Genomic DNA, 144,179 nt, shown 5'->3' with positions numbered 1-144,179 from the left:
CACCTGCCAGCTGTTGCCCAGGCTGGTGGAGTCTGGCTCCAGCACCCCCTCCGCGTTCAGGAAGTCATCTGCTGCCACCCCGTTGTAGTTCCCACACATGCCACAGACCTTCTGCGCAAAGCTGCTCGGAAGCGTCACCTCCACCCGATGATTCCCGTCAAATTTCACTCTCAAGCCAAAGTCTGTTGAGACCACGGTGTAGAACCCACTGGACGAGACCTGCACACCTGCTGATGGGGTGCAGGGCACGATCTCTTCCACTCCGTTGACCTGGAAGGACAGAGGCCAAGGCAGGGTTGCTGCAGCCCATTTGGCATGGCTCCCTCCTCTCGCGCAGCCCCACTGTCGCTCCCCCTTGGGCTTACCGTCACCACTCCGCCCTTCCCCAGCCTTATCCGCTGGCCAGATACATCGATGTCCACGTACTGGACGTAGGACACGCGAGTGTTGCTTCCCCTGTGCTCGTTGGCCGCTTCCACGTTGAAGTAGGGCAGTGAGCTGTTGCTCTCGCACAGCTTGGAGAGGGTGTAGGTGCAGGTGCCCATGAAGTGGTGTATTTGCTTGTCGAACGTGTGGTAGTGAGGGTCTCCTTCCACCACACAGGTCCCTGGCACAGCGAAAGACGGAGAAAGCGTTCCGTTAAGCAGCCCCTGCCGCCTCTTCTCCCCTGCCCGCCCTGCACAAAGCACTGCAGCCCCATGACTGCTCTACTCTATTCACCTGAGCCTGGCACGGGCGTCGGTGTTGGAGCCTCTGTGGAAGATGGCGCAGTGCTGGGGCTTGGGGATGGTGTAGTCACATCGCCTAGCAGAGAGACAATACACGTGCAAACTCACTCCTCCCCCACAAGCCGCCTTTTCAGGGCAGAAACCACACCGACTGCCTCAACAAGCAACAACTTTCCCTCAAGCCACCCTTCCCCACGCAGGAAACAAACGTCGGCTTTGGCGTTGATGGACCTACTGAAAGACAGAGTGGGAGGAGATCGGCGTCAGCCTGGGAGTTTTGCTCCGGCCGTCTGGTCTTCCCTTCCCAAACGTGCCAACATCTCAAAAACAGGTGCCCAGGGCAGAGACCCAGCGGTGAGCCCTCAGAAGGACGTCCCAGCACTCAAGCTGTGCCCGACCAGTGTGGTTGGCTGACGCAAGGAGAAGCGCAGCCTCTCCACTACAGCTGCTCCGAGCCTCAGCCGAGGGCCACAACAAACACAACCTGAACACTTAGCCCCCCACAGCAAAAGACACGGATGGGAAACCATGGTACCTGAGCTCGGCCTGGCTGTTGGTGGTAATGTATGTGGAGGCTGTGCTGTGCTGTCTGGCAAGGTGGCCGTCGGCTTTGGCGTTGATGGACCTACTGAAAGACAGAGTGGGAGGAGATCGGCGTCAGCCTGGGAGTTTTGCTCCGGCCGTCTGGTCTTCCCTTCCCAAACGTGCCAACATCTCAAAAACAGGTGCCCAGGGCAGAGACCCAGCGGTGAGCCCTCAGAAGGACGTCCCAGCACTCAAGCTGTGCCCCCAGTGTGGTTGGCTGACGCAAGGAGAAGCGCAGCCTCTCCACTACAGCTGCTCCGAGCCTCAGCCGAGGGCCACAACAAACACAACCTGAACACTTAGCCCCCCACAGCAAAAGACACGGATGGGAAACCATGGTACCTGAGCTCGGCCTGGCTGTTGGTGGTAATGTATGTGGAGGCTGTGCTGTGCTGTCTGGCAAGGTGGCCGTCAGCTTTGGCGTTGATGGACCTACTGAAAGACAGAGTGGGAGGAGATCGGCGTCAGCCTGGGAGTTTTGCTCCGGCCGTCTGGTCTTCCCTTCCCAAACGTGCCAACATCTCAAAAACAGGTGCCCAGGGCAGAGACCCAGCGGTGAGCCCTCAGAAGGACGTCCCAGCACTCAAGCTGTGCCCGACCAGTGTGGTTGGCTGACGCAAGGAGAAGCGCAGCCTCTCCACTACAGCTGCTCCGAGCCTCAGCCGAGGGCCACAACAAACACAACCTGAACACTTAGCCCCCCACAGCAAAAGACACGGATGGGAAACCATGGTACCTGAGCTCGGCCTGGCTGTTGGTGGTAATGTATGTGGAGGCTGTGCTGTGCTGTCTGGCAAGGTGGCCGTCGGCTTTGGCGTTGATGGACCTACTGAAAGACAGAGTGGGAGGAGATCGGCGTCAGCCTGGGAGTTTTGCTCCGGCCGTCTGGTCTTCCCTTCCCAAACGTGCCAACATCTCAAAAACAGGTGCCCAGGGCAGAGACCCAGCGGTGAGCCCTCAGAAGGACGTCCCAGCACTCAAGCTGTGCCCCCAGTGTGGTTGGCTGACGCAAGGAGAAGCGCAGCCTCTCCACTACAGCTGCTCCGAGCCTCAGCCGAGGGCCACAACAAACACAACCTGAACACTTAGCCCCCCACAGCAAAAGACACTGATGGGAAACCATGGTACCTGAGCTCGGCCTGGCTGTTGGTGGTAATGTATGTGGAGGCTGTGCTGTGCTGTCTGGCAAGGTGGCCGTCGGCTTTGGCGTTGATGGACCTACTGAAAGACAGAGTGGGAGGAGATCGGCGTCAGCCTGGGAGTTTTGCTCCGGCCGTCTGGTCTTCCCTTCCCAAACGTGCCAACATCTCAAAAACAGGTGCCCAGGGCAGAGACCCAGCGGTGAGCCCTCAGAAGGACGTCCCAGCACTCAAGCTGTGCCCCCAGTGTGGTTGGCTGACGCAAGGAGAAGCGCAGCCTCTCCACTACAGCTGCTCCGAGCCTCAGCCGAGGGCCACAACAAACACAACCTGAACACTTAGCCCCCCACAGCAAAAGACACGGATGGGAAACCATGGTACCTGAGCTCGGCCTGGCTGTTGGTGGTAATGTATGTGGAGGCTGTGCTGTGCTGTCTGGCAAGGTGGCCGTCGGCTTTGGCGTTGATGGACCTACTGAAAGACAGAGTGGGAGGAGATCGGCGTCAGCCTGGGAGTTTTGCTCCGGCCGTCTGGTCTTCCCTTCCCAAACGTGCCAACATCTCAAAAACAGGTGCCCAGGGCAGAGACCCAGCGGTGAGCCCTCAGAAGGACGTCCCAGCACTCAAGCTGTGCCCGACCAGTGTGGTTGGCTGACGCAAGGAGAAGCGCAGCCTCTCCACTACAGCTGCTCCGAGCCTCAGCCGAGGGCCACAACAAACACAACCTGAACACTTAGCCCCCCACAGCAAAAGACACGGATGGGAAACCATGGTACCTGAGCTCGGCCTGGCTGTTGGTGGTAATGTATGTGGAGGCTGTGCTGTGCTGTCTGGCAAGGTGGCCGTCGGCTTTGGCGTTGATGGACCTACTGAAAGACAGAGTGGGAGGAGATCGGCGTCAGCCTGGGAGTTTTGCTCCGGCCGTCTGGTCTTCCCTTCCCAAACGTGCCAACATCTCAAAAACAGGTGCCCAGGGCAGAGACCCAGCGGTGAGCCCTCAGAAGGACGTCCCAGCACTCAAGCTGTGCCCAACCAGTGTGGTTGGCTGACGCAAGGAAGAACTCAGCCAATTCAACAGAGCTGCCTTATACATGCTCATGTGCCTCCTGGCCATGGGCTTCAATAAAATGAACTGAACTGTAACAATAAACAGGAAAGGCTTGGGACTTAATATAAGAACAAGAAAATATGTGATTCGGAACCCACAGGACGTTAGTTTGTTGTACCTGTTGGTGGTGACGGTATCACTGATGGCTGTGTTGTGCTGTATGGCAAGGGGTCCGTGGTTGTTGGTGTAGGAAGAACTCCTGTTAGATAGAGTGTGGGAAGATCTCTGACTGAGTACAGGATTCAAAACATTCTACATGTCAATTCTGAGCTCCCAGTAATGCCAGATGAAGAACTAGAGCTGCTGATATAGACAAAGCCACCCTTCCCCACACAGGAAACAAACCTGGGCAGTATCCCTTCTCGATGGACAGATCATCCAATGCTACATCGCTCCGGAAATCCTCACCCCATTCTCCTTCAAGGACAATCTAGGCAAAATGCATTAGCTCCATTAGCTCCAGTCGTACGCACGCAGCGCCATTTCAAAGCACGGTCCGCATCAGAGGCAGTCGGAGCCCCTGCCCTACCTGCATGTTTCCTGTGCTGTGCACCGTGACCTCTCCCAAGTTCCATCTGTCCCCGTGGTTCCCAGTACTGTTCCAGATTGCTACTAGCTCTTTGTTCTTAACCACGTACACCCGCAAGGCCATCGTTTCAGCCACTCCATACATGTGATACCAGAAGCGGAAGCAGTGCGGTCCTTCCGAACTGCACACCGGACTGACCAGATGAGCCACAAAACCGGGCAGGGCACTGCTGCCTTGCAGGTAGATGTAGTAGCCGTCTGCAACAAAGCGCAAGCCACACTGACACGCACCATCAAACCCGGACAAAGCACTCTCAAACAACCCAAGCCCCAGCTCGGTAGCACCCCCTGCTGCAGGCTCAGGGCAGGCGAGGGCGAGGGCAGCAAACACACGTCACATCCTACTCTAGCCACAAACTCCCAGCCTTGAGTCTACCTATGGACCATGCTCTCCGTGGGCAATGACAGACGGACGGTTTCGGCTGGGCAACAGCTTCGCTTCCGTCTCCCCAAAGCACTGACACAGCCCTAGCATGACTCGGCAGCTTTCGGACCCACTCATCACCGGTTTCTAGAGAAGCCGGCCTCTCCCGACAGACACCCGTTCCTCTTCCTCTGAGACAGTCTGGCCATCCAGGCTTTGCACGACTTCCCGCCTTGCGCAGCAGATCCTTGCCTGCCCTGGGCGGTACCACAGACTGTCTCCTAAGGCCGCAAGGCTTCCTAAAGCAAGGGCCTAGCCTTGGGGAAGGCTGCCACAAGCAGCTCCGGATCAAGCCCAGGAAGCATGTGCCTCTACTTCCCGCCAGAAGAGGCTCCTTGCCCTCTCCCCAGGGATACCCCTCTGCATGAAGGACCTCCGTGCAGCAGCTGCTGTTCCTACCTCCTGTCGTGTGGTCATAGGAAGGGCCGGTCTCTGGCGAGGGTGTGGGCCCCTTGTGCCTTATCCAGTCAATGCTGTTGTAGTCTGCCTGCGTCCACTCACAGAAGTCAACGTCGAATGTGCAGGAGAAATTGCAGGCTATCGGGGAAGCTGGATATGGTGCAGGAAGAAAAGCAGAGTTTCTACAGTGAGGGCAGGGCCACCTTCCCCCTGTGGGCCTGGCAGGGCCACCTACATCCCTGGCATGCTCATGGGCGGCTGAGGATGGCCAACAAAGTGGAAGCACGTGCTGCGCCAGCGGAGCGGAGGGGAAACTGCAGACAGACAGGCCGGGAAGCAAGGCGGTTCCCACACTATCAGCTTCATCCTGCATGTCCCAAGATGTTCACTACTCAGGATTGCCTCCCTCCTCCCCCTCCCTCGTCCAGTTCGGCCTTCCTCTCTCCCCCTCGCCGGTCCAGGCTGCTAGCTCACTAAGCCTTACAGATGGTAGCGCCCCAGTCATGGGCAGGATGTAACTCACTACGACTCTAGGACTTTCCTGTCAGCCCCGTGTCAGCAGCACTTCATGTCCGGGGGAGGGACGCTAGGCACTACAGCCTGGACCACTCCGGCCTGCCAGCCCATTTCCATCCCACCAGCAACAGTCAGGCAACGGCCTGCCTTCCCAACGCTCAAGCAGCTGCTGTGCAGCTTCTCGATACGCCTACCCTGACGAGGCCACTCCGGGGCCAAAGACAGGCAGCACTGTGCAGAACGCTTTGGGCAGGACACGTCGGGGAATAGAGGTAAGGCCTTTGCGGACTGCCAGCTCGGAAAGGGTTGTGCCAACCCATCAGAGCTGCTGTGACACGGTGGGGCTCCTCAACCTCAACCCTTGGGCTTGTCCGCCCTACAGCCGAGGGACAACGACTACTCACATCCACAGAGTACGTGCAGGGAGACTCTCACCGCTCCCTCCCGAATACAAACACAAACGGGACATTTACCGCAGACAGTGCCAGCGCTCCAGTCTCCCAAAGGCACTCCTGCCTGGGTGCAGGCGGTAGCGTAGGCCGCCAGGTCACTGCACAGCTGCTCCGTGCTGCCACCGGTGGCACACTGGTCATAGACACAGCTCTCAAAGTACGGTTTGGGCGGCAGAACCGCATGGCATGGCTGGAACGGGCCGCCAAGCTCGGTGAGGATTGCACACTGCTTGTTAGCTGCCTCCTCCTGGGAGGGGGAGCAGGACACGGGTGGGAAAACGGCTGGGTCACACCTACAAAGCAGATGGATACCTTCGAGGTCACAGCAGCCTGTGAGCTCCAGCCACACCGTTTCCTGACTTCTTCCCCACGCAAAGCCTCAGCCTTTGGAGTCCGGATCCCTTGCCAAGAGAACACTCCCCCCGCCCCCCTCCCCCACATTTCCTTTGCAAGGGTTAGGAACACGGCCCACAGTCACCGTTCTCCTCCGTGGCACCAGGCAGACAAAAGCAAACGGCCGACACGGTTGGCACCACAACGCAACAGCTCAGGAGGAGCATCACACCCACCCCCCGGACCACTCTCCCTGGGGTCAGGAACAGTGACTGTGCACGGCCCTGCACAGACGTCACCAAGGACCTTAGAGCACAGCACCTACAGGGGGAAAGCACCGTGAACCCCAGCCGCACAGCTCGGGACCTGACACCAGCTCTAGGGAGCTAGCCCGCAGGGGAAAGGGGAGCAGCCGCACGGCGCAATCTAGCTGCAGACTGCACGTCCCAGAGGTGGAGGAAGCACAGCGAGGCACACACAAGAGCCACAGGTCTGCTGCTCTGGAGCCTCTACTTGGTTTGGCAGGCCTTCCCACAACCGCCTCCTCTCCGTGGGCTCCCTCCTGCCATTCCCAGACCTCCTTCCTTGTTCCACCCACAGCTGCCCTCTCCCAGGCTCCCCTCCATCTCTCATCCACGCTACAGGACAAGGACTCACGGCCAGTCATCGTCCGGCACCATCCAGCTAGCTCCAAAGTCATTGAAATCAGGCGCTATCACTCCGTCGGGTCGCATGAAGTCATCCTGCTGGCTCCCGCTGTACGTCCCACACAATCCACACAGCTTGCCCTTGTGCTTCTCAGACACCCTCACCAGGAGCTCCTGGTCCCCGTTGAACTGCAGCTGCAGGCCCAGCCTGGTAGAAACTTGCACGTAGGAGCCACTCAGGGAAACGGTCACGCTGGGGATAGGAGAAGCAGGCAGGGAGGCCAGAACACCATTGATCTGAATATAGGAGAGAGGCGGGGGGAGAGAGAGAGAGAGAGAGAGAGACAGAGAGAGAGAGAGAGAGAAACATAAAGAGGTGCCCTCCACTGAAAAGTCAGAGCTCCTCCCTGCCATGGCGCCAGGGCCCAGGGGGCCAGAGGCGCTGATGGCACGGGAAGCCCTGCCCAGACGTACGACGACAGCAGCTACTCTACGCACAGCGCACACAAAGCTCAGGCAAGCAAGCAGAAAATCTGTTGCTGTGCTCGAACCATATCCTCCCCACTCAGAGAGCCGCCATGCTCTGCCATGAGCACGCCAGCAAGCTCAGGGAATATCAAGCACTTCTGGGGGACTCAAGTATTCAAGCTGATTTCCGGAAAGGCAACCGGGTGGGGAAAGCAACCAAGAAAAGCTACTTCGGAAGACAGTTGTGCCCAGGTCTAAAAATGAGGGCCTTACGTAGACCGCCTTGTTCTTCCGCAGTGCGATGTGCAGGCCTTCCACAGACAGCGCCACAGAGTTAAGGGCTGTCCAGCTCTTGCTGCCCCGATGCTCGTTGCGCGTGGTGACAGTGAACCCAACGGAGGAGTTGCCACAGCCCGTCACCACTGTGTAGTTGCAAGAGCCCTGGAAGTGGTGAAGCTTCCCATCAAAAGTGCTGTAATGCGGGTCTCCGTAGACGTGGCAGAGAGCAGTGCTGGCTGGGTAACAGCCCCTGTGGCCATTCTGGATCTTGCAGACCTCATCCTCACCACAGGACAACACAGAGCAAACCATCTGGCTGTTGGCTTCACACCGGCACTGGCGAGCGCAGTTCTCGCTCACAAAGCGCTCGCCTTCCTGCAGGCAGGGAAACACGGAGCACCAGCGCATCAGGCAGGGAAACACAGGAAAACAAGTGCCCTGGCAGGCGAGCAAGCTGGGGCAGGGCTTTCACTCACGCTGTAGTAGTTGCCCTCAAAGAGGCAGCCACAGCGGGCCTCGGGCACGCAGGTATCTCCGCTGAGCAAAAAGCCAGACGTGCACGCGCAGCCCTCCATGCAGGGCCTGGAGCAGTTCTGTGGGGCTTGTCGGTCGAGGCAGGTGGCAGGACAGCCCGTCATGCAAGGGTCATAGTAGGCGTTGGCAGGGCACAGCAGGGCTGCAAGGGAACGAGGACAATTAGGATCGGAAAAGCCCTCAGAAAAAGGGCTACTTTCTGGGAAAGGGAAGGCTGAGGAATTGGCGAGAAACGCTGTGGCCGCAGGTTTGGCACACACGAGGTGGCAGGCTTTCCTCTGGGAAATCCAAGGTAGGTACTCACGGCAGAAGGTGGCATTCCTCCAGGGAGCAAGAGTCACGCCTGCTGCCTGGCACGCGTCAGCATAGGCCTCAAGGGCACCGCACAGGACCTCCTGACCACCGTCCAGGGCACAAAGGTCGTACAAGCAGGTCTCAAAGTAGCTCTGGGGGTTGATCACGGCGTGGCAGTTCTCAAAAGAGCCCGGCCTGGCAGTCAGCATGCCACAGAACCCGTCCGACTGGTAGAGCTTCTCCTCTTCCGCACTGCAGGGTGCGAGGGGCGTGGGGACACCGCAAAAGGGGTCGTTGTCCTTGTCTGGGACCTTCCAGCTCTCGCCCAGCGCGTTGGAGTCTGTGGCTTGCTGCCCATTGGGCATCAGGTAATCGTCCTGCCCCTGGCTGTTGAAGTTCCCGCACATGCCACAGGTCAGGTTGAAGTAGGTCGTGGGCACCTTCACCTCCACCGAGTGGTCAGCGTCATAGGACACTCTCAGGCCGAAGTCTGTCTCCAGGCTGATGTAGCGGCCACTCCTGCTCACTGTGATGGCGCCTCCAGCTGCGCTCACCGGCAGGGTCCGGAGCTGCCCGCTGACCTAGGGCAGACACACCCCAATGGGCCCTGGACTTGTACGCAGCCTCCCTGAGGTCTCCCTCACGGGGAAAACAGGCCCAGAACCCAGCACCGCGCACCGGTGCCCACGCTCCCCTCACGTGCGGGCGCCTCTGAGGCTCGGCCAGCCCTGCCTTCTCCCTGTACTGCGCGGGGGCCTGTATTCTACACCGGCCACGTTCTCTCTTCCCCTCCTCCTCCTCCAGCCCATCCACAATGGGAACACCATGGACACAGCGCCCCAGTGGTTTACGGGGAGCCCACCCGGGCCTGGGACAAAGGCGTCCGGTTCCGGCAAGGCCCTGCCAAGAAAAGACACCTCACCCTCCAGCCACACCACCCTCCTGACAGACCAGCTCCCTACCAGCACTTGGCTCCGATCGTTCTTGACAAGTGCAACGTGCTCTCCGTACACCTCAACCAGGACTTGGCGCACGTACGACACCCTGGGGTTCCCACGATGCTCGTTCTCGGCCTCAATATTGAAGTAGGGCAGGGCGGTGGCGTTGGAGCACACTTTGGCCAGGGTGTAGGTGCAGTTTCCCATGAAATTGTGCGTCACTTTGTCAAAGGTGTGGTAGTGAGGGTCCCCATGGACGTGGCAGATGCCGTAAGAGTAGGGGAAGCAGCCGGGTTTCCCGTCCTGCACCCCACAGTACAGGCCTGCCGGGCAGGAGGCACTGGAGCACTGGATTTTGCTTCCCCGCCTTGGACACGTGCACTTAGAGGAGCACGTGTTGTCCGTCCAGAACTCCGAGCTCACGGGGTAGTGCTGACCGTTGTGCCAACACCCGCACTGCTGGCTGGGCACGCACTGGTCATTGTAGAGCAGGTACCCGCTGTTGCACACACATCCCTCCACGCATGGCAGGCCACAGCTAGCAGGAGCCATAGGGTCAACACAGGTAGCAGGGCAGGCTGCAGCGCATGACTCGTAGTGGCTGTTGGCGGGACACTTGACGGCTGCGGAGAGAAACAGAAAAGCAGGGAAGTCATCAGTATCCCTCCACACAGCGTCCTCTTAGGGTCAGCTAGCAGTGACTGCCTGTTTAGGCAACTGATTCCCACTGGCCGGCACCTCACAATGCCTCGTGCCTGGAAAGGACCTGCACAGGAATTCAACCGACACAGGGTCCTCCCACGGTCTTCAGCCAGCACAGGAAAATGGCCGTTTTTCCCTCCTTCCAAACCCGTGCTCCCAGGAAAAATGGAGCCCTGGAACCAACAAGACCGTAGCCCAACACGGGCAGCACAGCAATGCATCTCTGTGTGATGACTTACGGCAGAACGTTGCGTTCCTCCACGCAGGGATCTTCACACCAAGCGACTGGCAGGCATCTGCATAGGACTGCAAACTGTTGCACAGAGCCTCGCGATCCAGCCCCAGCTCACACAGGTCATAAAGGCAGGTGCTGAAGTAGCCGCTGGGGCTCAGGGCAGCATGGCACGACTCGAACGGGCTGCTGGCGTCAGTGAGGAGTCCGCAGAAGCCGCTGCTGGCAATGACCTGCTTGTCCGTCTCGTTGCAGACCGGCTTGGGGACTAGTCCGGGTGAGCAGCTGTGGAAAGGGAGGGAGAAGGGCCCCTGCGTTATCTGTGAGCTTCTCATCGTGTCTCACCCACCCCACCACGCCTGACACCCTCCCAGACCTGCCGAGGGCCACGCACCTGCTGTCGTTGGACACCTGCCAGCTGTTGCCCAGGCTGGTGGAGTCTGGCTCCAGCACCCCCTCCGCGTTCAGGAAGTCATCTGCTGCCACCCCGTTGTAGTTCCCACACATGCCACAGACCTTCTGCGCAAAGCTGCTCGGAAGCGTCACCTCCACCCGATGATTCCCGTCAAATTTCACTCTCAAGCCAAAGTCTGTTGAGACCACGGTGTAGAACCCACTGGACGAGACCTGCACACCTGCTGATGGGGTGCAGGGCACGATCTCTTCCACTCCGTTGACCTGGAAGGACAGAGGCCAAGGCAGGGTTGCTGCAGCCCATTTGGCATGGCTCCCTCCTCTCGCGCAGCCCCACTGTCGCTCCCCCTTGGGCTTACCGTCACCACTCCGCCCTTCCCCAGCCTTATCCGCTGGCCAGATACATCGATGTCCACGTACTGGACGTAGGACACGCGAGTGTTGCTTCCCCTGTGCTCGTTGGCCGCTTCCACGTTGAAGTAGGGCAGTGAGCTGTTGCTCTCGCACAGCTTGGAGAGGGTGTAGGTGCAGGTGCCCATGAAGTGGTGTATTTGCTTGTCGAACGTGTGGTAGTGAGGGTCTCCTTCTACCACACAGGTCCCTGGCACAGCGAAAGACGGAGAAAGCGTTCCGTTAAGCAGCCCCTGCCGCCTCTTCTCCCCTGCCCGCCCTGCACAAAGCACTGCAGCCCCATGACTGCTCTACTCTATTCACCTGAGCCTGGCACGGGCGTCGGTGTTGGAGCCTCTGTGGAAGATGGCGCAGTGCTGGGGCTTGGGGATGGTGTAGTCACATCGCCTAGCAGAGAGACAATACACGTGCAAACTCACTCCTCCCCCACAAGCCGCCTTTTCAGGGCAGAAACCACACCGACTGCCTCAACAAGCAACAACTTTCCCTCAAGCCACCCTCCCCCACGCAGGAAACAAACCTGGGCAGTATCCCTTCTCGATGGACAGATCATCCAATGCTACATCGCTCCGGAAATCCTCACCTATCATACCTTCAAGGACAATCTAAGGAAAAGGATTGGTTTGCACCATTAGCTCCATTAGCTCCAGTCGTACGCACGCAGCACCATTTCAAAGCACGGTCCGCATCAGAGGCAGTCGGAGCCCCTGCCCTACCTGCATGTTTCCTGTGCTGTGCACCGTGACCTCTCCCAAGTTCCATCTGTCCCCGTGGTTCCCAGTACTGTTCCAGATCGCTACTAGCTCTTTGTTCTTAACCACGTACACCCGCAAGGCCATCGTTTCAGCCACTCCATACATGTGATACCAGAAGCGGAAGCAGTGCGGTCCTTCTGAATCGCATACTGGACTGACCAAACGGGCTATATCACTTTCTTTGTGCTCATTTCCTTGCAGGTAGACATAATAGCCATCTGTAATTAGCAGAGTGCCTGTGTCACATATTTTTTTTTCAGAAGAATACAAGATCTTTCCTTTCTCATTTTTTGTGCAGGTACCATTTCTGGCAGACACGAAGGAAGCCTTTCCTAGGACTCATAATAATGGAAGTTGAAGACTGTATTTTCCAGAATAGAGCATTACTAGACAGCACTGGACGATATGTGTGTCAAATTTAAGGCAGGGAGCAGTAGCCAGAGTATAATGGTACACCATCTCTTCCCCTGTCATCTCCATCCAATATCCAGTCCCCAGTGGGATTTGCAGAAGATTACACTGGTGTTCTACCTAGGAAAGGCAAGTCTTCTAAAAGAAGAGCCCAGCACTGGAGTGATCTGGTCTTAGGTTGAACATGCCTTTGGTGAAGCATCTTTGCTGGAAACCATGCAAATAAGTCACACGCTCATGCATCTCCTGCACATTTCATCCACCCCAACACAAATGCCTAACTCCTCCAAAAATTCTGGATCAAGCCCAGGATGCGTGTGGCCTGTACTTCCTGCCAGAAGAGGCTCCTCGCCCTCTCCCCAGTGAGATCTCGCTACCTGAAGCCCATCCATGCACTGGCTCTTGTTCCTACCTCCTGTTGTGTGGTCATAGGAAGGGCCGGTATCTGACGAGGGTGTGGGCCCCTTGTGCCTTATCCAGTCAAAGTTGTCATTGGCTGCCTGTTCCCACTCACAGAAGTCGACATCAAATGTGCAGGACAAATTACAGGCAGTTGGTGCAGCTACATATGGTGTAGAAAAGAGAGCAGAATTTCCACAGTGAGGTTTGGAAATCTTTCCTTGTTCTGACTATGCCCTGCTACCTTTCTGGTGCACCTACATCCATGAAATATTTGAAGGTGTTATGGTAGGATGAGTAGAAGTTAATAGTGCCGATAAACTCACTTTGAAATACAAAATTGTAAGTGTTTGTGAGAATGTGTCTTATTTTATCAATCCATTCCTCAGTTGTCATCATAATGGCACTAATATCCTATACTTTTACACTGTGCCACAGCTATAATTCCTTGTCATTTAAGCAAATTACTCAAAGCTGTCCTGCTTGTACAGTGGGTATTCAGCTGGCTCTCTAAATGCCACTTTAATGGAAATTCAGGATTCGTAATTAGAAATGGTCTCCCATTTCATTTTACCACTTACAAATTAGCATGATAAGTACTGTCTCAGGATTGGAAAGAGGTCATGGGATGCCTTTTCATTCTATAACCTCATATTTAGGCTGCCAATTCTGCTGGCTTTGGTAATGAACTCTAGTATTGTGGAAGAAACAATTTCTTAGAGTCAGTCTTATCTCTGTGTTAACTAGCCCATTTAGATAACAAAGGCCCAACAGTGGTACTATTGGAAGGCTATACGCAGCTCAAGTTCCATGATTCTCCTTTACTAATTTCGAAAGCTCTAGTTTATATGATGCTGTAGTTATTTCAAATGCTCAGTGAAAACTTGTAGCTGTAGATGGGTTGCATAAGTGAGGATTAACACTTCTCAAAAGATGATTAACACTTTTCTAAAGATAAAATGGTTTATTAAAGCCAAAGTGTCAATTCCTTAGACCAAATTTTCAACTGTTGCTGCCTGAGCCTTTAACTGACAGTCTGTTGCCCTTCATGATCCAACACTGAACAAAAGTCTTAAGCCAAAACTGTTCAAAATTTATGACCTAAAATGAATATTGAAAGACCATGATTAGCACTCCAGGTTAGCAGTCTGATTTCCTGATATGCTAAGCATTTGACAGTTTCCTATGTCTCCCCTTGAATCACCTTCTGTGAAATTCTGTTCAGCTTTTTAGTCACCTGAGTTTATATTTATAGCATGAGGCTGTGTGCTAAATGACCTCGTGACTTACCACAGATGGTATTTTCTCTCCAGTCACCCAGATTTACACCTCCAAGTTCACAGGCAGCAGCATAAGCCTCTAAAATTTTGCAGAACTGTTCAGAATTCCCCTCTGTGGCACACAGGTCATAGACACAACTCTCAAAGTAGAGCTGAGGGGGAATGTACCAATGACAGACTTCAAAAGGTCCACTACTTTTCAAAATGATTTTGCAGAGTTCTTCATATTCTTTCTCTTTTACTGCATCACAAGAGGGTGGTACAACTGCAACTGGATTACACCTGCATCAAAAATTAACAGCAGCTTGGTAATGCAATAAATATTTATATTTTACTATACAGTAAATGCTCTCACCTGCAAAGTACACTCAATTGTCATGAAACCCTATGCCAAAACTCTGTGATATACTATGTATTCTCATCTTTAGTTTGTCAGACCTAAAGGTGAGAATAATTAAAATTAGACTCATAATTCTCCATTAAGAATATAATAGCGAGTTGTTGATGTATGATCAGCTATTTAATATTGGCAAAATAATTTAAATTCACCAATGCATAAAGTAAAAGCAGTAATTTGTATGAGAAAATATTTGTATGAGACAGAGAAAAGCCCTGTGCCTATCTTCACCAACGTGGAATTACCTCAGGAGCTGAACCTGAGATATATATTTAGCTTTCTTTTAGTTGCATGGAGATATTTTAGAATAGAGAAATAAGAAAAACATTGAATTAATATGCAAAAAGAAGCCCAATTTTGATTAAAATGTACAACACACATAGAGAAAACATATGAATAGTAGTTTTAAAATTTCTATGCTTTTTTTGAAGTGTAGAGTTATTCAAAGATGAAAATACTAGATAACAGGAAGGAAGGATTTCTACAGAACGTAAGTCAATGTATGTTAGTCTTTCAAGTTTTATGTTTCAGCTTTTTGCTATTTCCTACAATATAATCAGATACTTACACCCAGCTGTCATCTTTCACTACCCAGCTGTTACCAAATTTATTTGGATCCTGTTCCAGGACTTTATCTGGTTTTAGAAAATCATCCAGCTGGTTGTCAGTGTATGTCCCACACAGACCACACAGCTTTCCTTTGAGACTTTCATCGACCTGAATAAACAGCTCCTGGTCACCATCAAACTTCACCTGGATTCCTACAGATGTATCAATGACAACATAGTGTCCCTTTAAAGTTACTCTGACTTCATGTTTCAAATCCACAGGAGGATGAACCTGAACTCCATCCACCTAAAGAAAATAAAACACAATAAACAAATCAATAAATCTCCCAGGAACAAAGGAGAGGTCCACACTGTGAATAGTATAGCTTTCATCATCAGGCCTTACTCTAGTGAGCAATGTAAACACAGCAGTTGGAAGCTTAGCAGAGCCTAAGCAGCTGTATACTTATTCCATCTTGGGTAGGGGTTTGTAGCACAAGTTGAGGTCCATGTTGTCAAAACTACACAAATAGCGGTACTTGGAATAGCTAGTTTAAAGATAGCTCCGATATATATGAGTCTGAGGTGTATGGCAAAAATGCAGTTTCTATTTTAAAGACTAGATCTATAAAACTCAGATTTAGACTTAGTTCAGCAGAAGCTTTCTATTATGAACGCAGCTATTGTTTTTATCTACAGCTTAATGCTGAAAAGATTTGAAGGGACAGAAGGAAGCTATGCTTATTTAAAAATATATTTCTGTGCCTTCTAATATGTAGTCTTGGAGGTAAATAAGGCAGAGAACCTTGATACAGTTATGTAGGACAGAAAAAGGCAATGCACAGATGCAACAGATTGTTTGTCTTTGAAGTATAACACTTACATAGGTTTCCTTGTTTTTCCTCACATCAATGTGAAGATTTTTCAGTGTGACAGCAACGGAGCTCAAGGCTGTCCAGTTTGGATTTCCTCTATGTTCATTTCTGGTTGTCACTGAAAACCGCTCAGAAGAATTTGTGCATGTCTCAACAACGGTATAATTGCAGTCTCCTTGGAAATGATACAGTCTCCCATCAAAGGTTATATAATGTGGATCCCCAAAAATATGGCAGGTGCTGGGATTCAATGGATAACATCCCAAAAGTCCATTCTGCACCTTGCAAACTTCGCTTACTTTGCACGTGTCTGAATTGCAAACTACATTGTTATTTCCAGCACACATACATTGGCCTGCACAGTTTGTTTGCCAAAAAGTTTCTCCTTTCTGTTAGAGAGCACAAAATAAAGAGTTAAAAAGAGCATTACTGGTAAGCTATGAAATAAGCCCCTGAACTAAGTGCCAGAACGAACCTCATAATATTTTTCATTTTTAAGGCAGCCACAGTTGTTCATGGATACACACTGTCCACCACTGATGACAAAACCACTGTTGCATTCACAACCCTCCACGCAAGGTTCACTGCAGTTCTTTGATGCAAGAGGATCAAGGCAGGTTGCAGGACAAGCACTGGTACATGGGTTGTAATGACTGTTGGCAGGGCATACAACAGCTGAAAAACAATAAAAGGCTCTGAACTGACAAACAAAATTCACATGAAACCATCCAAAAATAGGATTAGTTTGAACTAGTGAAAGTGCTTCCTTAGAAATTTATTTGGAGCCTGAAATTCCTTTTTTATATTGTTACTAAAAGGTAAAAAAGCAAAAATTCTGTATGAGAACAGCATGAATTTTTAAAGCATATACTCTGACAGATAAGCACTTTCAAATCCAAGTGAAAATTAATCACATCATGTCTAGTATTTAGCTGGTACATTTCTAGAAGTTCATGGACTGCTAAAGTCATTGTATGTAATTATGGCATGCAAAAATCTATGAATGGCAAATACTCAGAGGTGAACCACCATTGCTACCCTTGCTACACAGCTTCTCAGAATACAGAACATGTATTTTCCCTGTTCTCTGTAGGAAAAAAATGTGGTTTAAATGTTATAGAATTTTATTCCTCAACATTTTGAGTACACATTTATGTGAAGAATTTCAAAGCACTAAGCTATGTGGACTATTGGCTGAAAGCCTGAAGGTAGCAGGACAGCCCGTCATGCAAGGGTCATAGTAGGCGTTGGCAGGGCACAGCAGGGCTGCAAGGGAATGAGGACAATTAGGATCGGAAAAGCCCTCAGAAAAAGGGCTACTTTCTGGGAAAGGGAAGGCTGAGGAATTGGCGAGAAATGCTGTGGCCGCAGGTTTGGCACACACGAGGTGGCAGGCTTTCCTCTGGGAAATCCAAGGTAGGTACTCACGGCAGAAGGTGGCATTCCTCCAGGGAGCAAGAGTCACGCCTGCTGCCTGGCACGCGTCAGCATAGGCCTCAAGGGCACCGCACAGGACCTCCTGACCACCGTCCAGGGCACAAAGGTCGTACAAGCAGGTCTCAAAGTAGCTCTGGGGGTTGATCACGGCGTGGCAGTTCTCAAAAGAGCCCGGCCTGGCAGTCAGCATGCCACAGAACCCGTCCGACTGGTAGAGCTTCTCCTCTTCCGCACTGCAGGGTGCGAGGGGCGTGGGGACACCGCAAAAGGGGTCGTTGTCCTTGTCTGGGACCTTCCAGCTCTCGCCCAGCGCGTTGGAGTCTGTGGCTTGCTGCCCATTGGGCATCAGGTAATCGTCCTGCCCCCGGCTGTTGAAGTTCCCGCACATGCCACAGGTCAGGTTGAAGTAGGTCGTGGGCACCTTCACCTCCACCGAGTGGTCAGCGTCATAGGACACTCTCAGGCCGAAGTCTGTCTCCAGGCTGATGTAGCGGCCACTCCTGCTCACTGTGATGGCGCCTCCAGCTGCGCTCACCGGCAGGGTCCGGAGCTGCCCGCTGACCTAGGGCAAGACACACCCCAATGGGCCCTGGACTTGTACGCAGCCTCCCTGAGGTCTCCCTCACGGGGAAAACAGGCCCAGAACCCAGCACCGCGCACCGGTGCCCACGCTCCCCTCACGTGCGGGCGCCTCTGAGGCTCGGCCAGCCCTGCCTTCTCCCTGTACTGCGCGGGGGCCTGTATTCTACACCGGCCACGTTCTCTCTTCCCCTCCTCCTCCTCCAGCCCATCCACAATGGGAACACCATGGACACAGCGCCCCAGTGGTTTACGGGGAGCCCACCCGGGCCTGGGACAAAGGCGTCCGGTTCCGGCAAGGCCCTGCCAAGAAAAGACACCCCACCCTCCAGCCACACCACCCTCCTGACAGACCAGCTCCCTACCAGCACTTGGCTCCGATCGTTCTTGACAAGTGCAACGTGCTCTCCGTACACCTCAACCAGGACTTGGCGCACGTACGACACCCTGGGGTTCCCACGATGCTCGTTCTCGGCCTCAATATTGAAGTAGGGCAGGGCGGTGGCGTTGGAGCACACTTTGGCCAGGGTGTAGGTGCAGTTTCCCATGAAATTGTGCGTCACTTTGTCAAAGGTGTGGTAGTGAGGGTCCCCATGGACGTGGCAGATGCCGTAAGAGTAGGGGAAGCAGCCGGGTTTCCCGTCCTGCACCCCACAGTACAGGCCTGCCGGGCAGGAGGCACTGGAGCACTGGATTTTGCTTCCCCGCCTTGGACACGTGCACTTAGAGGAGCACGTGTTGTCCGTCCAGAACTCCGAGCTCACGGGGTAGTGCTGACCGTTGTGCCAACACCCGCACTGCTGGCTGGGCACGCACTGGTCATTGTAGAGCAGGTACCCGCTGTCGCACACACATCCCTCCACGCATGGCAGGCCACAGGTGTAGGGTGCTGTCGGGTCAACACAGGTAGCAGGGCAGGCTGCAGCGCATGACTCGTAGTGGCTGTTCTCTGAGCAGGTGGGTGCTATATAATGAAAGAATACCTTCTCCATTATTCTTGTTTATGTATTGAACTAAGTTTTTAATAATGTCCTTTGTTTTGAAATATTTGTGTGGTATCTTGGAGCCCTGAGGCAGTTTGATGCTTGCCTTTATCATTTTACCACTCTTTGATTTCTTTCAAGATTTGGACTGTTTAGTTTCACTTCTAAATAGAATTTCCTAGAAACTTACTGTCCTGAAGATGATTGCTGTGAATTCTTACACGGCTGAGGATATCATTGTCATGTCCTTTGTCCTACACATGTCCTATACATGTGCCACGCCTTGGTCACGGATTTGATTTTTAATTCTAATCATATTGTAATTTTTTGATTTGTACTTTTTCACTTCTTCAAGCTCTGTAATGTTTGTTATATAATCAGGGTGTGTTAGTGCTCTGTTGTATTTTTAGATACATGCAAGAATTCCAAGCTGATTAGAGCCTTTATACACAAGCATTTTCTTCTGAGAAGCTGCCTGAAGAAGCTGATCCTTATTCAGCTTCTATATAGGTATATTTTGCTGTTCCATTTTAATGATATATTCTATTTTAGCCTACTTCCCTAAGGAGGAAGTGCTCAGACAATTACATTTCATATTTTTCTGTCCACCCCCCTATTTATGAAAGCTGAACCAGCTGACTTATTGGAAACAATTTTTCAAGTTGAGCAGAGGACAAAAATATAATTCAAGACCAACAAATGAAATAGGAGCAAGGAAAAGAGGAGAGATTCTGTAAGTTCCTTTAGCAGAAAGAACAGCTGCAGAGAGGGCTCACTGCTGCTTAGAAACCATGGAATCCATATGGGAAAAAAGCCTCAATAATGTCCCCAGCAGAGAAAATGCTCCAACTGGAGATTGCAATCAACCATGAAACAAAAATCCAAAGGAAATCAGGCTTCATTCATCCCAGTGCTTACAGAGCCATCTCTTTCTGCAGGTTCCCCATCTCCTTAAAGGCACAGAGCGCATAAGACATTGCATAGTGTCCTGAATCAGTATTTCACATTCTCTGCATTGCTCCCTGTGCGAGCAATTCTGTTCAGGACTTTCTACTATGTAGTATTCAAATCCTGTTCTAAAGATAGGGCAATTCATTTATTTTATTTTTTCCTATAACGTGCTTGAATGCTTGAGGAATGTTCATTACTTAACAACAGTTACATAAGGAGCGTCATTATTCCCATCTCACCTCCACCACAGACTGTTGCTCATTATTTCAACACCTGACATCTCTCTCGTATCTCTGTTTCTGTCTCTTCCTCACCCTCATTGCCCCACGCTCCACCCCCATCTGTGTGGCAACAGTCTCCATTTCATCGGCTTCTCACTTCAGTCCTGACTTTTCGTTCCATGTCTGTGCCTATGTCCCCTCCTTTCCCATCTGAATCCGTGAGTCACTATGCCTGTATAGGACACCTCTGACACTCTCCTCCAGATCCATACGGATGGATATCTGGCACTCTCTCCTCTTTTACACATGTGGAAATGAAAGCTGGTGCCAGTAATGGCATTTCCAACACTCCCCTCCTTTTATCTCAGATATCTTCCTCAGCTAATCAGACATGATTCTCACCCATCCTGCTCTTTTATACTGCCACTAAGTTTCAGCCATCTTCTCTTTCCAGTCTCAGGTTTATTCCACCCATCAGTTCTGATCTCAGAATTTCTGCAAGAGCAATAAGCTCTGACCTCTTGACCACATACCTAGCCTGTGCTTCCTTGTACTTAGCTCTCTGCCTAGCTATTTTCAACCTGTTCTTCCTCTATTTCCCTAGCCTTCTGAGTAAATTCTAATTTTCCTTTCTAGCTCCCAGTTGCTTTCTCTAAACCGAGTCTCCCATTTAGCTCATTCATCATTCCTCTCCAGTTCCTAATCAAAGCTCATTTCTTATTATCCCAGGCTGCCTGGATTTCTTATCCCCATCTACAGCTCTGCTTTTCACCTAGCTTATGTTCTTCCTGGACTCAGATGAAATGGCTATCTTGAGGTACACTTGGTTAGGTTGCTGCAGGAAAAGACACAGCTTCCCTTCTATTAACTGGGTGCTTGGCCACCCTGCGGGGCAGTGAGGCTGGGAGCAGAGGAGAAGGCAACTCAGCTTCTCAGCAAGGACAGTGGGTTAAGCTCTCAAACATCTAGTTAGCAAGTGCAAAATGAGATTTTTTTCTTCTCAAAGATATTTAAATTTGGGTACATCTTACTCAGAACATAAAATACCCTCTAAGATAAATGTCTCTGGCATAGTTAATATCACTGAAAAATAATATGGGCACTAGAGGAATTCAAATGAAGAGCCTCCAATTCCATTTTAAGATAGGCTAGACAGTATGTTTTCTTTTCCTCCAGAAACAGTTTAACTATTATGATTTAAGTTTCCTAGACAACTAAAACTGAAGCATATAACTACTAAAATCGTTAGTCTGATCAATCAAGATTCAAGTAATTTCCCTTAATATTTGATACATACAGCAGAAGGTTGCATTTCTCCATGGCTTCAGAAGGACTCCTTCAGCTTGGCACACATCTGCATAGGCCTGCAGGTTTTGACAGAGGGCTGCATTGTTGAGATGAAGTTCACACAGATCATACTGGCAGGCTTCAGAATAACTCTGTGGATCAACTACTGAGTGGCAATTCTGGAATGGACCTCCAGGATCAGTGATCAGGCCACAGTATTCATTACTTTGGATCATTTGTTTTTCATCAGTAGTGCAGTCTGGGGTATGACCATCATCTGGAAAGCACCTAGTGAAAAAAAGATGTGGAGAAATTCACTGATGAACTTTTCATGCATGAATATCCAAGATGCTTTTCAAATCATATCTAATAAAACTGCAGGGCTTGCTGCAAGCTAAGCATGACATATTTGAAAGCTCTATTTTTTCAAGAGTTAAGTTAGAGACTGAGATTTTAATATGATCTCAACCTTACAAGTTTTCAGAGGCCAGGAAGAAACTCAAATTTTAATTTTGTCTTTCTTTTAAGGCTAAAACCAAGCTTTTTACATGGAAAGTAGGAAGGGCAAGCAAAAAGTAAAAACATTTTCAGTTAAACATCTATCACATCTATCATCATTGAATAATATATTGTAAAATTTTAAAATAAATAATAAAATATCTCAAAAGTGCTCAAACCAGACTGAAATCCTAGTGGGCATCTGAAGATGTTTTATTTGAATTTTCTCTGTTGAAGTTGCTGTGAAACTTTACCCAGATAAATGAGGTAAACAAGCACTGACAGGACTGTGTGCATGACATTTTTGGCCCAAGTACAGTAATTGCTTAAAATACTGCTCATTACACAACCATCACCTAAGGCTTGATATCATGATTGGAGTCTTACCTAGAATCATTGTAAACCTGCCAACTGTTTCCAAGGTTGACCGAGTTTGTTTCCATCCCTCCATCTGGGTTAAGGAAGTCATCTGCTTTGTATCCATTATAATTCCCACATATTCCACAGACTTTAGTCATGTAGGTACTGGGAAGAGTGATTTCTGCTCTGTGATCTCCATCAAACTTGACCTTCAGCCCAAAGTCAGTAGTAACCACAACATATTGCCCACTGAAGGAAATACTGACATTGTGTGCCAGGGTCACAGGAAGCACCTGGCTGACACCATCAACCTGCAGGCACAAAGATAATCTTCATATTGGCTTTAAAAGAAGTATTTTCATGATGATCCTTTCAGATCACATTCCTTCACTGAGCTTAAGCCTTGCACAGTGAGCCTGTAGTAGCAGTAAGAACACTAATCGTGTTTTTCTAAATCTTGCTTAACATATATGCTGTATATGGGCACATTAACTAGGGGCTCAGGGCCACACTAATGGAGCTACGCAGCTTTCCAGTTCCAAAAAGGAATGTGGTCAAAATGAGCATGTGTCTGCTCAGAGCATAGGCTTGGTGAACTTGACCCAGCTGGCAAAGGACCAATATTTAGCATGGTCTGTCAGTATTATTTGATTAAAGACCTTTTTTTTTAATTCATTTAATTTTTTTAATGGTGTAAGATTCAAAAAACGTGGACTAAATGACTTCTCAGAAAATTTTCAGCATTAGACAGATTTTGAAAAGGCCTGTTTTTTACTTTTTCCCCTTTTCTTTTCCCTTTTCTTTTTCATATATGAAATGTCAGACAATAGAAGGCAAAAGTGTCCAAGTATACATACACTTTTACATACATATAAGTACATACATATACATATACAAGGCAACATATAATAAAATTAACATATACTTTGCATATTTGTCCTTATTACATATATAGGTAATTTCATTTTATGTAGAAACATAAATAAGGAAATCAATAAAGAAAAACAAGGGCAAGATACAAAAAAGAAGCATGCATATTAAGTTCATTGTGTTTCTAAGATCAGATGGGAAAGGTCCTATTGTACTTCTGACTCCCGTCACATAAAACATTGCACTATTTTCTTATAAGAAGGGCAGTAATGAAGTAAGGTGAGCTATTCGTTGTAGATTTTGCATCAAACACCTGTCTCCTGACATGGCCCTTTATACCATGGAAAAGAGTCGGAAAGAAGTGTTAAAAACACAATAGCTGCTCAAGCGACACAATTAGTATGCGGAAAGTAACCAGATCATCCCTTGGGGACTCTCTCATCTGGTCCTGCTTTATGGCAAGTGCCAAGTGTTAACTGAAGTTATCACTGATGGGTAATAACTAGATATCAGGGATGAGTATGCAGCTTTGCAAGCCACCATACAGGATCAGGAAGTAACCACCAGCATGAATTCTGTAAATGCCTTTTTATTCCCTGCTGCAGACCAAGATGGGGGTCAGTCTAGAAAGGCAGGATAGCCACCAACTCCACCTGGAGTGTCAGCTGTAATTCCATTTCTTAGCAACACAGCACAAAACATTGGCCTATGTTTTCTGTCCTAAAATCCCAATGCTTACAAGACTCCATACTACTCCTACACCTAAATATCTGACTCCCCTCTAAATACTACTTTGCTGGCAATTTGTACCCAGTGTACTACAATTTCTGCATTCACAATAGAAGTTACTGATGCATTATAATGGGCTCCAACCCTACCTTAACAACTCTGTTTTTAGATAGATTGATCCTGTAGTCATAAACATCAACATCCACATATTGAATGTAGGACACGCGAGTGTTGCTTCCCCTGTGCTCGTTGGCTGCTTCCACGTTGAAGTAGGGCAGAGAACTGTTGCTCTCACACAACTTGGAGAGGGTGTAGGTGCAGGTGCCCATGAAGTCATGACGCTGCTTGTCAAATGTGTAATAGTGAGGGTCCCCATATATACTGCAAATTGCTTTCGGAAACAGCAAAAAGGAAGATGTTCTCATTAACACATGGGTATATGCAGAAAATCACCTCCTACCTTCACTGTGCAATGGGAAAATACTGTCATCCTTATTTTGCACATTATACATGGGTGAACTGAAGCAAAGACAAGTTTACATGGGATAGAACAATGCTGTGGAGAGATATCCACAGAAAATAACTGAACTAAGTAGTGCTATTAGAAAAAAACTCAGGTGCCCTTCTACAATGTAATGGTTAGTATATGTGTTTCGCAAAAATTACCTGTCACTGAAGATGGTATAGGTTTTGTTGGTGTAGGTACTGATGGCACAGGGGTGGAAACTGCATCTGTTGATAGAAAAGACAAGAAAATACAATGAGTTATATAACATTAAGGAGTATGCACTATGTATGCACCAACATATGTGAATTTCTACATGCTCTTCACCAGCTTAAATTGTAAGTTTTTTCATTGAAGCAAATAGAACTGCTTCTATTTAAAAATGGACATTTGAGAAAATGTGTGTCCTTTGAACTCTTATGGAAGCCTGTCTGACTGCTGTCTGCGTAAGAGCAACTGAGCTTGTCCCTGCATGCTTCTCTGGAGCTAGAAATGTATGTACAACTAAAGATGTATGTACAACAAATGTATGTACAACAAGGTATGTGATTCCCTCTGGTGTGTACGTTAAGACAGTCAAGTTTATACCATCTGCAAGTGTTGGTAGGACTGGAAGTGAGCAGCTTGCCAGCAGGTGTGAAACAGCAGAAACAAATGACTCTCAGGACACTGGTAATTTGTAATCAGAGAGGTTTGTTATTTCTTCAAAAGGGTATTTATTTCTTTTGAATGACAGATACAATGAATAGTGGTGTTGTGGAGGTTTTGTTGATGCCTGCTTCTGCTTGCTGACACATTCTAGCATTTTTTTCATCTATTCTTCATCCACCACAAAATGCATGCATGAGCTACCAGAAGCTAGGTAAGTATGCTCTTGGTGTCAGACTCATTCCATGGATGACTTCTGAATGACAGTGAATCTGTGTCTCTGGAAGTATAACAAACTGACCAAAATCTTCAGAGCATGAATGTATTCACTCCTGCCCCTTCACAGAACAAAAATAGCTTTCTTCATTCAGCTACTCTCCTATCACACCCTTGTGAGCCCTCCACTGTGCATTGAATGTGTGATAACACTCACTGTATGAGAAGATAAACAAGTGAGGAATTGGTTCATGCAGAATAATGTTTTCCATCTATTTATGGGTGCACTATAGGAATATAATTGCACTAATGAATCCACAAGTAAGGCAATTAGTCTTTTGTATGATTTATACTAATGACACTAATTATAAGGTTTAAGCTACAGTACAGCAAATAGCTTACATGAGAGCAAGGCAGAGATCTTTGAACAACTGATGAAGTAACTGCATACTACGATGCTACTGTTTTTATGCTGCAGTTGGATTTGGACATTTTGCAGGATACTTATCAAAATAATTTAGATGAAGCCAACAGACTTCACGTAACTTGAAGTTTAGCAATATATACTACAACTCTGTAAAAAGTGACCCCTTTCACTTACATGCCCTAGCTTCTTGTACAAGTGTTTCTTATATGTCCACTTCTTCACATCCAGCTCCCTACTCCTGTGCAAGCTCTGATTTTGCATATTGAGCACAGAATTGTACCTTTTGTTTTTTTCAAAATTAGGAAAAAATACAGGAATTCTGATTATGGCTGTATTCCCAAACAGATTCTTCCCAACAAGCCTTAAGGTAACTTTGTTACAGAGATAAGAAAAAGCTCAGAAGAAAACCTCTTCCTAACATTACTGCCCCTCAAGATGTAAGGTGAAGAAGTTCTGCAAATGACAACATGAGTATCAGCCATAATAACCCAAAGATTGCCTGTTAAAGTTATTTTGGAAACTATTTTTTCATGTAAGAAATATATATTTGTTTATTCATGAGTTTGATTAAAACCTCTATTCAATCAAACATTCTTGTGGAAACAAAAATGTTAGGAGTAATTTGCTTTTCATCAGAGCTAATAATTCACTTAACTTTCATTTTACTAGTAGTCGTACAGTTGAAAAAAGAGAGGAGCACCTTTTCTCCTATCTCTTGGAGTTACATTACTGCACCATCCAGTGGCTGAATCATGTGCTGATGTGCCTGGGAACACTAAGTACTGGCTCTACCTGGCCCTCAGAAAAAAGCTTCAAGTGCTTTTCACAGAATTTTAAGGAAAATGATATGTTTTGAGGATCTAGCCCTGAATGGAACTCCATCCTCCAAAGATCCTGGTTAATGTAAATCTGAGAGATTTACTGTCTTTATACAAACAGTGCTTCACAAAGAGAGGTTGTTTCTATTAAGACCTAAAGATATTTTCTGTATCATATTCAGTAAGCCTCCTGTACAATTCATATTTTAAAAGTGTTGTGTGCATAGTAGTAAATCAGTAAAGATAGTCTGAAACTGTAATTTACTGCTAGATCCTAGCCATTTACAGCTTGTGACAATCTTGGCTGATTTGTTACAGGAGCAGGTATCAAGCTCAAATTGCTGATTCATAGTCAAAATCACCTCAAAGTATTCACCTAAGTACACCTCAGCTTTACCAACTGGCTGTTGTTTCTCTGTGTAACACATGTCAGTGTTATGTGTTCGCTGAACTCGTATGGGTAGACATTTGCTGTTAAACGTTGAATGGAGCATTTAATCTGTAATCCAAGACCAATGTGCACAGCCTCAGTTAAGTTTAGAGATACACTGCAAACTTCGAATAGAGTTAAAGCTTGCCAGAACTCTTGAAGATGGTCATTTCCAGAGAAGGGGACAACTTATTCCAACCATGTTTGAGGCAGTGAGGAAAGATTTGAGAAGAAACTCAGACAAAATAAAGATCATTCAAATGAACAAAGCTGTAAATGTTGTGTTGCTTCTCTTTTGTGAGTTTTGACGATTTTCTACATTTTTTTATGGAATTGAATGGTAGTCAACATCTTAAACAGATACGAGGAAAGAGTGTGTACTATGATGCAAACACAGACTTACCGCAGGACCCATCCCTTACTCGCACATTGTCCAGTGCTGTGTCTCCATATTCTGTTAGTCCTCGGACAGCCTCAAAAATGACCTAGGCAGGATGCAAAGTGAGCTGTTCAGGCCAACGCAAGAGCATTTTGCTCAGTACATTTTCATAATTTCCTTCCTAGTCTACTGCTAAAGGCATCAAAGAAGCTGAGGAGGAAGCAATTTTCCTAGCTTTCTTCAGAAGGCTAAAAAAAATATTCTGTAACAAGGTAACAACTTGAAGAAACATTGTCCTCTATTTTGCTGGCTGACAAATGACCTGTGAGGATTAGTTGTCTGGATTCTACAGAGGAGTCCAATGCAGGTAGCATCCCAAAGTTTAAATCTTAACTCACAGCAAAACAAGCTGCCTTTGAGTAAGGCACCTAAAATCCATGATCTCATGATAAAATGAGGAAGAGAAGGAAGGAAAAAGAGAGGCGACTAAACTTACTTTATCCCCTAAATAACAGCACCAATGAAACTCAGGGGCTCATGTTTTTCTTCTCTTAGTTCATTGGCACAGGGCATGAGGCTACTATATTTGCAAAATGTAAACCAAGAAAACCTTGGTTATATTTTCTGGCATACATGCACAACTCTTTACAGCATGCAAGAGAAGGACAAATTATACATACTAATACTGTACAAAGAGATTTATTCCAAAAATGTATTACCTTTATCCTTCTCTGTGTTGAAAAAGTATGAGTAAAGGCACCATACATCCAAGAGGAACTCTGATTTCCCTTCCGACTCCAAACCAGAATTTCTCCTGCTAGATCTTGAATAAGCACTCTCAGCTCATTCATGTCTTCTGACCCACACATATAGTACCAGAAGTCTATGCATATTTTTTCAGAAACCACAATATCTGGACTCTCAAGTCTGTTAGTGTCAAATGGGATCAGATTGCTCGCTTCTTGATAGATGAAATAGCCTTCTGCAGAGTGAAAGGAGAAAAAGTATTGCTGAATCTTTGAATCCTGCTAAGTGTGATTTAAAACTGAAGTAGAACCCAACTCTGGAAGAAATCAAGAGCATCTTCAGCAGTAAAGCTGTAAAAGCAAAGCAGTAAAGAAGCAAAGAAAGTGTTTGCAATTTGGTGGTTAGCACTATGCAGTTATCTAAGTAGAGCAGGAGCTTAAGAACAAAGCAAACACATTTGATCTTATATGAACAGTTATTTTGGGCTCACAAATAAAGATGCAGGCCTCTTCCAAGAGACAGCACCTGCTGCTACAGTGCCCCACTGATCCATATTCAGTTTCCTCTTTCCTCAAAGGAAAATAATGCAATCTACTGCACACCTTCTCTTAGAAGACACATTTTCCTTTGAAGATTTTGGTCTCGAGATGAGCAAATTCCTGGCACAAGGAAAATTCCAACCCTTCAATATTTGTTTTTGTCTCAAAATGGAAAGGACAGAAAAAAATATAGAATTTTGTTCATAATGAAATGTGTAGAAGGAACTCAGCCTCACCAAAATATTCAGTTTGGTGTTATCAAAAGAAATGAAACTTTCCAAAATTCAGAAAATCAGAAAGTTTACCTTTGGGATGAGGAAATTATCTGAAATATTATAGTTTGAACTGGTTCAATATGAGATGACGTTTCCTTACTGTGCATTAAAATTGATTTAAGATCTTTACTAGGGTTGACATTTTTTGGTTCCCACAACTTCTCCGGGCTAAGATCAAAGTTAAATTTCCCCAATGCAGTTAAAGTCAATTCTCTCCCATTTGACTATGCAAAGGAATCCAACAGAAATGAATAACAATATAGCTCCAAAAATACCATCCAACATCTAGTTGAATATTTTAGTATTTTTATTGGGGAGAAGGAAATGTAAGTATCTTGATGTTAAATGTTCTGTGTCAGTTCAAATATTAAACCATTTTTATTTGTGTGACTCCAACTTGAAAGTATTTAACTTCTTCCTTCAACAGAGAATTTTAATTTTTATGAGCAAAAATGCAGAAAATAATTTGACAGAAATTCCAACTAATTACTGAATTTGATAGTTGCTGACCTTATCAATCTGGGGATAATTGCAGAAAGTAGTAGGACTGCCAACTGATCCCCCATTAATGGATCTGTTAGAGCAGGGCTAACGGTTCAAACAAATAGGGATAGAGCCATATTAACCATTCTTTTGACAATACAATCACATCAGACCTCAGTTTTTCAATCATGTGTAGCTGAGGATAAGCTTTACAAAGACATTTTTTTAATTTCAGACTTGATCGTGTAACACACTTTGCCAGCATGAACGTTATCTAGTATTAGTGTCAGCAGTCGTTACGTTTATTGCTATTAACTGATATCAATGTAATTTTGCCACAAACACTGCCTTGAATAACGATCTGTTGCATGTCACTGCATTCTCCGTGAGGTATTAAGCATGAAGTAATCAGCATTCTTCTGCTTCCCTGCACTGATAAAGATTTCCAACCCATAATGGGGCAACCTCGTTTTATTCATGTGGTTGACATGGTGAAAAAGTTGAAGTCAGGTGTCAGCAGGAAAGCATACTGACATATTTCTAAGGGCTTTATGAATCTCATTTTTCCCCTTTCCAGGAAAAAGGGGAAAAGAAAGGAAGAAAGCTTGTAAAGCTGTCTTCTAAAAGGAAATAAACAGTGCCTCATCTGAGCACTTACTTCCATTGGGATAGTCTCCACTGGGACCTGTTCCATCAGTTGGAGTGTTATGCTTTGTTCGTATCCACATTCCCTGGTTCACATTGCAAGGTTGGGTCCAGTCACAAAATGGTCTTGAATTGTTGTTAAAATCACATCTGGTGAGGTAAGCTGAAACACAACACAGGTACATAAGTAAGAGGAGCTAGTACGCTCAGAACCTGCCTGGGACACTAGCAGCACTGATGACATGCAGTTACCTGTTCCAGGCTCCCATGTTCTGAAACCACCAGTCGGGCTTTGCTTGATCCTGCCAATAAAATATAACATAGTGAAACCTCTGTGGATTGTGACCCAAAAACTGTTTAAGATTGTCTTAACAACAGGTACATAACAGAGACGTAGACTGTGAACACAAATGGGAGTTTAACATACGCCTTCGGATATTCTTACTGAATTACTGCCCAAACCCAGGGATTCATAAATGTCTCACTTTCTGTCTTCCAGTCTGTTCTTACTTCCTCATGATAAAGCTCCGAGAATGAGATAAATGTGGGATATGTTCACTTCCTCTAAGGGCCAGAGGATCCTCTGCTCTGTATCCCATTGAACCGAAAGGAGGCCATCTCTCCTAGAGTCCTAAACACAGAGAGCTACAGGATGGATGAGTGGGTGCAGCTCAGCCCAAACAATGCCAGAGTATTAGGAAAGTCTTGCTATTAACTTGCCCACAGCATCACTACCCTCATCGTCGCAAAGCAAGGTATGTAAGAACCAGTAAACTGCTATAACCACATCTAATAGGCATTTGTTGGAAGGCTTTTATTTCCTGTAACCACTGCAAATCCCTCACAACCCCAGGTTGTCATCTCATTCAGCTCTTCCTCTAATTTACCCTGAAAGTGATGCAGAGCAACAGCAGATATAACTGTGTAGTCATTGTGGTACTACAAAGTCCTGCAGAGATAAGCTGACACCAGACCATGGTATCACCAGAGTACATAGCATGGATGGATGGCTGTTTGGATGTTTTGCATAGGTAAGGGATTTCTAGAACTGCAAAGCTAGAGTAGCAGCTCTTGACATGCTCTGATGGTGGTCCACAGTTTTAGGAGGCAGGGTTCAGATCCAGTCTCAGCGGTGTTCCCCTCCCTAATTCTCCTTATTGTACTTGATGCACTATAGTCTGTCCTTAAATGAATGCATCACTCTAATTATCCCCACTGCCCCTCAAAATCTAAGAAATAATATTCAGATAAAGTACGGGGCTTAAGAGCAAATATGACACAAACAAGATCTATTTCATCAATGACATGCGCAAGCCAATTGGAAAATAGACTGAACTAAAGCTAAGGAAGAAAGAAAAGTAGTGAAGACAGATCAAGCAAGCAAGTTTTCTTTACTGTTTCTTCCTGGATTTCTTCCTCCATGAGAAAAAGCAAACTACGACAATATTGCCATTTAGGCTCTACTCAGTGCTCTCTTTAAACTGTTACACACCAGACAAGTCCAGGCAAAGAGTGCTACTGTAGGAATAATCACAGAATCAAAAAACATTTGATAAGTACTGTGGATATTTTGGCCAGATCTCTCCCTTTCAGATGTGCAATTAGAAAACCACATTTGATACAGATTTCTGTCATAGCCAGAAGCTAGCACAGAATTAGGTGACAATAAAACTGAATTATTTCTCCATTTTAAAAATTACATGGTTCAATTGTACAATAGCTCACATTTATAAAGTGAAGAAAAAATATTTATCTTTAACATTAACTAAGCTTCCCGAATTAAGGTACATTCAGTACTGTGCTACTTACCCTGTGGTATCCAGCACTGAAACACACAATAAAATTAAAGTGCATTGTAAGTGCCAAAGAGTCCCCATGCTAGAAGACAGAGTTAAGTCTGTGTGGTACACTCTGCTACACTCTGCATGGTAATCCACCAGCTTTACTCAGTAAGAGGGAAATGAGGATGACCTACAGTGAAACAGAAGAATATATTGACCAGAGGGCGGAGACGATCATAAAAATCCTTTCAACCAGGTGTCATTACTGCTCCCTAGGTTATCTACCTCAAGAAAGCACGTATTAGCAGAAAACATATTCTGCGTCACTTGCTTTTACACCCTTTGTTGTTTGGTAAAGAAACCAGCTTAATTTTGCTTATTTTTGATGATGCTGTTGTATATTTTAAAAGTCTGCATTTTTAAATGTTTTTCTTCCCACGCTGATGGCAAGAAAACTTAGTTTATCATAGCACAAATGCGATTTCTCTTATGCACTGAATTTTCTCTCATTCTTAAACTAACATTCGCCAGAGCAGCAGAGCTTTCAATTTACTCATAACCATCCTGTTGTCATCGGCACAACTTGGGAACGTTCTGAAACATTACTACTATTTTGCTCTTATTTTGGATAGTTGCATGAAGGATCATTTTCTGAGCTGTATGGATAATGTGTCTGTGAATTATGTGCACAGAAAAAACAGTCTGACCATTCCTGCTGCCTCTGGGGTTTTTGCCTTTCCACTGTTTTGCAGCACTTGCACTGGGGTCTGCAGAGAGACCTCTCCAAAGGCGGCAGATTCCCTACTAAGTCTAGACTTCACAGATGATGAGAAGTAGAGGGGTGTACAGTATTTCCTGCATTGCCTGGAAAACCTGGACAATGACTCCTGTTTTGTCTAAAAGGAGGATGGATCTAAGAGTAAGGGTACTCTGAAAGAGGAATCTCTCAGTTACAGCCACTTTCACTTTGTGACTGCATTCTAGTGATTAAGGTCATTGAGACTTCAACACTTTAAACGTCTGGGATTTCCTCAACTCTTCCTCCTTACTCTGTACAAAAGATTTTCACTTATCATTAATGAGTAACTGAGAAAGGTACTTACAGAAACAAAAGAAAGTAGGAAGGATCAAGAGAGGCTGAGCAAGAACATAAATATATTTCAATTTAGGTGTTAATGGCTGTGATGACAAAAGGCCTGGCACTACATCTTGTTACAGGCTTGTGCCCTACACAAGCCCATCAAAATCCAGAGGATGTATGGAGCTGATGTTGACTTACTGGTATCCACTTTTTCTCCAGTGAACATTGAATTTTTGCCTATCAGTCCACGGGAAAGAGGATTTCTGTGATTCAGAGATAAAGAGGACTCATTCTCTGAAGAAAATCTTTGGCCACATTTTTCCAGTCCAGCTGAGAAAAGTTCTGTGTGAGGGGGATAATAATACTAGTGACCTTCACGTAAGAGTTGCATTGAGCGTACCAAGTATTTTCAGCAGGGCTGCTGAGATGCTAGTCCAGTAGATGGTTAATTCTGAGGAAAGCTTCCCCTAGTACTTTAACAGGTAGGAGGGGTTCTGGTACCTTCCTTCCTTTTATGCATATACTTTGTTCCTGGAGAGGTCTTTAGGGCTTCCTCATCAATCTCATGCTGCTCTGTATCTTTCTGATAAGAGACTGTGAGTCCATCTGCAAGCAGCCTCACAAGCCTCCCTGGCTAGGAGATACTGCACACATTGGAAAGAAAGCATCCCTCTGATAAACCCATGACGCACTGTCTTTGAGCACTCCTCACCACAATGTATCTGAGACACTGCAGCTCCATGAACACTGCCAAAAAAAAGCCACAAAAGTTCAACCACACTGACTGCCCTTTTCTGTCACCTTGTCACCCCTGTTTCATACCAGCTCAGGGATGTTGTGAATTGTGAAATGGAATGCAGATTATGGCTTTTCAGTGAGGGAGAAATATTAATATCTCCTTTTGCAGATTGGGAAAGATTACAGGGAAATGACTTGCTCATTGAGTCACCATCTGATTTCAATGGGATATGATCTTACTCTGAATTCCTGACAGTTCAGCTGATCAACTTGTAGGCCTCCTATTTGTCTTCTCCATCTGCATGCTTTCCATCTCTGACAGGTGTCTGGGAGACATTGCCTTTTGTATTAAAATACTAGTCTGGACTGCAGAGCAACCTGAAGAAAAGCAGTTGTTTGTAATACAATGAAGATAAAATTAATTACAAGCAGGGCATTTACAGACAATCTTAAAAAAAAGCTACCTTTTAAGTGTGCCTTAAACCAAGTGATACACAACTAATCCCTATGATTGGCTTCCTAGTGTATACTATACTGCTGTGCTTATTTTTAAAAAGCACATGCCAGATTTCTCCTCATCTACAGCCAACATTAGAAATTCCCCACAAAATCTGCAAGAAAAGATGCAAATAGTGGAGGGCTTGTCAATGGACACAGTGTGTGTAGGAACATGCTTGAAAGGACAGGGATATACTACATACAATTTTATTTCTGGGTGGCGGTCAGAAGGGGACTCCTTTATATTTTTGCAGTATGAAATTCTGTTCCAGTAGAGAGAACCAGCATGAGACCCTAACAGAGGGACAGCACAATGAAGACACAATCAAAAAACAATTGTCCCAAGCAAGAAAAATTAAACAATGAAGGAAGTGAATAAACTCTGAAGCTCATCCAATCTAGTAATGAATGAACTAGTGTTCTAGTGATGTCCAGTGTAGTTTTTGCTGCACATTTTTGCTAACGTACATAATTGTCTTCAAGTATCTATATCTGGTTACTCCATTTTCTTGAGCCAGAGTATTTTCTGATGAATAGCAATTGCATTTCAACGTGCTGGTAATAATGCTCAGTCTGTGATGTTACAGTCAGTAGCGTGCTATGGAGATTGGTAAACTTAGAGAATGAAGAAAATTACACAAAACTTTTTTCCCCTTAATCTATGGGTTTGGAAATAGTTGATCCTTCAGAATGGCACTAAAGATGACTGGTTGCTGCTACCTACTGTGATACAGAGATGTCATCAGCTAATACGAAATGCTAGTATCTTATTGGGATGCACTTGTAGCACGTGCATGTCCCAGGACCCATTCTGTCTGAAGCTGAATCTAGAAGAAATTTTAACTGAATTAACTAAATGACTGGTTTTAAGGGGAAAAGTCTTGCACAGATTCTCTTAATTTAGAATATACTTGATTCAGTAAATTTGCATGCATAATTTAAACATCTTTATCTGATTTTCAGACAATATAAACATACCTTACTAGGCTTTGCATAAATTTATCTACATCAGGTTTTGAATCAATTATTATTAAACTGATGCAGCTTGTGTGGATAGAAGGAACCCTTTTATTTTCTCCCATCTAGGTAATAATTAAGTTCTTCCTCTGTCCTAACAAAAGAGCGAATGGGTTCTGGTAGCATGTAATATCTATGTCACAGTCAGTTTCTGGAACTCCCACCACTCTCTGGGCTCCACTTTGCCTTTACTGATGTTATGTACCAGAAGGCATCGGCAGATTTTACTCTTATTCGTTCAGAAAGCTGTCTATGACTCCTGTCGAAGCCACTCTCAAGTCAGTGTTCTGGTAAACCTGCACTAAGGAGTTATGAAACAGATTATCAACACCCATAAATCCATAATCAGACAAATTTAGATTCTACAGCAGTGCAATTAATCCCACCTTTGCTCTGTTGAGCAACATGCTTTGATAGGCTGAGGAGGAAGTACACAAAAAAATTCTGTTGCTAGAAAATGAATTGATGTTTCTTTGATGAGTAAAGTGTACCTATGCTCTGAAGAACACAAGCTGAGGTTGTTTTTTCTAAATGCTAGCTCTCCACACTAAAGCTTAGATTTGAAATTCAAGCTTCTTCCTGATCTGATAACCATAATGACTTTGAATGCAGAATTATATTAGAGTGCAGGTGCCAGATTAAAATTTCGTTCTTTTTTATGTTTTAAACAGTATAGAGCTAACAGAAAGAAAAAGATAATGGCTTTTTGATCAGTGTTCTGAGTTGTCAGTTCTCTACAGGTAGAACTCCAAACTGCACAGTGTTGGCAGTATTTGCCTTCATCCAAATGCTATTCTTATACCATGACCTAGAAGAAATGTTCACAAGTGTATTAGGTACTTACAAATCAGTACCATATGAATAATGTATTACTAAAATTGTAACTATTAAGGACTTCCTTATTTTTGAATTGAAATATTTTCACAATGTATTTCAATTCCAACATGGGTTGAGTATGCAACATTCCTCTCATTTAATGTCATACAGATTTTTTTTGTGGGCATTCCAGTGGGTATTTGAATAAAGAAAAGACTATCACAGGTAAAACTACTCTAAGTTTGGAGGTACTAGATTTGCAATCCTGAGATTTGCAAAATCTCCAGTTGAATCAGTTTATAAAAGCCCAGAAGTTTCTGCAAGTCTATCTGTTAATAATAGATGAGCTATAAAAAGACACTTTTGAATATATATTTTGGGAACAGATCTCTGGCAGGAGGAAACTGTTGTGATTTAACTCTTCAAACTGCCTTCTTTGTGTAGGGACATTCTTTTTGGTTTATGATAATCCAATCAACTGTTTTTGGCTCTCTGGCATTCAGAAATCTTCATATCTGTACCTTGATGAATTTTACAGTTATTTTCTGGGGTTTAGAAGACAACAAAGCCGCGGTGTGCAGAGTCCATTCTCTAATGACAGTTTCTTTCAGAGGCAGAACAGTACTTTCTATTTTCCATCAAATGGTTTGTAAAACCAAGTTATCAACACAGATAAAGGGTTCAGATACTGCTAAGGTCCAATTCTGCTCTTGCACTGTTTTAATTCCACTATTCTGCTGTGAAGTTTGGGGTTCTGGTCCTGAATCATTCTAGTGCAAATGAGAGGGACTCCTGGGTCATTCTCTACAGCAAAACTGATACTACAGATGCAGCTCTGCCTAAAATTCATGTTTTCAGTCTGGCTTAATGAATCCTGAGGTACATCCGAAATTTTTGCTCACCAGTGTGAGCTCCTTTGAAGCTGACTAAGCCTGTGTTGTCTCTCCCCTTCTCAGTACCCCAATATTAGCAAGCCTTTCTGTTACTTGAACCCTATTCTAATCAACTGTGTACACCTGGCTGATCTTTTCTGCTAATCTCAGATGAACTGGTGCAGCTCTTTTCCTTCCAACCCCATTCTTCCAGCCCGGAACAAACCTGCAAACCTCTTACCTCTTCCTGGTTGTTTCAGGAGGGGCAACTTCTCCCATTCATTATCTATTGGACAAGGCTGCTTCCTCTCAGGATATAGTCCTAAGGTATAGTCACTTCCTACAGTAAGAGTCTCCTAAATTTCCAATGGCTTCTGCAATAAAGCTATTAAAGCTGGTTACTGCAGTTGCTTCCCCAAAAATTCCTAATATAATTTCCTTTTTATTTAAATATGCACAGATGTATAAATTACTTTAAGACAAAACAAAAAAAAGGAAAGAAGGAAGTCATCATTGTCTATTCATATGGCTTTTTCTGATCTAAATCCTGCATTGCTACTGGAGTAATGTACTGTTCACTATTATCTACATCACAGACATCTCCCTGCCCAGTCTTCAGGAAAACCCGCTGAGATGACTGAGCTCAGCTTAAAAAAGTCACAGTTTGGCAGCTCCTACTGCTTTTACAGGTGGAGGGAGACTGGAGAGTTAAGCTGCTGCTCAGTCTGTCCCCAGATCACAAACTAAACCCACTCTGGGCTCTAGCAAGGTGTGAAGCTTGTGAAATGCACTGCTATTTGCACTTTGTTCTACAAGCTCCACATCTGAAATGAAATAAACTTAAATGATGACTACTTGTGTCATTGACTGGTTCAGAGTGAGTGATCAGCATTCTGCTGTTTACTTTGGAGAGAACTGTTTTTATAAAAGATTGTTTGAATTTTGAGCTATGCATGAAAACAAGGCTTATGTCTCAGGAGGTAGGCAAAGTTCTCATCAGCAAAGCATTTACACTCTTGATGACATCTTGGGTGTGTTTGTATACTTATGTATACATAAAAATTTGTGTGAACAAAGTTTAGCAGCTGCAGGTGACCACAGGAGATTTTTTTTTTTTTTTTTTTTTGGTGTATGACTGTGATTTACTTCTGAAAACCAAAGACAGTTAGATAGCATTTTCTATCAGAGCCAACTCAATGTGTGACATTCTAGAAATCATGACTGTATTTTGATAAAGGTAAAATGGTTTGGTTTGGGTTCTACTGGTCAAAATACAGACTTTGTACATTTCAGAGCTTCAATCTTTCCCTTTTTCCACTGAATCTGAAAATCATTGGATAATAAAATTCAGACAAGAACAGATAGAAGAGCTAGAGCTTCATATGATATGAATACTGATTATCAAACAGAATACGTGCATGTACATTGCCTTTATGATATAAACTAAAAGATGATCTTTCTGCCTCTAAATACGATACAATCTACTGAGAAGGGCTCACAGGACTGGATATGGACACAAGAGGGAAGAAAATAGGCCTCTGGATATGTTATCTCAGAATCAGGTAGGGAAAAAGGGGCAACAAAACAACCTAGAAAACAACAGTCCTTGGGAAGACGGATGCTGAAGCTTCTGCCAGCAAAGTCCATGATGTATTAGACACCCAGTTCTTGCTGAACATCACTGATTTGTGTAAGAGTAATGACATTAGTGGCTATTACCATGATTCAGAAAGATAAAATATATTGCCATTATGCTAAAATCATATATGACTCCTGAAAGCTGGTTGTTCCTATTGAAGCAAGGAACCTTTACATGGCTAACAACGCAGAGATGGAAAATGCTTTCATCGGACCCTGCAATGAGGCCTTTTGGAGAATAGGTGTGATCTTTCATATAAAATCTTCCTTCCTTCTCCCCTCCTTTTTTGTGCACAGGGAAATTGAGCAGTGATACTATACTTCCAAAGCAGATCAAGAATCTCAGAATATACTACCCTTATTTCAGGATAGCATGCCCACACGTATATTTGTACATGAAAAACTGTAGCAGTATTCTAATTCAGCTACAATTATACCAGCCAACATCCCAGGCCAGGCAAGCTCATTGTAATGCATATGAGTCGCAGAATCATACAGTAATTTAGGGAGGAAGGGACTGGAAGTCACCTGGTCCAGCTCCTCCTTAAAGCACGTGTAACTTCAAAGTTACATTAAGTGGGTCTAGGCCTTGTCCAATCAATATTTGAATATGTCCCTGGATGGAGAACCTACAACTTTTCTGGGCCACTCCCTGATTCCCATGTGGCAAAAATATTTTTATATAATTACCGACAACTTACATTCAGAAATGCATGCAGAAGTTCCTGTACACATGCTGTAAACAGGAATAGCACAATACATTAAAAATAGATCTTCATTTGATAGCCAAACCAAGTGAGAGAGAACATGCTTTATCTGGATGGTACATAATACGTCTGTGCCATGAGCAAAACATCTAACTATAAATGTTGAAAATTCACATTAGGCTTCAGAAATCATCTTGTGACTTGCTTAATAATCACAAAGCTTCTATCTCTGCTTTTTTTTTTTTTTTTTTTTTTTCCCCCATTGTCTTCAGATCTCTCAGCCCCCAGGCCATTGCCAGGTTATGATTTCAGGTTTTCAAAGAAGTAAAATGTTTCTTTCTTGTCTATTTTTAAGTAAAACACCAGCTGCGAGTCACAAGTATCCACAATTAAGGTTTATGAAAATAATTTAATAAGACAAGAATCAAAATGAGTGATAAACAATGCTTCAGAAATATCTGAATACAGTGTGGGCAATAAAAGCAGAGGCAATTGGCAATTCCTTTCACACTGTTACTGTGGTTAAGTAGAAGACATCCAAGAGAGGCAAACCTGTAAATCATCCCTGTAATTCTGAACGAGCCTTTTAGAAATGGAGCATGTGGTGCCCCCAAGTACTTGGAATTCTCTACTCCTTATTCAGGCCTGCTGTACATAGCTTATGACAGAGGATAATCTGTGAGAAAAGCTGTATGGAAAAATAAATAAATAAAATTAAGTATAATAATCAGTTAACATTTTACTGAGAAAACAGCTTTCATTTTATTCCACAGTTCTATTGCCTTGTGTTAATATGTAAATCCAAAAGGAGAATAAAATTAAGAAAATAATATGATAATATGCTTAGAAAAATCTTCTAAGCAACTAGATCACTGTAAAGCATTGTTCTGGGCTGTCTCTGCATGCAGGCAGCAATGAGAGGAGGTTTCCAGACTGCTGTGCTCTAAGACTTAGGTGCAGTAAATCACCCTAATTCCACACAGAAACCACATGCACAAGCTACAAGCTGAGGGTTTGCTCCTTATTTCTGAGAAAGCTAGCTACCCAGCCCAGGTTACAAAGCTGCTTGTGCGTTCCCATTTCCCAGGGAGGAACAACTTATGATTACAGTATTTGTCAGAGGTCACAGAGGTTCAGAGAGCAGAAGGGAAATCAAGCCTTACATTTATCTCAAGAGTCTATTCCATGAAGTGAGCTCTTTAACCTTCCTGTCCCACACCCTGCATGGGTCAATCTGTCTTTCTGACCCAATGGCAATTTAATTTAATCGTTTAATTTTCAACTAGCTCAGGGAAAAGAGCACACACCTGAGTAAGACATCAAAGACAAAGAGTGGAAGAGCTGGACGCTGCGGGTACATAAGCAGGGGGTCAGCACTTAAGACATGAAGCTGGGCAAACCAGTGTCAACAACCCAAGGAAGAAAAACTGGTGTATTGAAAAGTGTAATGAATGGTGAGGTTTCTCTCTGGAAAGCAGGCAGCTGAGAGACTAGTCTTCTGGCTTGCCTATAAGTAAATGTGTTGTAAGAGAGATGATGTTAGATCACTTTTGGGATTCACTTTGGTAAAATTGCCAGTACAGCCTGCCTCACTTCAACAAGATTCGCTTTGGCCTGTCAGTAAGCTGAGAGGTGTCTCAGACGAGCTGGCAATAGCAGTTGAAATGCTGGACCTTCCCACTGGACATAATGTCATAATCTCCACGGGTACTGATAGACCTCACTGCCTCTGCCCCCCTGCCCCGCAGGGCCCGGGCCCACCCCAGTTGCAGCCCCGCGGGGCGGCAGCCCGGCAGCGGGGCGGCTCCTGCTCCTGCCCGGCTGCGGCCCCCGCGCCGGCTCGGCTCGGCCCGGCCCGGCCCCAAGGCGGCGCCTGATGCCCGGGCTGGGGCTGCCGCGGCGCCGGGCGGCGGGACGGGCCCGGCAGCGAGATCCGGCAGCGAGGCCCGGCGCTCCGGCGAGCCCCTGCTGGCAGAGAAGCGGCCGAGCGCCGGGTGCCCTGTGCGGCAGGAGCGGCGGAGCTGCCCTGGGCCGGTCAGAGCCGGTTCCAGCCGGCTGCGGCGGGCGCGAGCCCACCCTCCACGGCGGGGGGGGCTGAGCCTAGCCGGCAGCCGGGCAGGGGACGGCCCGGGAGGGTCGGGGATGGGGCTCGGCTGAGCAGGGGGAGGAAGGACGGAAGATGCTAACTGGAGAGTTTGTTTAATTATGGTGTCCTTTTCTCAATAACCAAATCAGTGGTCAGAAGTCTGTGCTAACTGGCGACAAATTAGACGAAGTAAAAATCCCTCCCTGAGGGTGAGACAGTTTTACCTGGGACACCATCCCCTCTGCAGCTTAGGTGCTGAGCTGATATTAGTGTGAAGGCAAGTTTCTTGTCGTGCTCTTTAGTTTCGTTTCCAGTAGGTGGTTTTATTGTTACCTGTGTTACTAATTCAAGTTGTTGGGAAGTCAGTGTTTAGCAAGGAACTTGAGAGTAATTTCTTGAGTCCAAATTCCGTATTTACCCCACCCAGCATTTAAAAGAGTGAGCTTTGATACGCACCAACAAGGCAGCATGGTCCAGTGGTTAGTTTGGTGGAATTCCGTATCTGTTCCTGCTCCTGACTAGTTGAATAGTCCTTGGCAAGTCGCTTCATCTTGATAATTATGTAACGTTGTCAGCTGCTTTGGTATCTGCAGGTGAGTAGACAGAGAAAAGATTTACTGCTTTTGTTATCCCCACAGATTTCAATGTTGGGATTAAGTTTACATAAGCCCGAAAGGCAAGGATAGGTTCCAAAGGTTAAGTTAAACCTACAGCTGTGGTGACATTTGCCTTTTGCTTCATTCCCGGGGAGGGAGATTGGATACAGTTAGGGCCAATCATTCGCCATCCAGACCTGGTTCAATGCGACATTCAAAAAAAGTCTTAGGCCTACATTCAGCCTTGTTGTGGTCAGTGAGCCTAGTCAGGGCCTCAAACACTTCTGGGCTTTCCTGAACCTTTTGCTGAATCTGGTTCTGGAATGCTGTGAAAATGGGGATATGTTTCCTTAATGTTTGGCAAATATTTTTATGTCCCCGTACATGTTCATCTCTATGCACAATCCTTGCTTTTCTTTTTCCCTTCAAACTTGAGGCCTGAGTCTAGATCTGAATATCATCACTTATTTTCTCTCTTAATAGACTCAAGCTGAATCAATGGAGTTGAATACTCTGACATCAAATCTGTGGGCAGTAACTGAGGAATGACAGTATTAATAGTCTACTTGTTTGATGCTATTCCTGCTAATTTATGTCACCTCGTCTATCTCCAGAGGCCACCAGACATTAAGAAGGCTGCCTAAAATGAAACAAAGGCAAGAATATCCTATGGGGGTCTGATAAGGCCAGTCTTTACTAATCCCTGGAGAATTCCAGTGCTGCAGATGATTGCCCCTGTCAAACTGTGATGCTTTCAGTGCTTTTGTTAAAGACCTGCGGATACCTTAAGGTGTTGAAAAGGTCTCCAAAAAAACTACCTGCTTCTGTAAGTTTGATATCTAGTATTTTCTTGTGTGATCATTTACAAACTGTAAATACCTTAATAAACATTTTATAAGCATAGACACTTTTACATGGTCCCTAACTGGCAGTTAGGAGACTTCAGAGCAAACTTGGTCATCTAAAAAAGCCACATTCTGTTTTTATGAGGGCAAATTTTAATTCTTGGGAAGTTCTTTTTCTAAATGTAGTATTTGCTAAATACCAAAGGTTAACTATAAACAAGGAATTACCACATTGTGGATGTGTTTCCCATGTGTAGCTTAGGCTCAATCCCTGGGCGTACGCTACAGAATATTCTAAGCAGTGATTTGGAAGACACCATAAAATCATGAATGATGAGGTGTGCAGATGACACAGATTTATGGATATATTAAATATGGAAAATTACAAAACAGTACAACAAAGATCTCTAGTGCCTGGTAACGTGCAGGCACGTTCACTTAAGGCAAATATACAATCTGTTACTAACATACGGGTGTATTTAAGACATGGTGACTGGGCAAAGGGAGTCAAGCAAAAGATTGGGTGTTCACTGTGCATGATCAGCAGAATTCAATATCGTAAATGGAAGGGCTCATCTGATTTTGAGGGTGCGCTGACTCAGAAAGGGGATGTGAAGTCAGCTAAACATTTCCATTCTTTTGGAATATAGTATCTTAGTCTGGGGTCAAAACTTCAAGAAAGCTGCTTAAAATGTGCAAACAGTAATGAAAGAGAAGGAGTAAAAAAAGCTAGAAACATTATATTGTTTAAATAATACACAGTGGTGCAGTTAAATGTCATAATGTGTAATTCTGGGCTCCTCAGTACAAAAGAGACAGGGCACCACTGGATCTTATCAATGTATACATATATTTTAAGGGAGGGTGTCAAGAGGAATGGACTCTTTTCAGTGGAGCCTAGCAACAGGACAAGAGGCAACAGGCACAAACTTAAACACAGGCAGTTCCATCTGAATATGAGGAAGCACTTCTTTACTGTGAGGGTGACAGCACACTGGAACAGGTTGTCCGGAGAGGTTGTGGAGTCTCCTTCTCTGGAGATACACAAAACACTCATAAACTCTGTGATTCTGCAATATGTAGAGAATAAGGCCAAACTGAATTTGAAAAGGCAGCTTTAAATTCTATCATTTTTAGGTTACTACATGTTGGGTTTTGAGTTGTACATTTTGTTGTTGTTTTTTAACCCAGATGTGTGTGTAATAGAAATTTATATGTCATTTCCTCTTTTGTTAGAGCAAACTAAAAGGAGAAGTACTCAATCATGTGTTCTTGTATGATGCCTTAAAGTTTTCAGTGAGGTTGGACTGGTTATCTCTGCTGCCTCATGGCAATACTGGTAACCTTTATTAGCGTCTCAGCCTTTGGCTGGTTCCATGCTTGCAGATGATCCCTATGCTCTGCCATTGCCTTTGCAGCTGCTTGCTGGGGCAGAGCACTGGCAGTGCGGTGGAGTGCTGTCTTCCACCTTCCCTGTGCCTGAGTCACCTTGCTCTTCCCCTCACCCTGCACCAGGCTGCTCCTTCCTGTCTTTACCTCCTCATACCAGACTTCTTACCCAGTCCCTATCCTCACTTCTTGGACTTCGACCTTCATGTGCATTTTCTTACTCTATCCCTAGGATTTGTGTGCCTCACCTGTTCTGACCTTCCAACCCCTGCTGGTTGCACCCTGGTTTCCCTTCCTACCACCACACAAGTCTCTGTTCCAGTATGCCTTTCACCTGGCTCTGTGTCACAACCAGAACTGAACGCCTTCCTCTTTCCACTCACCTGTACCCAGTGATACTGGGTGGGGTGGGTGGGGTAGCAGCTTGACAATAAAGAAGAAGCAGGATGACAGTTCAGTTTATTTTCTCAGAATATATCTGTTTAATCCCTAACAGGTTTTTTTTAATGATGGGTACGTGAGACTGCTCTTGTGCAGTTGGGCTGGAGCTTGCGTAATACGCTTAATAGGAAAATGATCTGGAGAGATCTGGCTAGACTCTATCAGCAAAGTCTGATTCTTTATAAAGTTGGGCAAACTTGGTGACAAAAGCACGGTTCTGACAACTGCACTTTCCCCAAGCAAATTATAAGCTCCATTTTAAGGAGAGAATGCACTAGCCTGTAAGAAGGAAAAGATCGCTATAATTTTAAAATGCAGATGGGGGATCTTCCAAATGGCTAGAGTGTTTTGTCTGGAGTACACCAGGAGAACACAACTTGAGGCTCATAGCCTCAGTTGTGTTGGAAAGTGTTGGCCCCAAATTGTTTGGATTTGCTACATCATAAGCAACAGAACACAGCAGCAAAGAGTTCTGTTTTTAATAGCTCGGATTCTCAGAAGTAATTAGTCATTGTAATTGCCTCATTTTTAAGGTGTTCAACTACTGACCTCCTGGCGGCCTCTGAAAGACAAACTTCAAGGGCATTTCAAGCTAAGCAAGAGAAGCTAAGTATCCTAATCACCAAACACTTTAAAATACAAAGCTTTCTATTTCTAAGATATCTCTATTGGTCTTTCAGGCAGCCTGTCACTAGGAACAAGAAGAAGGTGCCATTTAAAATGTTTGCTTGTGTATAATAATATTTTAACTCTTCTCAGCTAACATTTTCTCTGGTACTATAAAGGGACTGAAAGATCCAAATTATCATAGCAGAGGTCACAAGTCTGAAAGTTGTTCGTAGGTTTTTTTTTAACAGTTGCTTTGAGTCAGGGGAACTTCCACTGTGGGATAAATAGGTGATAGGCTGGGAGTCTCAGCATTACATTTCATTGTGTAGATATGCCCTGAGTCGTGTTCTTTAATTGCCTCAGATTCCAACTGTAGAAAGTACAAAGATGAAAGGAGTCCTCCACAGTAGCATGACTGTCTTCGATGGTGCCCTTTGACATTGTATGACTTAGAGCAGAGTGTAAATGAAAACTCAGAGACATAATGTTAAGCTTAGCATTAGGGAATGAAAAAAACTTACTTAGCAGTCAGACTGTCAAATTAATGAAGTAGAGTAGGAATAGAACAGAGGCCCTGTAGTCATTAAAATTGAAAGCCATGAATGCAGCAGTTCAGGCAGCTGAAATATTTTTCAGCATTTCCAAGTGTCTCAAAGTATGATCCTTAACATGGGACCATCCCAAATCATTAGCCATTCCTGAAACCTATGGGTACAAACTAATGTAAATATGAAAGAGACATATTCTGAGATGTATCTGGATGAAAGATGCTGTATAAAAGATTCTGGAAATGATCATGTAGGAAATTTCCACGGATATCTGAAAGGATTGTAAACTTTGAAGAAAAAATAATTTTTCATCTGAGGTTGTTTCTTCCTCTCTTTGTATCAGGTTTCTTTGAGTGACTTGTGTGGTGATGGATGATGCTGGATATTGAATTGTATTCATATCATTTGATAGCATTACAGTAATTGCTAAATAAACATTACTATTTTATTGCCTAGCTATTGCCAGCAGGGAACTTAAATCTCCCTAAGATTAGAACAAGTTGATGGTGAACTGATTGTATGTAGTTATTCCCCTCTGTTAGCTCTGGAATACACATGAACCTCTACTGAAGGCCAACTTGAAAGTTTGCTTTTAGACACTGGGCAGAAGACATGGGATTAAATTCTAATTATTACAGACCATTTGCATAGTGATGTGCAGATCTTTCAGAGTATATCCAGATCCTGATTTGGCCATGCTAACTCTGATGCAAAGAAATTCAAAGAAGCTGGGGTGTAGAGAGCCAAAGTGGCTGAGTAATCATCAATCTCAGTCTGGAAACAATCTAGCCATGTTCACATAGCACAGATCTGTTAAGTCTGGATAAGAGGTGTGCTAGCCCAAGGCAATGCCACGTTATGCAGACCTTGCCTGTCCAAACAGTGGACACAGATTTATCAGCTAATCCAGGGTCCTGAGCTGCTGCATACAAACTGAAGCTACCCTCTGCTCTATCTTCTATCTGTAGCATGGAGATAAAAATATTTTCTTTCTGTCATCTGTATGTTAGGACTGCAAGGTCTTTGGGACATTGTCTGTCACTGAAAGTGCCTTTGCACCACACCTTGTCTGATGGGAATGTCTGCCTCAGCCGAGACACAAAGTCTGTGGATGGCAATAAAGCCTTGTCTGACGAATGCAGGTTGGCTGCAGCCAGTCAGGACTCCTTAAAATGCCTTGGTTTCCGTTCTGCAGCAGATGCATTTCAATTACTGACTGTGACCTAAGAAACCAATCCATTTTGCCTTAAAGAGCCCCTCTCTGGCCATGTGGCATTGCAACAGAGGTCAAGCGGCATGTCGTTACTAGGTCTACCCGTTGGGGAACCAAAAGAATTAGTATCTGAGGGCCCTGCTTTTGGCCATCAAATCCTCCCTCAGTCCAACAAGGCTGCATAGATTGGCAGGACAATGTACATGAGTTTTATTTTGGGTGAGGTTTCTGCCTGAGGGTGGGGAAGAGCACAGGTCATCGTGTGTGAAGAGTTTACTTCTGTAGCTAAATAAATGTTATATGTAATTTGGGTTTGTCTTGTTCTGTAAATGTGAAAGTATTCAAGCCATAAGAAAATTCAATAAACAAGCTGTCACTGCCTATTAATCAGCTCTAGGTGACCCTGCTAGAGCATGGTGGTTGGACTAGATGGCCTCTAAAGGTGCCTTCCAACCTCAACTATTCCGTGATTCTGTAAAATGATGCCAATAGGATAGGAGGACATGACAAAACTCAGCTCCTAAAGATAGGGAAGGTACTAAATGCTTTGGATTTGAAGGTGCTACCAGCTTCCACAAATCCCCCTCTGTCCTGGAGATGGCCCCAAAGCAGAAAAACAGGATTGTAAAGCAGGAAGAGCAGCTCTTTCCTCAAGGAAGCAATTCTAGATGAGGCAGGTGGGAACTAATCACTGCTGTGGAGCAGGGAGCTGCAGTTCCAGAGGTGTTTCCATCCTAACAGCAGCATATGTGCCCTGGTGCTCTCAGCCACCTGCCCCTTTGGGTGTGGATTCCTCATAGATTCCCTGTGTGCCATCTGAGAGCATTCAGTTATCATAGAATCACAGAATCATAGAATCAGTAAGGTTGGAAGGGACCTCTGGAGATCATCTAGTCCAAAACCCCTGCTCAAGCAGGGTTGCCTAGAGCATGTTAGATACGGTTGCATCCAGGTGGGCTTTGAGTATCTCCAGAGAAGGAGACTCCACAACCTCTCTGGGCAACCTGTTCCAGTGCTCTGTCACTCCCACAGTGAAGAAATTCCTCCTCATATTCGGGTGGAACTTCCTGTGGTTCAGTTTTTGCCCATTGCCTCTTGTCCTGTCACATGGGACAACTGAAAAGAGTTTGTCCCCATCCCCTTGACACCCTCCCTTCGGGTACTTGTACACATTGATAAGATCCCCCGTCAGTCTTCTCTTCCCCAGGCTGAAGAGGCCCAGCTCTCACAGCCGTTCCTCACAGGGCAGATGCTCCAGCCCTCTGATCATTCTCGTAGCCCTATGCTGGGCTCTCTCCAGTAGCTCCATGTCTCTGTTGTCCTGGGGAGCCCAGAACTGGACACAGTACTCGAGGCCTCCCCAGGGCTAAGTAGAGGGGCAGGATCACCTCCCTTGACCTGCTGGCAACAGTCTTCCTAATGCAGCCCAGGAGACCATTGGCCTTCCAGGCCACAAGGGCACATTGCTGGCTCATAGTCAATTTGTCATCCACCAGCACTCCCAGGTCCTTCTCTGCAGACCTGCTTTCCAGCAAGTCAGCACCCAGCTTGTACTGGTGCCTAGGGTTACTTTTCCCTAGGTGCAGGACTCTGCACTTGCCTTTGTTGAACCTCATCCTGTCCAAACAACAAATCTTGTGATATGGCTACTATATAATAAATCCAGGCACATATAGATACTTTTTCTGTTGTCTGTTCCTCACCACCTCATAGAAGTTTCACTTCATATATAAAGCAACAAAAAGATCTAAAAGTCTTACATCTTTGGGCTTCATTAAATTGATCTCTGTTCAGATAGACTGGACAGAAGATGCATGTTAAACAAATCAGAAGACCTGTCTTAGTGCACTCAACTGAAACAGATTGTTTTTCAAGTATAAAAGAGGTTTTTATCTCTACCGGCACATATATTTCATTAGCATTTTATTCTAAGGCTTCTATGTAGCTGTAGTGTAAGGATTGAGTTGTACTTGCTAGTTAGAATACATTTTTCTCTGAATAGAAGTTGTAGTCATAAGAAAATGTTGCCTGTATAAACCTTTGGCAGAGGATGCATTTGTTTAGTCAGAAGTCTTCCATAACTTGGATTCCTAATGGGAAACATCAGCTTTCTCAAATCCTTCTCTACATCCTTCTAATTAATGACACGTGGTAACAAGAGGGCAGAAGTAGCTGCTGATTAAATATGGCGTGTAATTGTCCCATCCTCAGGAAGGTCTGTTGGTGCTGCAGTATAGATGTGTGGTGGTGATAAGGGGAGAGGAGTTCATCCACAGCAGAGAAATGGGGTACACCAAACCAGCAATCACCTATACATTAGTAGGCGAAGTGTCATAATAACAATAATGTGAAAGGGATTCATGGTCTCAGCTCAGTTTCTAGGAGCCGGTTGTCTCTGTATCTCATCTGACTGGCCTAGGAGGAACCTCTCCTGAAAATGCTGAGAAACAGGGAGGAGGAAAAAGAGTCCAAACTGTTGCCACCCTGTAGCAGGTCAGCACTGTTTCCAACGGCTCAAGACTGCATGAAGGCTCAGGAACCAGATGTAGGAGACAGTTCACTAGAAAGATGTTGCCATAATTTCTGCTCTCCTCAAACTGTGACAAAGCATGTTCATTATCCTGAAAGACCTATATTTTGCCTGTTGTCATTTCTCCCCTAATTGTACTTTTAGACAAATGCAAGATTTATCCTTTCCATTGGAGCTTATTTAGCTCAGCTGCTTTTACTGTTGTAGTGCAAACTTGTTTGCCACCACTACCTAGAATTTTAGAGAAGAACGGTTGTGGTCTTTACTCCAGGACTTCCAGTGGCAATAAAATCACAGATCTTGCTTGGTTTTACCAGGAGGTGGCAGTGTGCAATCCCTGCACCTGGACTGGGACTAACCTGATGACAAACTGCAGGGAATATGGAACTGCCAAAGCAATAGCCAACTCTGTAGTTCATATCTTCTGAAACACCACTCCCAGAACAACAAACAACATCAGCAACAAAAAACTAAAAAGCAAACAAAATCCCCCATCTTTTTGGATTTTATCATATCTAGTGCCCTTGCTGGCCGTGGTGTTTGCCAGACACGTGTTCTCTTCGGTGTCTGCCCAAGGAGCTGCTTGTTTCCATTCAGGCTAAGGCCCCACTTGTAAGGATTACTTCTTCCTTCACACATTCCTAGGTTTGTAATCTTACTTATCTGTTCAATTCTTAGTACCTTTGTAGTCTCAGAGTTAAATTGCTGTTGCTTTGTCTGAAGTGTTATTGTTATTTTTCTCAGCTGCACATCTGAGTTCATCCCACTGATAAAAAGGTATTTTACTGGACTTTTCTAAATCATAAACTCTAAGATACAGCATATAGAACACCACCCTGGGAGTGCAGACTGACTCCTCCAGTGCATTCAACAGGAACAAGCAAACCATGGAAAATCTAAATGTAGATCAGACATACAAAAGGAAACTGAACAGTGTTTCAGCTAAGACTGATGGTTCATCCAAGGTATTGTACCAGCAGAAAGCTATCAAGAATTCAGGAGTAGGCTTTAGACATCCACTGCTACAATTTGGGAAGTCTGGGCTCATCTCCCAAATCTCTTATTTCTCAGCAACAGAAAACAGGAATGCAGACATGGAGGAAGTCACAAAATGACGAAAACCTCTGCAAGCACAGCAACTAGACAACTGCTAAAAGATGCACAGTTTAAGAGTTAGGAAACAAAGAAGATGTGGAATCACATTTTCATCAAAGAAAAATCCTTCTTGACCAGGTCTGTCTCCTCTGACTTGGGCACCAGCTGGGCTGTTACAGAAATGCTGTGGTTCTGCATTGCTAATTTTTGCCATTGATAATAACTGTGAGGGAGCTTTTTCCTTTAGGTACATGTCCTCAACAGTATCTTTCATGTATAGAAATGTTGTATTTTGCTGAAAAATACTCTATTTTAAATCAAAATCCACAAGCAAAGTCCAAAACTTTTTACTTCAAAAATGTCTAGTTTTCTTTTTTTAAGGGTAAGGAGAGAGCAAGTCACAGGTTTTCAAATGAAAAAATGAACTGTATTCCTGGGAAATTCTGAAGGAAAAAGAGCAGTAAGTATTTTTTTTGTTGGGAAGTAAAGACAAGCAGCCTTGTTCCCCAGCTCTAACAAATCACAGTGAGGTGATTTCTTCCAGCATTGTACAAGAGATAGGGAAATTAATGCCAGCCCTACTGTAGATTAGTGCCTGTGTGTTCCCTACAGTTTCTGCACAGAATCTCCTGTCACAAAGCATAACATCATGCTGTGTACAGTACTTTCTTACAGCAAAATCCTACAGGGAATTTGAGGTCCAAGAGGCTAATGATTCTACTTACTGCTCAGGGAACGAAGTGTGGTCATTCCAGAAGGGCTAATATTCATTTTTCTTCCTCATACTGGATTTTTCTAGAGAGGGAAGTGACTTTACATCTCTTACTCAGCATCTACTTGACAAACTGGAACAGACTCTGCTTGTCATCCTCATTTGATTAAGCCAGCAATTGCCATACACAGGGTATGCAGCTTCAGGGCCAGAAACAAAGTCCCTTGCAGAGGTGAGCACCAGTGCATTCATAAGCCATCACTGCTAGTGGTGCTTCTTTGCTCCCAGGCCAGTGCTTCCCCCAGCCATGCCAGTTTGGCAGGCAGCAGTCCTGATGCTGGTTGTGAGCACAGCAAACACTGGAGGAGATTGAGCTCCGTGGAGGGTGATTTGGGTGTTTAATTAGAAGGCAAGCTGAGCTTTGAACACTGATAATGTAGTCCCAAACAGTAGAAATTAAAGATTCAAAATCCATTTGTCAGCATCAGCTTAACTAAATAAAAGGGAAGACTACAGTTCTGCAGGAGATGCTTTGGCACAGTGCCTCTCTCCTTGCTCCAAAACCCTGGCAGCAGGCTGGCTGGGTTACTGAAGTGGGATTTGATTATGGCCTGCCAGCCAAAGCCTCTGCTGCTGTGCTTGACGGCACAATGTGAGTGTGTCAGGACAAGTGCACTGCAAGGGAGAGTCCGCTGAAGTCAAAAGAGTTGTGCTAAGAATGAATCCAGCCCATCATTATTTTTTTTTTCAGGGTGAATTAAGTGCTTACACTAGCAGGCATAGGTCCTGCCGCGGTTGGCTGGAGTCTTTTAAGAGAGTCAGGCTGCCTGTTCTGAGCTGCCCTGCTCTAGGACCTGCCAGATAGTTTGGTGCCTCTTGCCACATGGCAGTGCTCTGCAAAGAGATGTATTAAAGACAAGTGTCACAAGTGCTTATAGCTGTGGAGAAAACTGAGGCAATCTAAGCAGAATATATGTCACTGATAAACTACTATTTTCTTGGGACTAAAAACAGTGTGGAAAACTAGTTCTGAAATACCCGCATGCAGTTTCAGCTTTCACAGCCAAATTATTACCATTAGTACCATAGCAATACATTTATCAGTTCTACTTTGTCACGGATCATATTACAGAAGCATACAGCTAATTTACTTATCTCATCATCCCAAATTGCCTCCTGTGGCAGTCTGCCTACCACTCCCCACCTCCACTTACCACTGCTCCCACTTGGGACAGCTTCTGCAGTCCTGTACTAAGTTATCGACACAGAGATCAGAGCTCATGAGGGTGAGTATGTAGGGTAGAGTCTAACAGAACCTACTTAAAATAAAATAGCATAGCACAGACAATGGTGCAAACATTGTATCATTTTGGTAACCGTTTATAGAGGAGAAACTTCTAGCTGTTAGAGTTACCTGTCACGAAGTTTTCAGGCTACTGCATTGATGGAAAGTAAAAATCAGGGGCCTGGCTGCATAATGGAAGCTCAAAGTGCTCCATGGGGTATCCCAGTTTTTTGAACATTATCTTCCCAGAAAGGGAAGATAATAGATTATTTTCCCAGATTTTTCCCTTATTTTCTTATTTGTAAAGTTCTGACTGAGGTCAGATTTTCAGAAGAACCATCCTCCCTGCAGAATCTGTCACCCAGTGTCCATCAGCTGCACTGCCTCCACTGAGGCAATGGAAACCAGCATGAGGCAAAGGTCTGGGCAGACATGATAGAAATAGAGATGCCAGTGGAAGGGCATGTTTCCAGGTTCCAGCAATGAATGGGCTGTTAGTGTTTTTAATGATGGTGACTGTAACATTTTGCTGAAGATTGGTAATGTAAGGCAACAGTTCTGTTCTTTGGTAATAATAAACGTGAAATACCGGTCACACAACACACAGTATAGCCCTCCTGCTTTGCAAAACCTAGGGGATTTCACATGCAAGCACTGTCTTGAAATCAAGACCATAGGCTGTACAAGCCTCTTCTTTATAGGCAAGTTCACCACTTGAAGGCAGTGTCTCTAGAATACAACCTCTGCAGTTACTCTGGGCCATCACTGCAATCACATCATACAACGCTTTTAAAGGGCAGAAATATATGTAAATATTAATTTGCCAAAGGTATTGGCATTTCAGAGTTGGAAAAAATCACTGATGTGTGATTTTAAATGGCTGAGATTGCACATGCTGATGTGCAGTCCCTGCCATTTGTGATTTTTGAGAGAATGTTGTAAAAAGTGGATCTTACTATTCAAAATAACTGTTACTTCAGTGAGCAGGGCAGAAGGGGGGAAGTGCTTTCTGAATACAGGGAAATTCAGATGGTAAGTAATGTGTGATGGAAAGACTGCAAATGGACCTCGGCCAGGTTTTGAGTATGTCAGTTCAGATCAGCACAAAAGAATCAGTGACCTGCTGGATTTAAATGGTCAGCTTTAGCGGCCTGATTCTACCTTTCATGATAAACCTCATCAATGCTTCTTTCACACCATTTTACAAGCCTTTTGCCTGATTGAGGCACATAGAGAGTGAGCCAAGCATCGTGGCTCAGCACACAAAACATTGCTGACATCAGGGAAGCCCTGTCCACTCCTCCAGAAATTGGCCCTGGATGTCCACGTCTGTAGGATAGAGTCCTAGGAGATGGCAGTGTTCAAATATGTACTGCACAGGTGTATTTCTTATCTGTCTGCAGCTCCAGGCAGCTCTTGGACAGCAGAGCAAATGAACAACAAAAATACATTTGCTTATATATGTGAATATACAGTATGCACTGTAAATGGAGTGCATGCAACTTTACCTGCATAGACTGATATGGCAGACTTCAGAGACACTGAGATCTGTTCCTCATAGTCACAGACATGTTTGTATGACCATGAACAGCTCACTTCACCAAAACATCTTCTGCAGATTTTTTTTTAATACAATAATTCATCCATTTGTTCCCGGTGCTTAATTTTACACTTCAGAACTGCTTAGCTACCTAGTCTCAAATATGGCTTACATTGTAATTCCCAAGGAGATGGAGACAAAAAGTAAGGCGTAAATTGCTTTATTAGTTAAGAGGGTTAGCGTGGCATGAATGTACATGCAGATATATGCATGGCATAAATACACACATAAACTTCTGCTCATAGCACAGAAGGAAAGGATGTGGGCTTATATATATTTGCACAAATAAGAATGAGGTATTTTTTCATAAGCTTTCCATAAATAAACTACAACTGGGAGCAAAGAAGTAAGCAGAATTTCATTCCAGAAGGAATTAATTGTCTAAATCTCTGAGGAAAATAAACGAAGTTGTTTTAGACAAGGAAATTATTTTTTTACTAGTACAGTAGTTATAGTAAGTGTAGTTGGATCAATATTATAAATTGGCTCATAAATACATGCAGTTCTTGATTGTTCTTTTCTACATTTCTACATTTTCTACATTTTATGCTGTAGGATGTTTTGAATGCAAATACAGGGCCAGACTTGTAGCTAATAGTGCTTAGCGATTGGTTCTAAAAAGCACTAAGAAGCTGTCTCCTGTGAATCTAAGCTATGGCTGAATGGGTTACAAGGATCCCCAGTTTATGGCTATCCCCTAAGCCCAGCAGGTCTTCTGGAAGCCTTGCTGTTTATGAAATCTGTCTTTGTCACAAATAGCAAATCATGGGTTATGGAATATCCCAATCTCATTATGGGATGTCATCCTGTAGCACAAATGTATTATTCTCTGTGGATTTGCAGACAGCCTGGCCAATATTGCTACCAAGACATGACAGATGTACTGGGTCCAAATTTATACTGAAACATGATTTACACTTTTCAGGACAGTGGCAAGAACAGGCTGCAGAGGGACTAGAATTACTGTCAAGAATTTCTCCTTCATGGTTCCTTAGACTCCATAATCCCTATCTTGAAGCATGGAGAGGGAGCAGCTCTCCCTTGCTCTTTCAATTGTAGCAGGCAGTTTCAAATTTGCAGTATTTCTGTCTGCAAAGCTTGAACTGTGCCTTCCACCCATGGGAGCAAAACACATTATCCACTGCCAGTAAATAAGCCTTGTAATTTTCTTATAGCATGGCCCATGCATCCTAGAGATGTGTCTTAGAGGATGAGCAGAAATGTCAGTGGCTATCCAAGTTGCAATGACTTCAGTGCAAAATGGGTAAAGAGTGAAGATGTTCCCTCTGATAGCTCTGTAGCAGCCCTGGAAGCATATCCATGTCTCCAATTCAACCTACCATTCTTTACATGGCATCAGACTCATCCAGGGACCTTCTGTCTCATGGCTTGGGCCATGCAGGGGATACAGGGAAAGGAGATGGTACTGATCTGTGCTGGCTGCCTACCGTGATGCAGTTCCACCCCTCACAAGCTAAGACTCTAAGATTTTGCAGCAGTTTGCAGTTTTTATACCTCAAATGCCGCTAGCAGCAAAGCACTTTGAGGCCACATGGTGAATGACAGAGCTTGAGAACAAGGCTAGAAGCAAAGCTCTCCAAAAGAGAAACTCTCTTTTGCTCCTGTGGGGCTGTGGGAGCAGTCTAGAGCTTCACTAAACTAGTTGCTACCTGGGGTTGCTAGAAGAACTGGATTAGGCTGGAGACAGGTGTTTTTTCCATCCAGGAGGCCTCAAACTGTACTCTGTGTGGAGGGTGCCTTACACTGCCCTGCACCCCACAGAGAACCACCCTCAGTGGTTTTTTAGGCACTCCTGCTGTCAGGGTGAGCTGTGCTCTCTGCTCCCTACTTGAAGGCCAAGCTGTTGGCTTTGTGTATACTTGAAATCCATCCCTCCATTCCAGGCTCTGTAGCACTCTACAAACCAGACCCGAGCTGCACAGGGAGCTCTCTTTACAGCCCATGTATCTTCACAGCCAGAGTACCCTTTCAGTAGGTTGTCAGGATGCTTGTGGAGACAAGCTATCCAGCATCCCACTAAAGAGAGAACAAAATTATAATAATAAAAGTAACAGCAGTTTTGTTGTATTTAATCTAAGAACAAGCCTCCCTAAGAAAGGGAAACATAACGTGTCTGGGAATGAAAGCAAATTGAACTCAAACTTAGGGAAATCAGCTCCACCACAGCCTAAAATGAATGTGAACAGACCTCCAGGGTTCTCTGAGATGAGATAAATGAGAGAGGAAATGATCCATTTGGAGCTAGAGGGACCTAGTTACCATATTATCATAGGACAGCAGGGAGGACCTTAGGGGACATCTGCAAAGCGAGGGGAGAAAGGTCACCCCAGAACCAGCAGGACTGGTGGTACTCAGTACCATGGCAGTCTGTAAGGCCAGCAGGGAGTCACTGTTTCTAGGGCACAGGGAGGAGACTTTCACTGTTTCTTAATGAAGGGGAAATCAGAATATCCGTTCACAGGCATATGGTACAGGAATATGGTAGTGCTGCTGGGAAGAGAGGACAGGCTCTGCTTTCTGGAGGTAGGAGAAGCAAAGAGGGCTGCCCTGAGGGAGCAGGGAAGGAAAGGAGCTTAGCTGAGGTGTAAGCAGAATTTGGAGAGAGGAATGCGAGTTGTGAAGCTGACTCTGCTCTAACCAATCCTGAAAAAATGGGTATGCTTCTGTCTGCTCAGGATTCAGACTACAGTGCATCCCCAGAACACAGTACCCTTTCATGCAAGGAGCTGTGCTCAGATGCACACATCTGAGCACTGAAATGAGCTCTTTGATCCAAACACAAGGCCCTGAGTCAGTGATCCTCTGGCCCCCCAAAAAAGGAAGCAAGGCAGAACAAAGCTGACATGTCTCCAGCCATCAAATTGCAACTGATTTCCATTTCTAAACTGTGGACATTTCAAGCCCTGAGTTTTGGTGAGTAAAGTACCTGTGGAAATCAGGGCCTTCCCAAACCAGGGAGTTTGTTTGTGGCTCAAGTCAGAATGAGTCTAGCACTTAACCTTCCCATCTGTGAAACTGTAGTGGGTGATCCTAAGAGATAGAGAGTTCTGCATGGTTTTACAGAAAACTCCAGGACACACAGGCTTATATTTGAAATAGGAGATGCAAAGTCAGAGTCAAGTGCAGGGAGATTCAAACATAAATGAAAAAAAAATATCTACATGAAAGGGAAAATCTAGAGATGGATTACTGTTACATCCCTGTGATCACCTGTGCTAATGTGTTTTAGAGTCTGATTCCTTGAATGGAAGTTAGTAAGCAAAACATCCAAAAGTCTCTGCATTTCTCCTGGGAATACTTCTTTTTGCAAAGTTCATCCCAGCACTGACTGATTCTGGGCTTTAATGGGAAATATAACCTAGAAGGAACTCTTGAAATGCTGAAGAAAAATGTCACACAGAGGAGAAACTGATAGTTTGGCCTAAGTAGTGGCTGTTTGATGTCCATTTGCAAATGATGTGTATCAGACATTGTCCCTCTCTGTAACAGAGCAGTCTTGAATTCGGAGTATAATCACACTGATTTCGTGACCTAGGAAGATGGGAAATCACATGCTCACCTGGGAAATGAACAACTCTAATGATGAGGTAGCTGTGGAAGCAGCATGCAGACACTGCGACATCTTGTCAGGTCAGATGTCGGGGGAAATTCCCCAAATTAAATCTCTGTAGCCAGCGTTGCAGCATGGCTGGTATTCTTTCTGGTGCAAGAAGAAAAGTGAGATCCCTGTCTAGTCAGTCCCCAGTACTCATCTCTCTGTTCCTCATCTTTTTAGGCCAGCACCCAGCCCTGCTGCACTGGGGATCTTGTTGCTTTGTGTCTCATGGCAGCGTCCTCCCACACGGTTTTGAAACCAGCTCTAGATCCATTTCCCATGAGAGATGAACAAAACTGCTTCTGAATGCAAAAACATGCTGTGAATAGCAGCCATCTTTGAGCCTAAGGTGGCCCAGAAGAGCCACCTCATTATTGTCTCAGGTAGAAAGATGAAAAGGGCCTTCTTGATTGTTGGGGACCTAAAATATCCATGCTTCTGTGCTGAAGTCATGCTAAACCATAGCCTGTCTCTGATCCCAAGCATTTCTGCCCAGCCAAGTCTGCTAAAGCAATGCACCAACGTTTTCCTTCTTAAATCCATTGCTGTTTGGTTGTTTGTGGAAACACCATCTCTTGAAATTCAGGTGATTTAATTAGGTATCCACTTAAGAATTTCTCTTGATCTGGTTTCACAAAACACTTCAAGATTGCCCAGAGAGAGACAGTCTGATTTTGGGATACCAACACTTTCACCTAATGTGTATCTAGAATGGCTTTTCTACTTTCACTTTGCAACCTACCTTCTGGCAGAGCATGTTTCAAAATCACACTCACTCACTCACAGACCCTGAGGTCACATGCTACATTGTCACTAGAAAAAGGGCAAGGACCTGGAGCAGGGAAAGAGTGCTGTGAAAGTGGTTGGGCACAAGCCTGTTGGAATTGGATGCTACCCTGTGCAAGGGTCAGTTAAAGCTTGACCTGCAACTTCCGGTGACTCCAAATAGCTTCGTCTACATCCTGCCTGAAGTGCACTTATTTCAGCTCTGAAATAAAATTGAAGTGTTTATTGACAGTTGGAAATATGGCAAGGCAAATAATGGCTTTTTGAGGCCCTGGAAGACTTTCTTGGTCTTCTACTCTGTATGCCTTTGTGCATTTTCACTGCCCAGGCTATAATTTGGCTGTTTCTGCAGCCTTCAGTACGTGGCTTTGAGAAGAGATGAGAAAAATGTCTGCAGAGTTATCCAGCTTGGGTAGGGATGATCTGACTTAACCACGATGAAACTGCAGCACAAATCCTACCATGCCTCTAATCCTCTGAGTCTCATAGCTACAGTTTTAGTTAGATATTGAAAGGTTCATTAAAACTATACAACTGTCAGTCACTCTCAGATAGATGATACGAACCTGAGATTTCTTCTGCAAATTTCTTCCAGATGAAAGGGAATTTAATTTAATATTAAATTAAATTAAATTAAATTAAACAAAACAAAACAAAGTAAAATTAACTCTGTGAGTTTCACTTCTTCAAAAGTTTCCTTTTTGTGACACCAACAGGAACATGATGCTAAGTGAATGCAAGTGCAGGACTCTGTCATGCTGGCCAATACTGCCTTGTTTCTGTATTCCTTCACAAACTCTTGTATTATTCTTGTGTGGGGAGCTCTCTGGGGCAGCGATCCTCCTTTTGAATCTTTTTGTACAGCACCTGAAACATGGAGTTTGAATCCATGTCTTTGTCTCCTGTGTACTAGAATAAAACACCTTTAATGTGAACATTATTTAAGAACAGATCAGATTTTTAAAACTGTGTGTCAGACTTGTGCTAGACCTCTGTGTATGAGTGAACTCCATCCTTTGAGATTTGGTTATGGTCCAGAGTTTCATGCTCTGGAGATGTGGCAGTGGCAACATTTCAGGGAATTCCCATGTCCTAAATCTTGCCCTGCTCCTTGACACCTATCAGCATGGTTATGCCAGTGCAACCATTTTTGTGGTCCTTTGCTGAGAACTGGAATAGGGAACTGATCAGCCTTTAAGAAGAAAATGGCTAAGAATGCATCTGTATATTCACATCTGGTCTAGATATCAAACTGTCAGACATCAGTACAGTTGGCAGAATTCACTGCAGCATGCGAGTGGGAAACAGCAGCAGGACTGGAGTGAACGTGGGAATCAGTATTGCTAGTAAACACTTGGTATATTGAAACATAGCCTGAAAGTGATGCTCTGAAGTCTGGTCTTCCTTCCCCTTGCTCTTTCACCTTATTAAAGTAAGACCTCCTACCCACTTATTACTGGCCTTCATTCTTTCGTGGGGAGAAGCTGCTTATGGGTGAGCAGGAACAGGATTGGTACTGAACTGATGCTCATCACCTGAGTTAGCGGAGACGCAAATCTAGGTGACCAGGGATGGGTCAGGCCAGGCCTGGGAGGGCTACAGCATAGCAGTGCTGGGGGACTCTCTGTTTCAGTGCTGCACTGGCTGCTCTGCCTCACAAGCGCTGATATACCTGCCCTTTTCTTTAATCTCATGCAGAGCACAGAGTGCAGGGGGGAAGGTGCCCTGGTTCCTGTCATAAGCTAAGATGATGATTTCTGCTTTGCTCATCTCTGCAGCAGAGGAATCAGTCAGTTGAGGTTACACACTGACATGCGTTTTACCCCAAAGCCTCTTCAGCTAGAACTGTGAGAATGGCTTTTGTTCTGGCACAATGGAGAAGAGAATTCTCGTATATATTTTAAACAGCATACTGAAAGCAAAAGCTGATCTTCTTTGCTAAATCCAGAGAAACACTGTCAAACTCTGTGAAACTTGCATCCCTGTGAAACCTCTCAGAGTGGTATCAGAATCAGGTCTGCAGGCACTGTGTCATGCCTGTATGGTTAATTGCCATTAGCAAATTATTTTCCATTCACTCCTGTTACAATGAGAATCCAGCCATCATCACAAATAAGCATATTAACACTGTAATAACACGTATGTTCACCCTTTCCCATCTACTATTCCTCTCCTGTCCTGAGCTGATCTGGACGCAAATGACATCGGTTGCTTCTGGAGAGATTGCAGCCAGGGTAAATGAATATGGCAGAGAAAGGAAGCCGCAGGAGGACCTGACTGTGTACAGAATGAGAGGACACTGTCATGAATCAGCCCAGGTGACGACAGTGCACATCTGCAGATCTAATAGAAGAAAATGATGTGATCTTACAGCTTACTTTGTAAGAAACTATAAATTCATTTATAACACAAAGAGAACAAAAAATACCAGCAGACTGTTAGAGGCGGATGTGACCATAAATTTATTCTCTTCTTTCCTATGCTACCATCCCATAAACAATTACAGAATGTCTGATGTCACCTGGATGTAAATTAATTAATTCTGATAATGAGCAGGCACAAATTCTCACATCAGCAAGGATTTGCACACGAAAAATTGCATTTTAAATTTGGAGGCCTCTTTTGACTGTGTGCTTTAACTGGAGAGTGCTACTATGTTTCCGACTATGTTCTCCTCTGAGCTGCTGGACCTTCAGAGATGCAGATAAACAAGTTCAAAATTTCAGTTCATTTGCGAAGTTTGCAAAGATCTGCTTCAGGAGCAATGCTGCAGCAGAATGTCCCAGCCCATGACACGGACTAGTTAGAGACAGCAGGGTAATGTAGATAGAGAAAACTGCCAGCAAGAAAGCAAGGTTTAGCTTATTTCTGATTTCTTCATTGTAGGGGGTGGACTGGTGAGAGTATCCTGAATATTATAGATAAAACTATAATAAATCATACTGGTGTTACAGAGATGGACATATGACTAATCTGGCTGACCAGCATTCTGGCTGTAATACCCAGTGGTCGATGTCAGCTCCCCCACATTCTGGAAGATATACTTTCTATTATGGCTTTCCCACTGGAAAAGGAATAAATATACTTGAAACAAAACAAAGAAGTCACAGTCCATTTACAATACCTGAGCAGAACTGGGAAAGGAAGAACAGAATAGCTCAGGAAGTCAGGAGCTAAATTACCTGTGGGGAGCATGTATGGATAGATACTGGGATACACAGATCAGATAGTCTCATAGTCAATGACCACTATATATTACAGCTTGAGCCAGTCACCTGTCCATCCCCATAATGCCCCTGCATTATGAATCTGCCCATCTCTATGTCTTCCTGTGACACCCAGTGCAGCAGGGTGTCAATGACTCCATGACTTTTGCTTGCAATATCCTTGGGTACCCACCTGGTTCAGCTACTTCAGTTCAGAGGTTGTGGATGCAGAACTCCTTTTACCTTCTGTGTACCTAGGACCTAGCTGCCTTGCATGAATATAATACAAACCATAAAAAACCAGTGCAATTTACAGCTAAGTTGCTGAGATACCTATAACTGTTCCAGGAGATTTTTTGATGCTGGAGCTGGTGTTTTAACAGGGCTTTTGTTACTTCAGCCAGAATACAGAAAAAAACAAAATAGCTGCATGAAAGCATTTTTATACTAGAACAGCGAAAGATGTGACCAAGCCTGAGACTGTTTCCCTGCCATGCCCTTTTTTCAGGGTACAACCACTGGAAAAGTGCGTGGTGGGATGAAGGAACATGCTGGTGACATCTAGTCACATCATATAATGCCTGCATTTTGGACATATGCACATCTAGTTTCATGATGGGGATAGGCAAGCTGCCTTGTCATGTTTAGTCAAACATATATGCACACTGTTTTAGTCACAAAATGGCTGAGATGAAACCATGGAGGCCTTCCAAGTTCATTTGTAAGCAGTAGCATTCCTCCTTGGCAAACAGGTTGGAAAGCAGTGCTCCGGACATCTCGCCTCATTGGTTCCCCAAACGGAAGAAGGCAATTTCTCAGCTCTGGGACGCTTTCTGGAATGTATCAGCTAATTGTGCTTTGTAGTTACATCAGAAGCTCTTCCAGGCAACCCCCACACACACCACTTTGGGTTTCCTCTAAGCTGCACATAGTGAAACAATGCAGAATGAATGAATGCTGTAAGACAGCCACAAGGGTCCCAAAATCTATGAAGTTTAGGCTGTTGAGTAGTCTGAGGTGCTGAACTAGATTGAAATTGAAATCTTGGCACTTAGCTACATCTCTAGGAGCTAGCAGCTACGACTGACACATTGTATTAGTTATTTTTCAGGCAACAGCTCCCAGGCTCTAGTGTGAGTTCTCCTGTGCTGGAGAGTTTTGCAATGTCCTTTATCCATTTGTTTGTGTTCATTTTCTGTCATCCGATTGGTGTGCAGAACATAGCAGAGTGGACCTGTTTCTCACACCTTTCTCCTACTCTAATCATGTATGCCAAGTCTTGGAAATACCTCTTCCATAGTCACTGCCACTCTAGCCCTACACCCTATCTGCAGCGTAAACAACTGTCCCTCCTTCTCAGCTCTGGAGCAGAGCATAGCAGGGGAAAAGACCATGAGTATTGTTGAAGACCTTCCTCCTTCCCCACAATCAGGCATGAATGCAGGCTTATGCAGCATAAAATCAGGTTATGTGAGGGGCAAAATTGCTCTAGAGAAGAGTCATATACAGCCACATGCATATGCTCCTAATCAATTTTCCTTCTCAGTGTTGCATCTTCTCTTTACCCTTACTTCTAACACTCTGCTGTCCCTATTCTTCCATGTGTGTGCGTGTGTGTGTGTGCGTGCATGTGTTTATATATGCTTTGCTGTGTGTAGCTAGCTGCTGCTTTCCAGGGATTGCTTTGTTTCATTGTTGGACACAGTGATCCCCTCCCTCCGAACCACATCAGGAGAGGAAACAGGCTCCCCTCAGTTCCCTCTGTGGTCCTGCTGATCTTCTTGACTCTTTTCACAGGACCTATAGGAGTTAATGGGAACCTCAGACACTTGACAGAGGAGTCAGGGTGTATTTGAGAGGGAGGTACAGCCATGCTGGGACTGGAGGTGACTTGAGTTGCCACTGAGAACAGGCAAACCCATTACGGACCTGTATGGGGTCTGTGCTGGTCAGTGAAAGGCTTTCCCATGCTCATGCACAGTGTCTTCTGCTGAGAACCTCGTCTGACCAGGAATTCATTTATGCTCCAATGCCAGGAGGTAATGCGCAAAAACACAATTAAAAGGAATGCTTCCCTGAGATATATTGTGCAGGCAGACCTGGAGAGGACAGCACTATAATTTCTTCAGTGTTATTGTGACATATTGCCCATAAGGAATAACACATATCAGCTGCAAATTGATTGTGATACACACACTGAAAGCTAAGTGGAATGAATGGGGAGAGACTAGAGACAGAACAGGCTGCTCTCCAGATATTATTCTGAAAATGAAAGTGACTGGATGGAACATATACATCACAAAAATAATCTATTATACTCAGTGTACTAGAGCAGAACTTCCACCCTTTTAAATTCTCATTAAAATGCAGCCATCTTTGTTTCAAAGGATTAATATGTTGGCTCTAAAGAGAGAGGAAAAATGTGATCACAGAATTAAATATTGTTAATTGAAAATAACCCTAGGCACTTACACAGTGCTTTTCAGCTCAAAATCTCAAAACTAGGATTTGGGATGAAATTCATTCTTGTAAAGGGGCTGGTGAAAAACATTCTGCTGACAGCAAAAATCTCGCTGAAAATACCGTGGGAGCTCTTGGATGCCCACACTGTGCATTGAGGCAAACATTGTCTTTGGGGAGAAGGCTTCTGAAGATGTGGGATGATCTCATCATCATGTAGGAACAAAATACCTTTCTGTAAAAATGTCAGGAGATGATTTATGACTGTTTGGCTACAGCTGAATGAATGTTTGCACAGTTAGCAACTGGAAACTGGAAAAAAATAACTGCTGGTGCAATCTGACTTCTGTCACTCAGAAGATGGGAAAATATTCATTGGGAAATGAGAACTTTGTAGCCATGCACAAACTCCTTATCAAAATGAATGTAAAGAAGAGATTACCAGTACTAGTTTTGACCATGATGGACTTTATGATGCCCTCAGTCCTCCTTCTTAGCAGGTTCACCAAAAGACTTCAGCAAGAGCTCAGAGGTGGGCACACTGTTAAGGACTTTGCTGAGTTACAGCCAAGAGCACTCAGCCTACCTACATAGCAAATAATATCTCTACTTGGCAGTTGGGGAAATTGAGGCACACACAGTGTGGTGGCTTACCTAGGGTCACAAAACAATGTAGGGTGGAATAAAATGAAAAACTCTTAAGTCATGTTCTTTCCCCTACCTACCCACCCTGCCAGAGCTAAATGAAGGAGAACTTTTCAGGAGTTATAGTAATTTCATAATCATCAAGGAAAAGCCTTTAAAATTAATAAAAGTAGAAATAGCTACACTAGAGGGTACACAGAACAGAGAGTGCTCTGTTCTTTCTTGGTCTCTGGAGTATTGCACTGATACTCTGGTGGTGCTGTGAGGATTTACAGTTTATTTACTTGAACAGTGCTACCACTGATATGTTATAGTGAAGATTTATCTTTGTAAGCCATTTGTTTCTGAACTCATTGCAACTTACTCTAAGTTTGTTGTTAGGTGGCTAGGATTTAAAATGGCTGGGACAGTGATGTAATCAAAGTCATACTTTGGTCTTTGGAGGCAAAACAGGTCATCAATATCAGTGCTAGGACAGGAAATTTTGCAGTGAAATAAATCACTTTGGAATAAAGACAAAGAGGGCATCATGAGCTGGGAGGAAGGATCTGCTTGAAGAGTAAAAGATGTTTTTCATGTTGCTAATTGATGCAGTAATTCCAGCAGGAAGTCTTGTCACTGACAAGTGTATCCAACACCTCCACAAACCCCATGGGGAACAGAGGTGATGAGCATCTCTGATAGCCCATTATCTGCAGATTTCTGTTCTTCACTAAGGTAAAGGATGGCTTGTCACAGCCCTCCTAGGCACTAATGACCTCGTTATCATCAACTGGGGTCTGCCATCACACAGCTCCTGGAAACAGGAATAGCTTCCTTCCATGCTGCATCTGGGAGGCAGATAATGAGACAGGGAAAAATACAGACTCAGGCAGCAGAGAAGATGACTAAATCTGAAGTATGTTCTGTTCCCAGCTTTGTCTGTGGCTTCCCCAAGGAAGAGCTATAAGCTGTATATAAAGGACCAGAGAAACTAGAACACTTGGTTCTTAGAGACCTAAGGATGAGAAACACCACATAAAAGAAGCTGTTATTGCTATAATTTTATGTGGATGATTCCCTGTTAGCCTGGAGGACTGTCAGAGAAAGGTGGAATAGAGAAGGCTGAAGGAGAGAATATTTGGATGGGCGGATAGTGTTACCTGGAGCAGGCTCATGGTAGAACTGGACAAATCCTTCATACCAGAGATCCAGGAAAGTCAATGAAAAATCTCACGTTGCTGTCAGCAAGGTCAGGATTTCAGAGGGTTCTCGCCTTGGGCTTTATGCCATCCAAAATGTAGGTCACAGCCTCACATGGGGAGCTCCAACAAAGCATGGTACAGGTGTGATTTTTGGCTTTAAGTTCTTTAATATTCCATCATGGCTTTTATGTGCATATTTTCCTTTTGTGAGGAAAAAACCTGGACAAGACATAGGTAGGTAATGAGCAGAGCTGGTCCTCAGAAAGCTGTCTGAGCGCATGATGGGAAGAACACTAATGGTGTTTCAGTTAGCACTTGGCAGGGGCCCAGACATGCCACCATCTTCAGAGCTCTGAGTTCACTGCAACACTGAGCCTCCATGTGTTAATGGAGTGGGACCTGCTGCTGTGTGTAGTGCCTCCACAAAGCATATGGCCCCCAGCAGCTCAGAGGGAAGAAGTTGAAAAATCACTGAAGTTGTTTGGCACTAGCAGAAGGTGGATTTTAATGTCCTGCTCTAAAACTCAAAAACAGTAGGTTTAATCATAGGCCCTCACTGTCTCCTGAAATGAAGTAGAATTCCCATGGAAATGAAAGGAATTTTTTTCTGAATAAACTGCTAGAATTTGGCTTTACTTTGCTTAAGTAACCAAGGAGAATTTAAACTGATCATTTACTTTCCCATGGAAAAATCCCATGAACTGTAATAGAGGAAACCCTGAAAGACTTTTTTCTCAATTACTGTAGAAAATTACAGAGAATTAGATCCTTTCTAACAGTTTTCTGAATCATCCTTTGGGATTTGATAGAAGGAATATAATTCACCATTGAATTCTATAGACTAGTGGAAAACCAAAGCCTATAGAAAAGTGTTCACTATCTATTAATGTCTATGGACTTTCCTATGAAAGGTTTTTAAAAGCCTTTTATTTACAAATACTTAGAGGCGGTTCTATTATGCTGTACACCTCTGTTTATACTGGTCACTCATTAGAGTAAGAAAAGCAAAAACAGATCACAGGGACTAGTGATCTGGTCTCTGGGAGAAAGGACAGTGTGAAATCACAGAAGATCATCCCCATAACCCCATGAAAATGCATCACAAAGCAAAAAGGTAGAAAAAAACTTAAGGTCTTGATCCTGCATGGACTTCTGACTGGCAGACCCTTGTTCCCACCCAAACCCTGCAGCCCTGAGAGGTGCCAAGAGCTCCACTTTGGATTACAGCTTGAGGGACTGACACTGAAAGCTGGTGACAAAATCGGTTATACCCCAGAAGCTTGTATGCAGGAATAAACCTTGGCTGCATGTGTCTTCCCCCATCTGCAGCAAGGAGTGGCTTAGATTCAGAGAGGAGCCTGAACAGCAGTTGGGTCTGAACCCTCAATGCTTTTCTATTACTGGCAAGATGTATTATTAGTATCAGGAACCACATGGCACGTGTTATCTACAGATCTCACAGCACTATTCTGGAGAAGGTGAGACAGCCAGTTGAGTCTCCCAGGGCAGCACTAGGGGCAGCAGCTGGCACCCCTTGCCGCTAGACTACCTGTCTACGTACAGTCACTGCCTGGCTGCAACAGCCCTGCACAAACTTCAGGGTTTTGTTTGTTTGTTTGTTTGATCTTTCGGGCATGTGCAACTCTTTCCTGGGCTCCAAATGTTTATCAGTACAGCAGTACTTGCTTCAGCAGGGCAACCTGGTCTCCTGACGGCAGTAACAGGCCCCTCCTAAGCAGACTGTGCTGCATGCTGTCTGTTTCTTTCTCTTTTAGTACTGGTCACACTAACAAAATTGGACTCCCCAGAGTTAGTCCCCCAATTTCTACCATGTAACTGCAAGGAGATTTAGGTCTTAGCTGTGCAGTCTTTCACTGCAAATTCAGTCTTAAGAACAAGGTTATGTCTGATGGTGGCAACTGGAAGCTGCTGAAGACTACCTAGCTACTGATGTAAATCCTTGTATTCCCAGACTCTGGGGAGTGTTTCCTATAGCCCTTGTTTTTCCTGCTTGTTGAGGCACTCGTAACACTCAAATCTCCAGACCAGATGCTACTGTTCCAGTTAAAGACACTGGTGCTGAAGGGGATGGGGCTTCTGAGGAGGAGACGGTTGGCAATGTCTTTTTTTTCAGCAAAGGAAGTGACAGTGACAGGAGTGCTGTACCCAGAACAGCCCTGGGGAAAAACTATCTTCAGCAGTCTCTGCCCTGCTTAAGCTACCTGTTTTTTCCTGAGGATTCTTGTATTCAGGGAGCATGGTACAGTGCTGCTGTGCACTTGGTGTATTTAAGGGTGATGCTGAGCTCCTCTTACCAGTTCTCTGGTCTTCCTTGGGACTTTCCATTTTTGATGAGACTTTCTGTCGCCTTTTCTGCTTATGCTAACCAATTTTACTCTGTTATAAATACAATCCCTGAAGGAAAAGACCTTGCTAACTATAACTGTATGCTTTTCAGCATATTTGTTATTACACTACCCGATAAGGGACACGTTGAACAGAGCCTGACGCTAGTGCTCTGCTGGAGTTCCCTGAGTTTAAGCAATGCAGGTAAGGCTGCCACATGCAAGAGTTTGCAAAGCTGAGAAGAACAGAAGTCACAGCAAGTCCTCACCTACCTCTTGCAAGTTCACAGCAGGGGCATGGAAGAAAGATGACAGCAGAAACAGCAAGATTTGCCTGTGTCTGCAAAAGAGTTGGGAAGGGAAGGGGGAAACACAGTGATTTAATGTAATTTTCTTCCCAAGTTAACAACAACATGCCAAGCTTGCAGAAGAGAAGCCACAGAGGGATTCTAGCACCAAAGGATATTATGACCTTTCTGAGGAAAATTAATTTAGGAAAATATTATAAAGATGCTTCTGTGGCAGATATCTCATCCTTGCCTACCCATGTATTGAGCACTCACATGACAAAAGGTGTTTGATAATCTAAGGTGTTTTTCATTTCCAAGGGATGCTTATAAATTTCAGGTATTTGTATGCCAACTGCCAGCTACCAGCACAAAACACTTCACTTAACAGTAAACACAGATCATTCCAGCAAGCAGAAAACAGCATGCTCAATACTGGAAATAGAAACAAAATCATTTTAGTTATTGGATTTATAAGTTGAACTAAAGCTAGAAAAAAACCATTCATACATTCTGCAGTTCTGACCAAATCACACCTCACTAATGTCCTTTAGTTGTGCAAAGCATTATTTTGCCTTTTTTATTTTTTTCATTTACAATTTTCTATTTTGGCAGGTATACTGCCTGTTGTTCGGGACACAGGCCCCTTATGGTAGACAACTAAAGTGTTTTATTTGACAGATTTGCAGTCTGTCATAAATATTGGAGGAGCTTTTTGTCATTATAATTATATTTAATTAATCAATAATTAAATTGTTGCTGGCATTTCAAGTCTTCCCTTCCTTAGATACGAACCTGTCTGCCAGCCAGAGCTGTGCTGAATGCTACTGCCCTGTAACACAATACACAAGCTCTTAAAAATATGTCTGCAGTGACCAGAGGATGTCCCTTTTGCCATCAGATGCTGAAAGCATCTCGAAGGTTATTAGTGAAGTAGAGTAGTTAAATACACTACAAAGCTCAGGCCCGATGGCTGCAGAATAGGATGTGGTGGTTAAATTGCTTCTAGTAGCCTCCTTGAGAGCAAAGGGCTGGTTCAGGAGAAACAGTTCTTTCCTCTCTGGACCTATCCATCACTACAAGTACAGAGTCTCAGGTAACTTTTCTAAGTTCCTGGGTGGCGAGAGAGAAGCTGGGTGAAGTCTGATTATACGGTGAAATGAAGTAGGAACACTAATGACCAATTCTTCATTACGTTTATATGTGGTTTCTAGTACAATAAGGCCCTGATTCTCATTTATGGCTTTTTGTGTTACTGTAATACAAGTATTTAAGTGCAAGTGAACAACAGGGATGGATGCAATCAAGCCACAAATATTGCACACACATAGTGTGTAAGGGAATGTATCTTGCTGATGTTATTCTTCAGTCTGCCTTGCCAGAGTGTTTATTATATATGGGACCAAACCCAATCACCAAATCCATATCCTTTCCATGTAGGGAGAAGTCATGTTCTGGTTATATCCCTGTATCAGAGCATTAGCTCCAATGCAACACTGCAATTCCCAACACTGCTCAGATCAGAATCCAAACTTTGCTACTTGAGATCATCTCAACATATAAATAAAACTAAAGACAGAAAATTGACATAAAACAGGGAAATGAGCAGCATAAGTATTTCCAAACATTGCTCATAGCCCTAAGCCAACCCACTTACAGTCTATGAAGTTTTTCAGATCAGCTTCAAAGGTGCCTGGGTAGGATCTAATTACACTTCACAAGAGTGAAGTAGACAGATCGCCAGTATATTTTCACAAAAAAGGACACTGAGGCAAAGAAAGTAAATGAACTGGCAGGGGACTTAAAATAATTAGTGCATGAAGTTGGTTGAGAATTAAGAGTCTCTACATCTCAAAATTCAACTTCAAAAGCCTTGGTTGACATACAAGCTGCAATGACACATTTCTGGTTTGGGATATGGACTAAGCATCTGGTATTCTTTTAGAAAATGTTTTAAGCATCCTGAGTATGGATACTTTGAGGCTGTCTATGACAGATGCAATGCCATTGTTTCAAAAGATTTTAATGAGCACAGCTCTGCTGCTGTGTGGATGGCTCTACGCTGTGTTGTGCTGACAGGATGTAGGAGATCACAACTCTTCACAGGAGGAGGCTTTTCTGGTTTTTTATCCGGAGGAAAAGTTAAAGACTGTCAAGGATGCAAAATGCCTCTTTTTAAAATTCTCAAGACTGTGGTATGTGCTGGGTGCAATTCATCTGCCATAACTGCCTGCACACAGAAGTCTGTAAATCACCCAGATTTTTATTTACAGACACTAACTGGAAATAATCTCTGGTGATTAGAGGGAACAAGGGCAGATGGAGTTTCTCATGGTCTCTGGGAGGCACCTGGGACACATCAGGCATTTGCAGAAGGGCAGAGCTGGGTCTAGTCCATGCTGCTTTTGCTGGCAAACTTTCACAGCTGTTACTACGCGTGCCCCTCTGGGGACAGCTTCAGGTGGTGAAATGCATATGGTCCATGGGCCACGATGGCACTAGCTCTCCTCTAAAATGGGTGAAGGTGAGGAAAAGCCCTGGGTACAGAGGATCCTGTTTCCTTGCCAGCTCCTAGTCTCCAGAGGGCATCTGGGAGTGCTTTGTTGGGGCTGCGTGATTTTATGTTCACTGCAGTTGCTTCATCTCACTACGTTATAGTATGCAGCCCTTGAATAGTAGAGCCATGAAGAGATTATGAATCCAGACTTCTGAAAGACTCTAATAGCCCTGAGTCTGCACTGAACTTGGCCTGCATTAGACCTTGTGGAGCCTAAGGGCTGCTCCCTGCACCTGAAGTTCTGAAGGTGTCTTTGGTGTGTGCAAAGCAGAGCACTGTTTTTTACGCCAGAAGAAGTGGAAGTTTTCGTGTAGAAGCACAGAGAGTGCTTTGGTGATACTGTGGGATGCTATAACATACAAATCCTGTCTAGGAGTCCTAAAAAGTTCCACTCCTGAGCTAGACTAGAGTGTGCTAGTGGAAGGAAAGGCTGGAAGAGCATAGAAGCAGCTGACACACACATGGTATCGCTAGGGTGCCCTGATGACAGCAACTGCCTCATAAAGAGTGAAGCAGAAATGATCCCTACCTTTCTCTCTGTGCAGGCCTGCTCCAGAGGAGGTCCTTACAAAGTCTGCACTGCAGAATCATCATGGCAGCACCAGGGGCCAAGCACAAGACTTTGCCTTTTACTGAGATTCTGTGGGTTTGGTGCCACTCTTTCGTCCTTTGTGGTCTGCCACTGAGCAACTTCCTGCGTGTGCATGGCTCACTTCCTAGCTCTGTGTCACTCTTATCTCACAGACAGCCTGTACCTGGTGGAGTCCCTTACCACATGAAGCCTTCAGCTACAACTGTTTTAGTGCTCAGTACGGAAAGGAAGGATGTTCCTTGAGTCTACTTTAAGCCTCAGAAACTCTGGGTACAATTTTTATGAAATGAGGGATGGATTTAGCTCATCTGTGTCCTATCATAATTACCAGCTGCAGTGAAATATCATAAGGTGACGTACCTGAGGCTTCATCTCATTTCTGGATCTTGCTTTGATTAATTCCCCGCCAGTTCTTAAAATTGAGGGTTAGGTATTGGGTTGCCCAGTCTTCCCCTTTCTGTATCTTGGGCCAGTTGCCCTTCATAACTACTGCACGTCTGTTTCCCCAGTCTTAGGATGGTGGTATTAATACTCACTTGCTACCCAGCAGTTTATTGAGACAGCCCATTCAAGTGTGAAAAGCATTTTGAGGTCTCAGGTCATGCTACAGAAGTGAGAACAGTTATTTCTTCTCTTTTGCTTCATTTCTCTGTGGCCTGTTCTATTGCTAAGGGCTGGAAGTGGTACTGAGCAGAAAAGAGGATATCTGTTCTGCAGGAGGAAAATAAGAGGAAATCTATTTTGCAGGAGAAAAAGAGAAAGTGAAAACACATGGGAGAAAGGAAGAGCACACATGAGAGAGAGAGCATGTCAAAGAGCACGTTGGAGAGAGAGATTCCAGTTCAGGCAAGAAACAGTCTAGAAGTCAGAGTTTTCAGTCTGTATCCCAAATCAGGTTAATATCTTCACTAATAAGTCCTGGGCCTAGTATGGTATAGGCCACAGAGTCCCCCTAGACTCCATTAATGCTTTTAGGAAAAGCTTTGAGGATGCTGCAGTGTTTCCACAGAAGGTTTCATTTCAATGAATCAGCATTTTCAAAAAGAAGAAACATTTGGTAGAAAAACTCCCGGCCAACTGTACTTGCAATCTCATTCTCATTTATTTGCTCAGATAATCCTAGTGCTTGATTTACGTAAGAGCTGAATTAACTGTGTATTTATTCAGAGATCTTAAAATGCACTGATGTGATGAAGTAAAATCGCAAGCTGATGCAGTTTCAAGGGTATTAACAAGTATATGACAGTGGAGCAGATCCACAGATCCCACTTGTGACTGAGGAACCTGAGCCCATTCAAAGGTTTACAGAGAAGACAGCCAGAAGAGGCCCACTTTTGCAAACACAACTGCTTTACATGAGGGAGAATTTATCTTAGCACTAAGGTGGAGTTAGGGAGATGCATTATCTGTCAGAGACTCTTAAGAGAATTAAAATTGCTTGCTTGATGCTACTCTTGATAAACAGTGTTAATTAGAGCTCAGACATTAGATGAAGCACATCTTTGAGTCTGAGAAATTTCTGAATAATGCATGGTACCAGGAATAAAATACCAAATGAGTAAAAAGCATGGAATAGTTAATGCCATAATTTAATAGAAACTCTCTGGAAAGATGAAGGTGACTGTAACTTTAAGCAGAGATGCCATTAAAACAGGCAATCAGAGGTCACCATTGCTTCTGGCATTAACTGTTTCTGAAGCACTTGAAGTTTTCAATGGGTGTGTAGTTAATTGAAGCAGTGAAAGCTAGCTATGAAGCTGTTACTGAATTGGATTTAAAAATTTTAAATGAAAAGGGAAACATGAGAATTTAAGGAAGCTTGCAATTAATCTGCGAGTGAAAAGCCAGTTTGACCTTTTGGAGATACAGTGAAAGACAGAACCTGGGACAAAGCACTCATGAAAAGCTACTGGAAGACCCACTATTGAAATTTGATGCAGTAACTAAAATATAGTTCGGAAAGAAAACCACTAAATTCATGAAACCTGTGGAGAACACCAACTTGAAGTGGAGGCAGGAGAGTTGGAGATGCAATCTGTAGCTTATATCAGAAGGTCCAGCTATTTCACCAAGTGGTGCCAGTGATGTATGTGTTATACCTGCTGGCATTTTGCTCCACACAAAAGTGAAACAAGGATACCCACAAAACTAGAAATGGCTACAGCAAGGACACAGGGGACTTAATAGATGTTCAGAGATGGATAGGGCAACAGTAAAGGCCTTGATATGGTTGGGGTTCGGGAACTATGGCGACTTCTATGCATATCAATGATGGGGACTAGTGTTATCACAAGAGGGAGCTGTCTGCCTGTATGAGGTTGTCACCCCAGAAAAATACACACCGCAAAGAAATGGTAACAGGACTTTCAAAACCTGAGAGGGGCAGGAGGTAAGAGAGCTTGAGCACTCAGTGAGGCAGTGGTCACAGCAGGCTTGAGAGGGCCTGGCCAGAACCCGGTCAGCAGTAGTAACTCTACTTGTAGAGTTACTTGTAGGGAGCCATGGCAGAGCAGGCCACTGCTGGCACTAGCTGAACTCTGCTAATTGCTCTTCTGCAGGTGAGCTCCCACATTATGTTAATGCTGTCAGTTAATTGTTTTGATTGGCAGGCTTTGCTGGGAAGGGAGATGTAGGGAAGATGGTTGGTCAAAGCCAAACCTGGTACTGGTCAGAGGTTCATGTGACATGCAGCTGATCGCCAACTGCTCAGATGCCATATGAAGCGATGTGTGTCAGATGTGGCTGTGAGTGGTATCTGAACACAATAGGGCCTGTGTACCCAGCAGAGGGCATGTGCATGCACACACTGGAGCTCCAACCTTTACCTTCGAGACATCATTTCTTAGATAATGAGCATATCAGTGCCCTCAGAAATTGTGCAAGTCAATAAAGGACAAAGCCAGAGGCTTTGAATAGGCTGTGGTTTCAGTTATAGGGTCTAAATCCACCTCTGATTTTCATTCTTGTTGCAGATAAGGTCTCACTGCAAGAGGTGTTGAACTCCCACTTTTGATCAAGATTAGTGGTCCAGCAGAACTAGGCCAAGTTCCTAAGCACAGGTTTAAATACTACCATCTGTGTTTAGTATGAATCCAGAAAAATAGCCTGTGATCTCTTTATACTGAGCTTAGTTCCACCTTCCTGCATTTCTCCAGCTCCCTCACACCTAATTTTGTTAGACACATTTTGCCTTAGCCTGGCACTGAGCTGAAAGATTTGTTTTCTGCCAAGAATTTTGAGAAAATAACCTATATCCAGCCAGTTTGCATCAGTGCCACAGCACCTGAAGTGCTCTATAGAAGGCTAACACAGCATATTTGTAGGCTCCTTGGGCAGGAAGATGGACAATGCTTCCAGTGGATGGACTAAGGTAAATAATGCATCATGCTATATATGCTCGGTGATGAGACAAGGCACAGCAGATCAGGCTAGAGGGAAAAAATGTGGTAGGTTGAAAAGTAAGTAGATATTAAAATATATACAGAAGAAAAGAAATGCAGTATTGAAGATGGGGAAATGGATGGAGGTCAGAGGTCTGGGCTTCCTGCCCAGGCTCTCTGTTAGACCTCGTGGAAGTCTTCTGGGCTCTGTTTTCCCCTCCTGCCCTTTGTCTGTGTAGATCATAGAAGCTTTTAGGGAGGGCTGGTCTGAAATGCAGCAGTGAGGAAACTTTGTCGTGGTCATTGCCTCTAAGACATACCATAAAATTACTCCATATATACTTGTGTGTGTGTTTGTATATGTATATATATGTGTGTGTGTACATATATATATATAAAATCTCTAGGATCTCTAATGGAGCAGAAAGGAATAAACACAAAATGTCTCCGGGAATACGTGGGAAGAGCAGAGTCCCAAGCTGGTTATTAACCCACTTGCAGGACAAGGCATTTGCTGAAGTTCAAAATTAAATTAAAAAAAAAAGAAAAAGGCAGCGTAACACGGAGCCCGCGGTCTGCCCCGGCCGCGGCACCCGCCCGCCGTGACGCCGGCAGGGCAGCAAAGCCCCCCCGCGGCCCCGGCGGCCCCGCGGCCCCAGCGCGGCGGCTCCGCGGTGGCGCGGGCGGGCGGGCGCGGCGCGGGCGGGGGCGCAGCCAGCGCGGCCGCTTGTTGATCGCGGCGCCCCGCTCGGCTCCGCGCCGCGCAGGCAGCGCCCGCGCCCGGGCTGCCGCTGCGCTGCGGCGCCGCTTGCTTTCTTCCATCGCAGCCGCCTCCGCTGTTTTCCTCTCTCCCTTTCTTCGATTTTTTTTCCCCCATGAAGATGGCGGCGCCGCTCGCCAGCAAGGCAGGGTCCGCCGGCACCAACAGCAAGCCTCCCTTCCCGGAGCTGGATTTCCGATCGGGAGCCAGGGTGGAAGAACTGAATAAACTCATCCAGGAATTCACCAAGCACGACCAGAGGGAGTACGACGACCAGCGAGCCCTGGAGATCCACACGGCGAAGGACTTCATCTTCTCCATGCTGGGTAGGGCAGGAGCCGTGCAGGCGGGGGCCGCGGGCAGGGCTCCCCGGGGCGGGGGCCGCGGGCAGGGCTCCCCGGGGGCCGCGGGCAGGGCTCCCCGGCCGCGCGGCACCGGCGGAGCCGCTCCCGCGCCGCGCCGGCAGCCGGCCGCGCCGGGAGGTCTCCGGCCGCAGGGCGAGTCTCTCCCTCAGCAAACTATCTTTTCCCATCCACTCCCTTTACCTTTTAGCAGCGATATATTTATAAGCACAGAGGAAAGGCTGCGTGGCAGAGCTGGCCGGTGCCCGATGGTGCGCCCAGCGAGCGGGGTGCGAGGCGAGCCCGACCCCTTATTGTTTTTCCCTTGACTGTCGAGACTGTAGGAAATACATTTTTTTTCTTTGACTGCTTATCTTGGTTATTAGATTGGCTGATGCTTTTACAGGAGCATCCCCCTGAACTGTGTTTCTTGCTTGGGTTGCAAAACTTGCTGCGAGTGGAGCAAGTCAGATTGTGGCGGGGGAGTCCTCATCTGCGTGAAACTTTGAATCGTAGGCAGGGATCCTTAAACTATAGTATAACAAGTGTTGACCGTTACGGAAATCACCTGGGCTCTGGCATGACTAAGGCTTATTGAGATTAACAGTGGAATGGCTAACAATTCTGACTCTTTAGGCAGTCAGTTCCTGATAAATATTTACCTTGTTTTGACTAAGAAATCACTCATCCAAATGGAGGGCTTCAAGATATGAAAGGATGCTCTTTTATATTTAGTTTGGACCTTGGGATCAGTCTTCCAGATTTGAATCAATATCCTAAACATTTTTGCATATGAAATAACAACCTGGGTAAAAAGCAGGTGTGGTCTCAGTCAGTGGTTCTTTATAGCGCAGAGGTGCACATACACAAGTGCATATGGCACATACCAAATTGGAGTGCAGATAGCCTATATCCCATTTCTCATTCAGAAGTACAGACCTATCATATTGCAGTAGTAATTATTTTCTGTAACAAGGGAGTATCCTGTCCAGAAATCACTAATCAACTGCTTCTTCTGTAACCAGAAACATATGTACACTTACTAAAGCAGCATTTACCTGCCAAGCTGGTTATCTTGTAGAGTACCTGGATAAGCATAACTGCCTGCTTTGGGGTTTGCATAGCCAAATTTATGCATGCGTTGCTTTTTTACCCAGGGCTGGACAGGATATAGCAGACTAAATTTAGCTTGAGAACAAGGACAACAAGTTAAAAAGTCTGTAGCATGTATATTTATAGTTGCTGTTATAAATATTTTTCCCTTCCTGTTTAAAAAATGATGTGATGAAGCACGGGTTACATCAAAGTCCATAGGAGTTTTGTTATTGAAAACCTGACCCTACGGAAGTCATCTGCAATGATGATCTGATACATCTTTCAATCAGGGCTTTAAATAACTATCTGAGAAAGCAGGGCTGGATGGGATGAAGCAAAGAGAAGAGAGAAAAAAGCCAGAACTGCAGTTTGAGATGAGTGGGTAGTAAGTAGAGAAAGCTTTATATTGCCCTGTTTAAGCATTGCTAGTCTTTGCAGAAGACAAAGACCACAGCATTTTTTGCTGCCTGCACTGGCAGGAGAAGACAATAGCAAAAAGACAGAAAGCTGAACTGTAGCGTGCCTTGTATTTCTGCAAATCCACCTAAGTGCCTTGCCATTCCTGAAGACAGTGAGCCTAAGACTGTTTAGGACTGACATAAATTAGTGTGGCTAGCTTTATTGGTATAACAGATGGGAGATGAGCCTTGTTCAGTTTTACAAGTATGAACTAAAATGGGAATTTAAACCGGAGGTGCATTCCTGTCTAAGTTATATCTGGCAATTAACAAAGAGACCTGTTCCTGAAAAAGAAAGAGTCTTCAGGACAAAGCATAGGTTGGAAAAGGGCATAGGGATTTTTCTGGGTTGGCTCCAAAGATTGTATTTTTGGATCAGACCCTTCTTAGTTGGAACAGTGTTCTTGGCTCAAAACCAGATTAAATCTAAAAGGATTTAACTTACTAATAAATAACTCTTTCCCCTGAGTCTGATATCTCCTATACATGCTCTTATCTCATCAGGTGATGATAGGAAAATTAAACGTAGCTTTCTGGATTTAATTACATTGGTGTGTAATTGGTGGATGAATGATAGGCCAGGAGACTTTGTGCAGGTTCTCAGATGTTGGTACTACAGATAACTTGGCCTCTAGGTCAGATCTTTGCTTTTTGTCTACACTAACTCTTGTTCCTCTATGTGTTGTCTTGCACTAGCTATTGACAGCTGAACTCTGGGAGATCTCAGGAGCCGTGCTATGATAAGATTAGGCAGATTTCCTGCTAATCATGCCTTTGTCCAAAATCTTGTCCCTGAAGCTTTGAAGCAGGATTGTAAATGAGCAAGAAATCTGATGATCAGCAGGGGAACGAGCGTTTTCTGAATGTAGTCAGTTCTTGGGCATCTTGTCATAGTCACCAAGACAAAGTGGTCTTGCTAACGCTCTACCTGAAACAACAAATGTCTTTCGGAGAGCCTCTCCTGGGTAACTTCCCATACTTGTGCTGAGCTGTGTCTGAGGATTACTTGTCACTTTGACACAGGTATTGCTGAGCCTCAAAGGAGGAGGAAGCCTTTATTAATGAAGGAAAGGAGTAGAGGAAAGACTGTCTTGTGCTGTGGGGAATGGGCTGACTGGGGGTGACCAGGAACCAAGTCTCTCCCTGCCAGTCATGAGCCAGGCTAATTACTTCTCACTGTGGTGCATGTTTTTTGTGTTTAAGGTAAGATGAACAAGTATTGAGTGATGATATTGCAGTCAGTTATATTTTGATTTTTAAAGTACTTGCTGGTATTGTATTGGAAAGCACAAAGCACTGATGTTACAAAACCTTTCAGGGACCTGACCCTGACAGTAGTGTTCCCTGCCCCCTTCTTCAGTACGGATACTTCCAAGAAACCTCTTTAAATAAGATTTCCTTTCTTTCAGTTCATCACCTAAATAAAAATGTGTTGTAATGCACAGAAGTGCTATGAGACTTCTAAAAACCTCATGTATTATGCTCTTGAGAACTAGAATATTACATACTTAATAGACCTTTGAAATTTCCAGTGCTAATGCTACCTTAAACCAGCTCTGATATTAGGGATACTGACTCATTTTATTTCTTAACAAGGGGAGGGGAAAAAAAAAAGAGCAAGGAGTTACGAATGAATACTGACTCTACAGAGCTACAGAGCTGTTTCCTCCACTCCAGGTACACACTGGCAGTCAGTCTTCTAAGGCAGTTCTCAGGCTCTTCAGACTGATATTTTATTTCCCTTTCCCAACAAGTGACTTTTTCTTTTCTGTAAAGAGGAGTGCTCCGGACACATCATGCCCTTCATTTCTGTTCTCTTTAGCCCCTTCTCTCCAAATCAGGGAAAGGCCTTGTTTAAAATGATGCCAAAGTGGCCTTTCTTTTTGAAGGTCTATGCTGTACTTTTTTGTCACCTCAGTGGTTGCATCTTGAGTCTGCAGGAGAGGTCTGGAGCCGCCTGCCCAGATTTGCAGATCCCTGCAACTTAGAGCTGTTGACAAGACCTCTAGAGAGCTTGTATCAGCACCTGATACAGGAGAGGCTCTGAGCCTATTCTGAGAGTGCTTCTTGGCTCTGAACTTCAACAATTCACCTTTTCTGTGGTGTCTTCCCTGTGCTGAGCTGGGCATACTGATAGGTGTCTGTGGCAGAGGCAAGCCTTGTGGTGGAGGTATAGGTGGCATCAGGAAAAGGTTTCTACTGCCAAAAACAGCTTCCAGAAAGGAATGAGTTACCCTGCTGGGTCCAGCTGTTCTTGGATGAATGACTCCTAAAACATGCGTGATGGAGGTGCACATTGCTGTGCTGAGATCACAGGCATCCTGACAACAGCTTGCCTTTATTGGCCTCTTTTACAAGAGAAGCATTTCATGGCCTCCTCTGTTCTTGGGCCCTGTATATCAGAACGACACTTTTAGTGTGACTCTGTCACCCACTGTATGGGTCTGTGTGGCATTTTTTTTCACCTTTCTCTAACTGGCATAACTTGCTGATGAAACCTTCTGTTGTAGACTAGACTTTTGGCATTGTTGGAAGTGTTACCTGCTGGTCTTCGATAAATCACAGAAATTCTCTGGTTTCTGTTGTAGCATTGAGCTGGTGAAAAAGCAACAGGATTGGAGTGATCTCTCTAGGGTTAAGTCTTTTGTGTGTGTGTGTGTGCCTTTTCTCAGGAGAGGCCAATCCTGATAGGAGCGCACTGTGCTCTGAGGCCTATGTTAATAAAGGCTCCCTGCTGACATTCCCTGTGCTGCTGAATGTATAATGCACGGCTGTTAAAAACAAGCTTACTGTATTGCAGATTTCATTTCTGGCTTCTGTTGGGCCACTTCTCCCTGCAGCCCACGTTTTCTGTATTTGTATATGAGCTTGAGCCCTCTTGTTTTAAGGGCAGAGTGCTATCCTGAAATATAGTGCTAGGAAGGCATTGGTAGCTGCTATTTGGTTGTAGCTACTAAAAGTCATCCCATTTCTTCCATCCTTGGGATTTCTTTCTGTGTAACTAGTTAAAAAGAATCTGTAGCCTCCTCTGTCTCTTTGTTCAAAGGAATTATTGCATGTGTGCAATGAAAATAGCTTGAAGATCTTTCAATTTGCTTTGAGATGCTGGTACTTCACTTGCTAACTACTGTTTTGAAACATTAGGCTGTAATGTAAAGTATTTAGTGTAATAGCTAGGAACATGTCCTGAGGGCACAAATTCTTGTGGCAGGCTTGTCAGACTGCCCACTGCCTGCCTGTTCCTTCAGTTTGTGAAAATATTTGTAAAAGATTTGGGTGAATACTTGCCAAGCCCAATTATGCAATTATGTTTTAAGGGCAATTTTATAATTATAGTGGAGGATGGTAACCAGGATACATGAATTGTTGGGGTTTTTTTTTAACTTTTCCTTTTTTTTTCTTTCGTGTGACTTTGCATGAACACTAAAACATTCAGAGCAATTCTAGTCAGAAACCAGTTATTCAACTTTCTTTTAGGCAGCTGACTATTTTTATAGGTGAATCTAAATTAAAGGCAAATGCAACCGTGCTCAGGAAGGCTGGAGGACATGTTTTATTATAGCTTTAATGATTTATAAGACAGATGTGCACTTGGAAGCCAAGAGCTGCCCATAGGCAGAACCCAACCTGTAATCTAGAGGAGACTCAGAATGCAGTAGTCCTACCTGTCCTTCTCAGAGGGAATTTCCAGGCTGTACAGGTTTCTTGGATAACTGGGTCTGTTATCTCTAATTTTGATTTGACAAATGCCAGGCCCTTTCTGACTTTGACCAGGTTGTACAGCCAAAATTTTTACATCTCTTCTGTGGTCCTGACATGTATAGTCTTGCTCCTGTGTATGTCCCAGTCTTTTTGCTGCAAAGATAGTTTTCCCAGGTACATCTCTAAAACCTTTCCCTGTCTTTGCTTCTCTGTCCACATCAAACCCTAGCTGTTTGTACTCTACAAGATCAGTTAGGTGAGAAAGTGCCAGGAAGAAATGTGCTTAAAACTGTGAGATTAGCTCTCACCTTCAGTCAAGGGAGGCTTTAGTTGCAAGGACTGCATGACCTGTGAGTGAGGTGATAACCACTGTTCCAGGCACGTCTGTATAGGATGTTGTGGTGGCAGCTGCAGGTGGAGGCTCTGGCGATTCCTGCCCCTTGAGAATGAGGAAAATGATCCACAATTGGGTCCATTACCTGTAGCTGAGTGATGCTAGCATTTCTTAGAAGGCAGCAGCAGCAGCTGTCCCACTGGACTGTGGAGATGCTAGTGTGGGGAGCAAGAGCTGTAGCTTATTTGCTATGAAAAGAGATGTTGAAGAATTGAGAACATTATGCAGGGTGACATCCTTCTTGAGCCAGGTTTTCCCTTAACAACTTAGAGCTGGAATGGGTTAAGTTCCATATTCCAAAAGAAAACCACTACTTCTGCTACCTACAGTAGCTTTGTTAGCTATCTTCTGAACAAGGAGATAAGAATCCCTGAGAGTAACAGTCCATTCGTCTGTACAATGTACATGTAGATGTTCTTTAATTTACCTGTATTTGGGGTAAGAAACAAGCAATATAGTAGATGGAGCACTGGGGAAGCAAGGAAGGTGCGAGCTGCCCTATTTTTTTCCTAAGAAGAGCATGGGATCTGTCATGGGAGCTAAAGCAGAAGACAGCTTTGGATGTGGTGCTCACAGAACTTCCTTTATTAAGGAAAAGGGAGTATGCATGCATGAGAACAAGGATGTGGGAGCTGAGAAATGTTCTTTAGGTGAATGCCTCTAGTTGTTTGCCCGAGTCTTGTTCTAGTCACTGGTGATATGATGTGAGTTCAAGAGACTCTAAACTGAAGCCTTATTGAAACTTGCAGCTGCGCTTTTGTAGGTTCCTCATCCTAACTATGAATTTCTTCATCCAGGGAAAGTTTATGACTTCTGATGGCATAAGCCTGTCTTACTACACCACTAGCAAAAATTGGGGTTTGAATTCTTTCTTTGCTAGTGTAACTGGAAGGCAGCTTATGAGACATTCAAAATAAATCTTTCAGCAGCTGCTGATGTTCCAATTGATAGATGCTGCTGTGGATTTTGCTTTCTTTATTAAATTGATCGCCACTATTTCCTTTCCTTTCTACTATGCTGTTGCATTCCTTTTGATTGCAAATAGAAAATGTCCTGAATGGATTAATCTGGATTTCTGTTTGGACCTTGGTACTTGAACCAACCTAACAAGTTCCTGAATCATGTGTTTCCTCATTAGATAAACTTTCTGCACTTCTTTCAAAGCACCATTTCAATGACTTTCTGATTATAAGGGAATTAAAATTTGCTGTGGCTTTCAGTTTGAGGAAGATTCTTTCCCCTCTCCCTACTGTATTTGACTTTTGAACTTTTAATAAATGCTTGACGCTAAGGAAGTTACAGCAATCCTGTTACTGCATTGTACATTATCTGCCAGACAGAGTGATTTTAGTCTAATTTTAGAGCATTTAATTAGAAGGTGGTTAATGCATTTCGTTGTGAACCTGCTGGTGTCAAAAGAACAATTTGCATACCCTGAATGGGGGCTGATTAATTACATTAAGGTTCAGAACATGTATCTTGGAAACAGCGTTGATAGCTTCTCCCACCCACTCAGGTCTCAGGGCAGAAGTTTGGCCAGCACTAGGTGACTTCAGACTGTAGAACAGGAGATGGTGGTACCCATTTTTCACTAGAAAAATGGTTCTGTGGGTAAAACTCTTGAGTCAGGGCACCACAGACCTATGTTTCATTCTGAGCTGCCCACATAGCCCTGTACCACTTTGCAAATCTAATAGTATGTTCTGGGATTGTGGTACTGTCAGAAGCCTTCCCCCATCTCTGCTTCAGCTCTCTGTGAAAATACAGTACTTGTGCCCTATTTTATTACTTGCTAGCCTCTGAAAAGCTTTGAGGTAGAGGCACACTGACCAGTTCAAGGTAGCTGTGTTCCTGCCTGACTGCTACAAATTATAGCTTTTTATTATTTATTTATTTATTTTCATTAAATATGGAAAGCTGAGAGTTTGAGTCCAAAGCCATTTGGGCACTGTAGCTAGAAATGCTTTGGGAATTAAATTCTTTAAACTCTTGTTATAGACTGCAGTCATCCTTTGCTGCAGAGAGGACTGGAGAGCTGTACCGTTTTGGCCCTGCAGTATTGGAATAGTGAAGCACTACAATGTTGGCATTCTTCATTCTGCCTAGGCTATGCAACCCTCTGAGGCTGCAGCTGGAAAAGGAGGTCTGTTTTTGAGAGGCAAACCTCAGAAAGCATTCAAGTACTGAAAGCAGGTTGTTGCTCAGTCATTGTGATCTAGTGGCTTTGAGATCGAGTGCAGTTCAGCCTCTGAGAGAGAGATTATAATCTGACCTAGTTAGGCTGTTCTGGCAAGTAATCTTATTTTATACTGAAGGGATCCCAAAGCTCTGACAAATTAGTTTAAAGCGTACATCCTCGTTACAGTCTATGTGCCAATACAGTTTGGTAGAGTCTGGCAATGCCAGGGAGTAGAAGGCAGCAGTTTGGGACAGAAAGCAAGGGAAAAATGGCAGACATGGCCAAAGCTAGAAATTCTGCTAGGATTGCCATAAGAAACTGAGATAGAATAGTTTTCTGTCCAATGACACCTTTCTAAGGTCATAATAAGTAGAAGTTCATATGTGGGATGTTTTTGGTCTTAGAACTTTGCTACTGTGGCTTTCCGTCAGACCATGTGGATTTTCTTCCACCCACTGGCAGAGTGAGACCTCATAAATGAGTTGATCCAGAATTGCTGAGTAGCTAGGGACAGCAGTTGTATCCAGAAATAAGTTCCTGCTTTGCTGCAAAATCTGTTAGGCCATGTGCTTTTTCTGTTGTAAAGTGTCCTAACTCTCCCATATGTGTTGTAGGATCTTTTGGTGCTGCTCCACACCTCTCTCAGGGGAGGTTTTTGAGAGGTTTTTATCTCTCAAGGTTTTTATTCAGTGCTGAAAATAAGATCTTGGTTAGAAAGTCAGTAATGGAAGTTGTGAGGAAGTGATTGTATTAAACAACTGTCAAAAATATTAAGGCAAACACCATAATTAACCTACGTGGTTTTCCCTTCAGCAATGCTTCGCTTTGCATTTCAGTGGATCTCTTGACAAACTGATGGTACTTTGGGTGATCCAGGAATGCAATGAGACCTCCTCCTGGAAATGAATCCTTTGCTAATAGCTCTGGCTGAGCCTGTTCGGTAGGACAGATGCTTGGAGATATTTCAAGTTTGTTTTGTACCTCACTAATTAATCTACAACTTAGTGGTAGAACAGCAGGAAAGCTGCATTTGCTGACACTTCATGATATAATGATTTAATCCTTTGTGACACATTCCTGCTGAGTGTCAAAGCTGATAACTCTAATCTCTGTCCCTAGCTCAGTGTGACAGGAACCTGTTCTAGAGGGCATTTTGCAGTTTGCAAGCTCTTGTAGGCACTTTGAGACCCATTCCTGTAAACATTTTTTTTGTACATTGCCACTCTTCAGTGTGATTGTACAGTATTGCCTGGTGCACTGAGGCATGTGGAGTAGAGTGCAAACAAACAAGCTAAGTGATTGCATTCAAATGAAATAGGGCTTGTCTTGGGAGGAAGGGGAAATACCGTAACCTCCTTCTAAGCACACTTCTTTTGCCAGCATTTGAAGCAGTGTAGTTATTACTAATTAAGAGGCGTCTAAACCCTCTGGTTCTTGTTACATGTGATTCTGCAGTCTGGGTACGGGTCCAGATTGTACACCGAGATAAGTGTACAGCTACTATCCAGGGTTCAATGCTTGTGCTACAACCATCAGAGCAAGCTTCTGTTCTAGTACAAACAGTGAATGTTTGGGAAGAATTCCTGGTTATTTTAAAGTTTCAGTTGATTGGTATTCATAAAACAATTTGCAGCTCTGCAGATAAAGGACAGAATGTCACTGTAACAACTCTTCAGGGGCTCTGTTGACTTCCATCTCTGAAATCTGCTTGTTGAAAGTTGCATACAGTGTGGTGAATGGCAGATCAAGTATTGATATTTGTCCCTTGATATTTGGTCCTCAAAGCTTAAGTTCTGGAAATGTCCGTATTTCATATAGATGGTAAGAGCAACCATGTGCTAAGCAATCACTAACCTGAGGAAAATAATAACACAAGTCCTTCTGCAAGTGCAGAACTTTGTCTTTGAACAAACTGGACCTTTGGAATTTTTTTCTGCGTAATAGCTATAATGCACTTCTAAGTGCAGTGAAGACAGAAAGGAGTGTTAGGAAACCTTGACATTCTTAAACACTGGATTTGACTGAGCATCTGTCAGAGGTTTGGGGTTTTTTTTTGTGCCAGTCTGTCTGTAAAAGCTTTACTCTCCTATTTTCCTGATTTCCTAATTCCTAAATTCCTAATTTTCCTTGATACCCACTTTGTGCATAGAATCATAGAATCAGTAAGATTGGAGGGGACCTCTGGAAATCATCTAGTCCAACCTCCATGCTCAAGCAGAGTCACCTAGAGCATGTTAGACAGGGTTGCAGCCGGTTGGGCCTTGAATATCTCCAGAGAAGGAGACTCCACAACCTCTCTGGGCAACCTGTGCCAGTGCTCCGTCACTCTCTCAGTGAAGAAAGCACTGCATGTGTAAAGCATGCGGGTGAGGCAGCAACGTTAAACTGAAAAAGGCCATTTTCACACAGGCTTGTAATAGCAATGAATGAATATGTCTATGCAGTCATTTTGATTATCTTGGGAAACGGCGATTCGTGTGTGCTACGTAATGATTACCAAAAAACACGTAGCAAAACTACTTGCAGATTATCAGAGCAGCAGATATTTAAGCTACTAGTTAGCCTGAAACCCCAAAAGAAAAAAAAAAGTGGCTTTGATCTTCCTAAACCTAATTTTTGCATCTGGAAACACAGAGCACTCTTGAGTTGCTTTTTTTTTAAAAAAAAAAAAAAAAAATAAAAAGGTGACAATTCTCACTCCCTCACTTCAGCTGCAGACAGGAGATTTAGAATTGTCTTTTTGTCTAAGCTGCATCTTAATAATGCAGGTAAAGAAATGAGCTTTTTTAAAAATCAATTCTTACTCTGGAACCAGCCCTCTAAGACATCACTTGTGTATATGAGTCACTTCAGTCTATTGTGCTAGTATGCATCAGTGTGAGTTCTCAATCTTTTTTAACTAACTCTTTCTTTACCTTGGAAATGCATGTATGCCTTTTTTGTCTTATTTTGCCGAGAACAAATAATTTAGGTGGAAACATTCTGTTATCAAGTTCAGTGATGATAGTGCTCTGGAGTATGGGAGAGCCCATTTGAGAAGTGGTATAACTGAGGTGTGCAGGGGCAATCTCCTCCCTGCTTGGCAGAGCTATTCTGCTGTGATCAGTTTGGCTGTGCTGAGGCCAGCCCTGCTTGTTGAGGATTGTAGGAGTCCTATGGAGGGGATTTCTGTCTGAGGAAGACAGGAGCAGGGGAGACAAATGAATAAAATCCCCAGACCCACAGCACGTTGATAGACCTCCTGTTGTTCTTAATTTGCCTCTGTAAATAGCACTAGTTTCTGCTGTTGTGCACCAAGACAATAAAAAATAACAATCCTTAGCGTTTGTACACCACTTCATGATCTTCCGAATGTTCAACACACTAACTAATTCAGTCAAGGTGCAAATATTATCTGAGCAAAGCTGCTCTTGTTGCTACCCGGGGGGATCTTTCCTTACAGCTGGGACAAAGCTTTTTCCCCTTAACTAGAGCTGATGGCAAGAATGTTCTTTACAGGAACTAAGTCTTTCTTCCCTAAGTTTCTAAGCCTTTGAATATAGCTGTGCTTGCACAGCAACTGGACTACTTCTCGGTCATGTGTGATACTCCTAAGAAAATTTTGCAGGACACTTGCCTGCCTACAAGTTCTGTGCCACAAAGATATGGACCTGGAGTTAACAGGTACATGGCTTCAGCAAATGTGCAAAGGTGCTGATGCAGTAAGCTTGCGTAACGCCTTTGGGAAATGTCATCTCCCATGCATTTCAAACCTGTTGGTGCCAATGACCTCATAGCAGCTCAGTGCAAAAAAGGTGGGGAGAGGAATGAATGTCTTTCAGTTCTGACCATGCTGGATCATCAGGCTGTGATGATCCAGCAGACTAAAGAGAACTTAGAATGTTTCCTGGATGGTATATGGCTAGCTGGTTCATATTTTTGTAGATCCAGCACGTGCAAAAGCATCCATCTGTCTTTTGTGGCAGGAGAAAGCCCAACAGGAGGTCTGTTGCCTGATGTGTTTTGGGGAGTTTGTCTTACTGTTTGCTGTCCTGAATCTTGAGCATGGACTAATACTTGTAGCAGTAGGAATCTAATTTATCTTGCCTTTGACTTGCTGCCTTGACATTTTCTGTGTGTATGTGCAGTGATGGTGATAGGGAGTTTGATGTTTCTTAGTACCATTGAGCTGAAAAGGACTAGATTCACTCTTTATTTGAGAGAATTGCATTTCTTGTTAGCATCCCATTAAGGGGTCTAGGAGATAAGCATCTTTCCTTATCAGGGTCACACAGGGTCACAAACCTGCTTTTAGTGGTTTATTTTGGAAATAACTGTTTAGGAGCCTTTGTAAACTGGTGCCTGGTGCTGTGGAAGTGCCCTTGTGCTTTGTAGTTATAACCTTCTTTCTAATCTGTGAGGTTTTGTCGTAACTAGGTGACAGAATTTCTGGATGGCCTGTTTGTCTAACTGCTAGGTAACTTTCTTTTCAGAAGTGGTGCCTGTAGGCTTGACCCGCGACTGATTCTGAAAGAAGATTATAATTTTCATATAAAGGGTTGTACAAATAGGAATGCCATTAACCTCTTAGTGACCTAATTACTCAGGGAGGTAGCAGCGCATTTTGAGATGAAAACTCTCATCTGGCTACAGCTTTCCCTTCACCCAGCTGTGCATGGGAGAATAACAGAGTGTTTTTTGCAGGTGATGATTACTCTTTCAATGGCTTTGATACCCTCATTTTCTCTTTGAAGTTAATGTACAGATTGCTAGGTGGCATCACTCAAAGTGACTGACTGAGCTGCTGCTGTATGTGAAGTGTCTCTCAGACAACTCATTTCCTGGTCAAACAGCACATTGGCTTCTGCCATAAGACATTTTAAGGGAGCTGCTCAGCTGAAGGAGCAAGATATTTTAACAGTTTATTATTAGCACTGTCGCTGCCAAATACAGCTCTGAATCTGAGACTGAAAATGTTCGCGTTAAACGGTAGGTGTGAATGGCTTTTAAAAGAAGGATTTTGTGATTGGACTAGCAGACTGATTTAATTTGTCATAGAACTTCTACAAAATAATAGAAATTAAGTGGCTACTTGTGCAGTTCATTTTCTCCAATTGCTACTTGTGTTTCTGTGCTAGAAATATAGGGGATTTGAAACCTTTCACTTTTATATTTTGGTCTTTTGTGTCTGGACTTCCCTGCTACAATTTGAGCTCTATTTTTTCTAGTGTTAGTGTACCGTATTTCTTTTTAAAAGACCAGAAATCAAACATTTATTTCCATTTCTCTTCCATTCTAAAACTCTGAAAGGTTTAGTGACTCGAAATTTCCTCTTCTGAAGTCAGGACAAAATAAACTGAAAGCCGTGGTCTTTGTTTCTTTTGTGTCCCTTCTTCCTGTTCCTTTTTCTCTTCATAGGAGCAGTGTTTATGTACAGGTATAGAGCACTTCCAAGCACTTTTCTTCTGCATTTCTGATTGTGCTTTTTGCTCTAAAACATTCCCCTGCCCATCCTGTTTGAAGGGATTAGGTCTAACAAACGAAATCTAAAATATCCACATTTTTTTTCCTGCCTTCCTCACAAGGCTTAGCTGTACTGCCTAGCTGAACAAACCCCACCTTTGTCTTTGCCTTGGAAGAAGAAACAAGCAGGCTTGTTGATTCCTGCTGCATTAACTCTATCCTCCTCCCTCACGCTGATGTAGTGGTTTGGGAAAGGCTGGAGAGCATGGAAGCTGCTTGCTGCTGTTTTCATGAGACCTCCCAGGAGGCTGCTGCAGCAAAGTTCTCCTGTACTCAGGCCCCAGAGACAGCACTTACTTGGGCTGTAACAACTGGAGAAGCACAAGCAAAAACCCTTTATGCAATAGTGCATGGAGAAGGGACACTCAGGGCAGTAGGCTGAGAACACTGAAGATGCCCCAAAGAAAGCCCTAAAGAGACATGGGGTGGTGTCCTTGCTGTGACCTCTGTCCCGTGGCACATCTGAACCTGAACGCCCACCTAACAACCCCTGAGCCACCAAGAGCCTGCTCTGAGCATTCCTGCTTGTGCTGGGGAATTTCAGGAATGTGGACTTCAGCACTACGTGGGGCTGCCGCTGCTCTCCCTCTGTTCAACAGAGAGCTTTGGAAGCTGTGGTGGGGTTTGTATCGCCATGATAAAGCCTCATTGTAATTGTTTGCAGCATTATTTAATTAAAGATGTATTTTTTGGGGATAATGTTCCATTAGAACAACAGGAGCCAACTTCAGAGAATTGGAGAGAGGCCTCTTCCCTTTCCTGGCATAGCAGAGCTTCACCTCTCTCCCTTCACTTCCCCCTCTTCCAATCTCTTTGTTTTTAAGGCATTACAACTTTAGTGACTAGGCTATTGAGGAGGCTGCAATTAGTAGTGTATTGCTCCAAATTACAGTTTCGTTTAAAGGGGAAATTTATCCTGCTATTGATCTAAGGAAGTAGAAGGAGAAAGTATAGGGGTGAATGAAACTAGTATTGCTGATGCACATCTCTCTCCTTTGCTGTCCCCTGCATGCTAAAGTAGCCTTATTTTTAGCCTCCAGCTACTTGAATTGCTCCTGCTGGAGGATAAGGGAGGTCTGCTGCTGACCTATATGGGAACAAGATCTCATAAGCTGGTCATAAAAATCTCATGACCTGCTTAGCTATGTCTACTGCTCTTTGTCTTGTATGGCATTGCACTGTGTGCATCTCATACAGGGAGACAGCCCGAGGCTGTGGTTTTGAACTCCAACTGCGGATAAGGCGGCAGGAGGTGAGGGAATGCCCTCCTTAGTCCCCTTTCGAGCTTCTAAAAGGTCCTCCTCTTTACATTCGAAACCTGCTGACACAGGGAAGCAAAAAAATTTGTGTCCTCAGCATGGCAGGGTAGCCGCATGACTGGCATCTCTGAAAGACCTCGACAGTGTATTTGGGAGTCCCATCCCAGCTCTGCCAGCGCAGAGTTCATACACATGCAGGCATTCGTTCTGTGCCACACTTGATTACTGGAAAGTCATTCAAGCTATCTGAAGTGTTAACTACAGTATAACAAACAAACTAGATCCAAATGAGACTCCAGTGATTCTACAGGAAAACATCAAGTTATTTTTAGAGCTGTTGCTATTCTGTCCTGTACCAGGGAGGGTAATGCCCCAGTTTTGTACTGCAGTTCATCATTGTTCTGCCTTATTACTCATTTATTGATCCTACCTATTTTAACTGGCAAATATTGGTTGCACTCACTGGCCTGAATACCTCCTTCCCAGCCCTGTGTCTTCTCATCTAGGTGCTGGAGACAATCCAGGGCTTGTGTTTCTCTACAAAATATACTTAAAATTGATGCTGATCGCCTTGCAGCAAAGCTATTTCTGTCTTGCTGATGGCCTGACTTGCAAGCTGAAAATGTCTGGATAGAATTTATTATACTCTGACCATTAAATTTTAAAACACTTTTAATGGTAGATGTTAAATCACTGCTGTCCCAGTTCCAAGCTCTGTGCAGAGTTCCTGAGTTCTTAGGAAGACATTTCACCTGCCTGCAATCTGTGACAACCCTTGGTTTCTGAAAAGGACAACATCAGGTTACAGGGCCGTTCACAGGACAAGCAAGCAGTACTTTGGTGAGGGACCTCTAGGCCATCTGACCAGTGGCTGGCCAATGTCCAGGCATCCGACTGGTTCTTGTGAGCAGAGCCGGGCAGATCTGGTACAGTTGTGGTGTGAGCAAGAGATGGTTGTGTTGGTGTCAGGGTGCAGGCACTCCACTGGGGCACAGGGTTTGCGTGGCTTTGCTCTTGGCTTTGTTCCTCCTTGACTGAAGCATCTTTGTAACAGCAAGCAAACAAGTCCAGTGCTTGGCATTTAGCTGCTTACAAGAAACTATTTTATTTTTGTACGTGCCTAATGAATGCTGAACTGTTCAATGTCACTCAGCATGGCTTTGTCCCTTGCTGTTGGGAGCCTCTTTAACTTTCCATTAAGGCTGGGAAAATGCTGCCATGAGGTCCTCGGTGGGTTTTGAAGGCTGCTTCTTTGAGTGTGACTTGAGATGAACATTCTCCCACCTGAAAGGGGGCATGGATGCTGTTGCCTGTCACCTTTGCTTGGAGGGCACTAAAAGCACTAAGGCAGTATCTAATATTTCTCCAAACACTCTAGTAATCTTGAAGTGCTTTTCAGCTTCATGCAGAGACAGACACAACAAGTGTGCATGCATTGACTTCCTTCTCAAGGAAATGGAGGTGTCTTGTTCAACGTTGCATATGTTTGCAGGGGAAGTAAAGGCCTATGCCTTTCACATGGCTCCATCCTCCTCATAGTAGCCTAGTGTGAGACTTTCTTTTCCATCAATATGAATAATATTTGCTGTGTTTTGCTTTCTTTCTCCCAAAGCCGAACTTCATAAAAAATCATCACCCAACATTAGGCTAGTGGGAAATGTTTGAGGTCAGTGTATCAAAAAAAAAAAAAAAAAAAAAAAAAAACCTACAAAATTTTATTGTGTGCTGTGGCAGAGTTTTTTAGAGGCTGAGCTTGACCAAAGTGAGGTATCTCCAGTTCTTGCACAGCGTTTAAAACCATTGTTCATAGCAGTATTTGCAGTGATGATATCTGGAAGTAAAGCTCTGTAGCCAGAAGCTTAAAACCACCTTGTGTTCAAGAATTTCCCTCTACTGGAAGATCCTGCTCTGAGATTTGCTTACACTGGGAGAAACAGGCAAGGGTAGAGAATGATGATGCTGGACCAGGAGTTTAGGTAAAACTACTTGCAGTCAGAATGCTTTCCCAGAGTGTAGGTGCCTGCCTCAAGATAAAGAGAAACTCTGGCTTTTTATCTGCTTATTCTCATATCTTAAAAGCTTGAGCAGACCATTTTAACAGTGCTGCCATATGATTTCTTCCCACATTAGAAGGAAAAGTAGTGGACATGGACATCTCAGTGTCCTTGCTTCTGTCTGTCTGGACCAGTCCCATCAATTAAATAGGAGCTGACATAGTCATATTTGAAGGTCAGCTGTTTTATAACGTAATATTACATTTTTTTTTCCTCTGGGCTTATTATCTCCTTCCAACCTGCAGCTCGGCACCATCTGGTGCAGGCACACAAGGGAGGAAGATTAGAGGAAAGTAAAGCAGCTTTGTTTGCTTCCCCCTTTGCTTCCGATGCACAGAGGAATCGTCAGTCTCTTACAATATTGAATTTTAAGTGGTGGGAAGGGCTGGATCTTGCCAGCCATCTAGGGGAGGGTGCGTTTACCAGTGATCTGTTAGGAAGTGTGTCATGATTCCTTAAGGGACTTATGTAGCCATAGACTGCAATTTGTTGCATTTTATTTTATATTTAACTACTCTGTTTTTTTTTAATGGCTTGTTTGTATCAGCATCTATGTTTTTCTTATGTGTCCTTTGCCAAAAGCACTCCTGAATGATTTACATGCACAGTGCTAACCCATGCTACAGTCTGCTTTGGTAGTGAGGTGCAGTGAATGCTTGTAGTGCATTTACACTCCCCAAAGCTGCCAGGCAGACACAGCACAAGCATGTTCTGCTTAACAGGGAGGTTCATCTGCCCTGATGGTGTCCATCAGCACAGACTAAGGAGATGCTCTGTTGCTTATCCATCCCCAGGCTAGCAAGGGAAGCACTTCCATCTGCAAATAGCGCTGGTTGTTTCCCTTTAATACACAGGGTCGAGTCTTCACTCAAGCTTTCCCCTGCATCCCTCCATCTGGAGGTATGATCACTCTCCATTCAAACTGTGTGCTAGCTGTTTTCTGTAAAAGCAAAGCTCTTTTCTTTCCAATAATAAAATGATGATAATTAAGGAATGCTGATCTTCTAGGTCAACAGGATTACCTTCAAACCAGTATCTTATTGTTTAGCTTCAATGCTCCAAATTTTGCATTGGGTTGTTTTGAAAAATAATGTCTCTAGCCATAAATAACTATTTGTTTAGCTATTTGGAAATGATAGCTAATTGGTGTGCACTAATTAGATATGAATAGCCAAGCCAGGTTATGAAAACATTTGGCTTGCTCTGTGATTCATGCCATGTAGATGGCACTGTATGGTAAAGCATATAATGTGCACACAGACTCTTTGCTGTCTGCCTTTTCTCTGGTACTTTGTAGCAATCCTCCAAACTGAGATTTTTTTTTTTTCAGGTCAAGGATACTTTATACAAATGCCAAGTTCCTGGAGAGAGGGTAATTCAGTTTTGAGGGCTTAGGAGTGTTGGTTGGTTGATTTTATTTTTTTCTTTAAAGAAAAATCAAAATAAGTTTCCTCTCCCTCCCACTATGGAAAGAATCTTGAAAAGAACTAACAATAGCAGACATCTTAAAAAGGAAGATTTGTTTGGGGAAAAGGAGGGAGTTCAAGATTTTTCAGTGTTTTACGTTGGCAATTCTACATGCTTTCTTATTTCTTCAGCTAACTCTCAGAACTGGGCAGGATGCATAGGTAGAGTACAATGCTGAGGGCGTTGGTAGGCTCCAAGTCATTTCTGAGGTGCAGGAAAGCTCACTAAGCACTAGCTTGCACATACTTGATGGCATAGTAGAAGGGATGTCAGTGCTTGATGTACAGTAGATTAACAACTTGAAGTCTTGTTCCAAGCAAGCATTTTTGTATCCCAGGTTAGTACAGAGCAGCTTTGCTGCTGGCCTAAATAACTAATTTAATTTGAGGTTTTCGTGCTTAATTATGCTCCCTCGAGTTAAGGCAGCTTGAAAGTGAAACTCCTGAATTAATATTGAATGCCAGCATTTTGATTTGATTTCTTGGATTTACTTGCTTCAGACTGGTTGTGCTATGAAACTCTGCAAGTCATGTAAGAAAAACCACATAAAGTGCAATATGCCAAGAGAGATGGACTGAGAATTTATTTACTGTCTTTATAATTGTGCTGGACTTTTTTATGGAATCGTGGTTGTTGCTTCCTTAAGGGAAACTTGGTCTGTCTAGTAAAAGAATATCTGAAAGCTATAATTTATAACAGAAAAACATTTGTCTTCTTTCACCCATTTTCTGATGCAGTTCTTTCCACTGTAGTCTTTGAGGATAGAATTGGATTTTTCCTCTTATAAATGAGTGTAATGTACAGTGTTTCTTCAGTATCTTTTTCAGCTTTTCCTATCCTCAGCATCTCAATTTATACAAAGTTCTTCCTGGGGAAGATCCATGAAAAAAAGGAGCAATGGTCACTGCACTTGCCAAGATTGTAGGAATAAAGTGCACTTCCCCAAGTCATGGAACAGATTTGAAATCCCTGCATGCTACAGTAAAGAGCTGAGAAGGTAGTTGCACACAGTCAGAGAGGCTAACCATGTCACCACAGTCTTCCTAATGTGAAACTTTGCCTTTTTAACTTGAGTTTAAAAATACTGCTGTAGATCCTGGTTTGCAGCTCAACTCTGAAACTAGTGCCGCATCTTATTAATTGCCTAGAAAGATGTTTGCACTTTCTTTTTACCTCTTGCTTTTAGCACCATTCTTGAAGTGATTCTCAACAGCATTTGTGTCTTCACTACTCTGTCCACTGTAGTTTATAGCACATTTTACTTTCTGTCCAGACTGGCTCAGTTCTTGCTGTGCTGTGGCACTATGTAAGTAAAAGGAACTGCTTTGTGCTCGCTTGCAATGAGGGAAGACCAGATCTGGGAGACTCCTGAAATGGTGCTTGTGGAGGGGGAAGGAAAGCAAACAGAGGCATGACTGCAACATAACTCCTAAGACACATTTTTGTTTCAAAATTCAAGTGAAAATTCAGGGGTTGTGGGAAGGGGCACGTATAATGAAACTGCACGTGGCATTCAGGATTGGGCCCCTGGTTTGTAAAGCACTCTAAGGCATCCTTCTGGATGAACATTACCCTACAAATATCATTTCTTTACAACTCCCTGGAGCTATAAAACAAGTAAACCTATTACTCTAATTTCCAAGTTTATTTTATCCAGCTAAATCCCCCCTTAGGTGTTTTGTTGTTGCCTGTTGTTTTTAACCGGAGTAAAACCAGCTTTTATGCTGCTGCTTTGCCAGGCACTGGGAAATGTTATCACTAGCATTCTTTCAGCAAATATAGATTCAGCCCAGTGGTTTAACATCTTAATAACATGCAGTATCTTCTAAAAATTTTCTACCTGTGCTGAGACTCTGGAAGTGACAGTTTTGCAAGCATTCTGAAATTGCCACAATATATCTCTAGTGGCATTACTGATTTATCTCCCTCTAATTACTGGTACACTACTTCTGTTTAAAATGGGTTGAGCCCAGTGCCTAGTTGTCTGTATTGTTCAGCACATGGGAAGATTTTAAACTCCAGCAATGTTTTAGGTTACCATTTTTCATCAGGGGAATGTTACTCTGTATGATGTTTAATCGGATTGATGGATTTAAATGCAACATTAATATTCATATCAGTTGACTTGTGCTGCTTGTTTTGTCATTCACCCCTTTACAGCATGCGACTGACAGCCTCTGCTATGGGAAGCAATGATTTTTCTGCCCAGCTCCTAGCTATGCTGGGCATTTATTCTGTCTCTGAGAGAAGAATGGACCAGATAGCAGATATTTTTCCCTTCAGATGAGAAGGACCCCAGGTTGAATAGCTAGATATGATTTTTTTTTCTTTTCTCCACTTTGCAGATCCAGTATGTGCATTTCTGAACACTCGAAGCTGTACAACTCTTCTAAAAATGTTATCACTTCTATTATATTATGTTGGCTTTGAGCTTTGGCCCATCACCGTGGCTGTGGTCCCTTTATTAAAAGAACTCATGTGTGGTAATATCCAAATCATGACATGTGAAGGACATGAACTGTTAGCAAAAACAGAGCTTGGTGTTCTTGCGCTATGTTTTGTTGTGTGGTGTGGTGAGTGCACTGGGAGACAAAAGATAAAGATGCAAGGGTCAGGGGGAGATTTGTGCAACAATATGACAGTGGCAGTTTGAAGCCCAAGTGAGACAGTTGTGATGTGTTTGGAAAGGCTGGTGAAGCTCCTCCAAGGGTTACCCTCATCCAGCCCAGAAATGCATGGCTAAGCCAGAGCCAAGATCTTGTGGCCCATGCCTATTTTCTCCTAAAAGATCCTCCAGCCCTCCTTTATTTTCTTGGCTATCTGAGGAACTAATGTGCTGCACTTAAACTCAGAATGGACCCAGAGAAAGGTTCTCCTTTACTCCAACTACTAATCCTCACATCTTTTTTACCTATTCCAGTTAGGTAGAAGGATGTAGCTGAATCCAATATGTCTAGCACCAGTAGTACCACAGACCCAAATCAAATCAGGAGCTGTGGGTGATGGACCTGGTGCTTTTGGTGCAGAAGGTTCCAGATGAGATCCCAGCTGCTGCTGTGCTTCTGCATCTGTGGAACAGTTAGGGAGTGAGGATCTCCTGGGTCCTCTGTGTGGATTGCTATAGCTGCAGCTATTCGGTCAGCGGGAAGTAGCACTCCAGAGTTCCTTTTGTGTTTACGTGGCCTTGTTGAAGGCTGTTTTGTCTAGTGGACTTGCAAGCTTGCTCGTTTGCTTTTAGAGTCCAATGGGAGATGAAAAGAAGGATAAGAATTGTTATTCAGTTCATAATGTAACTTTACCACCTGAAATTCCTCTTAGACTTCTCAATTGTTTTACTTCCAAGATCTTTCTGAACAGATTTCTACATATTCATATTTTATTTTGCGTCAGTTTCTAAGTCCTGTCTTCATTGGTATTGAAAGCATGAAGCCAAGGTTGATGAGAACAAACTTAAGCTGTGCTCAGTCCATGCTTAACTTCTTGCTACTTTTGAGGGAGGAATGTGAGCGAGCAAAGCCTTTTACTCTTTCTTATTCACCTCCCCATGAAGCATCTCAATACAATAAGAGGTTTTAATTTGCATTTTGAAGAGTTGAGGGCTTGGTCACTGATTTGAAATGGTGTACTGTGCCTGGTGGTACTAAGTACTCTGCAGAGAGTTTGGGTTACTCTAGGTCTTAGTCTTTTTTCCTGGATGACAGGAGATGCATACCCCTTATGGGCACAAATATGGCTGAGCATACTCTCCCAGGAGAGGTTGAACACACAAAGTTTCCAGATGTGTGGGGACAGGAAAAGAGTCAGTACGATGATAGCTAGCTTTGCTACCCCAGATTTGTGCTCCAGAAGAGAGTACTGCTAACAGACACCTTCATGTAGCTCCTGGTACTGGGGTCACAGGGGCACCCACGCTGCTGGCAGATCGGTGAGGAATGGACCAGCAGTACTGCTTCATCTGATATACCTCCTGCAAAACCATCATACAAGCACTAGGTTAATGGTTGCCAGTAATACTTAAACTAACAGTATTTGGTGGAGTGCAACAGAGTTAAGTTCTTTATGTGTTGCGTGTCAGACAGAGGCTTCTAGTTTATATTGTCAGGACTACTAGGAGTTCTTGGTTGAGGAGAGAGTCCTCGGTACTTGTCTATACAAAGATTGATAGAAAGATGTTATTTTTGCCTTGAAGATACCCTTAGGATATAAGTAGCAAAAGCATTTTAAGTGATCCTGTGCCTTGTGCTCCTCTGTTAAGTTTCCCTTTTATTGGGTTGTTTTAGCCGCTGATTGAACTGTTTACCGTTCTTTTTATTGCTCCTCTTTGCGTCACAGCAAAAATACCTGCTGATCATCTTTCAGCATTTGTCCTATTTGTTATTAGAAGTTCCTCTGTAGATGAGCTTGGAGTTTTTGCTCACTGTTTCTAGCAATAGCTGAGATGGTTTTATAAGTTATGGAGAATAAACTGGATTGATTTCCCTTTTGTAGCCTGGACTAGAAATGCCAATTCTCTTGGTCTGCTGTGCGCTCAAGGCCACAAGTCAAGCTGCTATCAATTATACTCACTCCTCCTTTGAAATTGCTGTAGAAAAGATGCTTTCCAGATCATACATGTGGAACAGATGTGGTTGATATTACTAGATGATTCAGCTAAAACTGATGCCAAAACATCTTCCAGAACTCTCAGCTGGTTATTGGGTTGAGCAAAGGAGTAGCTCCATAAAAACGCTGGACTGGCTCTGGTGTCTGTGTCTGTCTGTAACTGCAGCCATGCCAGGTGTGGTTCCCTTTGATTTACCAAAGGTCTAAGAGAGAGACAGGATGACAGGTGCATGGAGATGTCTCCTACAACAGGGTCTAGGGAAGCACTGGGTGCTCCCAGCCCAGGAGTATCAAAGGAATAAAGGAATGCCATTGCAATTGGCTTGGTTAATGTGTGGGAGTATTTGCACACAGTCTGTGCCTAAACTGTGCACTGCTTCCCCCTGCAAATGTTTCTTTATTGTCAGGTAGTATCAGGATAGAGATAAACTTGAGTCTATTTGGCCAGCTGTATTTCCTTCTGGCTTCTGCTGAGATGGAGGAAATTCTGTTTTCATAAATAAAAATGTGATTAGCTTACCTATTTTTCCCTTTGAGTTACAGTTGGCACTTTCCCAGAGAGCTGCTAGAATAAGTATTTTGAGGCTAGATGCATACACAGACTTTGACCAAAGATGGGACTGGGTAGCTGCCCTGAAAGTCTAGCACTGTAAACATGCATTCTTTTCTTTAAGACTTGCTTATATGTAGAGTGAGAAGTGTTCATTCAGACTGAGCCAATGACTTGACAATGCAGCTCTTTGGACTTTACTGCTGACATTGTAATTCAGGGGAACTTTAACTCCAATTCAGATTAAACTTTTATACTTGGGTGAAGTCCAAGGACCTGTGTGCTGCTGTTGTTGCCCAGAGAATGCAGCCTAGTGAGCAGACACTGGTTGTTTTGTAATCCATTATAGTGAAGCATTAAGCTCAACTGATGGGCAGGTGTAAGTAATAAATGTCCACAAAGGGTATTTATGGGGTGGTTAGTGCCAAGTCTGGGCACTAAGAAATATGGAATTTACATTTTTGTGTCTTTGACTGTCAAAAATTACATTTATGCATGGTACCAGCTGCTTCCAACAGCTACAGCATGGCCTCTGGCTAGCCTAGCTCATGGGTGCATCAGAGGGAATAAATATCCACAAATAGTGGTGGTGGGGATTGTCTCCCCCTCCCTAGACCTGGGTAGACTTGAGTTCTGGCAGAATCTTCTGCTGAAATCTATACTATGTTCTCCCTTAATACTGGAAACTATAGGAAGAGCTGTATTTTTCCTCCCTGACTGCTAAGTCAGGAAGGGTTGGAGGTGAGTAGCACAGGGATGCCATTCAGTGCCATGTGGGAGCTCTCTCTGACTTTTAGCGGCACTACCTGCCTTCCGTTAGGAAACAGGATATTTTCCTGTTCTTCCTTAGTTTTGGATTGTAGGCTACAAACTAGGTTTGCTGAGGAAGTGAACAGAGCAGCCTACAAAGTGCTTTCTACTCAATGTCCCAGTTATGTCTCTGAGTAATTTGGGAGAGGTTAAGTGTTGCACGCTTGGGCTGCTGCAGACTATTGGTGTAACCTTGGTGTTGCATGGGAAATGGTGGCTCTTTAAGAAGTGTGTGGTGCTCCCCATGCTCTGTGCCTTTAGACTGCAACAGACTGGGAAATGGGGCAATATTTGCATAGTCTGGCTTGCCTGTTTCTGTGGAATTATTAAATAAAGCAGTTGAGGTCCCAGCTGCGCCTCGCTGGTTTCTTTTGTAATTGATGTTGTATCTTCCATTCGCTTCCCAGCTGCTAAAGATTTTCCTTCAGCTCAAAATGCAGGGGCTGATGCTTTCAAAGCAGGACACTGGTTGTTCTCTCCGATTGGTAAAGGCAGGTTCTGTCAGCAAAATCTTGTTGAGATGTTTGCGGTTTTTGCTAGGAAGTCCCTTTCCTATTCTCACCCATGTCTGAGCAAAAAGAAGCGCTGAGGGGCAAATAGACTGGACTTGTATTGCAGGGTTTCTCTGGCAAAACTCTACTAGTTGTGACTTATATCTCTTGTGCCATTTAGCTATGCTGAGAGGAGAGCTTGCAGTAGACAGTGGGTTCATGGAGCTTTTGTATTGCTACAAATTTTTTTAAACGATACTATATTTAATGGTCGTTTGAATTTCACTCATGACTACATGCATGCCCTGGACCTAAATGTAAAATGCTGCGTATCATTGGCTTAGGAGTGTTTTGGTAGGTTACAGACCACCCAGGTAGCACAAAACCCAAGCCTGTGTGGATGCAAAGATGAAGTAAAATATGTTTACCAAGTTCTTATTTATCTTTTACCACAAAGATTTAAAATGGAAATGTGAGTGCTGATTTGGATGAAGAAGCTGTTTTGTATTTTTATTGAAGTGTAAAACTTCTCAGTCATTTGCACTGTGAATAATTTGCTGCAGTATCAGAAGTTTTCAGTTCCCTTCCTAGCCCTGTCACTGTTGATTATTGAAGAGGATGCAGCAGAGTAAGAGGAGCATAATTTGGAGGAAATTCACTTATCTCTGCCCCACCTCTTCCCATGAGCAAGAGGAGGAGGGAGGCACAATAAAGACATCTGTTCCTTTGAACCCAAAACAGACTTGCTAGGGAGAACAAGAGACAACTTGGGGGAGAGAGAGAGGAACTATCACTGCTGTGCAAGTGTTGTTAATCACTGATTATTGAGTACTGAGGGGGTGAGCTTTTATCATGCTGACCTTAGGGGATATTGAAAAGATGCTGGCACTGACCTCTGTGAGGATTTAAATCCCGGAGATTCAGAATCCCTTTGTGTTCTTCCAAAGAAGAGGCAAATCTCTTTGGTAGCCATGCTCTCCCCTCCGCCTCGGGGTAGGTGCCTCCGCTGTACTGACCCAGATTGCTGCTCTTTCCTCTCCTGGGTGAGCCTTTCACTGCTGAGGAATAGCCACAATCTGGGCTAGAACAAAGCAAATGAGTCCTCCAGAAAAAGCAAAATTATCTCGTCACTTGGGCCAAATGATGTCCTGCCTCTCTTTCTCATTTTGCTCTTGTTATGTGTATTGCTTAAAATCTTGTTGAGCATAAGCACAGCACTGCAAGGCCTTCCCTCTTCCCCTCCTGTGCCCCCACCTAATCTCATTTTGCTACTTAGTCACAGTGAAGACTGCTCTGATGGGTTTATGTGCCCCTGCTCCTGGCTGGGTCTATTGTGCTTTATGTTCAGCCTGGGACACTTGATGTAAGTAAGAGATCAGGTTGCACAGATCTACAGCTTCAAAGTCTTCCTGTTGTTTCAGCAAGTGCGTGCATGAATATTAAGTTTCCATGTAAGTATTATATCTAGAAACAAAAGCTGTGTAGGAACCAGCGTGTTGCAAAATGCTTGATCTCAAACTAGTAAGTTTGTGGCTGCAAACCCTTTTATGAGCTCACCCACACAACGCAGAGGCAGATGGTCCCCTAAGAGCTTTTCCCAGGCCCCTAGAAAGTTCTGAGGCATAAACCAATGGTCCTGGCACCCAGAGGCACCAGTAATGTTGGTAAGGGTTATTCTTAAATTGTGGATTTAGAGTCTACTGTGTGTTCTCTGACATTCTCCCCTAGCTAGTGAGGAGCTGTCAGAGAAATGGCCCTCTATGAGACAGTATAAAGAGGCTACTGAACCTATAAACCTGAGATGCCTGTACAGAATGGGAATGGTTCTGTCTTACCCTTAAGGGTAACTAGCGAACAGCTGCTAGAAAGAAGAATGTCGCTTTATGCAATGATGTGAAAAATGTGAGCCAGGAACCTGCTGGTAGGTATATGAAGAACTGATCATACTGGAAAGAAAAATCTCTTAGACGTGTCATGGTCACAAAGGTATCTCTGTATTAGAGGTGGGGATGGAAATCAAGATTGAGCTGAGCAAAGGCTTTCAGGATGAGAAATAAGTTCTCATGAAATGGCTGATGTCTGGTTTGCAAATGCACCCTTAGTAATTATAGTTCTCAGCACAACTGAGACTTGCTGGTACATGATCTCTGGAAAATTTTCTCATACGCCCATATAGTCAGAAACAGTTAGAAATCTCTCTGGTCTTTCTGCTGTCACTAGGTGCAAGTTAGATGAACCTATGTGTCTCTCTAATGAGAGACATTATATGAAGGGAGGAGAAGGAACTAAAATGTAACTACAGATAGTGTGTCTATGAAGGTGAGCAGTCTAGCAAGACTAAGCTACTGCAGTGGCCTGGAAAAAGACAGTGGGAGCTGAGCACTGACAGAAGAGGAGCAAGTGAGGCTGATAAAGCAATGGGCAAGAGGAGAGGTTGATGCTGAAGTAATCTTATGAACTAAGTGAGAGTTTGTTCCAAAAAGAATTACTTGAAATATTAAGCAATGGAGATCACTAAGGCGTTAAACTCAGTGTCTGGTAGGCATGATTGTCCCCACATCTCAGGGACCCTCTGAGTGCAAGTTTAAAAAAAATCACAAAAAAGGACCTTGCATTTCTCCATCCTCTTTTTCCTTTCCCATCTCTCTTTGGTGACATGGAGGGTCTTGCAGTGCTTAGAAGAGTCTATGGAGACAGGCTCATCCTCAGAAAGAGTAGTGGAGGGGAAAACTCACCATATTCATATATCATAAAGCTCCAGAGGATTCAATGAATGACCTCTGGACAACAGAAGCCTGTCTGAAGCTTACCTAAAAGGGTATGTAATATATCGCAAGAGCTTATTGAGGGAAAGGAACACAAAGCCAAGGGTGTAATCAATGGGAGGCAGCCCTCAGAAACGGCATGTGCCTGCTAGGCTGTGGGCGAAGGGAGCAGCTGAGCTGGTGAATGATGCTGCGAGGGAGCCTTGTTGGTGACGGAGTTGTGTCTTTAAATATGTGATAGTACCACAAGGTGATCTGATTATGCAGATGGCTACTTTAGCATTATGTTTGCTTAGTTTTAGTGCAAAGCTATAGGCAAAGACAAACAAGAATGAAGGTCAAGGTAAGTTCTACAGCAAATGCATAAAGTTGGTTACAGGAGAGTGGCAGACCTGTTAGCATTGCAGATTGGAACACATTCCTTATATTGATTTGGACTAACAGGAACAGATGATAGAGCAGGGCAAAGAGTTCAGATTAGACAAAAAGGGATATTCTCTCTTCCCAGTGAGTAGGAATTCAAGCTGATAGATTTTAATGGGGTGTCTGGAAAAGGCTAGATCATGTGCATTACCATCAGGCACTGTTACTGACTTTAAATTCCTCTTTCTTGAAAGGCAATACTTACTTATAATAAATACAAAGAAGAAAATGCAGATCTTGACCAACCTGGCTACTCTGTCAGAGGACTAGAGAGGAGCAGCTCTTAGAACTGTATTTAGAGGAGGTTAGTGCCTACTGAAAATTATAATGTTGCCCAGGCACCTTCATCAAAAAAAGAGGTCTTTCCACTGTAAGATAGCTTGAATGTTTGAATATTTTTAAATTTTAATATAAATTAAAAAAAAAAAGTATTTGATTTCTTTTCACTTAAGTCCCTTTTCTGGCAGAGTAAACCATGTACAACATAGTTTTACAGCATGCTATATTCTGTCCTAGAGGCAGCGGATAAGCCACAACAGATTTGGTTAGCAGATCATGTGGGGTCTTCTAAGTTGACAGGAACACCAAGAATATAACCTGTACTGATTGCTTATCCTTCTGGAACAAGGGCCAGGCTTGTTCTCTTTTTCTTCATCAATTCCTAGTCAGTTCTGAGTCTCTAGTTTTGTATGCACCAGTAGTAAGTATTGACTCTACTGTGTGCTGGGGACTTAGAGGACACTTGAAAGGCTGCAGAAACAAAGCCTGTGAAATATTATTCTCTATCCTTTCTTGAAGGAAGTGCTAGCCTTTGGCCAGGAATGTCCTGGATGGGAAAATTGCTTCTGATAACTCACAGTGGTGCTGGCTTTATGGAAATAAATTTTTTGTGCACTGCTGTTCTCTCCTCCCCCCGTCTTTTCAAGGCGGAGGTTGTTGCAGAGCCGCATGGTGCTGCTAGGAAGAGCAAACAACAGGGCTGCAGTAGAGTCCTGGCCCTGACATGGCACCGCTGGCTAAAGGCAGAGATGTGACACCAGGGGGTATTGCTCTGTGTGCTCTCCGGTGTGCGCTTTGCTGCTCACACCAGCCTGTGTATGATGGGCAGAGGGACATCTGAACTTGCTCGGTACTTGGCAGGGGTGCACCAGTGCAGAGGATGGGTTATTTTTAATTTCATAGTGGCATTTAGTCTAGAGTTGTTTCTAGAGTTGCTTCCCTTTGCCAAGCCTGAGCTATTACATGAAAGCGCTACTTACCATGCAGAAAGACTGTCAGGAGCCAGGAAGGGGAGGCATTGCCCTGCTAAAGGGACCTTAAATCTGTGGTTCTGCTACAACAAAGGGAAAAAAAAGTGCTTTGAAAATCCTGTAAGGGCTCAAGATTATTGCCCATGGATGTCTCTTCAACAGGTAGTGGAATCCGCCCTTGGGAGTACAAGGGAACAGGCTAATTTTCAAAGCAGCTTGGAGGGAGAGCAGGAATTTATTCTCACTCACATATAGATCTTTAAAACAAGACCAACACTCAAGCCCTCAGCCTGGATGGCCTCCTACCCTTCTCCAGCCAGCAGCACTGACAGGAGAGACGTGACCTGTGCTGACTGGCTGCTTTCAGAGGTCCAGTCCCTGCTCCAGGGCTGGCTGGGGGCAGCCTGCAGCACAAATGTAGCAGTGGACTGGAGCTTGCACCCAGACACCTAGTGAGACCCATGACTTCTCTGTCAGCTGGTTCCTCAGGGACAGGGATCACTGCTATCTTCCACAAAGATAGGGCCCCAGCTGCCGCACAAATAAAAGCGATGCCATCGGGCCCTGCTTTGGATGATGCTCACACTCTGTATGCTGCAAGGCTGTCTAGGATCCAGGATGGAGGCAGGCACTGGTGAGTGCCTCCCGGCAGGCCACAAGGAAGAAGCCTTTTCTGATGGCTCAGGGAAGCACAGTTAAAAGATACATCAGGTCTTGCATCCTTTCCTGAAGCGACCATAACTGGCTGATTCTGGAGGCAGAACTGGATTCAGCAGGCCATTGCTTCTGCTCTGGAGCGGGTAATGACTCTCATCTGACTGATGCATCACTGTCTGCATGGGGCATAGACAGACAAACTTTCCTTTGCAGTCAAATCCTTGCATCTTCCTTTTTTTCCTGACAGCATGCTTCCATCACAGGTCTTCTTACAAATCTCTCAAATATCAGCTTTAATTTAGCAGTGCACAAACCAGACAGACTAAGTTTGTCAGTTATTTCCCCCAGAGCAGGGTTTGATTAGCCGGCGAGCTAGAAGGGACATGTGTGCCCTGGTGCCTTCCTCTGTTTGCCCCATTCTCCAGTGTGCAATGGGATTTGTCTGGACTGATAAAACTGATACCACTTACAGAAGCACTCTGCTGAGACCTGCCTTTGGCTGGTAGAGAAAATTTCCTTTTGATCGCCAGGGCTGGACCTGAATATAATCTCACTCTTCCTTCTTAAGCAGCAGTAGAGAGGCCCAAACTGTTGAGATAATGCTCAAGAAAAGAAGCAGCTTAAAATAATGAACTCCTGACCCATGGCATTTGCTACCCTCCTTTAAGATGAGTCTCCTCTTTGTGCTAACCGTCTTTGTCCCCTGGCAGGAACACTAGTGTGTAGTGTGAAAAAGGTGATTATAATATGACTTCTGGCTGTCTTCCATACTACAGAAGAATTATTGGCACCAGTAAACTTTCCAGGTGGCTAGTGAAGAGCAAGCAGGAGGAAGTACTCTTTTTTCCCCACGACCCATAATTACAGTGTGGAGCTAATTGCCCCATGGCATGTGAAGGCCAGAATGTAAACAGATTTTAAAAGAATTGTGCAAATTCATGGAGGACTTGTCTGTCAGTAGCTATTTAATATTTCATAGTCCACATGCAGAAACTTCTAAGCTGCTCATTGCCAGAAGCTGGGGAGGGTGTATCAGAGGAGGAATTGCTGTAGGCCTGTTCTACCTTTTTGTGCTTTCCCCTGAAGTTTCTGTTCGAGGTCCCTGCCGGACACTCGGCGGTAGATGAGCCGACTCAGTATTGTTTTTCTACTGTTACTGAACACTGCGTATTGCTTTGTCACGATCTCTGTCCCACCCCCTGTCATTTTTGCCTTTTGCACAGGGAGCTGTCACACAGGTCCCCTAGTTGGAGCCTGTGTGCGTGAAGCATCGTTCTAATGAGCACAGTAGCTTAGAAGTTCCCTTTTCGCACAGCTAGGGCAGCTGCTCCAGTGCGGGTGAGAGGAAAGGCAGATGCAAGTGTCATGAGCAATGAGGGTGTTTAAAAATAAATGGCACAGCAGTTCGGTTGTGCAGACAGATCAGCCGTTTTGCTTTTCTCACCTTGACTGAGCTTTTCTATGTGCCCACTGTCGTACTTGCAGCTTGATACCTTCTCATTCCCCCTTGGCTTGCTGATCCTTTCTCTCTGGCGCTTTGACTCAAAGCACCTCGAAGTATTTTAAACAGTTGAATGCTTGCATGTTCTGCAGTTTTACACTACTGTCACTCTTGGCAGTGGAACATAAAGTGTGCGTTACTCAAACTTTTCGGGGGGCCTGTATATGAAATTCAGAGGACTGGCCGCTGGGAAAGGGATGCTGTTCGGTGTTTTATTGGTATCTAGACGGATGACTCGTACACCAGCTGTCTGGGACCAGGGAGGATGTGTTCAGTAGCAGACTACAGAACACACCAAAATGTGTAATTCATAAATTTTGTCTGGCTGGAAAAAACTTCTTGAGCAAACATGAACAGCTCTTACTTTGTAGGCTTGGTTGATTGTGTGTGCTCTTCTTAGGGGTTAGGTTTAGCTCAGTTGGTTAGAGCATAATGCTAATAATGCCAGGGTTGTGGGTTCAATCCCCATATGGGCCGCTTGTTTGAGGGTTGGGCTAGATGATCTCCAGAGGTCCCTTCTAACCTTACCAATTCTATGATTCTACTTTTGCTTCCTCCCCCCTCCCCTCCCACAGCCCCCATTCTCCCCCACTAATTTATTTTCATCAAATTTATCTGACATTCTTAGGAGACAGGAATGTCATCAGCCTTTCGTTCAATGTTTTCGATCTCTGTTGAAATGACTTCATCCTAGAGGATGTTCAGGCTTTGGTGTCCATCCTGCAAAACTTCACGGTGGAGGGAGGCTTTCTCTGTTGGGATTGCTAGTCTGTGAAGTGTTAGTTGCTGCTGTTGGACACCATTTGGCTTATACTCATAGGTGTACTCACATCCTGGCAATGTTTAGTGCCCCATTTTTTTTCTTCTACTGTGATCTCTTCAGATAGTGCTCTAATGAGGTTGAGTTTCTATTCCAGTTTTCTCTCTGATATGTGTGCCTCTCTTATCCAGCCCTTGCCACCTTCTTGCCCGCTGTGGGGCTCTGGGTGAGAGTTTCAAACACAACCTGGGTCAGCCTCTTCTCCTCCCACAGCAGCTGAGGCAGACGGCTTGACTGATTTTTAAGGTTAAACATATGCGGTAGGTTACATTACCACATTTTTGTGACTTTGGGAAGCTGGTGTGTACAGAGATAGCACAATGCTAGTCTAAGCTCTTTCCTTAAGAAGAAATGTTGCTTACCTTTAGGAATTCTTATATTTTTTTCATCTGAACTTCCTTCTTGAAACATTCTGTTAAGTGACTCTATTGTCAAAAGCTGTGTGCGTAAAGGCTGCGTGCATAATCCTAATATAGGCAAAAACAATGCCATTGGTTTTGCATAGGTCTTACTTCCTAGCTAGTCGTCAGTTCATTTATTTATTCATATTAATTTTTTGCAATGCCCAGCTATGTAACCTCATCGCTAACCCAATTCTGTAATCAGTTCTTCCCATCTGTTTGGAAAGAAAAAAGCATATATTGCAGTTTGCGTTACAAATTACCAGCATGCTTGTGTATCTCAGCACTGACTGTGTTGCTGCTCTGCACCTTGATGTCTTGTGAAAGCTCACATGGTTAATCTTTTATAGGGTCCAGTCCAGTTCCCTCTTAATGTAAAGAATCTTATTGGCTTCAGCGGTCTCTGGATCAGTCCTCTAATCCTGTGAAGGAATGTGGCCATATTCTTGTGTGGATTTTAGCATGACTGCATGCTGAATGCCGTAATGACTGTTGCAATATTAGTCTGTGTATTTTCCATTTGAGTGTGAAATCATCTTGATGTTTGGAACTGCTCAGATATTTTTCTAAACCATTGCTTATCTCTGCATGTGAGCACTGTGCTATAATAGCCTTAGGACTGATTGAACATTGCATGCGACTCGACTGTGAGTTCCCCCTTAATCCAGGAGGTTCCTATAGTCTTTTTGAAAACTAGGATAAGGAAAGGGGGAGGAGAATGTGAGAAATATTTTTAAAAGAATTTGTAATGAACCTTTACAGACAAAGAATTAGGCATCACAGGTCTGTAAGTGTGGTTTTCTGTATAAATTGACTGATATCTTACTTTGAAGTCATGCTGTAGATCTCTGTCCTGTTTTTAATCCTGGTAGCATTATTGTAGCATATCTAAATGCTTTCCAGAGGTTAGCAATCATTTACAGATAATGTGGGATTTCTGGTAAGATTTCAATATAAGATTTAAATATTTTTGACAGGTTTATGAAGTGCTTTATACACAGAGATTTTAGAAAGAAGTTTAAGAATCATTGTCCTGTGTTACTAACACCCTTCTCTGTTGAAACACAAAGTAGAATTTTATATAGCGGGTTTTCTTTCTTTATGCTGGCAGGTTTAACTTGTTGCACTTGATTCATTTTGAAGAATTTGTCAGAAACTGGCCACTTTCTCTGCTAATACTTTGAATCTGTTGCTTTCATGCAGTGCTAACATGGTAGCTGCAAATGCTCACGTCACATTTTCTGTGAATAACACTGGTAATAAAACCAAAACTTGCAACTTCCCGCTCTCTTTCCTCTAGATACAGCTTTTCTGTTTGTAAAAGCTGGCTAACTTTCAACCTTGTGTAGTTTACTTTGGAACTGACAGTTCCTGCTACTGATGTGTAGTTTCTCTAAAACATTTTGCAAGTCATTTCCTTCGCATGGCAAAGTGGATGCATGTCCCTGTGGGGTGGTGGAGGGCACAAGCTGAAGTATGCCAGCTGGCTTGTTTTGATACCTGTTTCAGAGAGATTCTTCCTGCAGTATTGCATTTCTGCAGAGCACAAACATGTTCTGTCCTTTTGCATGGTAGAGTGAAAGCCACCTAGTCAGAGGATGAAACAGCTTCCAAATGTCCATTGCAGTGGCTGAACAGGGCAGCTAAAGCCCTTGGCTCAAAAATGATAATGTGAAGACTTAGTGACCTTGTGCAGCACTACAACAGCTGTTTTTTAGAAGGGCACCTAGCTTTGGGTCTTTCTTCCATTGAAATGAAGCTCTTCCCCATGTGCTGGTGGCATCAGGAAAACATAAGATGTGAAAATAGCATGTTCCCAGGCCTTGGAGGCAGATGAGAGCAGCCATTTCTTATGCAATTTCCACCTGCCTTGTGTTGCTCTGTGACACCCATCTACCTGGCAATGGCAGTGAGCTGCACAGCCCTCTCGTGCATCCTGTGTGTGATGTAGAAATGGCAGCTTCTAGGGCACCAGTGTTGACAGCTTGGGGAGAATTATCTTGGCACAGGGATCACAGAAGTGCTTCACTCGCATTCAGTGCCAGATGTCTGCTTATTTCTGGCCACTGGAGTAATGCTAGCTCTGGAATCAGTGAGGGAAAAGGGGATTTGGGCAGTTAAAAGCAAGCAGGCTACAAAGATGGGGAAGAGAGGTCGGGCCTGGCTGATTCTCAGGGCTTTGCAGGACCTTCTGACAGCAAGCGCTGCATAAGGGTGGGTGGTCTACTGTAACACTTGTAGGCAGCCCTGTGGTCTGTCCCAGGCCCCACTCCTCAACACTGTCCTTAACATCGACGAGAAATACATGTGGGTCTAGCCTCACACATGGTTGGCATGAACAGAGCCATCAGGAACATGTCTGTGAGTGTAGGAAATGCGCTTCCTGGAAATCTGGCCAGGAGTACAATGGGAGCATGTTAGACATGGATCGCAGGGTCAGGCTAATGATTAGTCCTTCCCCTCCCCAAGTTGTAATTAGTTGCGATGATGTCACCCTTTGCTCTGACTTTTCTGGCATTAATTACAGAGCTGCAAATTTCCTGCCTTTCCCTTTTAATCTCTTGCTGGGAAACACAGAGTTTACACCCTCTTTTTAACTTCTGCCAGCAAACTTCCTCATTGCACACTACAGAGCCTAACCTCTGGTTTGTAGCAGAAACTGGAAATAGGCTTGATCGGTATGCTTGCGCAGGCAGCTTTCTGAGCATGAACTCAGCAGGGGTAAGAATGCTCCCCCTGTTCCTCTTGAACCTGAAAAAAATGGACCCTGGGTCAGGAATACTGTTGTGAAGCTGTCTAAGATCTATCTTTTCACCTCATTTCATTTTAGACTCTGTCCTGAGAAGCAAGATCCAAAATGCGTAAAACCCCCAGTGATGTTGTCCCTCTGTTCAGGGGAATTCTACCCTCCCTGGGAAATCTAGGCTTAGCTGTAGCATGAATGCTAGCAACTGGGGAATTGGTGTAGGAGCTGGTAGATGAGTCTGTTCCTGTTGTATCCTTTCTATTGACAGGACAGCACTGGGAAAATCTGAACTGGAGCAGTTCTGCATAGCTTTAGTGGCCTTATTATCCTGGGATTCATCCTAGTCCTACAAGGACCCTATAGCCCTATGCTTATGCTGCCCTATTGCTGGACTCTGCCTCTGCTTAAGCTTTGCTTCAGTAAGCTTGGAGCTGCGGCTTGAACCCAGTGAGCAGCAGCTTGTGCGACATCTTCATTGCCCAGAGAATCCTGTGTGCTCTGTGCAGCCTCTAATCTTTGAGGTCAAATGGGAGGGGTAGGAGAGTACCGCTAGTGAGATGCAGGAAGGAAATCACAGGAATTGCACTAAGAGCTGTCAGGGGAGAGATGGAGTCAGGCCGTTGATGAGGAGTGAGATGCTGGGGCCCAGGAAAATCAACGCGAGCTGGCTGGATTCGTTACCAGTTCAGTGGGGGCAGTTCTTCAAGTGCCAAGGCTGTGGACCTGATCCTGCAGTCTCTGAGCCACACTGGTGCTGAGAGGAAGGAAGGAACCTATGCGCTCTGTAGGGGATGCTGCTCTTGGCATGTGGGCATGCAGGGCTGCCCATATCCTGTAGCAGTCCTAAACTAGACAGTTTTGGTGCTATACATAGATGCTGACACAGGATGTGAGAAATCAAGGAGCTGCACTAATACTCTTCCATTTAGAGAAGTTTTTAAAAATACAGGTCAGATACTGTTCTCAGGAAGCTAAATCCAGAGTGACTGTGGTGCCATTTGCAAGGCTTATTTTGGTATTGCTGGGCGATATTTGGCCCTGATCTTCATACGTGCTTTGCAGCCATTTATTTTCCTGGACAGCTGCTCAGCCTTGTGCGTTTTGCTCTGTGCAGACCTCAGCAAGGTGGCCTCGCAGCTCCTTCTGTCAAGCGTCTCCCAGTCAATCCTCCTTTTGTTTTGGGTGACTCTCCCCTTTGAAGTGGGGTGCGTCCATCACAATGGACCCATCAGTAACATGAGGGGGAACATATCCCATAATCAGGAGCGTTCTGTCTGGAGCAAAGTGTTTATTATAGGCAACTTGTTAGGAACTGTCAGTCAAGCAGGCTCTTTGTTACCCCATAATGCATCATTAATGACGGCTGCTGCTATGCATTTAATTTCATTGCACACTAGAGCTTTGTCTCTGTCTCCCCATCCCCCCCCCCCTTCCTTATTATATCACCAGCATAGGAGAAATTAATAAATTGATCCAGGGAAGGAGAGCTGCAGGCTTGCTACAGGCTGTGTTCAGTACCCTTGCTCATACTGAGTTGTATTGTACTCTGAGAGAAAGCTCTCAGATGTCGGTGGAGCTATGTTGGGGTGAAGGTGCTACTTGCTCTTCATCGTGTGAAGGGAGTTGGTATGTGCCAACACATACATGAGCACAGATAACTGGCTATGTAAAGAAGGGCCAGGGGGATCTCACAGAAATAGTCTGTTGAGTGCTGGGGAAATGTTTGCCACACACTTTTCAGCTCTTCATCTGCCCCCGCCTCTCGATCTTTGAGCCTTGAGAACATGCTGATGCTTTGCTGACTGTCAGCTTGTTCAGTCCAAAGCCATTAACTTTCTTCTTAAAAGAAAAAGAGCATACAACTCCTCTAGGACTGTCAAAGGTGACTGAGAGAAACTTAATGAGGCTACAAATTCAGTAGAAGAATTAGAGCCTCTGCTGGAATTTTTGAGGGGGGAACCACAAATAGTAAAAGGAGCTGAAAATTCCTAGTTGAGGCTGATAAGATAAAAGGCTAATGTTAGTGTTTTGTTTGTTTGTTAAATAAACCTAACTGTGCAGTTTGGGACTGGCCTGTTGGAAGCTCTGAAGTTACCTTTTCCTCTAATGTCAAAGTTTGCAACCTTCATCTGCGCTGAAGTTTAGCACACCAAGCATGGCTAAAATAATTCTTCCTTCTGTCTGGATTATGCCAAGTGGTTTTGACTGGCCATCCTGTCATGTGCCTGAGTATCTCCACAGTTTTTCTGGGCAGAGACACCCAGGCCCTGATATGAGCCATGGTTACAAAAATTCCTCTTTTTGTTGTGCTTTTTAGGGTTAGAAGTGTCTTGCGTTGCCAGAATCATTTCCTGCTCTGTGGACAATCCAACTACCTTTGCCATTGCGAACCAGCTGACTGGTGACTGTCTCAGCACAAAATTTTGCATAAATCCCCATGCTGGTGCTGCTCACCCATGCTGAATGTTGCTCAGGTGGGCAAGACCATGACCTTTTGTTTATTCAGGTGGAGAAAGTGGTTTGCATGGTCATTCCAGCGCAAGAGTGAGGAATAGTTTGTCTGTGAGGGTGTCTCACTCTCAGCATACTGATGCTTTGCATCCCTGGGTTTCTCCAAAGGAGGTTCCCACCTTATCCTCATACTTTTTTCACAGAAATCATAGAATCATAGAATCAGTAAGGTTGGAAGGGACCTCTGGAGATCATCTAGTCCAATCCCTGTGCTCAGGCAGGGTCACCTAGAGCGTGTTAGACAGGGTTGCATCCAGGTGGGCTTTGAATATCTCCAGAGAAGGAGACTCCAAAGAGGAGACTCTGGGCAACCTGTTCCAGGGCTCTGTCACCCTCACAGTGAAGAAATTCCTCCTCACATTCAGGCAGAACTTCCTGTGCTTCAGTTTTTGCCCATTGCCTCTTATCCTGTCAAACAGGACAACTGAGAAGAATTTGTCCCCATCCCCTTGACACCCTCCCTTCAGGTACTTATAGACATTGATAAGAAGAAAAAAGACCCATACTACTTCACATTGGTCTCCAGGACTGTGCATAGAAACTTGGGCAACTTTAGATGGACTTCTTTAATTCCGTCTCCCCACATCCTTGGCTCCAAGCCATACTCTTTTGGGATTTCCCTCTGGCAAACAGCTTTGGCAGAGTGCTCCAGGCTGAGCTCCAGCTTGTTTGCCTTTATCCCATCTGCGCTGGGGCAGCCAAGCCTGGCTGTGGGCTTCTGGTAGTGCTGGACAGGATCCCATTCCTCTCCGTCTGCGCATGCTCTATTTCTGTTGTGTAAAAATGAGGAAAGAGTTATACGTGTATCATCAGATGGTTTATAGGAGGGAAAAAGCTTTCCCATACTGCTCATGGTGAACTGCTGGGCTTTTCAGTCAAGGGAGCATCCTGTTTTAGGTGGCAAAAGCCAAGAGTGGAGTTGTTTTAAACACCTGTTAAGCAGAGATGTTGCAAACATCTTTGACCGTATTCCATCTGAAGGGAGTACTGCTTTGAGTAGTCTGCTTTGTCTCAGCTTTCCATTGTAAGGGAAAAATAACAGACTTTGACATTTCTTCTCTGGAACAGAGCATGTAACATTTTTTAAAAACGTTTTGCATATTTTTATTTGATGTTACTGTACCCAGCTTTAGTCAATCTGGAATATTTTTAGATTCTTCCTCTCGTGAGTGATTTCTGAGGTTTTATGGCCTTTGTTTCAATTCAAAAGGAAGTCAGATTTCAGAATCTTTTATCCTTGTCATAATGGATTTTTGTCTTTGTATTGCTGTATGGATTTGTTTGATATTTGTTTAGTGCAGAAGAGAACATTTTTCTAGATCATTTCTAAGACCCTCCATTACTCTGAGGTCACATTTCTGGTGTTGTTTTCTCCACACTAGGGTTACTTTCTACTGCAACATAGCATTAATTCTTCTGATGCCTCCAGTGAAATGTGCCTCAGCCTATTGATGACAAGACTCATCTTTTAGGGCTGGGCTGTGAACCTGTTTGCCCAGGACAAGTGCATGTCACTGGAATCAAGGGAGTCACCATGTTTTCACCACAATGCTGAGGGTATACACTGGCTCTTAATGTGATGAGTTTTGTATGGTTTAAACAATTTGGCAGAAATCCTAAGTTTAAAATACCGAGAGGAAAGGGTGAAGGTATGGTGAACAGTCTTTGTTAAAAAAAAAAAAAAAAAAAAAAAAGTTGACTACTTTCAGTGACTTCAAATTTTCTTATACTTTTTGATTTGACTCTACAGAGATTGGTTTGATCCCTTGAATTTCAATGAATTTAACTAGCAAAAAAGATTTACCAATTTACCTGCTAATTCTTTTCTCTGCTTTAGTACAAACTTGTTCAGAGCTGACTTTGCCATTAAAAAAACAGGTGATAGATTGCAGCAAACAGACTAAATACATGCAAGACTTAACTAAGTCCTTGTGATAGTAGGAGAGAGACAGAGCAGAAAGTTGGTAAGAGAATGAGGTTCACAGCTGCATGTTCTGAGCTTTTTGCTTTTTTGTTCTTCATTTATAACCAGTGAATTTTCAGTCTTGCTCAGTCTTGCTCAGTCTTGAAGATGCAGCTATAAACTTTGGTACTCCCTCTGTCGTGTATGGCTAGTGTAAAGCATAGAATTATTCATGGAGCCGTAAATCATTGCTTGAAGCCTTAACGTCAAATCATCCTTCCCTTTAAATCTCTCTGGCACAGGTCCACTACCTCTGATTTTCATATCTTACAAGTAGCTATTTTTGCATGTTTTGAATAGAAGAGGCTGCTACAAATAAAACTATGTGATGTAGTGACTGTGGACTTGAAAATGGCTCCCACTCCCTTGTGTGCCTTATAACCTTCTGATTTCCCAGCTCAGGTTTTTCCTCATGCCAGGAAGTGGCTCCTACCTTTGAAACTACTCTCAAGAGATGAGAGAGTAGCTCTGTGCTGTCAGGAGCTGTCATTTCAAGCAATTACAAATAGATCAGCTGACTCCTATTAGTTTTTCAAATGTCTTGTTCTCCTGTGACGGCTTCGTTTCTAGCTGGTTTGAAGGTTTTGCGTGGGGTAACCCTTCCTGGTTGCCCATGTGTACTCTTTGTTTCTGGCAGTTGTTTTCTGGCTGCTCTTACTATTTGTGGAGTTTTCAGTAGGTAGTAATGCTCCTGTGAGGTAGCTTTATTTGTAGTGCAGGTAGTTTACTCAGACTCTGAAGGTAGAAATACAGAGAAAATGGATGTGGATATTGCTGAAGGCAGAGGCAAATGAAGAAGCAGATTTATTGCCCTAGAGATCTGTGCTCTGCTATGATTGGGAGGAAATACCCAGGGGAAGAGAATCGCGTTGATACAATGAAACTCTTTGCACACCCTTCGGCTACATCTTTCATTAGGAAGTGCCTGCAATCCATGGGCTGAGCGCCGCCAGTCCCCACCCACCTGTCTATTCCTGTGCTCTCTGTGTAGGTGCTTCTGGTTTGTTCTATTTCTGGGTTAAATATTGCCAGTTGAAGTAGGCAAGGCAAGAAAGTCACAGTCCATGTCAGTGAAAGGCCAAGATCTGTTTCTTTGCATTTTAGGTTGAATTTGGATTATTAAATCAATGTGAGAAAGTGGGGGAAGCAGAGCCAAGGCAACTGGGAGGAGCACAAGCTTATCTGGTGACCTGTGTATTGTCTCCAAACCATCCTGTATGTGTGAGGAATTATGAACTTGCCATGGCTTGGTTAAGCTGCCACATCCATATTGTCTTTTTCTTGTCTCCTAGCCTATATTTTAACAGAAGCAGACCTAGCATGCAGTTAACCTCAGTGCTCCACCTTAGAGATGTGCTACCCTGGATAGTAAGATTGCTTCTACCAAACTGTTGTTTGAAAGAGGTCTCCTTGACAACAGAGTTCCCTGGAAGGGGTCCGTTATCATTTGATGGAAGCCAAAAGGAGTCTGGAAGGTAACTAAATGCCAGGAGCTGGGCAGTCTGCTATTTCAGACATCTTCAATAGCAAAGGCAGAGGAGGATCTGCCTGCCTCCAGAAATAGCAAGGCAGTGAGACTCTTGGCTCCCAGTGTGCACCTAGACTAGTAGAAGTAAAAATAAGTGCACACAAGGCAGACTGTGCTCAAAACACTGGTTTTGTCTCTGTCTTTGTTCCCCTGGTGGTAGCCTTTTGTGAGAAGGTCTGAAGGATAGAAAAGCAGAGATTGCAGTCTCTGAGATCAAGTGATAGTGTCCCTGATAAGTCTACTGAGTACTGGAAAAAGCCAGGGCTTGGCCAGATGGAGTCACAAAGTGGGGAGGCTGGGAGCATGGCCTTATGCCAGCTTGTGGAGTGGGGTGGCCCAAACAAGGAGAGGAGCCCGAAGAGGTCAGAGGAGGATAATCCTCCAGCACTGATGAAGGCTGCAGCTGCTGGTGTTAGAGCGCAGCATTACCAAGGGCTTCCTGCTACTGTGCCATGGATGTCACCCACAGTCTGCCAGCCCTGAGAGCCAGGTTTAACTGAGATGTTGATAGTGTTATCCCTTTTCCACCTTCAGAGTCCCATGGGATGTTTTTGGACATTCAGCTGAAAGTGAGGGAGCCTGCAGGTGCGCAGCACCCTGGGCAGGAGATTGTCGAGCATGAGATGGATTTTTAGACCCTGTGACGGCAGCTGGAAGGGGAGATGGCATGCAGCTGGAGCTGGCATTAGAAACGCTGCTGTTTGCAGCCTCGGAGTAACAGCTGTGCTCAACTTCCATTTCTGTCCCAGTTTGCACCAAATCAGCACTCAGCACTGAGTCCTGCTTCCATAATGTTCTGTTAGCAAGCAAGGCAGCTTAGTGGGGCTGATCTGCCTCCTCTGAGCAGGGAGGCAAGAGAGGACCCCAGGAGTGGAGCTGGGGAGCAAGTGAAGGCCCTCCAGGTCCCTAGAAGCCACTTGCCATCATTCCTGGCAGAGGCACCCTACTTGTGCTATGCTGAAGGCCTTGCAGGCAGACAGTCGTCCCTGCAATAGAGACTTGGTCTCTTGTGATGCCTCGCATTTCTGGCTCCTGCAAGGAATTGTACCTTGCTGCTCTTTTGCTTTGAGACTGCGGGGAGTTTGGCTGGGTGCAAGATGTGTGAAAAGATGCTAGAAAACCCAGAAGAGCTCCCTGTGCAGAAGTGGGCACCTAGAGGATGACGGTAGGGGCTGAATGCTTGGCTGTCTGTCTAACACAGAGAAGGGAGCTCTGTGTCCTGGCAGCCGCCTGCCCTTCTCTGGCTATCCCTAGGGTGGCAGACAGATCCTTTTTAGTGTGTTGTTTTCCCAGGGCACCACTGGTATGGGGAACCATATGCAGGATATCTCCATCCCTTTTCTAGTGCAGTGCCACCTCTCCACCTCCCTAGGTAAGGCCCACTGAGTTTTATTTTACTGTGTTTTACCAAGTAAATCTATAAGGAGAAGTGATGCCAGCTATCCCAAGGGGAATCGCACAGCAGAGAGCAGTGAGCTGGTTTGCTGAGCCTGAAGTACTCAGAAACCATGAACTAGACTCTAAAAATAAAAACTCTTGGTGTATTTTTATTTCTGTTCTGTTTTCTTCAGTTCTTTAAGACTTTCTTAGCCTTATCTTCTTCAGGGTATTTTTGGTTATTTACAGCTGTGATGGATAGAAATTTCTCATTTTTTTCATAAATTTAAGATGAGATTCTTACTCAGTTTTATGGTTCCAGAAAGTGTGGTCTTTAGCAAAAAGACAGATTCAGAAGACTAGTGAGAGTTGGCAACATGGCCAAATGCTGAGTGTGGAAGACTTCTCAAGCACCTATAGCACTTCTTCACTTATTACTAGTACCTGAACACAGCGTAAACATATCTCAATGGCTCAGGATTAGGAGGCTTTGGGAGGCACAAGACTCTGTTCCTGTTAACTTGGTGTGTTAAGGTAGTCGATGAGAATGGCACTTCCTCTGTGTCATAGAGGAAACAAAACATAGCTGTTATTACTGCTCAACTGACAGGGGCTGTTGCTAACACTGTTGTAAAATTGCAGACAGTTCTCATTTCTCTTCTCTGTGTTACCTGGGAGGTTGGAGATCTGGCTCCAAATTCAGCCAGCAATTCTGTACAAAGGCTGTCTAAGGCCAGTCCCAGCCCTGCTTGTTCTCATTCTGCAACCTGGGATGCGCTGGAGCAGGCAGATCACGTAGTTATAAAGGGTGTGAATAAACCCTGGGAAAGAGCAAGCAGGCGGCTTGTTTTGTGTTTGCTTCCTTGTGTTTAGGTGAGTCATGGAGCTGGCAGTGGTCCTGCGTTCACCTCGCAGAAAGTAAGTGTGTAAGAGCCCCATACTAATTTGCTGAGAAGAGCTGAATCCGGGTTCTTAACATACTTTCAGGAGATTGCAGCTCCTATATCTATTGATTCTCTTTCTTCTTCCATCAGCCTAACGGCTTTTAAAGGATGATACAACAGGGGAGAGCCTGGATGCATGGCACAGAGCGAGGCCATCTGTCCCAGCCCTTGCCTGGATCACCTGCACGCGTGGCCCAGCAGGGTGCACATGAGTGACTGCAGGCCAGATGGGGGGACAGTGTGGGAAGGCTGACATTTGCAGCAACGGAGAGGAGATAAAAAACACCCCCCTCTGTTATCCTAGAAGTTGCTGGCCTGTCTTGCTGCAGTCACTGCGGCAGAGGGGCTTGCTGTCCACCATCGCACACTAGCTTTGCTCTGAGCAGTCAGGGGCCAAGGTGGCTTGTACCTGAGCTGCTGCAAGTCTCTGGCAGTTCTGGCATGCCTCTGTCATTCTTCACTGCTGGCAGAATGATACCAGTTAGGTGCTTTGCAATGCTGCCAGCTCAAAATTACATTTTTTTTATTTCTGTTTTTACTCAAGAGCAATGCTATATTTTATGCTTTCATTGAAACTCCAGTTTCTGGAGTCAGTAGATGATGCTGTGAGAATCCCCTCCCCCCCTTTTGTTTTCTGAGAAGTGAAAAGAAGTGTAGAAATGTAATATGGCAGCTTGTAGCCCAGGGGCAAAGGCAGCAAGGAGCACCAGCATGTTTCAGTGGGCCAGGTCTGTACTTGAGCTCTTGTTAGGAGTTTTAAGCACAAAGGTTGGCAGAGCTGTCTTTGGTCTAGTCAGCTGTGTGTTGGAAAAAGCAGGAACAGTGCTGTAGCTTGCAGGATAGGCCATGGATTCAGGTCAGCTCAGCGGAGCAGACATAGAAGTAAATGAGAGGCTGCTCTTGCTTAAGCCATTTATTTGGGGAATGCAGCAGTGGTTTGGAGGTTCTCTGAACCTGGGGCGATTCATATGCTGAGCATCTCAAACAGGCAACGGTCATCTTTCTCCCAGTAATCCACTTACCTATGAGAGTCATTGCTCTTCAGCAGCCCAGGCTGCCCTGAAGCCTGGCTTCTGCATCTCCTTCCTGCCCTAAGCAATCTTTGCTTCACTTGTTTCTGCATCTGTTTCTTCTCTTACGCAAACTCTGCTGTCAGGACTGTGAGCTGAAATATTCTGGGCTTTCGAAAGCATGATTCTTAATCCCAGAGTGTCTGGCTTCTCTTTGCTTTGTGCCCAGTTCATTTTACCTGTGGCAAACTGAACAGCAAAATCAAGGAGGAACACCCCTGTGTATCTTCTGAACTGCCACAGTTCTTCAAACCCAGACCACTCTCAAACCCAAATCACACCACTACTAGAACACTGCTCCCTAGAGTCTAATGGTGTTGCAGCTCTGTGAGGGCTCTGTTTTCTGTAGCCACTTAATTCACTTTTGCTGATTCCTCTGCTATTTGGTGGATGTGTCCCTGTTCTCAGGGATCTTTAATGGACTTGCTGTGCTGCTCTGTCAAAATTGCAGGCTGGAGCCCAGTCATCTGTAAGTTGCCACCTCCACCCAGCCTTCTTGTGTCAAGTGAACTGCTCCTCCCCAGGTCTGACTGCTGGGGCTGGGCAGACATGCCCTTCACAGCGCTCCTCTCCTTTTAACTGTGGGGAGTGGAAAATGGGTATGGAGATTCAAGGTTATCCATCCACCTCCTTGTTTTCCAGATTTCTGACAGCGATGGGAAGATGAGCCTATGTCCTGCCCTAGAGCTGTAGTGAACCAATGCTATGTGAAGTGCTACACAGTGGTTGTGTTCCTCTAGAGCCAGCAAGTGAGATAACTCAGCAATACTTCCCATGAGCAGTGGGAGCTGGGGTGAGGAGTGTTTTAGGGTAGGTCTGCTAACAATAAGAAATATGTATCCATGCCATCTACCGGTGTTTCTGCTAGCTTAAACCTAGCTTGTGGGTGTAGCAATAACTCTTCAAGTGCAGCTTCAGAAGTGTTTGTAGATGCCCAGGATCCTCTGAGAATTGGTTTGCTGTTGCTGGGCTCAGTGCTATAGCACGTGTCGCAGAAGCTTTACTGACACGTTGCTCGTGGTAGCTAGATTTGCTATTCCTGTCAGCTGAAAAGATGCTCTGGTTTTGTTCTAGTGACACACCCTCATCCCAGATGTGTTGTGCATTGCCAGATGTTCGCAACTGTCTCTGTTAGAGCAGGCACAGCCAAGGCTGCCTGAGTTAGCATGAGCCCGCTAACCACTGTTCCTTTGCTGAACTAAGCGGACACGCAGACAGTTTGCTGGGTCTCAGTACTACCAGTGGAGTCATGCTGTAACTTCCTTGCCAATTCCACAGCACATTGCTCACAGCAGAGGGTTTATATCTTGAATCTCTCTGGAATCACACTGACAAAATAGTAATAAAATTTCTTTGACTAGGAAGCTAGTTTTGGCTCCCGAATGTGTTACTTGTTAGATCCATTTTTAATTCATTTAGTTTGGATGCTTTATGGATTCGATTAAAACATGTAAATTCTGCTTTACAAAAACACTGTTGTTTTTTTTTTCTTTTTCTCAATGCTTCCTCCCCCCTCCCCCATCTCTGGGTAGTCTATTCATTTATTGCTCTGGAACAACTGCAAAATCCCAGTGCTGCTCCTCAAATATAGATTTACTTGCATTCTTAGTTGACACCCTCTGCATTTCATTTTAATGCACCTAGTTTACATTTTTGATATTCACTCTGCTCTGAGGATGAAAATAAATAAGGCACACCAAGTAATTAAGCATCAGTTTTACATTTCCAATATTTAGTCTGAATGACCCAAGGGCTCTATCCCATTTAAACTGAAGTACCTGTTTTCATTGATCAGGTGAACTGTTCCTCTGCATTTGTGCAGGTGTGTGCTTGCTGTGACCTGCTTTCTTTTTGATGAAGAAATAGCAAATCTGAATTTTGAACTAAATCTACCTGCAATGAATTATTCAGGGTAATGCATTCTTTTCATAACCTATCAAAATGTACGAGCAATTAATTTTTTACGATACTGCTGTAAACATCAACTACTCTGTTTTCAAGCCAGGATGCACATTGCCTGCTCAGTTATGCTGCTACGTAAAGTGGCGTAAATGAAGAGAAATGACACAAAAGGAGCCCTGTACAGATGGTTTGGACAAAATGCTGACCTTTCCCTTCAGTCATCGCAGGCTGGCAATCTGGCATTAAATAGTACGTGTAGACAGGTTTGGTGTCTGTCTTCTGGCTTGTCACCTCTTAAACTTGCATTTCACTGCCACCCTATACCCTGTATACGATTAGTAAGAGGACTTGTGGCTTGCATTAGAAGATAATTATGTCTCAGGTCTGGTATGATAAAGGATAGCCTGGCCCTGTAGGTCTCTCTCCTCTCTTTATGGCCGTGTGTCAGAGCTGGTTTTCTGTTCACCTTAAATGCTAATAGGTGGCAGGGAAAGATGTGTGTGCCTGCATGTTTTTTCTTCCCTCACCCATACTGCAGTGTGAAACTCTATTGCCTTTTGTTTTCCAATGCTTCTTTTTCTCTCTGCTCACAAATCCCATAGGCCTGCTGTTCTCTGCAGCCCTGACACGCTGATGCGTTCGTGCCACCTGCTGACGGAAGCGATGATTGCACATCCCAGTTTTGCGGGTGTTTTTCACAACTCCTGTGGGATCTCATACATGGAAGGAGAATGAACCATGCTGATAACAAGGGGAAAATGTTTCCTGTCTTCGCCTGTTAATGGCTGGGTAACAAGTGGTAAAGTTTGAAATAGGATTTGAAGCTCAACATTATCATCTAAAGAACCAGCAGCAAAGTGAGATACTTAAAGCTCAGAAAAGCAGGGAGATGTATTAGTAGCATCATGATTTTATAGGCTACCTTTGTGCGAAGGGGTAAAATGGTGCTTCTCCCTCAAACCCAGAGCTCTGTAGGATAGTTTTTGCTTGCTTTCTGTCCTGATTCGGGGGGGGGGAGGGAGGGGGGAAGAGCAAAAAGATTGCATTACTGAGGTTTAAAGGTGTCTAAAGGAGAATACTCTAGAAAACCCTGGGATGTGAACAACAAGGAAGAAAACCTATTGCTTATTCTTTCCCAGGTAAGACCTTAACCTTGCAGATTTACTTTTTTTTTTTCCCCTGGGTCTGGACCTATTTGGCTGTAATGCCATATTCTGCAGCCTCGGCACTTTCTCAAGGCTTTTCCATCTGCCAGTGTGAGGTGACGTGTTTTAGAGCTCTGCACGCAGAACAGAGCTGGGGGAAGCAAGAAAGGCGCTGCGTGTCACGGCAGCATCTTCTCCAGCTATAGAGACAGTGCAGCTCAGCACACGCCTTGTGTTATGTTGCTGATTGGCTTCAGCTAAAAAGCAGTATTTCTCTCTCTCTCTGCCTCTGCCAGGCCTTTCCCCAAGTGCAGCCAGGAACAAGTAAGTAGGATTGTGCTCACATGCCTTCTGGGCATGAGCTGTGCATCAGCTTTGTCTGACTTCAGGGACGAACAGCCATGTTAAAGGGCCAGCTCACACCCGTGTGCTCCTGCTTTCGGCTTGTGCAATTAATTCTATTGACTATGCTAGCAAATATAGAAGGCCTGTAATCTTCTTTGTTTGTCCATTAATCGTAGCGGGTCCAGCTGTCAGTGGGAAACTAGTGAGGACAGTATTAGTTGTTGCCTTCTCTGAAGCAGGACTGTGTTCAGACAATATCCGTTCCTGTTGTGCTAGGAAGTGTTTTCATGCAAAGGATGGGGAGGCCTGTGGGAGCTGAACATCCTTGTGGGAATTTTACAGAGTGTTTTCACAGCAGCATCTACAAAATACAGGTCTGAAATTCAGCGAGGTTTCTAGCTCCTGACTTTATGGGAAAGATTTGCATTCTTCATGTAGCCTGCCTTTTGTAAGCTTATCTTCTTTATCAGCACTGGTGAACAAAGCTTTTTAGAATGTTTTTTTTTTAATTACTGTTACAGATATATTAGAGAATTTGTAGGATTAAAATTCAAGGTTATCCACTATGTAAAATGATAAAGTGATTTAATTTTTCAGAGGAACTTTGAGTGCAACAGCCTTTCTGGTACAAAATCTACAAGAATGTGATGTTTTTGCTTGAGGCTTATTGTTGGAGTCATGTGGGGTTCTCTATCAAATAAAATGGAGTGTAAATAGAGTATTTCTAATCCTCACATTTTCAGGGGAAACCTAAGTGAACTAACTGAAATTACTAGATTCTTGGGTTTGAATTTTGAAAGTTATCCCCTCTTTCTCCTGTCTCCCTTGCAAAATGCCCAAATATGAAGCTTGAAGATAGCGCTATGACTCTGAGGCCTGCACTATACTCATGATTGCTTGGGTTGTGGACACTGACTCTTAAACTGTGAAGTTTGCTGAATATCCTGCTCCCCTGAGCTTTTCGGAGGCATCTGGTCCTGATAGGAGATGAGATCTGAAGAATGACCTTTGAGTATCATTAGTTTTCCTTTGGAAGAGGACTTTGAGGTCCTCCTTCCTGAAGTCTTTTGCGTTCCTTTCTGACACTTCTCTGGACCCAAATCTTGCTTCTGTTCACACTCTTTCTGCTAGATTTTTATATGCGAAAGGACTTTGGGACTAGACTATTGGAGAGAATGTCTTCCAGGAACATATTTTGTGAATTTTATATCCGATCAGCAATTTTACTTTCTCTTCTGTCATTTATCTCACAATATAGCTATGAGAATATAGCTATATCTAGTGAGCTGAGAGATCACTAGACCTGCTCTAAATGTGTGTGTGAGGCTCTAAGGTGAGCACCGAAAGGCTTTACAAGAGATCCACATCTCTTCCAGGTTGGTCTCCTGGAATTTCCCTGAGTGAACAGAGCAGACAGAATGGGGTGCAAATCCTGTCCAAAGGGCCGCAAGGGCATCATGCCTGAGCTGGTGTTAGCATTTCCAGCCCTGTTCCTGGTAACTCCTCCACAAACACAGCCCATGTCTCATTACAAGGGCTCGCAGCTAGCTTTGAGCACTGCCAGACCCAGCAACAGCTCTACCTGCATCTCCTTCCAGTGGCCAACTCACTGCTGGCACAGGAAGAAAAGCAGAGTGGCAATATCTGAATCTTGCAGGGCCACCTGGCTAAGTGACTACTGACCTGCTGCTGCTCTCTTGAGACCAGAACATTGTACCTTTGGAGTCCCAGTGCTGGAGTGACAGTGGCACTTTACTGCATGCCTTCAAGCAAGGCAGCCCAGGCTCTCTCCTGTGCTACAGCAGCAGTTATTTACTCCTCTGTCTTCGCTCTGAATGTCCCAGCTCCTCTGCTTCCTGGCTGCTGCCATTGCTGTGGGATAAGAGATCCTTGACGGCTGCTGGGGCTGTGAGCTTGGCTCTCGCTGGGGATAGAATCTGCACAGTGCTTCACTGCACAGTGTAGACAAAGAGGAATTCTGTGTGAAAGTCAAAGCTAACCAGCACTTTTCATGATTGCTGTGCATTGGGCCTTAACAATATATAGCTCATATGGCTGTTTTAATAGATCTGGCTCCACATAGCTTTGGCAGTGTTCTCTGTAGTAGGTAGGAAATTGGTTAGGACTGCAGGGGAGCTTGCTCTCCGCTCCCTGATCTCAGACATAGTAGCAGTGTTTAAGTCTTTTCAGTTTTAGCACTTTCTGACCAAGTACCGACATTCCGTTCCTTATCTCTGTAGTTTAATCCATACTCATCTGCAAAGACAAATCAAAATAATGTTGTGGGTCTGGTGTTAGGTAACTCAGTGCTACTGGGCCTATCTATCTTGGCTCCTCACAGAGGATCCAAGGGGCCAGCCCAGGGATGTATGGAAGGTGACTGGGAATTCTGGGGGCTGGAGAGATTTACTTGATGTCTTTTCCACCAGACTCTTCAGATGCGCTTCTGAGGAGACCTGTTTTCCTTCTACATTCAGAGAAGGGAGCTCACCAGGATGCAGAGCTCTTTTGAGGGTTTGCTGATTTCCTGGATTCATCCTTTATTCCACCTTCTTCTGTCTTGTCCTGTGTTATAAAGCTAAACAGATTTATCCATAGGAAGAGGAAGAGAGTGAAAGTGATTCAGGTGATGATTGGAGGTGATGCAGTTTGATTGGAGGTGATGCAGTTCTGATCTCATAGACTGCAGGAACCAAGTTCAGCTGATTTCAAGGGAGTATCAAGAACACTATCAAGAACAGAATTAAAGCTGTGGTTATCAGTCCACCCTCTTATGGCTGCTTGTTGCCATGTGGACCCCGCATTTAAGTTTTAACTTTACCAGAAGATTTAGTGAAGAATTTTTGCACCGCAGACAAAACTCCTCTTGCCATTCTGCAGTGAGGTAGAGCTGTATTACAATAGAGGCAGGTACGGAGGGTGGGCAGTATTGGTCCAGGTCCAATTCATAGAGAATAGTGCTATGATTTGCTCTAACTGTGACTTGTCTCTGTCAAAAACAACTGTACTCTGGGAAAAAAAAGCAAGCTGATGGTTAAACAGCAGGAGAGAGAATTCCTAGTATATTAGATAACTGTAAGCAGGAGGCCTGGCAGGAACAGCTCAGAGTGCATTTATAATGGAGGCTCTAATGTGAATTACGGGATGTAAGGGTGTGGTGGCATTCCTCTGGGCATAGCCTACTTGCTGGCTCCCAAGCATGAAGTGTTGTAGCAACTTAGGCCTTTTAGGAAAGGCAGACAAATACCAGACAGTAACTAAGAACAGAAAACCATTGCAGAGGAGCCCAAAGTGCCTTTGCAACCTTGGAGTCAAGTTCTGCCCAAATGCACATGTGCCCCTCCAGCTGCCTTCTCTGCGAGCAAGTGGGAGAAGAGTGTGTTCCCGGGGCTGTAAGGGAATGGCTTTGCTCATCACTGGAGTGCTGCCACGTGTCTTCTGTGAGAGGCACCTGGTGCTGACTTGTCAGTTTGGAATAAGAGCTCAAGGGTGGCTGGGGACTTTCAGTGCAAACTCCTATTTTCTCCTGTGCAGTCCCCAAAGCCTTCCTCTTTCCTACTTCCATTGTTCTTCTCCAGGGTCATCAGTGCCCTGTATAAAGTAGTGGGATTGATGTTGGCTTCTTGGGGGAATAGCCTAAAGGTGAAATTACATTTTGGAGAGGAGTGTTCAATTGCATTGGACAAACCAGCAGTGGAGCAGGCCTAAACTAGTGAGCAGAGCTGCTGAGGCATTTCCCAGTGGATTGCAAAGATGTATAGGTTACGCCTCTGAAGACATCTCCAAGGAAGTCACCTTTGAATGCTATGAATGCAGTGTTGGCCACCTCATTTCACATAGGATATAGCTATACTAGGGCTCACCTAAGTGCTGACAATCAGACACAGGGAGGTTAAATAAGCATCCTCTTCAACTTGAAAGGAAAATGACTGACTAAGCCTTATAAAATCACAAGTGATCTGTGGAAGGTGCCACAGCTAGGTGAGTTTCTCAGTTTCATTTGCTGTCCTGTACCCTAGCAAGCCAGCAAAAGGAAAAGCTTTTTGACAAAACATGTAATTTAGGAAACACACTGTTGTAAACTGTTGACAATAACAAAAGTATAAACGATTTAGAAAGCAACGAGAGACATTCCCAGAAGAAAAAAAAAACATTGGGAGCTGTTAAAGACAGAACTGCAAATACTACCTTTATTTTTGGAAAGCTCAAAGCCAGAAATTGCTTGAAGGATGCAGAGGGAAAGTTATTATTCTGTACTTCCCCTGTTCTTATGCTCTCCCCTTGACAGTAGCCAGTAGCGGATGCATGAGACGAAATACTAGGATAGATGGATGTGCAATCACTGAGATTGCTCTTATGCTCTTGTAAAGAGCACAGTAACAGTGAAGAGACTAGGAAGACAAGGGGTAAGACGACCTTTCCTGCAAGGAGCTGCATATTTGCACTCAAGAAGCTCGACCTAGTTTGTACTCTCAGCTGTTACCTTGTAAGCAGATCCAAGAGCGGAGTCCTGGTGAATCACCCTCAGGGTAACATCCTGCTGAAAATTAGCCGTGCTTCGTAAGGATCAGTGGGGGCAGAAATGGCCCATCTAGACCCGAAAAGGGTTTGTGTAGCCCTTACCAAAAGTGAGCTCTCTATCGCAGAGGGTGGAACTGATAAAGCAGTGTGTCCTCAGACAGAGTTTCTGTCTGGGATTTCAATTTCAATTGCAAATCTGGCCGTCTTGTGTCATTTCCAAAGAGAATTTTATATGCGTTGTGCATGCTATGTACATTGTTAAGGAGGGAGTAGCAGAAGCTGTTCTTGTTAGTACCTTTCTGTCCCTTCTTCTTATTGCTCTGCTTGTCAGCAGCTCTCAGACCTCATCACCATGTTCACTGGACCCTAAAACACCTCTTTCACTTGCACTCCTCATTATTTGCTAGGCTTTCAAACACTCTTATCTCAGTTTGGCTAATGAACTCTGGAGCACCAGGCATCAGTTTGGAGGCTGATTCTTAGACTTTGCATTACCCTGAGCTGCACAAAGATGCTGGAGCTCCCCTGAGCTAAGCATGCTGTTCAGCTCCAAAAGCAGTCTAGCCATGGTACTGTCATCTCTAAGACCTGGGTATTTTAGTCAGCCAGATCACTGCAGTATCATTACTACTGTTTCTGGTTTGGATGTTTGTGACAGCAGTGCCTTTGCTGCACAGACACACACTTTGGGTCTGTTTTTTTTTTCTTTTTTTTTCTCCTGCACCATGAAGTACCGTTCTGCATTGGGGTACAGGATTTCAGCTAGCAGGATGGCTTCAATCAGGGCATGTGGGAATGGGAAAAAAATGGGATACTACTTTTAAAAATGTTTTTAAATGAAGCTTTGGAAAAAGAAGCTGGTTTCTTTTATGAGAGGGTGCTATGCCCCTGCAGTGTGTTCTGTCACCATATCACAAGATTTCTAAAAGGAGTAGAATCAGTAGGACACTGGCATATCAGTCTGCAAACAGTAGCTTCCTTGCTTGCTTGCCTCCCATGTTTGATTAAACTGGTATAAGGTGGTTCATTCTCCCCACTCCCCTCCTGCCTCCTGCACGCTTCCACCAACCATCCTCTCAAAGTGTACTTTGTAACTAAAGACTCTCCTAAACAGTTGACTCTTTCAGTTCTTCTGTGTAACAAAAACTTGTGCTGCTGGTAAATAGATTTGCAATTAGCGAAGGAAACGGAAGAATCAGTGCAACCCAGCTGCATTACAGTCAACCTCCCATCCCTGTCTTAAAGAATCCACTGAAATTCAGCAGGCGTCACTGGGAGACCTCTGCAGGGATCTTTCCTTAGAACAATGTTCCTTTTCTGCAGGATTTGCTGTTTGCAGCAGAATTGTCAAGAAATTGCAGAGTGCCTATCTAGCCTCTTTACTAAAAATGACAGCAGCTTTTTGTTGTGTGACTAGCCTGGGGTTTCGCAGTATTTCTTTCAGCAGCCTGGGGTGAGAATTGCCTGGCAGAGGACCCTGAGATTTACTCTGAACTTAAAAATTGGTCCTCAGCTAATAACATCTGATGTATGGTTTTAGTGCTGTCTGAGCAATTCAAAGCACTTTCTGAGCATCCAGCAGGTGAAACTTCCTTTAGTCTTTGGGCTAACATGAGGCTAAGGGTTTTATACAAAAGAGTGGGAATGCATCAGGGAGAAACTTCAGGAAAGACATGCCCAAGGTTAACCATCAAACTGGGTAGAACTGGGAGGAAAACTCCAGACCTCTAACTTTGCTACGTCCTATGCATGGATTCACCAGTAGAAAGCAGAGAGGCAGAACAGGGCATGTGAGGGGTCCTCAGCTGATGCTGTGGGCCTTCTGTGTGTCTGCTCCCAAGGCTGCCAACTGGCATGAGGGCAGCAGGCACTCAATATAGTGTTTTTTGAGCACATGGCTGAGAGGAATGGGTACATCCCTTGCCTTCCAGACCAAGTATGTCAGCTCACTGCAAGCCTACACGGTCTTGGCTTATCTGAGATCCTGGGCTCAAGCTCTGCTTCCCCACAAAGCGTGGTTAGTTTCCTAATGACACATTTCTGCATATCCCAAAAAATGTGCCTGAAGTCACCATGTGTAATCCGTAGAGCAAGCTTTCTGCAAGGGCTCTGTGTGGCTTTTTGCTGGAAGTGCTGAGCAAATGAGGGCAAAACAGGTCTATTGAACTGCAAGGAATTCCCAGCATGTATGGTCTCCTGAGATTTGTGACTGCTTCCTGGAGCCCCTCTGGAGAGTTTCCCTTTGCGGGAATTCACTGGTCCCTGGGGCTTCAGAACTGGGTTTTCAGAGGAGTTTAAACATGCAAACCTACTGATGTCAGCAGAGGCTTGAGCTGATTTCTTTCATGAGGGGGGTGTAGCTGTGTTTCTTCTCAGGTGCTGGGAGTGCAAGAGCAGCAGTTTGATGTTCACTTTTTTTTCTCTTTCAGTATAATTGTTAAGAATTTTGATTGAGACAGTAGCCAAGTCTGTGCAAGACAATGTTTGCAAATAACAAAGTCTTCTGCCAGGGCATAAGCTAATGGTTTGGAGAGGGCACTCTTTAAATGCAAGGTCAACCAATGATTAGCACCAGAACACCATATCATTGCTATTGATTGAGGAAATGAGCTTCCAAACCTCTTGTTTTGTGGAGATTAGGTTACTTGAAAAGTGAGAAGGAAAAGGGAGATGAAATGGCAAGAAGGTATCAGTGAGAAAACCAGCTGAGGTGTTGAATTTCTCTGGAGAAATACTCAATTTTAATTCTGTAGGTTTTTTTCCTATGTGTGAGATAAAGAGAAGAGGTGCAGAAAGGATGCTGCTAATTTTGTCCAGTTCTCCCTTCTCTCCTCTCTGCCTGTGTGCACATGTTGGTGTGTGTAGGGCACCTGAGTGTCCCATTTCTCTCAGTCGCTCACGGATGCTCTCTGTTCCTGGGCTGAACCTGCAGCCCTCATGCCTGTGTCTGTGCAGTGGATGGAAGGGGCCCTCTGGCTTTTTCTAAACTCCAGTGTGGGGATGAAAGACAAGAACAAAGTATGTTTATTCTGTACTGCAGCTGTTTTTAACAGCTGATGTTAGACAGCCCTGTGCTTCTCAAATCGGATTAGATGACAAAGTCAAGAGGTGAGCGGAGAAACCTCAATAATGAGAAATAATGCTCACTAACATCACTTGTTGAACTGCATTGCAGAGCTGCCTGCAGGCTGCAGCCAGCCGCTTCCCTTTAAGCTGGGGCCTTTTGTTCTAGTGAGAAAGGGCAAGTCCCTGGCTGTGTACCTATGGCTAGGTGCATGGGCACCATTTACACATCCCTACGGATCATCATGCTGTAGAGATCTTTGGCAGCCCAGGCGAGGTGTCTTTCATGGTTTAGCAGCCTCTTGTTTGCCTTTTGTGCTGGTGAAATGTAAAATATGTGCATGGCCCTAAGAAGCTGAAGACAACCAGGTGAGGGACTGCATTAGCTTTCTGAGCTAGCTTGCAAACCTTTCCTGGCACAGAAAGTCTGCAGGAATGGGGTTGTTAGAATAACGCATTGTCCCAGCAGATTACAGGGAGCATTGCAGGCTGTGCGAGGGGAGTCGGTGATGCACGGGGTAAGGAAGAAAGCCAAGGCTGTGAGCTTACTTGGACCATCTCTTCCCCAGCATGCTGGGACATAAGCAAGGCATTTGTTTCTGCAAACACTGAGGTGTAAGTAGGAGCCCAGGAGCAGTCAGAGCTACAGCCTGGGTCTGGTTTGTCTCCCAACAGCATGCCCACAATGGGCTGACACTGCATGCAGGGTACTGCAAAATCCTCCTTTGCAGAGCCTTCCTGGGCACCCCTTGCTCCTTTGATCTCTCCCAAGGTCCCGTGCAGCAGAAATGTGTCTTCACTCAGTGGCTGCTCTGGACATGAATGTGTTTAGTCTGATGAAATCAGGTTGGCTAACAGAGTGACATCTTTGCTTATGTTTTCCTGTGGCAGAAACAGCTGCATTTCTAAAGCACCAGGAAGGAACCTAATGTTAAGAAATGTACCTGTTGGAAATAGGTTTTTGCGTATTTTTGTTCCTGTGATTGCTTTCTTCAAAGACTGATCTTCAGGTTCCTCCTTATTTATACAAAACTGGAGGCAAAATAGCAGCAGATCTTTGCGTGCACTGTGATGGATATGAAACCAATTCACCTGAAATTCTGTAATGAATTGAAAGCTTTTTACTGTTTTATTTTTGTTTTGTTTTGTTTTTAATGGACAGAATAATCTCTCTGTCACTGTGCATCAGAGTTCATTCAAGGATGTATCCGAAATGCAGATGTTATGTAAACGTAAAATCTCTTTGCTCTGTCCTTTTTTCTTCTCCTTGTATCACAGTGCTTGGAATAAAAATAAATCCTATTCCCCACTGCTAAAGGAACAGCAATAGAATGAAACTATGTCTGTAGAACTAATTTGCTCACCTGTATTACCCTGAATTGACTGCTTAGTAAACTAACCAGCAAGCTTGGCCTATGTGTGCTGCTCCTGATTTTTATGTTCTCTGCATTTCTCGTGCTTGTAAGCACACTTGCCTGTTACATTGCCAAATTTCATATCTTGGAAAGGTCTTAAACTAGTTACACAGCTAGGAGAACAAAGCTTCAGCAAACACTTTAGACACAAATGGTAAGTGAACATAGATCTTACAGCAAAATATCAACTTTTCCAAACAACATTTTCAAGAGAACACATTACACAAAGTATGCTTGCAAATGATATCCTTTGGCTGGTAGCAGTAAGGCATTTATTAATCATTTAGGAGTATACTGTGATGCCATGACATTCAGTCTTCCAGCTAAAGTAAAAATTTCTGCATTTGTCCCTAGAATTTCTGAGTTCAGTGTTTATAGAAGCTTCCCAGAGCTTCTACATATTTCATAATGTTATCTGTGACCCCTACCCACATCTGCTCCCAGTACTGAGATGAGAAGAAGAGATCCAGATGGCTTACTGTTGCTATTATCTCAAGTACTTGAGTCAAGTACCGGTCTTGATATTTTTCTACATATTTGGACTTGCATGCTTGCTGAGCTTGAGTGCCTGTTTCTGCTGTGTGGACACATGGTGCTCTGAGCTGGTGTTTAAGTTGCTGGAACATGGGATGGAAGCTTTTTGCTAGGATAGTGTATGCCATATAATGTTTGTTAACAGGTTTCCTTGATATCCTTTCATATATTAAATAGATATATGAGTAAGGGGGACAGTTTGAAGACATATCAAACCGAAAAAGCCTTAGTGAATCACGGATTTGGCCTGCTCAGCTATTTACAGAACACGCTATGTGTATTCTAAGTATATTTTCCGCAAGGGAAATTCATCTCAAACCCCTGTTCCAAAACTTAAATTGAATCAGCGGAACTGCTATGATCTGTAAGCAAAAATTCCTTCTCTGGCTCCGTGGCAGAGCTGCAGATACTCCTGATCCAGGCCTTGAAGGAGAAGTTCTATGCGAGACTGAGTACAAGGGTTTGGATTTAAAGTCTGCAGCTATCCAAGTAGAGAGATTCTGATCGTGTATTAAATCATTTCCTGGAGTCATTACCTGAATTCTTTTTTTTTGTTGTTGTTGTTTCTCCTCTGCTGGTAAATCTACATTTCTGAAGAGGGAAAAAATAGTGACTTACTTACAGCATATTGCACTGTTCCCTTTCAGGTGTTTATGGCCTGCAGACTAGGTTTCATGGGGAGCACACAACACATTTCCTCCCTAGAGAAGGTGTAAAGAGTATTCTGTGAGAAGAAAGCATTTTCTCTTGCAAGAATGCTTGAAATTGGGTGTTCTCTTTTTTTTCTACTGTAGGGAAGAAAAGTGGCTCTTCTGTGGGAGTGCCAAGATGACAGTGCCAGGAGAGCTGTGGCTCTGTCTGTGGGATGATTCTTCCTGAAGTACTTTCCACCCACCAGAAATGAAAGTCTCCTCTTTGCTGGATGGGATTTTGTGGCCCCTCCAGTAGCAGAGCAGGCAGCACAGGCTTTGCCCGGTTCAAGCTCTGCTTTGTGTTAGTGAGGCCCACGGTGTTGCATGGTGGTGTAGAATTCATGCTGCAGGAGTCGTTCCTGCTCTCCAGCTTTGAAGGTTGATTATGCATATCTTATAGCTTAAAAAGTAAGGGTTGAGTCCCACTTGCTGTTGATTGAATGAGGACAGACCATCAGCCCTTTTGCTCCTGAATAAGGACAGAAGATCTCCTTTAGCCAAGGAGAGCAATTCATCCTATAGTAGATTTCCCATCTCTATCTTTCTGAAAAATCATATGATCTTCTTCAATCAAAAGCTCTAACTGTGCCATAGGTTAGAAGTTTTGGTTCACAGGGCACACTATAGAATTTCATAGGACATTTTTCATCCTTCCTTAAACTTAAAAAATATTTAGAAAAAAATATTCTTTATTGAATTTTGTAGGTTTGAACAATTTCTTCTGTAGGGTGGTTACATTCTGTCTGCCTCCGTCAGGAATATCTTCTGAGCTACCTGACAGATGCCACAGATCACAGTCATAAGTGGAGAATTTAGGACTGGCTGTCAGGATGCCCACATGTCCTGAGTAGCTGTGCTGCCCCACGCTAAGGGTAGGTATTGCCTTGTAGGCTCAGAAACACCTGTTCCTATGATATGATTGACCCAGACTCTGCTCTAGGGGTCTGGGGCTCAATTTATGACTGGGATCTAAAGTACTAAGGCTACCTGCCTTGATTCAAGGGGAGAATTTGAAAGCAGTGAGTCAGTACTGATTCCAAAAGTGATGCCAACTGGCTGGAAGTTGCATCTAGGTACCATTTAGAAATCTCTGTCTTCTGGGTTCAAGAAAGGAGTGACCACTGCTTACTTGGCCTGAGGGGCAGAGAAATCTATGCAAGGATTTGCCACTCCATGGATCAAGATGACATAGCTCACTGTGTCAGAAAATGCCTTTGAGGTTGACAGAAGCTTTTTTTGGTTATTATCCTTTAAAGGATGAATGGGGCAGCAGCAGGTGGCAAGATCACAGAATGGGATTAGCTGAGGACTTAGCAGGAAGAGTTTCTTAGCACTTCTTCAGAGCTGTTTCCTTCTCTTGCAGCCTCTGGAGCTGCATGGAATGAAAAGGGTTATGTCCTTGCCTGTCTGACAGGGAAATCATCCCAGCTCAGCACAGCAAAATAGATGGGGCTAGTGCTCTTGGAAGCAGTGAGATGGATGAATAGTGCTCAGCAAGGAATTGCACATGGGAAAGAAGGAGGGTAGTGGTAAAACCTGTATGCTACCCTGAAAAAAAGCATTCCTCTATCTTGCTTGCAGAGTTACCCTGGATATTGCCCTGACCCTCTTCCCCTTCAGACACAGACCTCTCTGCAAAGTGTCCTAGGCTAATCCAAGGAACTGGTATCAGCCTAGCTTTTGCTTTTACTTTGGTGATAACATGACTCGATCATGTGCATGCAAATAACATTTCCTTGCTCCCCTGCTTAGCAGGACCCAAAGGAGAGGTGATTCTCTCTTAGAGCATTGTAGAGCCATACAGCTTAGTGCAGCACATAGCGCTGTGGGGTGCCACTGCTGCTGTTCCCTGGGGAGACCTCATCAGGTCAGGTGGGTACCTGTGATCTAATGGGGAATCATTAACTCAGGAAAGGCTCTGCAGTACCTGGGGCAATGCCGGGATGGATGTTCAAACTCTGGTGTTGATCATTTGGGTTAACACAGTAAAGAAATGTATCTGTGGTTCCTGCTGATAGTTTGATTGACAGCTCTCTGGCTTACCTTCTCCTGGCTCTAGCTGTATTCTCACTGATATCTCTCTACGACTGGCTTCCTTGTAATGGAAGGTCTAAATTAGACTACTCTTAATGTAAACAGACTATAGTGCCTTGTGAAAGGTAGAGTAATGCATACCAATAAAAATAAGTACATACATTTGTGCTTGTAAGAAAAAATGATATATCCCTCTTGCAGCAATTGTGAGAGGTTCAGTGTCTTCGTTCAGAGTCACTGGACTTAGTTCTGTCATGACCTGGTTGTGTTTTCTGAACTTATGCTGGGCAAGAATCAAGAGCTTTTAACCACAAGATTGGGCACTAAGATTGAAACAGCCTAAGTAGCAGGAGCAATCTAAGTACAGAGCTCAATTTTAAGCCTAATTTGAGCATTAATTGAGGTGCTAATATCTCAAGTACTGTTTGGAGTCTCTTTGTCTGCCATTAACATTTTAGGAGAAAAGTATGATGGTATATCTAAAGTCTACAGTAAAAAAAAAAGGCTTTGCACAATTGATGCAGGCAGTACAGAGTGAGGGGAAGGTGTCTGGTTTTGATAGTGAAAATAGAAATCTGTCTCATGGCTGTGCTCAGGAGCTCATCAGATATTTTATGGCATGATCCTATCATTATAGCTTAAACAGCTAACTTCAGAGCTGGCTTCTCTAATTCCCCAATAGTTTAGCCTGTCCCCATTCTCCCATAAGAGGGTGACAAGTTACCTTCACTCCTGTTGCCTTGTTCATCAGTAAGTATAAAGCAAACTGGCAAAATCAGACCTGCTTGCAGTAATTTTTGTAGCTATCCCATTCATTCACACACAAACCAAACCCTACTATTCCATTCCAGCTTTCCTTATACTAGAGAGAAAATAAGAACAGTCAGTCAATTAATATCGTTTTCAGCTGTAAGAGAAGCATCTGGATACCATGGAAATGAGGGACAATATGGTGAAAAACTGGTTTAGAAGGAGTTTGAGTTAAATTTAGTCCTGCAAATGGCTTAGCTGTGCTTTGACAGAGGCTTCTGCTTTTTCTGTTGCTCCCAGGGTGATGTTTAGAATGGACTTTGCCTATTTCCAGGAGTGTAGGGGACGTTCTGGCCTTGAGTCAGAAGGGACTAGGGGTTGCCTGTGTTGGGCCTGATGTTAGTTTGTGTCACTCTGACAGTGTAGATAGATACCCATGATTGTTTTTTTCCATCTGGACATGAGATAGGTTTTAATCCTGGTTAAACCCTGAATCCCAAATCCGTTCGACTCCTCTTAAAAAGACTTCTCTCTCCTTCTTTTGCAGGCATGGTTCAGAAACTTGACCAGAAGCTGCCTGTAGCCAATGAATACCTGCTACTTTCGGGTGGTGTGCGGGAAGGTGTAGTGGACATTGATCTTGATGAGCTAAACGTCTATGCACGAGGGACAGACTATGACATGGACTTTACCCTACTTGTGCCCGCACTGAAGCTGCATGACCGCAACCAACCAGTCACACTGGACATGCGCCACTCAGCTTTGTGCCACTCCTGGCTGAGCCTTCGGCTTTTTGATGAAGGAACTATCAGCAAGTGGAAGGACTGTTGCACGATTGTGGACCATATCAATGGAGCTACCAATTATTTCTTCTCTCCAACAAAAGTAGCAGACTGGTTCTATGACTCCATTAGCATTGTCCTCTCCGAGATCCAGAAAAAGCCTCAGCGAGGGATGCCAAAGGTAGAGAAGGTAGAGAAAAATGGGACTATCATATCCATCATTCTGGGAGTGGGCAGCAGCCGCATGCTCTATGACATTGTCCCAGTGGTCTCCTTCAAGGGTTGGCCAGCCGTGGCCCAGAGCTGGCTGATGGAAAACCACTTCTGGGATGGGAAGATCACAGAGGAGGAAGTCATAAGTGGGTTTTACTTAGTGCCTGCATGTTCCTACAAGGGGAAGAAGGACAATGAATGGAGGCTGTCATTTGCCAGAAGTGAGGTACAGCTGAAAAAGTGCATATCCAGTAGCCTCATGCAAGCCTATCAGGCCTGCAAAGCTATCATCATCAAACTACTCTCCCGCCCCAAAGCCATTAGTCCATATCATTTGCGGAGCATGATGCTGTGGGCTTGCGACAGGCTACCAGCCAACTACTTGGCTCAGGAGGATTATGCTGCTCATTTCCTCCTGGGTCTCATTGATGATCTCCAGCACTGCTTGGTCAACAAGATGTGCCCTAACTATTTCATCCCTCAGTGCAACATGCTGGAGCACCTCTCTGAAGAAACTGTCATGCTGCATGCACGGAAGCTGTCCTCGGTGCGCTCAGACCCTGCTGAACACCTTCGAACTGCTATTGAACATGTCAAAGCAGCCAATCGGCTAACACTAGAGCTCCAACGACGGGGCAGCACCACCAGCATCCCCTCCCCACAGTCGGATGGAGGGGATAGCAACCAGCCTGACGACCGATTAGCCAAAAAGTTGCAACAGCTAGTGACTGAGAACCCAGGAAAGTCCATCTCCGTCTTCATTAACCCAGATGATGTCACAAGACCCCACTTCAGAATCGACGATAAATTTTTCTGAGCTTTCATCTATGTTTCTTTGGAGTTTTTGTTTTGTTTTATTTTTAAAAACTCTTACAGCGTGTAGGGATTTTTGGTTGATATTCCTTGATGACTCAGTCTCTTGGTTTTTACATATCCAGCATATATTGGATCTGTTGAGAACAATATGAATAAATTATAATTCCTGGTTCTGCAGGACGGTGCAGATTTTGAAACAATATGTTATGGTTTCATACGCTGCTTTTGTTTTTTTCGCCCACCCAGCCCCATTGTCTGTGAGTAGTTTCTAAAGAACGCACCATAAACACACATACCAGTGTTATATATATTTTTTTTCAAGCTTCCATAATTTATGTACCTTTTTGGGCCAGTGAAGGGAGAACTCACCTTCCGTTGCTTAGGAGATTCATTTTTTCTCTCCATGAGCTTCCGTCACCTAAAGAAATGATGAGAGACTCTAGGCTGGAAAGCACTACTGGCGATTTCATAAGGCCAAACCCATGGGCTGAAGCCCTGTTCGTCTATTCTTCACACTTCTCACAGTAGGGGAGAAAGCTGACTTTAGAGATGATGAGGCAGCTTTTGGGGGAAAGAGTTGTTTTTGTTTTGAACTACTTTTTGAATGTAATTGCTCATAATTGGACCTTGTACAGTCCAGAGGGTTGTTTCTGCTGCTTTTCCATGCAGAATAAGGTTATGGAATGTTAGTTTTAGTGTGTGTAATTATTCAAAGCCTTATTTAAATTCTATTAAAGAACATACCATTATAAATGTTAATTGCACTAATGAAATCTCTGCCATTACCTCAGTCCCACTCTTTGTGTTTTTTTTCATGAATTAACATCTGTTATTAGGTCCCAGTATTGCAGATTGCTTGAGGCCTTTTGGGTCTCATAGTTTCAGGTGACAATTTCTTGATTGTCTTTTGTAAAAGACTCTTCCTTGTTAGCCCTATTATGTGTGAGAAGCCGGATTTTTACATTGGCGTATTTCTTTGGCTGTGTATTGTGTGTTGCAGTGCATATTGCATTAATATGTATTGCATGTTTTTGACACAGGTTTACCATTAGATAAGGGTGTAGCGCTAAAGCAGTGGTTTGTGCAAAGTGAACAGCCAGACCTGGAACAAAGGAGCTATCTTGCTTCTGTAATGCATGTATTAGGCCTGATCCTTTATGGCAGTTATCGTTCCCTTGACTCCTATGGACTTTCTGACTTACCCTGGGACATACGAGATCTTACGTCTCATATTTGCGGAAGTTGTATTTGTATGGAAACTTGCAACAGTAGCCTTGTTCTCTGCAAAACACATGCTTTCCTTTTGTGTGTAGGATAAGATGTATGGTAACAAGGGTTAGTATGAGCCAAAAACATTTCCAAGAGTTCAAGGATGGAGCGGCTTTTTGTGGCTGGCTAGCCAGTGACAGATATTTAGGCCTTAAATGAGCAATTTGGGTTTACTGATTATCGCAGAGAAACTGTTCTGATCCAAACTTGATGCATGTTTTAAAATGTGATTATTAGAGCAGGTTGAAATATTTTTTAAATATTTGACAGGCAAATGAGGCACATAGCTGATAAATTCTAACAGATGAAAATTATGTATGAATTTTTTTAGTCCAGCCTTTCTGTTAAAGAGACCAGACTGGTGGAGCCAGCAATGTGCCCTTGTGGCCTGGAAGGCCAATGGTCTCCTGGGCTGCATTAGGAAGACTATTGCCAGCAGGTGGAGGGAGGTGATCCTGCCCCTCTACTCAGCCGTGGTGAGGCCTTGAGTACTGTGTCCAGTTCTGGGCTCCCCAGGACAACAGAGACATGGAGCTACTGGAGAGAGCCCAGCATAGGGCTACGGGGATGACCAGAGGGCTGGAGCACCTGCCCTGTGAGGAACGGCTGCGAGAGCTGGGCCTCTTCAGCCTGGGGAGGAGACGACTGAGGGGGGATCTTATCAATGTGTACAAGTACCTGAAGGGAGGGTGTCAAGGGGATGGGGACAAACTCTTTTCAGTTGTCCCATGTGACAGGACAGGAGGCAATGGGCAGAAATTGAAGCACAGGCAGTTCCACCTGACCGTGAGGAGGAATTTCTTCCCTTTGAGAGTGACAGAGCACTGGAACAGGTTGCCCAGAGAGGATCTCCTTCTCTGGAGATCTTCAAGGCTCACATGGATGTGGGCCTGTCTAACATGCTGTAGGTGACCCTGCTGAGCAGGGAGGTTGGACTAGATGATCTCCAGAGGTCCCTTCCAACCTTACTGATTCTATGATTCTGTGGCAGGGAGATTTCAGTACCTGATTTAGTGCCTGTCATTTCCAAAAATGAGACTTTAGCTACACCATCTCTTGGGCATATTTGAAAACTTCACCCCAGTGCTGCAGCCAAGGCATTCACATTTACCTGAATTTAGAAGTATTCTCTTACATAAGCTTAAAGAAGCTTTCAGAAGTTGCTGGTTAGATAAAGTGAATGAGAATTTAACTTCAAAGTACAATTGGCTAATGATCATGAGTCCCAGGACAGCTGCAGCTGTGGTATGGGGAAAGACATGTATTGACTTCAGTAGAAGCAGAACTGGGTCCTAACAGAGTGACTATTGCCAAAGATGAGTCTGTATTCAAACCTGTGTAAGCTGCAGGGGGAGAGCTGACTGGAAATCCTTTCCAGAAGTGGCTGCAAAATGCCAATTCATTTTTTTTTCTGAAGTCCCTGGGACTTTCAGTGATTCATCTGTTGGGAAAAGAGTTTGGGCTATTGAATGAAATTTCCCTTCACCATGCGAGAGAGAGTTGCTCAGCACAAAGCAGCAGTAGCAAAGCAGGCAGAGCGCTTTCCTGGCAGTCCCAGTGTCCGTGCCGGTGCTCCTGACCTACGCAGAAACACAGCTCTCGGCCTTCCTCATGCCAGTCAACATCCTGATGGCCAGCAGCTTGGCTAGTCCAGGTCAAGCTCTGGGATGTGCTCCTCTTTTTTTGGTTTTAATTAAAAAATGTTTTGAAAACTATCTATCTTGTTCTTAATGCATTATGAGGAAAATGTGTGTGTGTTTGGGGGGATAGGAGGTTTGGCTTTTTACTGGACTAGGAAGCAGTTTCCCAGGTAGCTCTGAGAGCACATAATACCCTTTGACTGGACCCTCAGTCTTCCAAGGAGGCAGAATCTTAATCTCCAGGTGTTTCTGCCTTAACCTGGCAATGTAGTTATCTTTCCTTCAGGCTCCTTTCCTACTGATGTCAAGAGGAGACAGGTCAATGCTGTCAGCTCATCTCTGAATGGGAGCTTCTGTTCTGCACCCACTGCTGGATAAGTGATAATGTGAAGAAAGAAGACAGGCTTTTTTGCTTTTGCCTGTTAGCTACCTCCAGGCTGGCTTCTCTCTCGGCAGTGATGTTGAAAAAAGATGGGGACAATTACTGGGAGACTGGCCGCATATGTAACTTTGTAGGAGGTCTCAAGTATATGTCTATATAACACTGCCCTCCTACGCTGCTAAAGTGGAGGGGAGTCCAAGCCGGGAAGCTCTTGCTTTGGTACTTACCTACATGTTATACCAGTGAGAGGGGATGTTCTGGAAGTTGGAGGAGAAGCAGACAACAAATAGCTCTAGAGCTTTGTGAAAGCCTGCAGAGTTTCTGCTCCTTCAAGCACATTATGTGATACCTTGGTTACTTCTGGCTGGCTGTGATAAATAGGTTTCTCCACTTTTTCCAGCACTCTTGCACAGAGAAATGCTTGTGCTGCAGCCGGAAAACTACAACTGAACATTCAGAGTTGCTCATTGAAGAATACTGAGCAAAATAATGGAGTTTAACCGTTCAGTACCTGATGCAAGAGCAGTCCCAAAACCCATTTGAAGAGTTAGCTGTTCTTTAGAGATTATTCTGCTGTTCTTCTGTCACTGTGAGAAATTGTGATCTGAGTTCTTGGACTTTGGCCAACTGCCTTGTTCCAGTGGAGAGCAACCTTGATATGAGCTATGGCAGTTCAGGGCTCAACACAGCATCCAAGCTCTGTGCCCTTGTGCTCTTTGGTCTCTTTATTGTGAAAGATATTAACAGTGACACAGGTTTGTGTCTGCTACAAATACACAGTGATCAGTGATTAATGCACTGAAAAACAGCAGTCACTCTTGACATAAGTGCCTTCAGCTTTTGTTGGCCAAGGTAAAGAGCTATAAGAAGTAATCCACAAGTCCCAGTCTGCGGGCACTGAAACCATTACAGAAGACCTGGTTTCACTCAAGATGCCATCTTGGTGCTAGTTGCCAAGCAGGCACCAGTAGCAAGCAGCCTGCGATCTATTGATAAAATTGTTTGATAGATTGAGGACAGAGGTTAAAACAATTTCTACTGACTTAAAATGCCAGAGATTCCTGAAGGTTGCATTACTGTGCTCTCTGGAGGTTATGAACGGTGCTTAAACCCAGCTCCACTCAGCTATGTTCTCTAAAAACATTTCTGTACAGAAGGCGTTTCTTCAGATACCTCACCAGTCTGCATATTGTGTAATGATGAATGCTGATGGTAGCTGGGTAATGAGACTACAAGCATCTAGGAGATGGTGGTTGAGGCTGGAGAGCCACAGCACAGGGCCCTCTCAAATCCTATTGGGACTCGAAAATGTGCTTGAAACTGTGCTTAGCTGAATCAATGTGATTGTGATTAGACCAAAAGTAAGCAGACTTTTGTCATATTTTAATTAACTCATACATAACGTAAGCAGTACAATGCAAACAGTAAATAGGGCAGAGGGAAAGGGGTAGATATGTTATGCTAACAATAATTTCTCCAAAAACACTTTTTAATATGCTTAGTTGATACCTAGAATTGATTTTAAAAATTCTCCATGTGTCTTTTCACACATTCAGCACTGGCAACATTTTGCTGCTTTGTTTTGTATTAAAGCAAGCGTGTTTGAAAGGTCACTGGGCAACTGAGCGCAATAATGTTCAGATTCTCTTGGCATTGCTCAGTGATTAAAAATATTCAGCATGCAAATAGATTACTTTTAACTTCAGCACGTACGTCATCTCCCTCCCGCCAGCCTTCCTTGGGGTGACCTAATGGACTCTTAACATTATCATGCAACTTACCAAGTTACTGCCTCTGATGGCTTCTGACTGAGCTCTGCGGAAATGAAAATAACCATTTTAGGGCAAAGGCTAAACAAGGAGCGGGGGGCAAAAAAAGCAGATGTTAAAAAGTTGCTGTGCCAAGGGCCTCTTGCTGATATGTTCTGTGTTTAGAGAAATTCAGCTTTATATTTAGCATGCTTTGGCTTTTGAGAACTGTCTGTCAAATGCAGACAGATTTATTTCCTCTGAATGCTTT

The 144,179-nt window shown here is 44.3% G+C and overlaps 1 protein-coding gene across 1 annotated transcript; it reads left to right on the top strand.

The window, feature by feature from the left end:
- Positions 1-75,795: 75,795 nt before the first annotated feature.
- Positions 75,796-139,628, top strand: MB21D2 (Mab-21 domain containing 2). Its single transcript, XM_062582967.1, has 2 exons — positions 75,796-76,123; positions 137,606-139,628. The coding sequence occupies exons 1-2, from the start codon at positions 75,913-75,915 to the stop codon at positions 138,868-138,870; spliced, it is 1,476 nt and encodes a 491-aa protein (XP_062438951.1). The 5' UTR covers positions 75,796-75,912; the 3' UTR covers positions 138,871-139,628.
- The last annotated feature ends 4,551 nt before the right edge of the window (positions 139,629-144,179 follow it).

This window comes from Rhea pennata, chromosome 9 (assembly GCF_028389875.1).
Source record: "Rhea pennata isolate bPtePen1 chromosome 9, bPtePen1.pri, whole genome shotgun sequence".
Classification (NCBI taxonomy): Eukaryota; Metazoa; Chordata; class Aves; order Rheiformes; family Rheidae; genus Rhea; species Rhea pennata.
Note: the sequence above shows the minus strand (reverse complement) of the source record. Positions and strands in the feature narration are given on the sequence as shown.

Excerpts from the sequence above, each read along its gene's own strand:
- MB21D2 (XM_062582967.1), top strand. The coding sequence starts at position 75,913 with ATGAAGATGGCGGCGCCGCTCGCCAGCAAGGCAGGGTCCGCCGGCACC. Across the intron at positions 76,124-137,605 it reads CTTCATCTTCTCCATGCTGG|GCATGGTTCAGAAACTTGAC; the intron begins GTAGGGCAGGAG and ends CTTCTTTTGCAG.